Source organism: Ursus maritimus, unplaced genomic scaffold, assembly GCF_017311325.1.
Source record: "Ursus maritimus isolate PB19 unplaced genomic scaffold, ASM1731132v1 scaffold_16, whole genome shotgun sequence".
Lineage (NCBI taxonomy): Eukaryota > Metazoa > Chordata > Mammalia > Carnivora > Ursidae > Ursus > Ursus maritimus.
In genome coordinates this window covers 22,753,760-22,897,938 of record NW_024424008.1, presented here as the reverse complement: position 1 = coordinate 22,897,938, position 144,179 = coordinate 22,753,760, and the positions used below count along the sequence as shown (strand labels likewise).

At 38.0% G+C, this 144,179-nt stretch overlaps 1 protein-coding gene across 1 annotated transcript; it reads left to right on the top strand.

The window, feature by feature from the left end:
• The first annotated feature begins 23,034 nt into the window (after positions 1-23,034).
• Positions 23,035-24,174, top strand: LOC121102950 (syncytin-1-like). Its single transcript, XM_040631330.1, has one exon. It carries the CDS (start codon positions 23,035-23,037, stop codon positions 24,172-24,174), a length of 1,140 nt encoding a protein of 379 aa, XP_040487264.1.
• Positions 24,175-144,179: the final 120,005 nt, after the last annotated feature.

The following is a 144,179-nucleotide window of genomic DNA, read 5'->3' as shown; positions in this document are numbered from 1 at the left end:
TGCTCACAATAGTCTTTTCTGCCAGGTATCATTTTCCCTATTTGTCAAATGGAAAAACTGAAGAAATTGAGAGAGGGTAAGTAATTTTCCCAAAGTAAAAGAGTTCAGAACCAAGGTTTGATTTTGGTCCATCTGAATCTATATGTCATTATCTTAAAAACCATCCTATTGTCTCACAAGGGAAAGGCCAACTCAGAGTCAAAAATGAGGTGTGACAGAAATAGTGTGGTTTCTGGCAATAGCATGCATTCTCAATGGAAGTGATATGGCCTCCACAGAAGCAACGATTGGTTTTAGAAGAGTCAAAAAATCTTACAAAATTCAGTGCTTTGTGGCCTTCCAACAGGCCCCAATACTGTGAAAATTAATAAAGAAAATAAATAATAACGGAGTCAGGAGGCTAGAAGGGGAAGCACTCACACCCTTTCACTCATGGTCAATTGCAGACCCCAATGGGAAGAGAGTACCTTGCAAGTCCATATCATTTTAGCTGCTAATTTACTACCCAACAGGAGGTAGAAAGGTTTTCTTCTTGCCTGGAAAGAGTCCAGTCAATGAGAGACTGTCACAACTCAGCCAATGAAAAGTCACCGCACTATAAATTCCCAGTTTGCTCAAATGGATTTTTGTTTTTAACAGTCCTCCCAACTTCCCCATTCCCTCTATAAGAGTACTCCTGTTTTTCTCTCTGTACTTGCCTATGGTTTTGCTATATAGCTTGATTGTCCCCAATCACAATTCTCTGCCTTTCTCAAATAAACCCATTTTTGCTGGTAAAATAACTGACAGTTTTATTTTTAAAGGTAACAGTACATAAATAGATAGACAGTATTTCTGTGGTATTAAAATGTCATGGTGGGGGTAGGGGTTATTAGAAAAAAATAATGACTAAAAAGACTCCTGAGGGAAGAGTGATAATGGCAAAAAAAAAAAAAAAAGGTTGAGAAACACTATATTAGGCAAATGTGAGTTCATATTTTAGCTACAAAATAATTTGTTCTAGGGCTCCTCATACAAAGAATATTAAAGAGCAAAATGAACCCTGTGGTCAGCATTGGTTTCAAAAAAAGGTGCTTAAGTTTTGTCATCAGTGTGATTATTATAATGATCTTTGATAAAAGCCAAAGGCATAACACTAATATATTTCTTAGGAGAGATGATTTTGTGGGTGACTATGGGACTATGCTTCAGGGGGGTTGTTTTCTGGTAATATGACTTAATTCAAGCACAGAATACATAGAAGAAGAGGTAAATTACATGTCCCTCAGCTACTTTAATCATACATTTGCTGTTTCAGTCAGGATTTTAGCAATAACAGAATTCAAGGTTGCTCTCTGGTAAGAAATCTGGATACCCGTTTTCCTAATTTTGCATTTAGGACAGGGAGGATATTCTAGTGTACATCTGAAACCTTTGACACATTTAATAATTAGTTATTAAACTTCTGCCATTGTGTGCAAAACTCACCCTCACACACTCCTCACCCATAACACACACACATACCTAGACATTAAAAACACAAAGACAAAGAAGATACAGTTTCTGTTGTTGAGAAGCCCACAGTCTAGTTGAGTATTTCTAGAGCACTAGGGATGAAGCTTCATACCAAGACTCTCAAACATACCATTCCATCAGGCCCAAAGTGATTCCCACACCTAACCTCTCCTCTGGTGAATTCCATTTCCTCTTTAAGGACTCAATTTAAAAGCCGTCTCCTAGGAAAGCATTGTCTGACTCCTTCCAGGCAAGTCTAAAGTAAATGTCCCTGTGATTCTGCATGTAACACACATCCCATTTGTATTTATTTGTTCAGTATCAATTTCCTTAATGGTGTATAGACTATTAGGACAGGAGCTATCCTTTTTCACCTTGGAATTAATACAGTGACCCGTTAACTATAGGAATTAAGTAATCATTTGGTGGTTGTGCCATTGACTGGTTGACAACAAAGTAGAGTCAATTCGATAAGCATTTTTTGAACACTATTCATGCAACAAACACTTTGTAAGGCACTCCAGTGACAAAAGAGAAGACTGGTGTTTTGCTCCCTAGGACTTCACGGATTAGTCAGAACTAGAGTAGGATACAAAGAAGAGAATCTATCAGAAAGGGGACTATTTGTGTAATAATCCACAATTTAAAGAGTTGTAATGGACAGTAGCACATCTGGGTCAGATGATAAGCTGCTACATAATGTGATTAATGACTTCTTTCCATTTTACAAATGACCAATCTGAGGCTGAGTGAGAATACATGCCCTACCCACAATCACACAGACATATGGCATCCAAGCTCTCATTGGAGGCCTTCCAGCCCCATGATTCACCCAGAAAGCCCTGATTCAAAGCCAAGGAGCAGAGGCTGCTGTGCAGGTCAGTGTTTTTGAACCTGGAAAGAAAGTGTATCTATCACTGGATTTGTGGAGTTCTCCAGCCAGAAAGACATTCATTTTAAATGTGTCCTAGGGTGTCAACAGGTACCATATAATTGATCAAGTATTTTGGGAGTGAAGTGACTAAACATCATCCCAAAGTAAGGCTTAGCATCAGAGAATTATCGTTCTTTGGCTTTCCTTGACAAGGAATATAAATCAGCAGTGAATTCACTGTCTTGCTTGGGGAAATTGCACCTTTATAAATAAAAACACTAATCCATGCTGCTGCTGACCAGCCTTTGCTGCCAGCTCACAATTTAAGTTTCTCACCCAACAGTCCCTGGGAACTTCCTATTGCCAAGTGTTGAATATCATTTATTTTATTGAATAAAATGTTAATATGTATTATAAAAGCTACATGCAGAAGAATGAAACTGGACCATTTTCTTACACCATACACAAAAATAGAGTCAAATGGATGAAAGACTTAAATGTGAGACAGAAATCCATCAAAATCCTAGAGGAGAAGATAGGCGGCAGCCTCTGTGTCCTCATCTGCAGCAGCTTCTTGCTAGACACGTTTCCAAAGGCAAGATAAACAAAGGCAAAAATGAACTATTGGGACTTCATCAATACGAAAAGCTTCTGCACAGCAAAGGAAAGAGTCAACAAAACCAAAAGACAACTGACAGAATGGGAGAAGACATTTACAAATGTCTTATCAGATAAAGGGCTAGCATCCAAAATCTATAAAGAACTTATCAAACTCAACACCCAAAGAATAAATAATCCAATCAAGAAATGGGCAGGCAACATGAACAGACATTTCTCCAAAGATGAATGGCCAAAAGACACATGAAAAAATGCTAAACATCACTTGGCATCAGGGAAATACAAATCAAAACCACAATGAGATACCACCTCACACCAGTCAGAATGGCTAAACTTAACAAATCAGGAAACAACAGATGTTGGTGAGGATGCGGAGAAAGGGGAACCCTCTTCCACTGTTGGTGGGAATGCAAACTGGTGCAGTCACTCCAGAAAATGGTATGGAAGTTCCTCAAGAGGTTAAAAATAGAGGGGCGCCTGGGTAGTGCAGCCGTTAAGCATCTGCCTTTGGCTCAGAGCGGGATCCTGGCGTTCCAGGATCCAGTCCCACGTCGAGCTCCTCCGCTGGGAGCCTGCTTCTTCCTCTTCCACTCCCCTGCTGTGTTCCCTCTCTCACTGGCTGTCTCTCTGTCACATAAATAAATAAAATCTTAAAAAAAAAAAAATAGAGCTACCCTATGACCTAGCAATTGTACTACTAGGTATTTACCCCAAAGATACAAATGTAGTGATCCAAAGGGGCACCTGCATGCACCCTACTGTTTATAGCAGCAATGTCCACAATAGCCAAACTGTGGAAAGAGCCCAGATGCCCATTGACAGACAAATGGATAAAGAAGATGTGGTGTATATGTATATACACACTGGAATACTACTCAGCCATCAAAGAAAGGAAATCTTGCCATGTGCAACAATGTGGATGAACTAGAGGTATTATGCCAAGTGAAATAAGTCAATCAGAGAAAGACAATTATCATACGATCTCACCAATATTTGGAATTTAAGAAATAAAACAGAGGATCATAGGGGAAGGGAGGGAAAAATAAAATAAGACGAAATCAGAAAGGGAGGCAAACCACAAGAGACTCTTAATCACAGGAAACAAACTGAGGGTTGCTGAAAGGGAAGGGGTTCAGGGGATGGGGTAACTGGGTGATAGACATTAAGGAGGGCATGTGATATAATGAGCACTGGGTATCATAAAACTGATGAATCACTGAACTCTACCTCTGAAACTAACAATACACTCTATGCTAATTAATTGAATTTAAATTTTAAAAAGACATAATATTGAATTAAGGACATATAGGAATATTAAAGACAAAAAACAAATTATAGAAGATATATATTATAAAATATTATAATATGTATTATAAAATAACAAAACTTACAAGTACACACTCATTTAGAACATTTGAAAATATGAAAAAGTAGAATGAAAAATTTTTAAATCTTTCATGATCTTGCTGCCCAGAGACAAGTTTCAATACTAGTTTAGAATATTTCTTCCAATCTATTTCTTCTATTTGTAATTTTTATAATTGAGATAATTGAATGCAAAATTTTGTATATTTTCTAACTTAATAATAGATACCATTTTTATTTGCTATTATAAACTCCTTTCTTTTTTTTTGAGAGAGAGAGAGTGAGCAGGGTGTGGGGGGAGGAATGGGAGAGGGAGATAGAGAATCTTAAGCAGGTTCCACGCTCAGCATGGAACCCCACTTGGGGCTCTATCTCAGGACTCTGAGATCATGAACTGAGGCGAAGTCAAGAGTGGGATGCTGAAATGAGTGAGCCACCCATTTATAAACTCTTTTAAGGTCTTTTATATAAAACTCTAATATATTATAAACTCTTTTATATACAATTCACTGGCATTATAGCCCACAATGTGGGAAATCACTATTTAACCCATTTTCTACTTGGAAAATTTACTCTTTCAATTAATACAGTGATGAGTGTCTCAGTGTCCAGAGCTCCTTTCATTTTGTTCTGGATTTATTTCCTGGCTTCCTTCAACAAACAAATATGAAACGTTTGTCATAAACACAAATATGCTAGGCATTGAAGATACAATGACAAGTGAAAATTCATGTTCATTTCCTAAGCTGGGTATCAACTAGTGAATAGCCTCTAGAATAAAAGTGTCAAAATGGAAATGTAGAGGGTTCTTCAAGGTAACTAACTCAGATGTGAAGTTAACGATAAGTCTTCCTGGAGTAATTGTCACTTAAAGAGAAGAAGAGCTTGGGTAAAGAGGGGAAGGAAAGGCTGGTCTAGCCAGCTAGAAATGTGTGTGCATGGCTCCTCTGGGAACCTGAGAGACATCTATTACATCTGGAACCTAGAATTCAAGTGTGAAACAAGAGTGATGAAGTGAAGAAATTAACAGGTGCAAGATCATAAGGGTAAGTTAAAGGTTTTGTTTTGTTTCATTTTGTTTTAGATATTGACCCTCACCCTGAGGGCAACGGAACTATTAAGGTATTTTAGACCAGAAAGTGATACTGTGAGATTTCCGTAAGGCAAGACTCCTAGAAATTGGATTACTGGGACAGAGATAACATTTTTAGGCTCTTAAGAAACACTAAACAAACAAACAAACAAACAAACAAACAAATACAAAAGGAAATTATTTCCCTTCCATCAGCATTATATGAGAAAGTCCATTTGCTATTGGGTATAACAATATCTCCCACTTGTTGGAACCTATTTATGCTCTAGGTACTGCACTAGGTGGTGCTTTACATGCATTTATGTAGTGAGGCCTTACAGCAACTCTTCAGGACTGACTATATTACTCCTATTTCCTAACGTTACAAGAAAGAATAATTTTCTCACAAGTCATAGAAGAAATAAATGCCTGGACTGAGATTCAAACCTAAATAAGCTTGGGTCATAGGGTCCATCCACTATTCATATGCTTCACAACCTCCCAACTCATTTTAGATACACACAGTCCCCATGGAATATGATAGCAACACCCAGTATGTTGACTATGTTTTATTTTTATAAAGTAAGCACTGCATAGAATTTTCTGGAATTTGACTTCTCTTAAGGAAGCCATTTATTGAGAAAGAAAAATAGCAAGGCTAGATGACAGGAGACAGGCTTAGTTACAGGTAGATGTAATTTATTTACACAATACCCTTTATCTCCACTACAGAACAATCCAGCTCCTCCAGATTAATGTTAGCAATAGATCAGATGCTGTAGTCCTGCAAAGTTCCTGACCTCAGGACATAATAAAAGTAAATAGCCTAAGCTTAGAAGGAGGTTTCCTTCTCAATGACTTCAGGATGGAATGAGAGAGAGCCCTTTGTATGTCTTGCTCTGGAGATGATAGATAGATGATAGATAGATAGATAGATAGATAGATAGATAGATAGATAGATAGATACACACTGTGTGAAATATTCCAAGCTTGTTACGTTTGTAGGCTTCCTACAACACAGTATGGTGCTTCTTATCAATGCTAACCCTCAGCCTAGAGAAACTGGAACAATCTTAAAGAATGAAGCCAGCCACGACTTCAACATCTGCAAATAATTATTTTCTTCCCAATTTTATTGCAATTATGTTTTATTGCAATTTATTGCAATCTATTGAGGATTCAGAAATAAGTTTCATACAGTAGAAGATCGAAAGGTCTTGCAAAATGTATATAAATTTTATCCAAGGCAGAGACTGAAAAGGAGCAATGATATAGGTCCATTGAATGAAGCAAGAATGGTTCTCCCAGTCAGCCTCTACAAATGTCGATTTCCTTCTTCACACAGTGATTACAACAGTAATACCATGATTGTGATGAGTGTAAAAAAATAAAGCACTATTAAAAATAATTTAGAATTACTGAAAAATATTTTTATGTCTCTTGGCTATTCATTAATTTTTTCAAATATTTATTGTTATTGAAAATATAGTTTTACATTTTATTTCATGGAATTAGGGAAGCCATCCTGATGGGATAGTGTAAAAAACAACAACAGAAACAAAACAAAACAAAAACCCAAATAAACAAAAAACACTATTTGCTAGCATCTAAAGCTCTGAATTTGGGTCCAGGCTTCACCACTCTGGAACTTGATAAAGTTCTCTATCTTTAACTTGGGTATCTTAGGACTTTCCATCATTAACTAGCACTTTCCAGGTAAATTATTTTCTGATGTTATTCCCTTTCAGTCTTTTTCTGAATACATGGGCTATCCAATGTGGGGAAATGGAAGGGACATGGCTATATCCTTCATTCTAAGGAGACAAAGAGAAAAGAGGTCAGAAAGCAGGGTAACCTTCTGTGGCCCAGAGGAGACAGGAAAGTCTTTGAGTCTGGCAATTCACACTCAAGCCCCAGGGTTGATTTCTGTTTCCCTTGGAGCACACAGACAATGGCCACAGATGGGGTTCATGGACCAAAAGGCAGCTCATGGAGGCATGTAAGTGACCGTGTTTACTCAAAGCATGGCTGGCAGTGAGGCATCAGGCTTCCTCCTGAGATGGTGACCCAGGATAGCCACCACAGCTGCAGACTTCACAGAACGTTAGCTTTGGAAGTCACTTTTGAGGTCACATAACCCATCTCTCATTGCCGCACTGCAAAGGCTGGCTCCAGAACTCCCACCTTTAAGCTCAGAAAAATACCTGCTACCATCCCCTTTTAGGTAATAGCTTTTTAGCCCTTTAGGTGAGAGCTTCCCGGGCAGTATATAAATTGGAGAGCATGCACCAAATGAATGTGCCCTTTGCTGGACTTTAAATCCATATCAACTCCTTTTCTCTCATTCTGATTTTCACCCAGTCTTGATGATTTTTGTGGTTTGAGACTCTCACGGTATTATTCTCTTGTCTTTGGTCTATACCGAGTTTCTACAGTTTTTAAAGCCACTAATTCCATATCAGTGCTGAAAACTTGAATATATCATTTCTATGTATTGCACAAAATATAGTACACACAAGGCCCACAAAATTAAAGGAAATATCTTACGAATGCTCTCAACATAAAATATTTGGCTATATTTTCCTATTCAAATAATTGCAGAAAATACAGCTATGTATGTTTGAGTCCCTTTACAGAGAAATTTTCTTGGCCTATGCATTATTATTAATAGTTACTGTCTCTTCCTTAGAGAGCTGAAAATGGAGAGCAAATTTAACTTAAAAAGTGGCAAGTTTTCAACTGGATGGACCATCTTTGAATATATTACTATAGTTAATAACTATATCTACTATTGCACAATCAGACGAATGGCAAGATTTTGGGTCCCACTAATGGCAGAGATCAGCAAATATGGTCTGTGGGCCAAACTTCACTTGCCACCTGTTTTTATAAATACAGTTTTGTTGGAACCCAGCGATACTCGTTTAGCTATACACTATGACATCTTGTGCATTACAATGGCAAAGTTGAGTAACTGCCATAGAGACCACATGACTTAGAAAGCCAAATTATCTGGTCTTTTTCAGGCAAAGTTTGCCAAACCCTGCATTATGGTAAAGAGAACATATAGGATCCGAACTATGACAGTGTATACAACTACAGCCTATTGATACAACTGTTTTCTGTTAAGTTTCTGAGATATTACAACCTGAATATGTTTCTTTAAAACAACATGAATTTTTTTTTTTGCTTTAGGTAATTAACTTAATTTAACTTTTCTATCTAATTTACCATTTTCTACACACTTGGAATACAACTAAACAAAACCCCAAAACCACAACTCTGAACTGAATCCTTGATTATTCAGAGTACTTTTCATGGTCATCAAATGAACATAGATTTTCAATGTCCTGCTCACCCAGTGAAGGGCCTAGCAGTATGACACAGGCAGACATTGTGGCATAATCCTGGTTACACCAAAGTGACTTTTTAAAGTGGCTCATCTAGATTCTGGAAATGTAGCCCTACAAATATTTATCTAATTAGAGTTTAATTATTCAGTTATCTCTCTTTCTCCTGTGATTGTGTTCCTCAAGAAGAAAGACTGTATTTTGTCTTTTGTTTTGATTTTCTCTTTAGCTGCCTCAATATCTAGCACAGTGTCTGACATTTAGTAGATCCTCAGTTAATGTATTGAACTGACCTGAATAAGAAGTATTTACTGAATATAACTGAGACTGCTCATTGGCTGATCTCACAGGCCTAGAGGGTAAAAAAGTTAACTGATTATTTACTAACATCCCCTGAAGCTAGGGTGGTCCATGCCACACAATTCAGTGAGTGCTCTTAAGTCAGTTGAGGAGTTTTGGGGGAATCTTCTGTTTATATGTTAATAGGTATAGACACAGCTGGGAATGTCCCTTCTTGCCTTCAACAGAGAAATGAGCCTGTTGCTGGGCAAGTTTGCTTCTGAACATAAGACAATTAGCTAATACATTATAAATAGTGAACCAAAAAGGAACTAGGCCTTTAAAGAAGACCCTGCACCAGCCCCAGATTCCCTATATACAGATATTTTATATATTAGAAAAATAAATCCCTGTTTGTTTAAGCCTTTGTTAGTTTGAATATCTATTACTTTCAGCCAAAACCATGCTTAGTTGTTTCACTAATCTCAGTGGCAAGTTCATCAGTCATGAAATCAACTAGATTTACAACTCTCAAGAGCAATTCCTATTAGAAATCTTGGCAGGCCAGTGATAATGCTAGTTGTCATTAACTAGAAAAGCCTTATCCTAGCAGGGGTTATTTTCCTTTTTTGATCATATTTTATTTTATTTTTTCCAGCTTTACTAAGGAATAATTGACAAATTCAATCGTAGATATTTAAAGTGCACAGTATGATGATTTGATATACACTGTGAAATGATTAGCACAATCAAGCACAATTAACACACCTATCACCTCTCATAGTTGTGTGGGGTTTTTTTGGTATTTTTTAAAGTATAGAATATAGTACTAATAACTATAGTTGCTATGCTGTACATTAGATACTCAGCACTTATGGGGTGTCTTGCTTACTCAGTTGGTAGAGCATGAGACTCTTGATCTCAGGGTCGTGAGTTCAAGCCCCACATTAGGCATGGAGCCTACTTTAAATAAATAAATAAAATATTAAAAATAGATAGATACTTAGAACTTATCTTACATCTGAAAATTTGTGATCCTTGGCCAACATCACGGAGGCAGATAATGAAGAAGAGAAGATTTCTGATCATCTACTACATTCCAGACACACTGTTTGGTCGTCTGTATTTGTATACTTATTAAATCTACACACTGACACTCTGAGGTGGTATCATTAGTTCATATTATAGATGAAGAACTTGAGCTCAGAGTTCAAGAAATTTGTTGAAAGCTACACATTTAGAAAGCAACAAAGATGCAATTCAAAACAAATTATTTACGACTCTAAAATCCATATTGATTTCAAAATGACATGCTATTGTTTTAAAGAAATGATCTTTTGTTCATTCCTAGATTGTCCATAACCTATTAGACAAGCAAACCAAAATAAAATATTCTCTGTGAAGAAAAATCAGTACCTTCTTCTCTAGAACTCAGATATTGGCTTCTCAATCCAGGCCACTCAAATTCCAACCACTGACTCTCCTGGATTTGACTGATATCATTAAATAAAGGTTCCTGTTTTCTAATAGGAATTTTCTAACATAGTATGAAATCAGGACAAACAAAACATCAACAAATGCTTGATGTACAAAATAAAATACAGAAGATAGAAAGCCTTGGGCATTGTGTCTGCTTATCAGATATAAAGAGATTGAAACAATTAGTTGTGACAACTTCAAATTCAGCAATTATGCTTTATGGGCTGAATTATGTCTCCCTCAAATTCATAGGTTGAAGCTCTTATGCTTGAAATGATGGTATGTGGAGATGGAGACTTATGGAGATAATTAAGTTTAGATGAAGTCATGAGGGAGAGGTACTCATGAGCGGATTAGTGTCCAAGATGTGAGGACATGGCAAGAAGGCAGCCATCTCCAAGTGAGGAAGACAGAAACCAACCATGTTGGCACCTTGATCATAGACTTCTAACTTGCAGAACTGTGAGAAAAACAATTTCTGTTGTTCAAAGCACCCATTCTATGGTATTTTGTGATGACAGCCAGGACTGATTAAAACAAATGTCCTATGACATTGGCAGATACGTCTCCTCTTAGACTTCACTTTATAGCAAGCAGAATAGAGGAAGAAGAAATGGAAACATAACATGTGTCCTTAACTCTACTACTATACTCATTTTTTGGAAGTCCTATTTTGAACCCATGTCTCAAAGGATGATTTAAAAAAAGAAAGCAAACCAAACAAAGCATTGTGGATATATTGACTAGTTCAAGCTTTCCCCAGAAGCAATACACATTTTCTGACATGTGTTTATTGTCACCTTTATCTCCTCACTTTGGCTGTACCAGGATTTATCTTGGGGTTCACAGCTTTCATGATATTTTCATTCACCAGTAACTCTGGGTAACCCTTAGCAATAGAGGAGGAAATTTCTTTTAATTGCAAAATGTATCATGTTTAACTTCCACTAAAAGAAAAAGCGGAGGAAAAGAATAAAAAGATAAGTCTTTTTATTTTTTAATTCAAAACCCAGTATTTATGTTGGAAGTTTTGTATAGTTAGTTCTTCCAATGTCTGTGCTCCTCCCTTTAAGTTTCCAAAGAATAGACATAAAGTGGTTGAACTACAATTAAGGTTTTTGAAACATTCTTAAGCCTCCAAAAAAATAATATTGGGATATTTACAGTTGCTGGTTATGTTTGGTGTTAGGGATAATAATTAAAGCTCAACTGAATTTTTTTTTAATAATGATAAAGATTTCTAGGAATGCAAATCTCAACTCTAAAAGCCTGTCTTCAGGGGCGCCTGGGTGGCACAGCGGTTAAGCGTCTGCCTTCGGCTCAGGGCGTGATCCCGGCGTTCTGGGATCAAGCCCCACATCAGGCTCCTCCGCTATGAGGCTGCTTCTTCCTCTCCCACTCCCCCTGCTTGTGTTCCCTCTCTCGCTGGCTGTCTCTGTCTCTGTTGAATAAATAAATAAAAAATCTTTAAAAGCCTGTCTCCAATATAGTCAGGCAGATATCACCACCCCATTTTATAAATAATTGAAGTAAAGCCAAATATGTTTTTGTTATTTGTCCATGGTCACACACCTAGCACCTGATGTGTTCAGGTTAGAATCAAGGACTCTGGGCTCCCATTCTAGTGCTCTTTCCAATTTAGACATTGTCTGGTAACGGTGGCTTTGCTGTCAGACAATAAGATAATGAAAAATAAACATGTTTTTAGCACCTATACTATATGTAGGGGTTCTCTATTAGACCCCATGGGTGTAAAAAAGGAAGAAAATGGTACTGTCTAAGCATATCCAAATACATATGTAGTAAAATTGAAAGAGCTCGACTCTGACTCAGTCCAATATTATTTTTGAACACTCAATTTGGCACACTTGGTTAGCTCCTAGAGTAGCTTGTATTGAATAGAAACATCTCAGTAATAGAAAATAATCCTAGAAGTGATCTTTCTTAAGTATTCATCTAGTAACTGCATGTCCTTCCTCAAGTATTCATTCTAGCCTCCACCTGGAAAGGTTTAGGGACAAAGTTCTCTCTGCTTATTCATTCTTTGGTCAGCTTTGTCCTAATCATGTGTGCTCTGCAGTCAGAATTGTCTGGAATCACATACTGGCCTGATTAATTATTATGTTACCTGAGGCAAAATTATTTGACCTTTCTATGTTTCAGTTTCCTCATTGGTGAAATGGAAATAATAATAGTACTTAAGTCATAGTGCTTTGTGGATTAAATTATTAAATACATAAATAGCACTTAGAACACTGTGCTATATAATAAGTGCTTGATAATGGATAACACACATATATAACTATATATAATGTTTACTATAATAATAAGTAGCAGTAATAGTAATACATGAAGTAGTGATCATAGATTTCTGTCACTATAGTTATAATCTTCATTGTTGTCAGTTCTACATTACTGGACCTATAGAGACACAGTTCATTTGACAGTTTTACCAATATATTATGCTAGAAGATAGACTTTCTTCTATTGGAGGCCAGTAGCACTCTGTCCAAATCAATTTCCTAACATTACAACCTGAGTTAGTCTCAATACTGGAATGAGAACCAAACCCTGGCTTTCAACTTAGGATTCTTCCCTACACAACTGGTCTCTTGAACTTTAAAAATTGTTCTTTGCTCAGTTCTTTTCAGAGCATGAAATCAAATTTCTTCCTGGATATTGTCTTTAATACTTCCAAAAACTGCAGTTAAAATTAACCTACTCTGTAGCAATAACCCAAATTTGGTACTTTCTTCATATTATGAGATCTCTTCATTTAAACCCACAAATATCCATTGCATAGTGGCCCAAAGAAATAAAAAACAAAAATAAAAACAAAAAAACCCCTCTATTATTGAACATTATATACCAGACTTTTCTAAATTTGGATGACTAAACTTACTAAATGTAATACTAATGCCATGTCAACATGAGTATACACAGAAGAGCTGTTTTCTTGTTTTGTTGTGTTTTTTTTTGTGTGTGTGAACATGGCAAATTAATGACAATGTTGTCACACAATCTGAGTGCAACTGGGATATCTAATTATCCTTTACATAGCCATAAATAATCAGAACACTTGGCACTGACTGAAAAATAGGGGAGACTTCCATTTTGCAGAGATGCCTTCTACTCTGCAGAGATCAAATCATCTCTGTAAGGAAATGAGATGTTTTCTTGCACTGAACTGCCTTCCATGAAGAGCACATGAAACATTCCATGCACAAGATGCACAGTGCATGTCAACCTCCATGCACACAGGGACTCGGATGCCTTATTCACTGCTGTAGTCCCTGGAGCTAGAGCAGTAGTCAGCACATGATAGGTGGAACAAGAAAGGGATGTACAATGAATCAAGAAATGAATGTCAGTTCACAGTTCTCTCTTCTCACAGATCTGTTTTTCTCTATAGATGTTGTAACTTCTAACCTCAACTGAGCCTCTCAAGTAATGTTTAGTATCCCCTATATTCCTTTATAAAATCTTGCTCTCAGAGCTTTCATTCACAATGAGATAGAAAGGTATGATAACAGTTTATCACATGTATTTGATGATCTAACAATCATCTCTGTTAAAACACAATGATGCAAGGATGAATAAGCACATGCATCATGTTGTCATTTCTTATTTTCTAAATACATTTCCCGTTTTCTTGTTTGCACAATCTGTTCTGGTCAAACTAAACTCACATCAGCTTCTAGAATATTTGATGTTCTCTCTCATCTCAAGGTCTTTGGGTATCCTTAGAAATCTCTTCTCCTCTGCTGTCCTCCACCTTTAAAAGGAAGTCTTCCCTGATAGTCCTCCAACAGGTGAGGTGTTTATTCCTGCACATTTAAGAACTTATGCATTTAAAGTGCCTGGATTTTTCTTTCTGTGTCTCTTCCTGATCTTCTAAACTCTGTTTCATGAAGAAATTGTGTCTGTCTGTTTCCAAGTTCCCAGAGTATATAAATAACAGCCACTTAGAGGATCCACAAATCAATGTAAGTTGAAATTAGAGTATCAAAAAAAAAAATCAATGTAATATTCCAGTTTTACAAATGAAGAAACTGTAATTCACAGAGATATGGTGAACTGCTTAAGGTCTCAAAGCCAGTTGGTAGCAGACCTAGAATAACCACTAAGAGGTCATTATGCCTGCCTAGCACTCTTCCTTTCACACCAGATTCCTCCTTTCCCAATATAGCTCTATTTTTGTAAGGGCCAAGGACTTACACTGAAATGTTAAAGTTTTAATGGCAGCAACAGTTTAAGCACCAATGAAAAAGTAGAAGCCACAGGCCTTTACCAGTGCCCTCCCCCTAAAGCTTAATATATAAAAAATTTGCCAGAAATCCCTTTTGTGCATGTGATTTTGAATTTATTTCTATGTATACACTTTAAAGTATCTGAAGAACCTACTCATTCAGGGCACCTGGGCGGCTCAGTCAGTTAAGTGTTCAACTCTAGGGTCATGAGATCAAGCACCTTCTAGGGTTCAGTGTTGAGCATGGAACCTACTTGGGATTTTCTCTCTCCCTCACTCTCTACCTCCCTCCCCCACCCCCATATACCCCAATCCCTGTTTGTGCACACTCACCCGCATATGCCCTCTCCAAAAAATAAATAAATAAATAACCTACTTATCAAAAGTGCACTTAAGAACCCACTATGTGCCACGGGGCACCTGGGTGGCTCAGTCATTGGGCATCTGCCTTCGGCTCAGGGCGTGATCCCAGCGTTCCGGGATCGAGCCCCACATCAGGCTCCTTCGCTGGAGGCCTGTTTCTTCCTCTCCCACTCCCCCTGCTTGTGTTCCTTCTCTCGCTGGCTGTCTCTATCTCTGTCAAATAAATAAATAAAATCTTTTAAAAAAAGAACCTACTATGTGCCCTTCCCCTTCTACAAATTTGACATAAATAATTTAAATGATTATTATACAACCCAGCAGAAACTGCTACGTATTCCCATTTTACAGATGAGAAAACAGAGATTCTGTTGAAAATTTATCCAAAAACACTCATCTAATAAATGGAGGATGGTAGTAAAAGTCCAGGTCTGTCTTAAATGAAGTACATGCTCTTATGTGTTTGGTTTTGGTTTTGGTTTTGTCATTTATGGCAACACAAAACAGTGCCCTTTGTTGTTCACCTGTATAACTGATCTCAGTGTAGCGGCTGAGCTTCATTTACTTCTTTGACATTTTAAGAGTTATGAGCAGAAAGGAGAGTAGGAAAACTCTTTTGTTACTCTTCAATACTAGTGGGTCTGTGTATGTTGTTGGGGAAGAGTAGTTTCAGATATTGTATTTATATTTAAATTTTTGATTGGCATGAATTTGCGTTGGCACTTAAGTTTCAATCTAGACTTCTGTGAGCAAGAATGTTGCGTACCCAACTTAGGCTTCAAAAGTCCACACAATTTGGACAACAAATAGGATTCTTTACTGTTTTTGTTTTATGGCCTATTATATGAAAAAAATGTGACCCATACCTCGAGACCACGAACTTGGCCATTCTTTAATATGATTTTCCCTTTGATGAGGGAACAGAAGGCAAGCTGAGGACAAAGCAAAAGCTGACAGCCTGCAATCTCCCCCCACCCCCCACTCCTGGGTGGGACATGTGCTACATTCTTCCAGGAAGCCCCCAACCATCTTAATGCTAATGCCTTGCTAGAGGGAAAAACCACCTTAACTTGACAATGGCAAGGCCTCCTGTATCCTGTGAGTCTTCTTTAACATATGAAAGTACTTTCTCAACCTCCTTTTTTTCCTTACCTCCCCCAACCCCCTAGTATATAATCAGCCACCCCTCACAACCCGGGGCAGCAGCTCCTTCTGCCCACCGGATCTGTCCCCGTGCTGTAATAAACCACCATTTCGCACCAAAGACAGCTCAAAAATTCTTTCTTGGTCCTCAGCTCTGGACTCCACCCCACTGGACCTCATTGATATTCCAAAACCACATCACCTTTGCTGCCTTGTATACATAGGCAGGAAGGATGAAATGTCTTAATACAAAGTTAACTCCCCTCAGCTTGGATATCAGCAGAAGCACTTAAAATTTTTGAAGAGTAAATCAATGTTCTCTAAGATTAAAACTTTGAGGTACAGTAAATCATCAACAGAATGATAACTAAGACTGCACCCATATGTGTGAACAAAAAATATCGCCAATACCCACAGCATATCTCTCTTGTTCTTAAAGAGAGAACAGTGTACCACCCCAGTGGTTTAAAAGAAAAAAAAAATGTTACACCTTCATGCAACTTCTTGGATGTTACCAATCTGCTTCTCAAGGATACCAATCTACATTCAAGATGGTCAGAGAACACAGTCATCTGTCCTCACACACCCTTAAATGTCACTCTTGCTTTTGTTGGGCTGGCCGAGAAAAGAGGGCCAAGACACCCAAGATGGCTGACTCTCCCGCCAAGATAACCGGCTCTCCCGCCAAGATTTAAACCAAAACCTAGGCGGGAAACCGAAACCTGTCCTACCGACTTTCCTCACCCCCCAGCAGTACCCAATGAAAACCTGCCGCGACTCTCCAAGACAGACTTTCCCCACCCCCAGCAGTACCCAATAAAAAACCTCGCTGCCTTGCCCTGGGCGCGACTTCCCCGACTCACCGCTCTTTCCTGAGTCGTGGAATCTCTCCCGAGGGTGCTTGCAATAAAGTTCATCCCTTGAACCACGTTTGCCTTGCGGTCTTGATTTCATTGGCGACGAGAAAAAAAACTAACGTTTGGTGCAGAAACCCGGGAGGAGATCGAGCCCCTGCTTCGGCTCGGAGGCTCTCTCCTCCTCTCAAGCGGACTGGGACCCCTCTCTCCCTCTCCAAACATCTCTCGGAACTTGCTGTGGTGTGTGTTCCCTGGTCCCCGATCCTCCTCCGGGACGCCCTGTCCTAATCGCGGCCGCATCAGAGCGAGCCCCCCCCTTCCGGCCACCTGGTGGCCCCCGTAGTTCTGAGGAATCGGGAGACGTCCCTATTCCGCGGCTACTACCCTCCCCTCCGAACCGCGACTCAGCACACGGACGAAGGGTCGCCTTCCTCCGTGCCCTGGGTTGATAGGTGAAGGGGCCATGGGAAACTCCCAGTCCAAATTCGACCCTAAAACGCCCCTGGGCTGTCTCCTGGACAATCTTCGAACCCTAAAACTGGATCAGGACCTACAAAGGCAATGCCTCATACATTACTGTCGCTTGGCCCCAATATCAATTGGACAACCAATCACAATGGCCCCCCGAAGGCACCTTCGATTATCAGGTGCTCATGGATCTTGACAACCTCTGTAGATGCCAAGGCAAATGGTCCAAGGTCCCCTATGTCCAGGCTTTCTGGGCCTTATGCTCTCAGCCTTCACTATGCTCCCCCTGCTTGACCTCTCAGGTCCTCCTCGCCCGCTCTCCCCCTCCAACCCTTCCGCCTACTGCTCCCAAGGACCCTGATCCACCCTTTCTTTCTCCTCTCTCTGAACCTCCTGAGGCCCTCTCAGGGCCCCCCATAAGGACCCCCTCGTACCTTCACCCCCCCTTACCGTCCCGTTCCTCAGCCACCTGTATCCCCCAATCCCCTGCAGACCCCAGAGCCATCCCCAGCTCCGGCTACTCCAACGGCTCCTTAAGTTCTACCCCTTGGGACCACCACCGAGCCCCAGTCACCCCCCGACTCTCTCTCATCCCCTCCCATCTCCGCTCGTACCCGGTCCCGGAATCCTTCCCCGACCTGGTTTGTCCCCTGAGGGAGGTCGCCGGGGCCGAAGGGGTCTTCCGAGTCCATGTGCCCATCTCCCTGCAGGACCTCTCCCAAATCGAAAAACGCCTGGGCTCTTTTTCAGCCAACCCAGATAATTTCATCAAAGAATTCCAATTTTGGCCTAGGCCTACGACCTTACCTGGCAGACTTACATGTTGTCCAGACCACACCCTCACCACTGAGGAGAGGGAATGTATCCAGGCTTCCGCCCGAGAGCATGCCGACCAGGTTCATCTTACTGACGCCACCATGTCGGTCGGCGCTCAGGCAGTCCCAGCTGTAGAACCAGGCTGGGACTATCAGAACGGACAAGATGGCCGCCGACACCACGACCGCATGATCCAATGCCTCATCGCCGGGATGAGCGCGGCCTCCAATAAAGCTGTAAATTATGATAAGATCAGGGAAATCATTCAGACCCCTGACGAGAACCCCGCTGTATTCCTTAACCGGCTAACCGAGGCCTTGACCCAATTCACCCGTCTAGATCCGGCCTCTCCGGCGGGGGCCAAGGTCCTAGCCACTCACTTTATCTCCCAGTCAGCACCAGATATTCGGGAAAAAATTTAAAAAGGCTGAGGAGGGCCCCCAGACCCCCATTTCCGACCTGGTGAAAATGACATTTAAGGTCTTTAATTCCCGAGAGGAGGCAGCTGAGTTTAAATGGCAGGCCAGGCTCCAGCAGAAGTTTCAGCTACAAACCCAGGCCTTGGTAGCGGCCCTGCGGCCGGCCGGCTCCGGGAGCCAGCAGGGGGGGAAGCCAACCGTACCCCACTGGGGGCATGCTTCAAATGCAGAGCCGAGGGACACTGGGCTCATCAATGTCCCAACCCAAAGGTGCCCACCCGACCGTGTCCTCAATACCACATGATGGGGCATTGGAAATCGGACTGCCCTAACCTCCGGGGATCCTTGGCGCCTCTACGTGGGGGCAATCCCGAGACGGTAAGTCCAGCTTTCTAGCTACTCAGGTTGGAGAACGACTGATGGAGCCCAGACTTGGACACCCCTCTCACCCAGGCCGAACCCAGGGTTACGCTCCAGGTAGCGGGTAAGTCCATCTCCTTTCTGCTGGACATGGGGGCTACCTACTCAGTTCTGCCATCCTACTCGGGACCTACGTGAACCTCACCGGTCACTGTCACGGGGATCGATGGGACCTCCTCCTCTCCCAGGGTGACCCTTCCCCTTACTTGCAGCCTGGATGGTTTCCCCTTCTCCCACTCATTCCTTGTAATTCCCTCTTGTCCGGTCCCCCTGCTGGGAAGGGATATCCTCCAAAAACTGCAGGCCACCGTTCGTCTCTCTCCCTCCGCCTCGACCTCAGAATGCCTCGTCTTACCCCTCCTTCCTGCCCATCCGACCCCCGCCCCAGATAACCTTCCTGCAGTGGATCCCCAGGTCTGGGACACCTCTAAACCCATCATTGCATCCCACCATGCCCCTGTTAAAATACAGCTAAAAGATAACTCCAAGTTCCCCTCCCGAGCAGTTTCCCATTTCCCTGACTCACCGTCAGGGTCTCAAGCCTATCATAGACCGGCTGAGACGGCAGGGGCTCCTGATCCCCATCAGCTCCCCCTGTAACACCCCTATCCTGCCAGTCCGTAAACCCTCGGGGGCCTACCGACTGGTGCAGGACCTGCGGCTCATTAATGAGGCTGTAGTCCCGCTTCATCCAGTCGTCCGCAACCTGTATACCCTATTGTCTCATGTCCCGTCTAACACTTCTCACTTTACTGTATTAGACTTAAAGGATGCCTTCTTTACTATCCCCCTGCACCCTGACTCCTACTTCCTCTTTGCCTTTACCTGGGAGGACCCGGACACACATGTCTCCGGGCAGCTGACCTGGACAGTCCTGCCTCAGGGATTCTGAGACAGTCCCCATATTTTCGGTCAGGCGTTGGCCACTCACCTGCAGCAGTGCGCCCTTAAGGCCAGTACCCTGCTACAATATGTGGACGATCTCCTCCTCTGCAGCCCCTCTCTCTCCTTATCCCAGGAAGACACCTCTACCCTACTCAATTTCCTGGGGGGCAAAGGGTACCGGATCACCCCTTCAAAGGCCCAACTGTGCACCCCCTCAGTCACGTACCTGGGTATCTTCCTGACTCCCACCTCTAAGTCCCTTACCGGGGACCGCATCCACCTCCTCCGAGAACTCCAGCCTCCTCAAACCGCGGAGGAAATTCTCTCCTTTCTTGGGCTCGTAGGCTTTTTCAGACATTGGATTCCAAATTTCTCGATCCTGGCCCGACCTTTATACCAAGCAGCCAAGGAGATCCCCCAGGGTCCTCTCACCGACCCCACTTCAGTCCAGCACTTGTTCTCCAAGCTGCGGGACTACCTCACTGCCGGACCAGTCCTGGCACTACCTGACCACTCTAAACCCTTCCACCTGTTCACCAGTGAGCGCTCCGGCTCAGCCACTGGCCTCCTAGCCCAACCAGCGGGGCCCACATACAGGGCCGTGGCCTACCTATCTAAACAGTTAGACACCACCACCCGAGGATGGCAGCCCTGCCTCCGAGCACTGGCGGCCGCCACCTCTCTGAGCAAGGAGGCCCTCAAACTTACTCTGGGACAGCCCCTTGTAGTCTACTCTCCCCACCGACTCATTGATCCCCTCAGCCACCGATCCCTGGCCCAGTTAACCCCCTCCCACCTGCAACTGTACCATCTGCTATTCATCGAAAATCCGCAAATTTCCCTCTCTGCTTCCCCTCGCTTAAATCCTGCTACTTTGTTGCCTGCACCCTCGCTCATGCCTGAACCCACTCATTCCTACCTGCAACTCCTGGAGGAACTCACTCCCTCTCACCCAGGGCTCTCTGATCAGCCATTGCCTAACCCTGACCGCGTGCTCTTCATGGACGGCAGCTCCCTCCTGGCCTTGGACGGCCAAAGACGCGCCGCCTATGCTGTAGTCACCTCGGAGGCAGTAATAGAAACAGCTCCCCTTCCTATCGGGACCACCTCCCAGAAGGCTGAGCTTATAGCTCTCACCAGGGCACTACACCTGTCTAAGGGACAGCGAGTCACTATATACACAGACTCCAAGTACGCCTATCTCATAACTCACACCCACTCCATCCTTTGGCAGGAGCGAGGGTTCCTGACCACCAAGGGCACTCCTATAGTTAATGGGCCTCTCATTGCCAAATTACTCGAGGCCCTTAGCTTGCCCACTGAGGTAGCAGTAGTCCACTGCCGCGGCCACCAGACCTCCAAGGACCCGGTCTCCCAAGGCAATAACAGGGAGGACTTAGTGGCCAGGCAAACGGCCCTGAACACCTCTTTGGCTCCGATCCTCTTCCTCAACACCCCCCACCGGCCTTCTTACTCTGAAAAGGAGGTGCAAACCCTCCAAGGCCTAGGGGGAAAACCCGGAGGCAAGGGATGAATCTATATCCAGAATAGAATTGCCCTGCCAGAAAACATAGCTCACACCCTAATCACAGACATTCACCAGTCTCTCCACATTGGCCCAAAGGCCCTCCACCAGGTCCTGCGACCTCTTTTTCACCACCCTTCCCTATCTTGGGTAATTGAGACAGTTCACACAGCCTGTAAAACCTGTTCGGCCGTAAATGCACAGGGCGGAATCCGCAGACCAAGGCCCAACCATCAACTCCGTGGCCATCAGCCAGGAGAAGACTGGCAACTGGACTTCACTCATATGCCCCGCCACAAAACCTTCCGATACCTGTTAACTCTGGTCGATACATTCATAGGCTGGATCGAGGCATATCCCACGGCCCGAGAGACAGAGGATACAGTGGCCACAATTCTCATTGAGCACATCATTCCGAGATTCGGACTACCCCAAACTCTGCAGTCAGACAACGGACCTGCTTTCATCTCCAGTATAACCCAACAGGTGGCAGAGAGTCTCAACATCACCTGGAAACTCCACATCCCCTACCACCCTCAATCGTCGGGTAAGGTAGAAAAAGCCAACGGGCTCCTCAAGGCACAGCTCACCAAACTGACCTTGGAAACCCATCTTTCGTGGCCCACACTCTTGCCCCTGGCCCTCACCAGGCTTAGGGCAACCCCTCGCGGACCCTTGGGGTTGAGCCCATTCGAGCTGCTGTACGGCCGACCCTTCCTTATAAGCCATAACATCCCAGCCGTTCCCCCACCTCTCCTGTCCTACCTGCCTTACCTTACCCTCCTGCGGGCTCTCCTGAGGGCCCATGCTGATGCTGTCATCCCTGCCCCGAACGACTATGACCATAAGGAAGCCCCCTCTCAAGGGCTATTCCCAGGGGACCAGGTCCTCCTCAGAAATCTGCACCCAGGCTCCTTGCAGACACGATGGACAGGGCCTCATACCGTCATCCTTACCACCCCAACCGCGGCAAAACTGCTGGGGCACTAGGTGTGGGTACACATCAACAACCTCAAACGGGCGCCTGCAGGTAATGACTGGACCTCTCAGATGGTGGGCCCTACCAAAATTCGCTTGGTACGGGCTCCTCCCTCTGGTTCTCCTGAGCCCCCTGACCCAAGCGACAGAATGTGAATGCATGCGTGGCAGCGGACGCACAAGGTACTTCCAGTCATTCACCTATATGCCTAGTAAATGCTACGCAGGAAAGTCCCCATATACTTGCACATCTGTCCACACCCCAGGAAGAACCTTCTGGATGTCTGACCTCACTGAAAGGTACAGGTACAGTCACCCTTGCGACACTTACCCCAAGACAGGGAAGGTCTGCTGGACATATGTGGCCCAGATAGGACCCTCCGATGGAGGAGGGGGTCCAGGACCAGGCCGGCCGTAACCAAACCCGGCAAATAGTCAGGGGGTTACATGAGCAACTACAAGCCCAGGCCTATCCCACCTACAAGGGAATCAATCTCAACAGCATCCAGAAGGTTCCCACCACTGAGCAACTGACAGTGGCCCTTTTAAACTCCAGCTATAACCTGTGGCGGAACGTCTCTCAGGACCGCGACTGCTGGATCTGTTTCCCCTTCTCTACTCTCTCTAACATTGTGGGGATACCCATTCCAACCCGGTGGCCCCTCCCCAATTCCACCATCAACAATAAGACAGTCCACATCGGACCCACTGGAGGGACCATACCAATCCTTAATCTTTCCTCCACCATCGACACCCTCACCCCTCGCACCGCCAACATCACCTCCTCCCTTGCTTACTGCACTCCCTCTGGGGTGTTCCTCTCGTGCCCCAAGGGAATCTATCGCTGCCTGACTACTAATGACTCCCTAGACTGTATATTTATCCTACTATCCCCATCTACCAACATCTACTCCCATTCCCAACTCCTGTCCATACTATTCCCCCAGCGCCGAGAAAAAAGGGCTGTATTCCTTCCCCAGCTGATAGGGGCGGGCTTAACCACCAGGGTGGCGACCAGAGCGGCTGGGCTTGGGATGTCAATAAATTTCTACTATAAACTCTCCCAAGCACTCAACGATGACATGGAATGGATTGCCGACTCCCTTACTGCCTTACAGACCCAGGTCACCAGTTTGGCTGCCATTGCCCTACAAAACCGACACGCCTTGGACCTCCTGACCGCCGAAAAGGGAGGAACCTGCCTCTACCTAAACGAGGAGTGCTGTTATTTTGTCAACCAGTCGGGTATAGTCAACTCGAAGATCCGGGAACTCAAGGACCGGATCCGAGCAAGGCGCCAAGACACCTCCATATGGGGCCTAGACCCCCATACATGGGTAACGTGGCTTCTCCCTTTAGTGGGACCCCTCTGCTTAATCTTCCTGCTAATCTCGGTTGCCCCCTGCCTTATTCGGTATATACAGGAACGCTTGCGGGAAGTAACTCAGGTGTCAGTCAACCAACTGCTCCTACAGCCCTATTCTCGCCTGCCCACTTCCGACTACCCCTATGACAACGCCTGACCATCAGCAGGAAGTAGCCAGAATGGAGTCGACGTCCCGGTACCATTATATAAAACAAAAGGTTGGAATGTTGGGCTGGCCGAGAAAAAGGGGCCAAGACACCCAAGATGGCCGACTCTCCCTCCAAGATTTAAACCAAAACCTAGGCAGGAAACCGAAACCCGTCCTACCGACTTTCCTCACCCCCCAGCAGTACCCAATGAAAACCTGCCGCGACTCTCCAAGACAGACTTTCCCCACCCCCAGCAGTACCCAATAAAAAACCTCGTTGCCTTGCCCTGGGCGCGACTTCCCCGACTCACCGCTCTTTCCTGAGTCGTGGAACCTCGCCCGAGGGTGCTTGCAATAAAGTTCATCCCTTGAACCACGTTTGCCTTGCGGTCTTGATTTCATTGGCAACGAGAAAAAACCTAACAGCTTTCACTTTTATCTATGCACTTATTCCGTGTCTAGAATCATATTCCCCATGCCAGACACTTGGAGACCTAGTCTGAACTCCATGAGAAACAAACTCTAAGATAGGAATGTGTGTGCAAGGATTGTATTGGAGAGTGAACAATACTTTCAGGTGAGTAAAGAAAGAAGGATAGAACTGAAACAGGAGTTACATTTTGATGTAGCTGTACTGAAGATCTTTCTCTCCTATGAAGAATGCTGGAATTAGAATAGTCCTTCAGAGTTGTTCCAACTTGAGGCAAATTGTTGAATTTTAACTGGCTCATTGGCCAGTCATTAATGAAGCCCCTGAGAGTGGGTGTGATCTGAGCAAAGCAGCTCTTTCTAGCAGCAGGCAATTTAAAAAGGAATTCAGTTGACATCCATTGGCTGCCACCACTTCCAACTCCCAGTGGGGAAGGGGAAGAAGGGAAGATTTGAACAGCTCACCACAGCACCCACCAGAGCAAGTATCAAATATTATGATATAAATGAATAAATGTGGGCTGATAGTATGCCGGAGTTAAAAAAAAAAAAAAACTGAGCCTAGAAGTTCAGTTCATGCCATTGATGAGGGAACCGAAGGCAAGCTGAAGACAAAGCAGAAGCTGACACCCTGCAACCCCCCCCCCCCCACCATGGGATGTATGCAACATTCCTCAGGCACTCCTGGCTGCCCTAAAGGACAAAGAAATAGTCCTTACTACCTACAGCCCATTGACAAGTCCTTGAAACAGGCATGGTGACATTCCTGTAGGAACTCAGCTGCCTCATGTTAATACTTTGCTAAGGGCAAAAGGCAGTCCTAGCCTGACCCCCTCCCCTCCACCAAGATCCTGTAAGTCTACTTTAACATATAAAAATTGCTTTGGAAACTTCCTTTATCTCTAACCCCCCAAGATACATATTGGCAATCATCCCCCAAGCATATGGCCCACCTATATATATCTGAAGGGTCTCATGACTAAGGTTTTATTAAACGGTAATAAATGACCTTTTCCCAACAGTAGCTAGCCCCCTCAAGGTCCTGGAAACCTTGCTTCCAAAATTCCTTAGAGACTTGCGCTATCCCTAACCCCCTCCCAACTTGAGGGTATATAATGGGCCATTCCTCACAACCCAGGGGGCAGCAGCTATTTCTGCCCACGGGTCCTGTCCCCGTGCTTTAATAAACCACCATTTTGCACCAAAGACGCCTCAAGAATTCTTTCTCGGTCCTCGGCTCCGGACCCCACCCCAACCTCAACACCATCAGAATCATTTTGGAGGACCATTGCTTTATCCCATAGGCATCAGTAAAACAAACACTTTAAGCCACTACCAGAGGACAATCTATGGTTTTATAAGTCCTTTTAAAATAGTCTGTTCTAGGGCACCTGGGTGGCTCAGTCAGTCAGTTGAGCATGAACTCTTGATTTGGACTCAAGTCCTGATCTCAGGGTCATGAGATCTAGTCCTCATTGTCTGGTGCTGCGCTCAGCAGGGAGTTGGCTTAAGATTGTCCTGTCCCTTTCCCTCTGCTCCTCCCACTGCTTACATGCATTCTCTCTCTCTCTCTCTCTCAAATAAATAAATAAATCTTTAAAAATAAATAAATAAAATAGGTTCTCCAAACAAGTAGTGAATGATGTGGGGAACAAAGGCAAAAGAAATGAAGATAAAATTAAATTTCGTTATAACTTATGGCCCATTGACAAATTCTTGGGGCAGCCTATGACATTCCTCCAGGAACTCCCAATCTTAATGTTAATGCCTTGCTAGAGTGAAAAACAACCTTAGCTTGACAACTGCTAGGCCTCCAGGATCCTGTGAGTCTTTAGCATATGAAAGTCCTTTTGGAAACTTTCCTTTGTCTTTACCTCCCCCAACTCCCAAGTATATAATCAGCTGCTTCTCACAGCCTGAAAGTAACTCTCTTGTCCAGGGGTCCTGTCTCCTTGCTTTAATAAAACCACCTTTTACCCCTGAAGACATCTCAAGAATTCTTTCTTGGCCATTGGCTCCAAACCCCATTTCCACATCAGTATACAACCAGCCAAAACTAAAATCCAAGAAGTTGGAAGTAAGAATTATACATAACCTTTGTTAAACATTGGGGCAAGACATGCATCTATTTAAGACTAGGGGAAATATGCTATAGATTCAGACATATTTTTCTAGACTCATGGCATTGAAACTGTCTCCTTGTTAGGCCCCCCATTAACAATCTGAAAATTCCCTCTGGACATTTCCAAGGTTTTTATCCCAGTTGCACTTTACCCCTCCTGGCTGGACTATCTACCACCTTCTAACTGGCCTTCTTATTTCTTGTAAGGTCCCACCCACAACTCCCACCTCCAAACCATCCTCCACCTTGTAGCCAGTGTGAGCTACCATTTGAAACCAACTCTTTCTCTTTTACTTAAAACACAGTATTACTTTCCTAAAATCCTTTGCATGGCCATCAAAACTTCCTAGGCAGCCTTTTTCTGCTTGTCCAACCTTTTTCCCTTTGAGTTCCCCACATGCACATATCCATGCACTACATCCTATCAATATGGAATATGTTCATTTATTTAACAATTATATATAACCATGTTATATTGTTACATATCGTATTATATATTGTGTTAATAGGGATATAGGGAATAGTAAATATGACACAGAAATAGACAAAAAGGCTTCCAGGGCAGGGATTTTTTTTTTTCCCCTCCTGGAATGCCCTTCTCTCTGAATGAGATAAACATTTATACATTTCTTTTTTTTTTTTTTTTTAGATTTTATTTATTTATTTGACAGAGATAGAGACAGCCAGTGAGAGAGGGAACACAAGCAGGGGGAGTGGGAGAGGAAGAAGCAGGCTCATAGCGGAGGAGCCTGATGTGGGGCTCGATCCCACAATGCCGGGATCATGCCCTGAGCCAAAGGCAGACCCTTAACCGCTGTGCCACCCAGGCGCCCCAACATTTATACATTTCTTAGAAAACCAGGTGAGATATAACATGATGTGGTTCGAAGTAGGGTTCAGGAGCCAGCGGCCAAGAAAGAATTCCTGAGACATTTTCAGTGCAAAAAGGTGGTTTTATTGAAGCATGGGGACAGGACCCTGGGGTTGCGAGGAGCAACTGAGTATATACTTTGAAGTCGGGGGAGGTAAAAACAAGGGAAGTTTTCAAAAGGATTTTCATATGCTAAAGAAGATTTATAGGATCCTAGACATCTGGCTATTATCAAGCTAGGGCCGTTTTTTCCTCTAGCAAGTCATTAACATTAAGATTGAGAGTTCCTGGAGGAATGTCATACTCTGCCTGCTTCAAATATTTGTCAATGGGCTGCAGGTCATAAGGAAATTTAATTTTATCTTCATTTATTTTGCCTTTGTTCCCCCCATCATAACATACCTTATTAAGTCTTCCTTTTTAAAAATCTCACCTGCCAATCACCCAGCCACGATAACTGATTTCCCTTTTCTTGGCCATTATATTCCATGTGTATATGTCCCTCTAACGTACTACATGTTAAAACTTTGAAAAATTTTAAATGTTTTATTGTGTATTATATCACACATGTATGTGATATGTGTTGTGTATATGGTATGTATGTGTATACGTATATTTATGTGTGTATATGTGTCTGTATTTGAAGCATTAAAATAAATAGCTATGAACCCACAATCATACTTAAGAACTAGAACATTACCGCTATTGCAATATCTATCTATGTGCTTCTTCCCTAGCCTGTTTTCTCATTTTATCCCAAAGATATCACTATCCTGGATTTGTGTTTATAAGCTTCTTTATTTTGTTTTTGTTTTAAGTATATGTGCTTTAATTCTTGAGCAATATACCATGTATTTTGCATTAATTTTGAGATTTGAACTTGTAATATAATCACATTATGTGTAATGATTTGGTAGTGAAAATTAATAAACTTTAATTACATATAGCACCATCAATGAATCTTAGCAACAAAATATTGAATGAAAAAGCAAGCAGTAACAGACTACATATAGTATTGTGCCATTATTATTGCAATCTATTTTATTTTTTTACATGTATATCTTCCCACTAGACAATTAGTTCTTTGAGCACAAATTTATTTTAAATTCATCTTGGTAATATTCATATTTCCTCAATACCTAGCAGGGTGTTCAACCCATCAGATTTAGTTAATACATATTTACTGAACATGTTGGACTCATCAATCCATGACCATTCTGATTTCCAATTATCCCTTGGATTCTGAACTATCTGACATCTCCTGTTTTGATTTGGCTCCTGATTTCAGTCTCCTTCTGAACCTGATATTGCTCTATGTAATGTGCTTTGACATACCACCTATATCCTTCTCTCTCTGATTTCAGATTGGTCCTATTTATGGTTTGCTACTCCAGTGGCAGGATGAGCAGATAGAAGAAATTCCTGACCAAACGTCCCTTTGAAGTAGAGAACTCTTATCTGTTCCACTAATAATGTAAGATGCACAGGGGGCGCCTGGGTAGCGCAGTCGTTAAAGCGTCTGCCTTCGGCTCAGGGCGTGATCCTGGCGATCCGGGATCGAGTCCCACATCAGGCTCCTCCGCTGGGAGCCTGCTTCTTCCTCTCCCACTCCCCCTGCTGTGTTCCCTCTCTCGCTGGCTGTCTCTCTGTCACATAAATAAATAAAATCTTTAAAAAAAAAAAATAATGTAAGATGCACAAAACTAGTCTCGTGAATAATTACAGTTCTGAAGAATTACACTGACTCAACATCAATGACCTGTGGATTGAAACTCTCCATTACCAATGCCGAAATCCTCTTAACAACCGGAATGGCAATGAGATTCTCTTTGGAAAATGCTTGGTATGTACCACCTTTCCAAATTATTCATAAGGTCCTAGAATAGTTCCATTGCATTGGAAGGAAACATGAAATTCATTACTCAACTCCAACAACTCACCAAGGATAAGAACTGTTTCTACAACAGCAGTATCATATATAGTCTCTCAGTTTCAACTTGAGTGCTTCTAAGGACCAAGAGCTCACTATGTCAGAGGTAGTTCTTCCATTATTGAATGGTTCCAATAGGCCAAAAAATTTCCGATAGCAAGCTATCACAGCCCTGCATTTTCTATTTTTTTCTTCTTCTTCTTTTTTAATCCGGAGAAGGCAAAGCAGCATAATGAAAACAATCAAGTCTTGGAAGTTGGTGTTTTGTTTGAATCTCTGCTTCATGAGTGACCTTAGCCAATGCCCTTGAAATCCCACAGTCTCAGTTTTCTCATCTATAAATGAATGTAAAAGACCCACCCAAAAATGTCCCTTACAGTATACTGGGTCTTCAATGAATCTATTTTAAACCTATTTTAAAATAAATTACACAGCCCTTCTTTTAGAAATGACGGTATTAAACTGTGGTCACTTCTGTGGTCACTTGTGCTGAGTCCACGTCTGCCCACGACTCTTGTCTCCTTCTCACTCACTCTACCTAAGGGCTAATAGTGTGAAAGGAGGTCACTCCAGCCACAACATTTTTGCTCCTCTTGGGCTGGAGGACTGCTCTATTACAGGAATGCAGGAAAAGAAAGCAAGAGAAAACTGTCCACATGAAGTGCACAGCAATTAAACTAGAAGACAGTGTTAAAACCCAGAATGCGTCATTTCCTGGCGGTGTGTCCTAGAGCAAGTCATTTTGTCCCTCAACCTCTCTTTCTTAATCTGTATAACAGAGATAACAATGCCTGAATTTTGTGACTATTCCGAGGGTTGAATGAGTAAAGTCTATCAAACAGTGCTTAGAAGTCTCGTAGCTACCTAATAGAGGCTCAGGAAATGGTAGTTACCATTCTTATTTGATATACTGACACTGTTCCCACCTGTGTGTTGAGATAGCATCACCAGCTTGAAATACAAATAAATTATCATTCATTCTTATTGTTGAAATTAATTCTCAAGTTCCCACCTGCTAGGCAACCACCCCCACCACCATATCCACATCTTAAATTATTCAAGAAACCAGAAGCTTTGTAAGTTCCACTAGGGTCAGTCCTATTTCAAAACACACCATGGGAGAATAACTGGATAACCAGAACAGTTTGTGATGGGATACCATTCCATGCCATGAGTGATTTTGTTTCTGCCACTTCATGGTATACACCTCATGAAGTGAAGTATACCCTCGTTGTTTGACTAGGTCTCTTCCTACTACTGAGAAGATGTGAAAGTAACCTCTCAGGATGTTGTCAGGGAGAAAAGGATGCTGCCCCACTCAGGAATATGCTTAACTGGGGTTATCCCTTGTCATCACATATGTGGACACAAGATCAATTCCTACATAAGTTATTTGACCTCTCTGAGACACAGTCTCTACAAAATGGAGACTGTTGAATTATGCATTCTTTTGGGTCTTTTTCACATTTATTACTTGTTGATTTTGCATACAAAACACTATAGAATACTTCAAGTCATATGCAACAGAGCTATTAGGCCACACACCTGACATACTGGCAATTCCAGAATTCAGTTTCTCCATGATTGTAATGGTATCAATAATAATTAACATTCATTGTGCCAAATTTGATGTTGCTACCATTGTAAAGTTGTTTATAACATAGTGTTTATTCCTTTTTATAACTTTTTGGAATTCTGCCTCATGTTAGATTAGAAAGAGCTAGAAAGAACAACCTTGTCTTATTCAATTTTGTTTATTCAGAGACTAGGATAATTCCAGGTTCCCATTTCTTCAACCATAAAATGGGGATAGGGATAACAAAAATATTAGTAATAATATAAGGTCTTCCTCACTGAAATTTGTAAAGAACAAGTGAGATAAAATATATAAAAGTATTATATAGGGGCGCCTGGGTGGCTCAGTTGGTTGAGCAATCAACTCTTTTTTTTTTTTTTAAAGATTTTATTTATTTATTTGACAGAGATAGAGACAGCCAGCGAGAGAGGGAACACAAGCAGGGGGAGTGGGAGAGGAAGAAGCAGGCTCATAGTGGAGGAGCCTGATGTGGGGCTCGATCCCATCACGCCGGGATCACGCCCTGAGCCGAAGGCAGACGCTTAACCGCTGTGCCACCCAGGCGCCCCAGCAATCAACTCTTGGTTTGGGCTCAGATCATGATCTCAGGGTCGTGGGATCGAGCCCCACATTGGACTCCCCGCTCAGCACAGAGTCTGCTCGGGATTCCCTCTCTCCCTCTCCCCACTCATGCGTGTGCTCTCTCTCTCTCAAAAATAGGTAAATAAATACAATCTTTAAGAAAGTACTCAATAATTAGATACATGTAATTACTTATATCCCAGTTACGCTAGTTACATATATGTTCAACTGATCTCCCTTTTAACATTTTACATTATAAACTCCTTCAGGACAAGAATTAGTTTTTTATCCCCTTAGCATCTATCCAGATATATATATACCTAATTCCTACTTAGGAAAATATATTAATTGATAATGACTAAATATGGATATTCAAGTCGTATTAACCTAGTTTCACTTGAATATAAAAATGTTGAGCTTTTGCTATCAGCAAAAGGTAGCTGGAAAAATCACAATTTTATAAGTAGCCTCAGCTTAAAAATACCTAAGTAATTAAAAAGGGGGGGTATTATTGAAATCCTTTATGAAAGTGTCCATCAGTCTAGAATATGCTCAATAATAATAATTCCTTTTGTGTATGTGTGTGTGTATGTGTATATACATATATAGTATATGTAGTTGTACTTACTGAGGCTGTTTAATTCTCATATGATGCATTGGTACCTATATTTTACAAAAACCAAGTGAGAATCTGATTGCTTAAGGACTTTGCCCAGGTTTACATGGCCTAGTTTGGATGTAGCAATCCAGCTCCTTGGACTTACCATAGGGAAATGATATTGAAGAGAAAGGAACATCATGAATTAATTAAGCCATAATTTTTCTCTAACATCAAAGATGCATTCTTTTTCTCCAACTTGTTTTTTTTCAATATATTACCAAATTTTACAAGTTTTTCTTTTATGAATTTAGGAACTGTGCCTTATTTATGTTTTTATTTCCATTCTTAGTTAAGTCTCTGCTATACATGGGACATTCAATCCTTTTTAATGAATGAGGAAATGCAATATGTGCTCTTTACATGCTCCTTTGTCTTTTCTCTCATATGATGGTCGTCATTTTGTATTCCTCTCTAACACCTTGTCTCTTATGCTGTCATCCTTATTATATGGTCCTGTTAGTCCTCCACTTATTCTCCCAGATTTCACTGTATGATTGGAAAATTCTTTTGTTGACCCCCATAGACTCCTTTTTTCCCATTAATCAAGCTCCTCCTAAAAATCCATCCACACTCTCTACCAGGCTACCTCCCAAAGCCCAGATAAATCCTGACTTTTTCATAGATTTTGCTCAGATTCAGAGCCAAGGGGCATTCCTCTTCCACCTCTACACTCTGTCAGAACTAGACCTGATACTTGTGACACTTAGTACATTTTATATCTGCATCTGTATCTACATTTATATCCCACAACATTTTGGGCCTGATAATTCTTTAATTCTTTGTTGTGGGGGACTGACTGTACTGTGCATTGGCAGATATTTAACAATGTCTTTGGCTTCTATTCACTAGATGCCAGTAGCACATGTTCAGCTGTGACAACCAAAAACATCACCAGAAATTGCCAGATATCCTCTGGGGAGAGAAATATTCCTGCCCCCCACATTGAGAATCTCCGACTTAAGTCTATATCCATCTCCATATTCATATCCAAAGAATAACGTTGATTGACTGATCCTCATCTATGTTAGGCACTACGCAAAAGCGCATATGTTACCTATTTTAATTTTTATGATGATTTTAAGTGGTATTATTAGCACCAAGGTATTATTAGACATGAGGAAAGTGTGGCTCAGAGAGATAAATAACTCACAACAAAATGCACTGCAGAATGTGCACGTGTCTTTGTACCACATTACCTGACAATTTAGAAAGAACAGGATCCCTGTCACTTGCTTTCACCTTTCTACTTCCCATAGGGTCTACTGTGTGGTAGTTGTATAATAATAATAACAACAACAACAAAACTAGTGAATCAAAGGAATACTCTCATTAGACTTATCATACGAGCTATCCACTCTCCCTGGGCTTCACATTTTCTGGATTTGCATTACTATGAATTGCCTACCTATTCCTTAAGCTTGGTATATTTATATCAAGTATGTAAATTGGATATAATTATATTACTTAAGTGTAGTATTTAATACTATAATTGTGTTAATCTTTCTGTCTATCTTCAAGTTTTGGCATTATAGTACAATGAAAAACACATGAGCTTTCAGAATTAAAATGTTAAATTTAAATTCTGACTTCATGCCTAACTGGCTATGTGGCATTTACTTCAAAATCTAAACATTTCTTGTTTGTGCAAAGAATACAGAGATGAAAACTGTATTCCTGATTATCTAGGGATATATACTCTAGTAAAGGGAAACAAAAGTTGAAAAAAAATTAATCCAAATACAGAGCTATAAGGTTAAAAGCATAAACAAAGTAAAGGTATGGCACAGAGGAAGGAAGGGTTAACTCTATCAGGTAAGGATAGGGGAACTTCCAAGAGTCAGCACTCATGGTAGGTATTGAGGATACACAAAGCCAACACACAAGCATCTTCAACTTCTTAAGTCCAGTTTTACCATCTGTAAAACAAGGATAATTCTATCTGCTTCATAGAGTTGTTACAAGTACTAAATCATCCTGTTGGACAGATGGTAGACACATGATAAACACTGCCTCTTTCTATTTCCTTTAAAGGGTAAGGGCTATGTTATTAATCATTTTTTATAGGTTACCTATTATATGGCCATAGGAGAATACACAGAATTTTCATTGATTAACAAAATAGTTGATTTCATCCCTTCCTCAGATACCCAAAGAAAATCTTCAAATTCTTTGTACATTATTCCCCAAGGAAGATGAGCAGGTTTTACATCCCACTGCAAAATGTTGTACAGATATTTTTATCAGAAAAAAAAAAGAAAACGAAAAAAAGGGTCATCTTCCTCACAAGCCTTCCGTGACCTTTCTTTCCTTTAAAAAAAAAAAAAAAAGCAAAAACTATACAACCTCAACATTTACCGTGGTTGCTTTCTGTTCTGCTCAGTGACAGCAAATACAAGAACAGAATAGAAAATCCTGAAAAGTAAAATCAAATCCCAAGTGCTTTACACATCTTTCTGAGCCTCTATGGAGGATTCTAAAGATTGACTCCTCTGTTATTCAAACTGCTTCACCCACTGCCCTCTGAGAGCTCCAGACTCGGACTGTATTTGGCATCTTTATCCCCTAATGTCCCTTGTCATCAAGATAAGTTTTTATTTCTCTTTGCAAAGTGACAGCAGAGATCTAGGAAGATGAAGAATCTTTCCCCACTGAGCTTCAAATAACTCACTTCTAAAGCACTTCCATAATTCTCACTGTGGCCATGAGGTCGTGAAGTCTCATTATCTCTGACCTTGGTCTTTCTCAGCATCTATGACCCATGAGAAAAAAGGTCAGTTGTTGACATTCTTTCATTCAACCAACATTTACTGAACACTTGCTAGGTGCCAGGTATGGTGCTGGGTTACAGGAATATGTCAAGAATTTATTCACTCAGGAAATAACAAAGTGAATATAATCTGGTTCTATTCATTTCAGTAGTCCTATTCTCTTTTGGAAAGTTGTCAATATAGTGAAAACATATTTAACAAACTTTATATTAGGCACCTTTACCACCCCAACTCTTAATAAGTCTCTTGATATCATAATGCAGAATTCAGAACAGCTTTATAATGTAGCTTTGGTCTTAATATGTAGGCATATCTTGAGCTACAAGTGCAGGAAGCGGTAATTTCCATCATTAGTGAAATGATCTGTCTACAGTTTATTGTAGTCAGCTTATATTAAAAAAGGAAAAAAAAACACTTGAGGTGTGAAATGTACCTTATATTTCATGATTAGTAGACACTGTTTGCAATTGGCCTTGCAAATTATATTCTTCACATCTCCAGGTGAATTTATTCTGCAAGGGTATTCAATGGTTCCTGTTAGATTTGATCTCAAAATACACAAATACAAAGACAAACAAGAAATTATACACTTCATATCCATCTTTTCTCCTTTGCGTAGCACTGAATCAGTAGTGTGTACAGTATGGAACTGAGGGATATTCATTGGACGAGTTGGCGAGAAAGGTCCCAGCTATTCAACTTAGGAGTTTCAGAAGAGTTGAGGAATAAACTTAAGTTTGACATGAGATATCAATCTCTAATGTAAAATGTCAGATGATGGCAGTTAGGGTCATATGAAATTTGACCAAGCTATGAAACCAGGAGATCCTGAGGTACTATCTAGAAAGCAGAAAGCAGGGCCCAGCCTCCAGGGAAAGAGTTGGCAGGGCAAGGTGAGGGTGCCAGTCCCAGAGCAGGCAAAGATCATAGTACCAGGATCCTATGTCAGTGAGGACTAGAAGCAGAACTTGAGGCCCTAATAGCAGCCAGTCTGGAAGCACAATCACACCTGGTGATGGACTGATAACTACTATGTGCTAGGGCTACTGAAAGTGCCCACTATCGCTCTTAAACTTGCACATGAGCAATCCACAGACTATACCTAGATGGCACGTTTTAGCAGGAAAGAATCGCATGTTATTCTACTAGGCTAGATTCTCTGAGGCTCAGGGATGAGTCAGGGCAGAAGCAATAGAGTATGCATATCTATGGCACATAATATATAGATATATCTACCCTGGCACACAACATATACTCCTTAAATGATGATATTGTGAGTAAATATAAGACAAAGTTTGAATTCAGCCTGTGTGGAAATAAATGTCTTCCTTCTTTCCTGCCTTCCTTCATTTAATAAATATATATCGAGTGCCAACTATGTGACTCTTGCCTTTGGGTATACAGCAGAAAACAGGCAGAAAAGGTATTTGCTCTCATGAAACTTATATTTTGTGAGGAGAGGAAGTGATTATCAAGATTCAAATAGGATAATTTCAAAAAATATGCATGCCCTGGAGACAACAAAATATGGTACTGTGATAAGAATTTTGCCTCTATATCTACATAAAGACAATTATGACTAAATACAGATTAATAGGACATGAAGGGGACTAATTCTGCCTTCTAGATATAATGGTGTGTCTACCATTTATTTTCCTTTCCCTAATCACATTTTCTGACTTGGCTGTTATAACACATTCTCCTGATGCAACCCTCTCCCAAAATTTAATGTTATTTGGCTAAAACATATCAATAGCATTCAGTTTTCATCAGCAATATTTTTAAGACTAGCTGAAAGGGGCAAATAGGGGAAGGGAAAGGTGAGTTTTGGGGTCCAGGCAGAACCCTCCTCTTCAGAGCACTAGATTATCCAATGCCATCATATGGTTTATGCATAGTCAGTGCTCAATAAAAATTCTCTTTCCTTGTACCAACAGAATAAGGAAAAACAGTATATTCTTCTGGATGTACCCATGGCTTTTGACTTTGCATTATGCACAAATTAGGTTCCAGAATAGGTCAAAACTTTAAATCCACAGAATTCTTTATGAATTCCTTGCACACATCAGCTTAAGCCCCATATGACCAAGGGATCACTAGAAGGCTCTTGTGTGTAAAAGTGAAGAGCCTTTTGATAGCAGGAATTTGATTTATAGAAAAAAGAATCTTTCCCACAACAAACTAATTTTTCTTATTCTAATGAATTAAAGGAGAGATAAACTCAACCTTTAATTCTTGCTTGGGTGACCACATGGATAAGTTATTAATCTCAGCATGCCTCTGTTTTCTTGATTGTAAATAAAGGGATGCTTAATTGCTTTGAGGTTCAAAAGTAATTATATGTTCATGTACACTTACATACCTAAAATCTGTAACACAATGCTTGTCACATAATAGACATTTAATAAACATCTTCTTTCTCTTTGAGGAGCTTTGGCTTTAATTTCACACAAGTCACAAACTGAAACCATAAAGATGAAAATAAAGAATATAAAATTTGAAAATGTGTAATTTACTGAAAGCACAAGAACCATTAATTGTCAGTGATGGTTCTCATTAAACTAGCAGCATATGTTGCTATTATAAGGATGTTTGTCATGAGCTCCTGAGAGGTCTATTAACAATAAAATCCTATTATTCCAGATGTTTCACATCCATGTAATACACCCACAATAATTAATTTCATATGGGCTAAATTCATAAATCTAGAAAACTAGAAAGACACGTTATTCACCACAGAAGGCATCTTACATTCTATTTATAATCAGACTGAAATGCTAAAAACTGCCATTAATTACAGGGAAGCCCACTATCATTTTTTCTTTATCTCTAGGATGGACTTTGAATTTTAAAATAATCCATTACCATTCTAAGGGCAGCATCTGAACAAACAAAGAGAAGTTGCTATCACATCTGCTGCTGCAGCCACAGCCTCTCCTCCTAGGAGGATGTCTGTCATTGCCTTTCTTCTGCGACCCCCAGCTGGCACAGGCTGAGCCCCCACTTTGTGCCAGGAACTCTACGGGGCACTTTACATGTGTCATGGCTTATCTTCACAAAATCTCTGTTAGCAAGATAATTGCCCCATTTTATGAAGTCTTCTCTTTCCAGAAGATAAAGCTTCAAAGAAGTTAAATAACTGGTTCAAGGTCACAGCTCCTCAGTAGTAAAGCTAAGATTTGAACTCTGAACTCTTAACACCAAAACCTGGTCTCTTTTCACATGACCAAGTAGCCTATCCACAGCACCAATAAAAACTTTCATTTATTCCATGCCTGACTTAACCTGTGAGATACCCTGAGATGGGGAGAGATGGGGACACTCCAATAGAGAGTCTGAAGGTAAACTACTGCAACTACCACTCAGTACCACAGTCCCCTTCACAGAGGGCCCAACCAAGAACTAAAGCCAGCGTTCAGTAAACCCTAGACCTCTTGAAAACAGAGACCCATCTTCTCTCACATCCCCAGTGCCTGTCATGCACTCTGGTATATAAAATCAATGTTTATGGAGTGACTATTTATCACATGGCTGGAGATCATGCAAATTTGGACTATAGAAAGATAATACAACAGGTGAGATCTTCAGTTTATGGTATTGAGGTTACTAACCATGGAAAAAGAGAGCATGTGGAAGAAATCATTTACTGCTGCCAAATTTCAGACTGGAACTGCTAGAACAGCAATTGTATCACATAAAAACCAGCTATGTTAATAGTTAATATTTATTGAGAACTAGCTATGTGTCAATCACTATACTAAGAACTTTGAATCCTCATAACAACTCTATGAGATAGATGCTCTTATTGTTATACCTGGGCACAGAGAAATAAGAACTATCATCTTTCTTAAATAAGAAAGATCACACAGTAAGACACAGAGCCAGGATTCAACAGCAAAAGTCTGGCCCCAGAGCCTGTTCACCACCACTACACTACATGCCTCTTGTGAATTCACGCCACACTAATGGGATATCATGGAAGTGGTGATTCTCTTATCTATTTATAGCTTGCCTATTAGATGTTCTTACATGAGAAATTTAGCTAGAGAGATAAACTGTCTGCCTGACCATAGGAATCTGGAAAAGTCAAGAGGAAAAAGACACCATCCAAGAAGCTGGAGAGGCTGGATACCACACACCACAGTGCTAGAACATTTGACATATGCTCTTACCTTTCATCTTCACTGAAACTATGGCTGGTTACAGTCTGATGTTAAGAACTTTGATTTTCAAGTCAAAGAGAGCTCAGCTCAAATCCAGCTCTGATGCCTCTTAGTTGTGTGACCTGGGCTGGTTCATGACCTTCCAATCCCTCATGTGTAAAAGTTATGCAATTATAATACCTCTAATATATTAGAAGACATTGGAAAAAATTAAGCAAGATAATACAAGCAGATTATTAGTACAATTCCTCAAATATGCTTAAATGTGCATATAGATATTATTTATCTTTATTAGTCCTCCTTTTACATATGAGAAATCAGAGGGTTTGTGGGATGCATGAATAAATGAGAGAAAGCCACGGGTGTTGATGAAGAAATATCTCCCCTGTTCTATCTCCAAGTAGTGGCAACAAAGAGGAAACTTAAATTCATTTAGTAGCTTCAGAGAAATGGCCACTTTGACATGTTATGAAGTCTGCTGGGTTCTGCATCCAGTGCTAGTTCCAATTCATGAATGCTCTGGGTGGATTTGTCCTCTGCTCCATTCCATGAAGGAGGAATGTCCAACGTGGCAGTAATCAATTCCTTCCAACTTTGTGTGATATAAAAGATAGTGAAATTAAAGCAAATAATCAAGGAGTCTATCTCTGCTTTCAGGTTTATAATATTTTGTCAAGAGATGACTTCTAGTAACTACCATCATTATGATACAAGTTGCAAAGGCTTTCCATGTATATTCCCTGCTGTGATTCCCACTATCCTGTTAAAGTTCCTGGGGTGTCAGCATCTATCTTCCATGATGCAGAAACTGAGACTTGAAACATTTGAATGCATTGACCTAAATCATATGAATATAACAGGAAGAAGAAGAATTTCATCAAATCTTGTTTCTTGCTTAAAACCTATCATGGCTTCTCACTGCTCTCAGAATAAAATCTGAATTCCTTTCCAAGACCAGCTATATAACCTTGTTCCTGCCAACTTGTCTAACCTCACCTCAGGACACTCTTCCTCTTGCTCATAGTGCTGCCACAACATGGGCTTTCCTTCAAAGGAAGAAGGTTCTCAGCTCTTTCCTGCCTCAGATCCTACCTACCTCAGGACACAAAGGCAGCCAATTGGCAAAGTTTTGGGCAGAACACACCGGGAATATACAGGAGGCAGTGGGGCATAGACTTCATGTAGAAATTCTAGAGAGTTCTGCTCTGGAATGCTACTGAGGTTCTTTTACACCCCATAATGGGGTCACTGAAGGGCTATTTTAATTTCCCCACTGAGGACTAGATTGATTCAAGACAGAGAAATTGTGCTAAACATAAAGGGGGAGTTAGCTGACCCTGTGTCTGGGAAACACAGCTACAGGACTAGAAGACAAGGGAGCCTCAAAAGGAACAGAATTTAGATACACATTATTTGTAAGATAAAATTATGGAAAAAAATAGTGTTTGAATCACACTGTATGTTTCTACTAGTTTATCTTATTATGCATTAACAAGAGACATTTAATAAAAGCTTTACCCATCTTCAATTCTACTGTTTCAATTGTTGAAAACAAACAGTACAATTTAATTATATCTTAAAGACTTGTCATGCAAAGACAAATTACAATGGATTTTCTAGGGTTTTATGTTGAGAAAATCTACTTCCTGAGATATGTGTGTGAATAAAACACTCTGAAAAACAGTGTGGGATAGACACCATCTGGATTTCAGAATCAAAAGGTCTGGGTAAGGCTTACCTCCTACATTTGCTGAGTAATCAGAATATATGAGAATCTCCTTGTTACTCACCTGCCAAATGAATGAAATCCTAATATTTATTTGCAGGGCTACTGTTGAAATAAAAACAACATACATCTAAATATTTTCTATCAAATGTTGAAATCCAGCATGTCTACTCATATTACAAAGGAATAAATGAGTGAACAAGCCCTTGAATACTTTGAGATCATTTTAAATAATCTTACCAAGACATGCATAATGGTGATGTTTTCATTTTAGAAGTAATTAATTCACTACCTACATTAATTCTAATTATGCTTCATATTGCTCTGCAAGAATAAAGGATCACTATTGTTTACTGATAATGGTCTTTAAAAATTACTAGAAAACAATATAATAATGATTAAAAAACTCTGCTCACAAAAACTGTCACATGATTGCATCAAGATTCTGTGCCCATTTAATCCCTTTTAGTAGAAAATGATATGGTTCAACTCACAAAACCTTCTATTTTTTATTTTATTGTAAAAAAATATATCTCTTTTGCCTCATTCTTTTATTTTAGAACTACCTCAAGCTCCCATTATCTTCATAATGCATTTGGAAATGAGAAACCTTTCTTCACACACTACCTGATTTTTAAGATTTTATAAAATTGCATTTTTCATTTATGCTTACATCAAATGCTTGATTGAATCAATTATTTTTTTTTCCTTTTTGTAACCTTTTGAATTCAATAGCAGTTAGGAAAAAGGTAAATGTGATTTTCCCAATCTTTGATTTTGGTTCCAAAACTGAATTTAACAAAGGCTTAAGCTATAGAGTAAATAAAATAGAAAGTGTGTGTTGTGGGTTGGTTTGTGTCTGGGATGGCAAGTATCTAGAACAAGAGACACAATTCCTCACATCTTGCACCCAGAACAGACATTGCTAATCAACTGCAATTCCCCTGAGGCTACTTTTCAACTTTTCAATACAAATCTCAGATCATAAATTGGTCATAACTAGCTATGAAATGTATCTATCCACATAGGCTTATGGGTGTAATAGCTTCTACCAGATGAAATGAGAAAGATTTCTAAGTGGACAGTGCATGTATTTTGGAACAGATAGATACCTAGAGTGGTGATAAGGGAAAAAAGAGCCAAAGTTACCAATAAAGAAGATTGTCAGTATTTAACTAGAGAGCTTAATTTTGTAAAAGGACCTGGTATTAGCCTTAGATGCATGCTTAGACCCCCTGCCACTCAGGCAGTCCTCCACTCCTTGATATGTCCATATGTTTGCATATATCTAGAGTGAATATGCTATTTAAGTACATATCATTTTATTCATTTTTAAGATTTTATTTATTTATTTGAGAGAGAGAGAGAAAGAGAGTGCACAAGCAGGAGGGAGGGGTAAAGGGAGAGGGAGGGAGAGAATCCTCAAGCGGACTCCCAGCTGAGCACAGAGCCCAATGTGGGTTTGATCCCAGGACGCTGAGATCATGACCTGAGCCAAAAGCAAAAGTTGGACACTCAACCAACTGAGCCACCCGGGTGCCCCAAGTATATATCATTTTAAAAAGTGGTTCTGTGATTCTGGGGATGGTTCTGCTCAAGATTTGGCCTGTCACTTGAACCTTTATTGGCTCTGGGTATTAATTACTCCATTTCATACAATATATTTTCTCTTAACCTCATTGCATGAAATACTTTTAAAAAATGACTTAAAACCACATAAAGATATCTTTTCTTTGCTATATATCATTTCAGAGATACCATGGAATCCACAATTACCTGGACATAAGATTCTCATATCAAAGAGCTATGATGAATTTTATATTTATGCTAGTGTTAAGAGATACTTTATCGGGGGGGGGGAGTACAACCCAAACTTAGCTGAGAAAGGAGATGAGGAAAAATATTCAATAGGAACTTAGGAAAACTTTCAAATATAGATGACACATTTTCCGATTAGTGACCTGGATATCTCCCTGTCCTCATTTTTTCCCCACTTTCTGGGGCTATTTGACTAATCCTTATGCAACTAGACTAGCCCAGGTTCTGGAACAATATGATATAGAATAGGTTATGTTTGCAAAGCATTAGTTGGGTTGGGATAGCACAATATTAGATCCAACTTTTTATTAAATCTTCTTTGATCCATCCACATCTTACTAAAAGTTTTACCCTGTCTTAAAAAAAAAAAACCCGAAAAAATAAAAGAACTATTCAACTCATCAGTTTCCCCAAGATTGGTACTAAAGCAGTCCTGTGCCTAAATTCCTACTGTGATGTTATGCCCTAATTTTGGTAACAGCTCACCTACTCCCATATTGTATTCGTGCACTTAATAATCACTTATTGAATATCTACTATATTGCCAGAATTTTTATTAGGCATTTTGATATAGAGATAAATGAAGATAGTCAAGATGCTTCTGATCTGTTGGGAGACATATATGTTTATGATCCAAATTTAAATAAAGTGTGCTCTCTGGAAGCATAGAGAAGGAAGCAGTTAAGGATGGCCCAGGAAGTCAGAAATGATTTCTCAGACAAGAGAAATGTGGGTTAAGCCTGGAAAGGAGGAGCCGTAGTTTGATGTGGCTCAAAGAAAGAAGAGAGTAAACGGCATATATAAAAGCAGTGGGAAGTAAAAGTAAGCCTGGAGTACAGATCGTTCATGAGTGCTGGAATGGGATGATGGCATGGGTGTGACGAAAGACCTTTGGGAAAGTAGGTTGGGGGCAGACTGTGAAGGGCCTTTAATGTCATGCCAGAGTATAGTGTTAAAACTGGAGATTGGTGGGGAGCCTGCATGGTGCAGTTGCTTGAGTGTCTGACGCTTGGTTTTGACGTAGGTTGTGATCTCAGGGTCATGAGATCATGCCTTGGGGTCAGGATCTGTGCTCAGCACATAGTCTGCTTGAGACTCTCTCTCCGTCTGCCTCTACCCCTCCCCCCAACACACATGTTCTCTCTCTCTAAAACAAATAAATAAATCTTAAAAAAAATGAAGGTTAATGATTTTAAGCAATGATCCATCAGAATTACCTGAGAAATGTATTCAATATTCTTGGTCTCACCACAGATACTGAATCAGTATTCCTGAGGTGTACTCAGCATCTATGTTTTTAAGGAGCTCTCTAGTAATGCTTATCTACAGCTGGCTCTTGGACTCACTCGGGTAGCTGATGTTGTATCCATAACCTAGTTCTGGTAATGCAGTCATCTTTGCTTATTCTCATCAGTTCCCCCCAGAAAATAACATTCAGCCTCTGAACACCAGCCTCAAAAACATTGAAGGGCTCTCCATTGAAGTTGCTCTCCAAAGCCACACAGGTATTTAAGGAACAAGTGGAGAGCATAATCCGATACTCCTGAAATCTAGTCCATATTTTTAGCTTTTCTTTTTTCCCTTTGCCTTGTGTAGATGGTATGAGGAAAACATGGCTTGCCAATGAGGAGAGTCATCAAATCATTTTAATGTGTAAAAGGGAATTAATAGCACAGAGATAAGATGGATCAGCAATAGATACTCTAGAATCCCTTCCTTCATAGTATATTTCTTTTTGTGATACCATTGTTTGTCTTTTTTTTTTTTACTAAGAGTTGAAAGTCCCTCGAGGTGGGGCGCCTGGGTGGCTCAGTCGTTAAGCGTCTGCCTTCAGCTCAGGTCATGATCCCAGGGTCCTGGGATCGAGCCCTGCATCGGGCTCCCTGCTCAGCAGGAAGCTTGCTTCTCCCTCTCCCACTCCCCCTGCTTGTGTTCCCTCTCTTGCTATGTCTTTCTCTGTCAAATAAATAAAAATCTTAAAAAAAAAGTCCCTGAGGGCACAAATGTTTTATTGATAATCTGTACCTACCACTATTCAGCACAGAGCCCAACCCCTATTAGATACTGAGGAAATGCTTTACTGATTAAATAAAGTAATTCCAATAATTATAATAACTTACTATGGTGTTTAATAGTTCATTTTCCAATATTTACCTGCCTGCCTCAACCCCACCCAGACTAATGCTCAAGGGAAGGGGCTGTGTCTTCTGTAATTCTAGTGTCTGGCCCAGAATCTGAGATAGAGAAGGCACTTAGTACATACATGTTGAATGAAATAATTAAATGATGTAAAGACTTTATTTTCATTCATGTTTAAATTCAAAGTCAAATCAAATCATGGATTCTTTCTTATTCAGTTCTCTCTCCTCAGCCTAGGAAGACTGTGGGAAAAAAAAAAGATTTAAAATACTGACAGGTCTCTTTCTTGATGACCTTTACTCAAATTGAGAAGTTGAAGTTTGTATAAGCTAGGCTTATCCCGTAAGATTCCTGAAAAGGTCTAGGTGGGATGGCAAGTGAACACGTGGTTGTCTTCACAGAAATGTGTGGGGCAAGAAGAGGTAGTGAGTGACACAGAAGTTATTATGAACATAGAACTCCCTGGGGCTAAAGCAGGCAAATTCAACTCCAGTATCTTCAGGATGGATTATTTCAAATAGCGCTGACAGCCTCAGCCATCTGTGAACGATTTGGTCATGCCTAACTTCTCTGACCTTTTTAAGTGCCAGGTACTCCTTTGACCATATCTGTCAAACTTTGGCAGCATCTTGACTCAGGCTGAGCAAATGGCTCCTCTCAAAGAATCTAAACAGCCTCCCAACTTCAGAGGATTTTTTCCCCCCATAATTGTACAGAGACTAGAAGAATGGTATTAGGGTGGATGGATAGAATTGTGAAGGAGAATCCAATAAAAAATAACTGCGGAGACCTAGTTAAAGGAATATAAACATAAGGGGCATTTTTCTATGCAGGGTTAGAATTATACAGAATTAAGGTGTATGTCTTATTTAGTAGGTTTCTAACGCCAAACATTTTGTGCCTGAGAAATGTTCATGCATTCATTCATACATCGATAAAATATTTATTGAGTGCCTCCGATTTCTACAGTGTCCAAGTGAGCAAGATATGTCTCTATAATTTAAATTACTACAATATAATCCATAGGTAATTATGGTAAGAACCAACCACAGTAGTAATTAAGATTGTATGGGACAGAAAAGGAGGAGAATCAGATAATGCTCCACTGTGTAGCAGGAGTCAGGGCTGGAGTCAGTACTCAGAGGATGATGCATGGAGGAAATGTTTTCTCTACTCAAACATAATGAACAATTGGAAAAATTTATAGTTGGACAAATATTTCAGGCAAAGGAATCAGTAGGTATACAAGTCTAGATATCTGAGAAGTCATATAGCCTTCTTTGAACTGAAAATAGTTCAGTATGGCTACAGCAACAGGTGATAGAGAGTATATGTGAGAGGGAAGAGAGGAAGGAGACAAGCAAGGGAGGGAGGAAAAGAGGGAGGTGGGTCTGGAGTCAGATCCCAAGGAGACCTGAACACGGTGTTAAAGAATATGAACTTTATGGTGAAAGCACCTGGGAGCTATTAAAGGGCTTTAACCAACTGATGATGTGATCATATTTGTGCTTTAGAGACTGTGCTGACAGCACTGCAGAGGGTAGATGACAAATGAGGGGGTCTACAGACAAGTTTCAATGTCTAAGTGAGAGACAGTGGCTTGAATGAGTGTGGAAACAGAGGAGATACACAGAACTAGTATATTTTACTTATATTCAGGCAGTAGAAAAGACAGGACTAAATGACTAAGTGTTAGAAGGCAAAGGAGAGAAAACATGCATCTTCCTGGGATATCAGTTTGTTCTTCCTTTGTACTGAGAGAATTTTTGGGGTCAGCACAAAAGTAGGCCACTCACTCATAGGTAAGGGCTTCATGTTCTAGTGTTTAGAAATAGAAGTTAGTGTCCAAATCACACGTGAAGGATAACTACATATTAATTTTAAGTATTTTTTTCTATGCCAAGGTGAGGGGTGGGAGGAGGATAAGTTTTACAACTTATTTTACTGGCTTTAAAAAGTCTCAAGAAGAGAATTTACTTCACGTATTTAGGAATTAGTGACATTGGTTAAGGAGAGTTATATAATAATCTAGGTGAACAAAACTTATTTTTGCAAATAGTATTATCTGATGAACAGATGAGAGATATACCTCTTCTTTACAGAGGTAAGTCTTAAGATACAGACCTATTCTTGGGATGTGTCTCCTCTCATCTCACAGGAGCTCTACATGTGTAAGACAGCAAGGAAGGATAAGAAACGTGGTTTTCAGCCTTCACAATTTTGCCAAGTTTTTGTAGTTCTTTGTATTTTGACATAGTGACAGCCAATGTAAACATCAAACTTATCCTGGTTAAAACAGGGATAATTTTATTTTGAAGTACTGAAATAACACTGCAAAGCTATGAATTCAACCCTGACCCCCATCACCTGTGCTTTTGTGCAAAGTCATTTTCATTGTCGGATGCTCTTCATTTTTTGAAATATGGGTACTACATGCTGTACTGTGCATTGGATGAAACAAAGTACATGAAGATATTTTCAGCTGTAATCATAATTTATAGTATTCTTATTATCCATTGTGAATAGAGGTCAGAATCGGTACATTTGAAAAGCAAAGAGAATGAGCTAGAATTTGAAAGTGAACACAGAGGAATTTAGGTAAGAAGCACAGTATTCATTTCTCCTCCAGGTGAGAAGGTTGCATAATGCCTACATGGTCCTGAGGACACCAAGGTCATCAGCTTGGGAAGAGCAGCAGTATGGTACTTTCGGAAGCAACTGTTTTTGTGTGGAGCATTTCACTGTAAAAAAACAGTACAAGCTATCTTAAGAAAAGCTTTTTTGAATGTGTTTAAAGTCTCCTAAATTTCCTGCATATAAATGTTGAATACCTCCAAAATGTCAATCAATCTTGTTTTTCAGTTAACTCAGAATAAAATGATAATGAACTTGCATTTAGTCTGCGCCTTACACAGAGTGAGAGTAATTAGAATTGGAAAAGACCTCTTAGGGTTTCCAATTTCATCTCTCTGCCCAAAGAGGACTATTCCTCCTGAGAGTTGCCTGCTACTGTGTCCTGACTATTTTTAAAAATCTCAGAGGAAGAAGTATTTACTATATTCTAGAAGGGCTGTTTAATTACAGGCATAAGAGGAAGGAATACCTGCCTAGGAATCAGAAAGCATGGGTTTGGTTCCTGATTTTGTGGTTTCTTAGTTTGTGTCTTTGAGCCAGATGTCTAGGCTAGCTAAGCCTCTATTTACAAATGGTATCGAACTCCTATCACAGGACGTTTGGTGAGGATCAAGAGAGCAAACACATGTAAACTGACAGATGCAGTGCTTGGAATATTATAGTCACCTGATAAATAACCATTACTCTCCTTGACAACCCTCTATACCAGCCACTCCCTCACTTGCTCCTACCTCCCTACACTACTTCCCCCAATACTTTCTTTGAGGTAAGTATATTTTCTGATTTTGGGGGGGGGGGCAGGATATTGTTGTTTTTCTTCTTCCTGGGTGTCCATGTGTATTAGTTTCTTCGGGCTATGGTAACAAAATGCCACACACTGGGTTGCTTAAAACAAATTTGAGAGGACAGAAGTCTGAAATCAAGCAGGGCCATGCCCTCTCCGAAAGCTCTGGTGAAGAGTCATCCCTTCCTCCCTTTAGTTTCTCCTGATTCCCAGCAATCCTTTGTATTCTTTGTCCTGTAGCTAGTTCACTCTGTTTCTGCCTATGACTTCACATGGCCATTAATCCTTTGGCCATTAATCCTGTTCCTATGGCTATTAATCCTGTGTTTGTACTTCTGTATGTCTTCTCCTTTTCTTATGAGGACAGGAGTCACTGGATTTGGCTCATCCCAATCCAAAATGAACTCATCTCAACTCAAAGTAATTGTATCAGCAAAGATCTTATCTCCAAATCATGACCCATCATGAGGTTCTAGGTGGACATGATTGTGGGGGTAATTCTTCAGCCCACTATGTCATTTATCATGTGTATCCTTAGCCAACTTCCCAAAGGAGCAGCTTCTTCCCTTTTAAGATTTACTGAAGACTCTAATAAGTCATAACCCTTATGATGTTGACCTGGTCAATAATCAAACTTTCTCTTTTGACTCAGTTTTCAGCACCTTCCTAAATACTTTCTTGTTAGTGCCATCAGCCAAAAAAAATTATTACCACTGTGATCCAGTTGTGCTTAGGTTTCTCTGAAGATCCTGAATGCTGAGTGAGAGAATAAAGGAAGGATGAGAGATTTCCATTACAAGACAGAAAAGAGAGTCTAGACTAGAAACAATCCAAAAGTACTAACTTCCTCTCTACCACCTCTTTGCAATGGAAAGAGTTAATGTAAGTCCTTATTCCCTTCCCTCAACCCTGCTGCTGAGTGACTTAAGCAAGTTGTTTAATTTCTCTCACCATCACCACTCCTTTTTATACACGAACTAGGGGAAAAAAAGAAGTTTCTTGACCATTTCTCAGGGTTGTTGAAAAGATACTATGAAATGACAAATGAGGAAGTAATTTTGAAAGGTAAAGAAATATATATGTTTGAATTATTTTGAAGAATATTATTGTTGCCCCACTAGATTGTAAATGACTTGACAATTAGTACTGTGTATTTCTCATGCTTCTTCCTTCTTTATCCTTTTCCACAGAGGACTCTACTCATGTCTGTAATAAAGCTTTACTTATTTGGGGAGTTCAATTTATGTGAAATTGAGTTGAATGACTACTTTTCTAAATTCTAATTTTTTTTTTTTTTAAGATTTTATTTATTTGAGAGAGAATGAGAGCTAGAGCAAGAGAGAACATAAGCACACACAGAGGGAGAGGAAGAAGCAGATTCCCCACTGAGCAGGGAGCCCAACACACAGGACTCAATCCCAGGACCCTGGGATCATGACGTGAGTGAGCAGAAGGCAGATGCTTAAGGAACTGAGTCACCCAGGCACGTCTAAATTCTGTGCTTTAAATAACTGTTAACACGTAAGTGTAGGAATAGCTTTTCCACAAGTTTTAGGATTCTTCCCCAGTTATTAACTAAATTCCTTATTCTGTTTTGAATTTCGTTTTATACATGCCAAATGTCCTTTTTCACTTTTTCAACATGAATCGTCAAAATCATTTTATTTATTTGTAATGAAAATGCCCCAAATAAATTGCTTGCTGTTGAGTTTATATAAAACAAATGAGAGATATTGTTTGCATATAAGAAAAATGTGAGAAATAACAATTGCATTTAAAGCTCTTGATGTATAGTGACAGATATACATAAAATACTCCACCGGTTCAGTTCCTACCAATTCCCCCAAACTCAACTAAAAGCTACATTAGCATTTCAATCCATTCATTTGATGGGATCCACAAGGTCAAAAGCCAGTACAAGTAACAACAGAGAAAGGTAATGTAAAAACCAGAAAAAAGACAAACTTGCTGATTTTAGCATTGTTTGTTAGCATGAAATACTGTGGTAGGATAAATACTTTTCAACATTTAATTCATATGAATGAATATATTCATTAGCATGTGATTTTATTATTCTCAAATGAGTCAGTCAAGGTTCCATGGTAATTTATTTTAGATAACAGGAGGAATCAACTTTCTTTGGCTGTTACTGTTTGATTTGACAACAGTTAGACCTTGCTGTGGACCTAACCCTTGCTTTTTCTTGCTTTGTTTTGTTTACTTTAAGCAAACTAAACTATTTATTTATTTGTAATAACACAAGTTCTCCTTACCGTCTCCTCTTTCTTTTAACCATTCATTAAATTAGATACAATCTTGGGTCTCTGCATGAGATACAGTTCTTTTTACATATAGGTTGATTTTCTTTTCTTTTCTTTTCTTTCTTTCTTTCTTTTTTTTTTTAAGAACACACATTGGCATTTCTCCCCCCCGCCCAGGTATGCTGTATTGAAGCTTACTATCCTTTATTGGAAAAAGGAGTCTATATGTATTAATTCTGTTGTTTACTGGCATTTAACTTATTCTCTCTACATCTGGTTTTCTAATTTGTAAATCAGGAATAATACCAATTTTGTATGGATTTTAGGAGGATGAAAGGGAAGAACCTGAATATTACAGAGGCAAAAAAAAAAGTCAGCTGAAATGCTTCTTCCACTTAATAGCTGTCTGGCTCCTGGGAAAGCCACTCACAGCACTGAGCCTCAGGTTCCTCACACTTAAAGTGAAAATAACTGTACCCAAATCATGGTTCAGAAGATTCATAGGATGACAAAGAAGGCACTTAAATGTTTTCCGAGAATATAAAATTGTTTAAATGCTAGGTAATGGACAGCATTTAGAAAACATGAATTTGATTTCTTCAATAAGAGCTATTTCTTATCTTTAGAGGTGTGTGCTTTGGGGGGTGGGATGGAATTATATTTCCTACATCCATGTTATCTACTACACTGAAAATTATAAATTTCTAGATGCAACAGCTCTGATGCTGTCTAAATAAAACTATCTTTAAAAACTAGTACTTTTTAAAAAAATATTCTTTAAAGCTAACACACAGAAATTTCAAGGAAATGTTAAATTCAAAACACTATGCTATTATCCCCATGGTCACTAGGAGATTTTGCAGTAGAGGAGTCAACAGCAGAATAGAACTATTAAAAAAAAGAAGAAAAGAAAAAGAAAGAAAGATGAGTATACAAAAGACACTAGAGAAACCCAGAGTTATAAATATGATATAAAGTCATAAAATGAAAGGGATAGGTTGCTGGTAATATTAAGTCAGCTAATATACCCCAGGCTGACTCCTAAGGTTCATTGCCATTATAGTGTAACTGCAGATTATAAAACATTTTGCCCAAAACTCATTTCCTGCAGACTCCCTCAAAACATCTATGAAGATCCTATCTATTGAAAGAAACTCTATATCACAGTTGTGAATATGTAGGCCCCGGAGCTTTATGCCCATGATGAACAGATTTGATGTGTTAAGTGATCCTAGGCCATTCAATTTGTGACCCACACAGAGGTTTGAAAAGTAACTGGGTACATAATTGCTAAATACACTTCAATTTAGATTAACTAAGAGCTTATAAAAAGAAAAATGGCTAAAAAAATTACATAATTAGTACAGCTCTCCTAAGGAGAGAGATAATTATAGTAATCATAAATCATTTTTCTCTCATAACTGTAAATAGAAAACGAAGGGAAACTGACAGACCCTCTTCACCAGTTTTCTTTCCGGTGAGAAAATATTTTTTGACATGGGTAATTGTCACACATGATTGTCAGTTGGGGGAAAATGGGGGAAGAAAAACCATTTTGTTTAAATTTCTGAAAAAAACCATTTTTCAGTAATTGTCATGAATGTTCTTTGATAAGCATGAACTTTTCACACTTCTGATAGTTCCCAGGCTGCCTTTGAGGACGGGGGAATGAACAAGGAAAAATAGCTTTGAGCTTAAGTATCCTTTATTCCAAGCCTAAACATGAGATGTCTTAACGGACAGTCTTTGACGAAGTCAGGTTTTCTTTTTTCTTTTTTTTTCCCCCCTACTATGGGGTTGTGGAAGGAAAAAAAAAAGGTACAACTGGCTTTACTTCATGCTGACCCACTTTTCAATTGCATTGTAAAAACGGGACATACTAGAAAATTTACTTATTCTAAAAATATGTTTGTCTATAGATAGTTATTTTAACAAATAAGATGCTTCATATTTGGGAAAATTGGGGGTTTTTAAAGACATCCAAAAATTGCATTTTTTGAGATTTTTTTTCTCCCAAATACTATCAGGTTGCTTACACTGATATTATAATTTGGATAACTTCAGAGAGATCTGGGCCTTCTCTTTCACAGCCTTGACAACATAACCAAAAAAGTGGCAAAAAGGAATCTAATTTGACATGGCAGATCTTTCAAAAACAGCAATATTTGAAATATAGTGTGCTAAAGGTGATGGGGGGGATTCTCTTTATTTTAGTGTTATGTTTTTGTTTGTGTTTTTCCTTTAAGGACAACAAAAGTGAAAGGGAAGAATGAGAAAACATTCTTTGACATGCAAAATGGCTTTGACAATGAGGGCACCATACTGAGAGAGTACTTTTTTCCCTAAATTCCTTTAATATATCCGACATAAAACCATTAAATTACTCTGGAAATCCAGCCTCTAAATTATTATGGAAAATATATCACTTTGGCTCATGATAGCAAAGCTGCACATATTAGTGCTTTGATGTTAGAAAGTGAATATGGCACACAGGAAGTAAAATATAAGTCCAAACCTTTTCCAGCTAGCAGGAAAGAGTCCAGGCTAGGTTTGGAAAACAAGACAATCCCATCTCCATGTCCTAAATTGCCCCTCTTTGGGCTTTTGCCTGGCCTAGGTAGACTATCAAGGATAGACTCAGGCTCTACTCCCACTATCTATATGGAATCTGGACAAAGTCATGTCTTGCCTACCTCCTGTCCACCAACCCAGGGTGCAATCATATTAACTGGGCTGTGCAGGTGAGCAGGGAAACTGGAGCCCAAATATTTAGCTTTCCTGAGCCTCCCTCAGGACTCATGTTGTCTGAGTGTTGTGGATATGAGAACTACAGGCCCATCTTGAGGCCAGTGTGGCAGAGCCACATGAGTAGAGTGGAGTTGGGAGAAGGCACAGGACAACCTTAAGCCATGCTGATTCCTCGAGGGCCATGGAAGCTAGTGGGAGGTGGGCTAAAGGATGGGCTAAGGGATGTGTCTTAAGTCAGGTTCCTCAAAATAGATTCAACTGCATGGATTCTTGGGGGGTAGGGGAAGCACCAAGAAGTCAAGCAAAGGTAGAATTTAGGCCAACTTCAACAGAGTATGTAAATTTTAAGTTTTAAAAACACATTTTTGGGGCACCTGGGTGGCTCAGTAAGTTAAGTGTCTGCCTTCAGCTCAGGTCATGATCTCAGGGTCCTGGGATCAAGCTCAGAGTTTGGCTTTCTGCTCAGCAGGGAGTCTGCTTCTCCTTCTCCCTCTCCCTCTGTGCACGCATGCTCTCTCTCTCACTCACTCTCTTAAATAAATAAATAAAATCTTTAAATAAAATAAAAACAATAAAAACTTTACATTTTCCTGATGACTCAACATTCCTGCAAACAAGTTGTAAGCCCTCTTCTTGTTTTCCCCTGACTGTGACCTAGTGACATTCACATGCACCAATAAAATCCCTTCACACCCTTTGTCTACTCCACCCTGACCCCCAATAAAGGCACTTGCCCTGCCCACTGGTCCTCATTCTCTCCCAGCTACCCACCTGCTTGGTTAAGCCAACTCCCTTAGCTGTTCCCCATACAGCCCCCTGTGTAGCCTGCCCTATCTACCTCTTCTGGGACCTGTGAGTATAATAAATCCCTTTCAATTCCATACACTTCTCCATGGTATTATTCTGTGTCCACACTTGACTGACTACAAAAAACCCATTTTAAGTAACAATTATTCCTTACAACACGAAGTGCTTCAGCTGGATCCAACAAAGAAATTCTAGATTATAAATTACTCAGTTGCCCAGCTCCAAGGTGAGTGATGGGTTTTCCTAATCCTCAATTGCAGGCCAGCCAGGCTACTCTCAGGCATCCAGCTCTGTACCTGATGGCAAAGACTCTAGTACTCCAAGGGAAGTTTTTAATAGAAGGGCTGCACATGCAGGTCACAGTTTGGTCTACCAAAGAAGAGACCAACCAATGGGGTGCACCCGCCTGGCTTTCAGTGGTAAAGGCCAGCCTGAAAGCCATGCAGCAAGTGGACCATGGCTACCTGGCCAGAGACCAGCAGGCTCTGCACCTAGGCACTCTGAAGCTCCCTTCTGCCATGATTTCACATGAGCTCTCCATCTTGCCCTCAGGTTCCTTCTTTCCTTAGCTTTCATTTTCCCAGATAGAAATGGACACAGCTCCAAGTGATGACTAATGACAGTATTTTTTAGAAAAGCTGCTGCTTTTCCTGATACAAGACCCAGATGACTATAACTCCATCTCATCCCCATGCCCATTCTTCCTATTTTGAAAGTCTGCCCAACCATGAGCCCAGGGCCATAAGAAATCCAGAAATATATTATTTGGGGACTTAATAAAAACCAAAATGTGTCAACCTTCTAATAGTTATTTTTAATTGAAGTATAGTTCACAAACAATTTGTATTAGTTTCATGTGTATAACATAGTGATTCTACAGTTATACACATTATGAAATGCTCACCGCTGTAAGCGTAGTTACCATCTGTCACCATACAAAGTTATTACAATTATTATTGACAATATTCTCTATGATGTACTTTTTGATCCTATAACCTACTTACTTTATAACTGGAAATCTGTACCTCTTAGTCCCCTTTACCTATTTCACTTTTTACCTAACTTCTAATTTAATCTTTAATTTTGTGATAACTGAACATTTGGATCTGAAGATTTCCTAAGCTAAACCTATGGATGTTGTCTTAGAACAACACGGGAGAGGGAATAAATTTGAGAGACTCACCATTTTTTTCTTCCCTAGAATCCTTTAGAATTCCCCCAAAAAATCACTTTTTAAATTACCATTTTAGATGAATTTCAATCAGGATTAAAATCTCTTACTTTCTGTGCTTTTGTTTGTTAGTTTTTGTTTTTTTCCTAACTAAATATTTGATGGGAGCTTATGAGGAATACGAGATCAGATATATTAGTTTCCTATTGTTGTAACAATTTGCCACAAACGAGTGACTTAAAACACTACGAATTTATTATTTTACAGTTATACGGGCCAGAATTTGAAATGGGTCTCACAGGGCTAAAATTAAGCTGTCAGAAGTGCTTTGTTCCTTCTGGAGGCTCTGGGGAGAATCTGTTTCCTTCTTTTCCAGTTTCTGGAAGACATCTGCACTTCTCTTTTACTTTTTCCTTTTTTATAGTTTTTGTGACATTATTTATTTATTTTTAAATTGAAGTATAGTTGACATACAGTGTTACATTAGTTTCAGGCGTGCAACATAGTGATTTGACAAATCTATACTTTATGCTCTGCTCACCACAACCATACCTATCATCTGTCACTATACAGTGCAATTATAATACCACTGACTATATTCCCCGTGCTGTACCTTTCATCCCCGTGACTTATACATTCCATAACTGGAAGCCAGTACTTCCCAATCCCTTTCACTCATTTTGCCCATCCTCCACCCCCTTCCCTTCTGGTAACCATAAGTTTGTTCTCTGTATTTATGGGTTTTCTTCTGCTTACTTATTTATTTTTTATTGATTTGTTCTTTTATGGGTTTTTTTTTTTTTTTAGATTCCACACATAAGTGAAATCACATGGTTTTTGTCTTTCTCTGTCTGACTTATTTCACTTAGCATAAAACCCTCTAGGTCCGCTCATGTTGTGGCAAATGGCAAGATATCATTTTTTATGGCCGAGGAATATTCCATTATAGATGTATACCTACACACACATACATACACACCACATCTTCTTTATTCATTTATTTACCGATGGACATCTGGGTTGCTTCCGTATCTTGGCTACTGTAAATAATGCCGCAATAAAATTAGGAGTGTATATATCTTTTTGAACTAGTACTTTTGTTTTCTTTGGGTATACTCAGTAGTGGAATTCCTGGGTCAGATGGTATTTCTGTTTTAATTTTTTGAGGAACTTACATACTGTTTTCCATAGTGGCTGCACCAATGTATTCCCACCAACAGTGCATGATAGTTCCCTTTTCTCCACATTCTTGTCAACACTTGTTATTTCTTATCTTTTTGATTCTAGCCATTCTGACAAGTGTCATGTGATATCTCGTGGTTTTGATTTGCATTTTCCTGATGACTGGTGATGTTCCATGTATCTGCTGTATATCACTGGAAAAAATATCTATTTAGGTCCTCTGCTCATTTTTGATTCAGACTTTGGTTGTGTGTCTGTCTGTTGTCTGTTGAGTTGTATCAGTTCTTTATATATTTTGTATATTAACCCCTTATTGGATATATTATTTGTAAATATCTTTTCCCATTCTGTAGGTTGCTTTTTTTTTTGTTTTTGATGGTTTCCTTTGTTGTGCAAAAGCTTTTTATTTTGATGTAATCCCAATAGTTCATTTTTTTTTAAGATTTTATTTATTTATTTGACAGAGACAGCCAGCGAGAGAGGGAACACGAGCAGGGGGAGTGGGAGAGGAAGAAGCAGGCTCCCAGCAGAGGAGCCTGATGTGGGGCTCGATCCCAGAACGCCGGGATCACGCCCTGAGCTGAAGGCAGACACTTAATGACTGCGCCACCCAGGCGCCCCACCAATAGTTCATTTTTTATTTTGTTTCCCTTGACTGCGGAGACTTATTTAGAAAAATGTTGCTATGGCTTATGTCAAAGAAATTACTGCCTATGTTTTCTTCTAGGAATTTCATGGTTTCAGGTGTCACATTTACGTCTTTAATCCATCTTGAGTTTATTTTTGGAATGGTGTAAGAAAGTGGTCCATGTAGTAGTCCAATTTTCCTAATACCATTTGTTGAGTTGGAGAGACTGCCTTTTCCCCATTGTGTATTCTTGCCTCCTTTGTCAAAGATTAATTGACAATATAAGTGTGGATTTACTTACAGGATCCTTATCCTGTTCCATTGATCTATGTGTCTGTTTTTGTGCCAGTACCATAGTGCTTTGATTACTACTGCTTTGTAGTATATCTTGAAATTTGGAAATGTGATACCTCCAGTTTTGTTTTTTCTCAAGACTTCTTTGGCCATTTAGGGTCTTTTGTGGCTCCATACAAATTTTACGATTATTTGTTCTAGGTCTGTGAAAAATGCCATTGGTATTCTGCTAGGGATTGCACTGAATCTGCAGATTGCTTTGGGTAGTAAGGACATTCTAACAATATTAATCACTCCTATCCAAGAGCTTGGAATGTCTTTCCATTTCTTTGTTTTATCTTCAGTTTCTTTCATTAGTGTTTTATAGTCTTTAGAGTATAGGTTTTTCATCTCCTTGGTTAAGTTCATTCTGAAGTATTTTATTCTTTTTGGTGTGATTATAAATGGGATTTTCTTTTCTTTCTTTCTGTCTTTCTTTCTTTCTTTCTTTCTTTCTTTCTTTCTTTCTTTCTTTCTTTGTTTCAAGTTTTTATTTAAATTCCAGTTAGTTAACACATAGTATAATAGTTGTTTCAGGAGTAGAATTTAGTGATTCATTCCTTACATATAACACCCAGTGCTCATCACAAGTGCCCACCTTAATATCCATCACCCATTTAACCCATTTCCTACCCACCTACCCTTCAGCAACCCTCAGTTTGTTCTCTATAGCGGAGTCGCTTATGGTTGCTTCCCTCTTTTCCTTTTTCTTTCTCTCTTTCTTTTTTTTTTTCCCTAACCCTATGTTCATCTGTTTTGGTTCTTAAATTCCACATATGAGTGAAATCATATGGTATTTGTCTTTCTCTGACAGACTTATTTTGCTTAGCATAATACTCTCTAGCTCCAGCCACATCATTATAAATGGAATTGTTTTCTTAATTTATCTTTCTGCTATGTCATTATTAGTGTATAGGAACACAACCAATTCCTGTGTATTAGTTCTATATCCTGAACTTTACTGAATTCATTTGTTCAGTTCTTGTATCCTTTGAATTCACTAATTCTCTGGTTTCCTTATATTACTTGAGCACTACTGAGACTTGTTTAATTGGGACCTTGAAAACCTTGATATTATTTCCGTGACATTTCTAGTGACATTCTTAGTGACAGAAAAATGATGATCCTGAACCAGAACATACCTCCCAACCTGCATACCTAACTTCAATCACTGCAGAGTGCCAAAACTATATCTGTTTTCAACCACTAGGAAAGGGCTCTCCAGGTTTTTTTAATACCTCCATGAATTGTGTTTGCATTTTCCTCCTCTCTTTAGCCCCTGTGCTTCGGGCCACGATGTTGTTCTCCCAGTATATTTTTCTCCCCCATTATGGAAGGTCATGCCTTGACTATAAGAACTGCCAAGAAAGAAAGTGCAGTGAGGGATCAAAGGAAAGAAATTACATTCTGTTTAGGGGATCAGGCATAGCTTTATGGATTTAGCAGTATAAGAAGGATCCTGGAAACTAAATATTGTGATCCCCATAGGGATCACTTTTTCATACTAACTTAGATAAAGGGTAGTTTAGTATAGTGATCATGAAAGTGAACTCTGGACCCAGACCATCTAGGACCAAATGCTGGGTAAATTGCATCATCTTTCCATGCTTCAGTTTCTTCACAGATAAAATGGGGATAAAAACAGCACCTGTTTCATAGGCTTATTTTGAGGAGTATGAATTCATATACACAAAGTATTAGAATAGTCCCCATAATTAGACTTGTGAAAATGCTTAGCCATTCTTCTTGTGGCTCTTCAGACATAATGCTTGGTATTGTTTCCTGGAAATAAATGTTGCTTCCCTCTCTGTGGATGAGAATTCCCACCATTAACTGAACTGCCTCTGGCCATTCTGAATAGATGGCTACCAAATATCACCTCCTTCTGAGATTAAAGGGGGGAGTTGTTAACTGGAGAAGAGAGGCTTTGAAATCAAGACTTGGATTTGGAACTATGCAAAATATTACCCCCCACCTTAAACTATGAGTAATTAACCTCTCTTTAAGTTTATGGCTTATAGGATGTTTTGACTATGAAGAGACATCTTGTATAATGTATGTATGTAACATTGTGCTTGTAAAACAAGTTTCTATTACTATTATCACCATAACCACCACTCTGATGCAACTACCAGTATAAGTAGCAATCACAGTTCACACACTCTTATCCCACTGGTCTCCAGATACATAAGACAACAACAAATATAAAATTTTAGCATAAAGGATGAAGTAATTAAAAAAAAATAAAACTGGTAAAAAGACCAATGGCATTTATTGATCTAACTTGATAAGTCTAATTTGACTAGACATCTGACCATAGAAATATGTCAAATAAACCCTACTACTTCCTTAACTGTGAAGTAAAAAATTGAATTTATACTTTAGGAAAATAAACATGAGTAAATCAAAGGATGGTATTTGGAGAGGAGGCAAGGGAATCAGATGTAGACACCAGTTAGAAGCTATTAGGGAAGACAGACAACATATAACTAGAGCCTTCATTAGGTGCATGGCTGTGAAGATGGAAAGCAAAGAGATATATAATCCCCATCGGAAAAATATTGCAGGTGAAAAATGACGTGAGCTAGGAATAAGTATCTGTGCCACCGAGAAAGAAAAAGCAAACATTAGTGGATTTTTGAGCAGGAGAATTCACTATTCCATTTTTCTGAATACTAGAAAAATAGAAACAGGATAGTTAAATTGAGGAGTTATTTTGAATAGATAGATTATAAATGAGGTTTCCAGGCATAAATGAAAGAACATAGACTTTAAATCTACCATTTGTTGGTTGGGTAATGAGTTGCATAAAATCTCTAGTCTTCAGATTTCTTGGATGTCAAGTGCGAATAAAAACTGCCTTGCCAGGTAATTGTGGAAACTAAATTAAAGAGGGGAAAAACATATTTAGGAATAGCACCTACTACAGAACTTTAAACAAAGTAGGACAAAAAATAGTAATTATTTTAATTCCATTATCATCATGACAATTATTATACAATTTGAATGTAAGGAGTATCCAACTACAAATATTGAGCATAGATAGTAGTAGTGTGGGTTTTGGGAATCAGGAGACAAATTCAGACTATGGTGGTAGATTTGCAATCAATGCTATAATGACTTAGCTATTAATGAGCTCTTCTCCATTAATGCAGGAAGGAAGTATGGCACAGCAGTTTCAGATCCAGGTTCTGGAATCAGACTCCTGGGTTAGAATATGGTATTTCCATTTATTAACCCTTGACTTTGGGCAAGTTACACAACCTCTCTCTGCTTCCGTTTCTTTATCAGATAATGTAATTAATGACAGAACCTAATTCATAGGATTACTGCATGAGTTAAGTGAAATTGTATGTGTGAAACAGAATTGTACCTGATCCTCAATAAATGCCTAGTAAGAGTTACCTAATTGTCAAACATTTAAGGGTTACCATTATAAAAGTAGTTGATAGAGAAAATCTGATAAGAATAACCTTTACTGGGCACCTGGGTAGCTCATTTGGTTAAGTGTCCAACTTTGATTTTGGCTCTGGTCATGATCTCAGGGTCATGAGATTGAGCCCCACATCATGTCCATTTATTTACTTGATTGCCTAGACCATCTAACTCCCAACCACTGCAAAGATCTAAGCATCTTAAATGTGTGTACCATTAGTGTTATTCTTTGTTCTACTTCTAGTGCCTGAACAGTGCCTGAGACATAGTGGGCAGTCAGGGTATATTTATTGAATGAATTATGAGGCCGTCAAATACCATGGAACATGGTATACATATCACAGATTCAAATTTTATCTCAATCACTTACTATATGGGTTACCTTGGGAAAATTACTTACTATATCTGGGTCTTACTTTCTTGATATGTATAATGGGCCTTCTTGTAGAGCTGTTGTGAGAATCAGCAACTATGCAGGCAAAGTAACATAGTAACTGATTTAAAGTAAGCTCTTGATAATATATATCATTATTATTATTATTACTATCACTATTATTACTATTATTTCCCTTAGATATTAGAGGATATTCATAGAAAGCCATAATATGACTAAATTTTTAAAAATCAGTTGGTAAATGAGAGGATGAATTAAAGAGGGGGTGGTGTCACTCAGAAAGGACAGTGATTCTGCAGGTACACTTCGATAGGGTAAGTGTTGTGATCCTGAAAATAGTCTTGATCTATTGACTTCTTATAAAAAAAAAAAAACTTCAAGAATAAGAGACACATTCGGTTCAGACAGCTTGACAGTATTCGTAGATAGCTGATGGCCATTGTTATGAACATGAAACAGAACTCATACCTCCTCAAAATCTTGAAATGATGTTTGCCATAATACAGGATTTGCTAAAAGGACACATGGCAAAATAGACTGGGAAAAATAGCAAATTAATTTTTTTTACTAAAGTTAATGGTTGGTGGTTCTTAAAAATTTTAACTAAACATAAAGTATGTAAATGTCATTCCAAAGAGAATTACAGAGAATCAATTTTTTTATTCACTAAAGAAGCTGTAATAATAACAATATGTTGCTTACATTTACTGAAATGAAAAGCTTCTATAGCATTATAAAACATATGAGCATGGTATATCAACAGAAGTCTTATTTTCTTCATATTAATTTGATTCTGTGCTTTAATTGATTTGAAAGCGCCTAACTTGGAGAGAGAGTAGGTACACAAATTTCAGTCTTTGAAATAAAAACAAAACAGATTTTCCTCCGTTTAAGTAAAACCAATATGTGGAAAAAAATAATTTACTCGATTTATGTATTTGAGGGGCTTCCATATTTTCTGTTCATTAATAATTTGATTCTGGAACACAGTGTTCAAATCAAGGTGGGTGTTACTCTTACTTTATTTTGGTTGGAAACCAATTTAATAATTATATTCAGTTTTAAGAATCATATTTAAAAGGGGTTCTAGGTTCTTAAAGAGGGTCATTGATAATCTGGAAAGCATTTGGAGGAAGGCAAGGAACAAACAGTAATAAAAACCTTGAAACCATGTCATAAGAAATATACTTAACATAAATTCAAAACCACACAGATATAATGGAGGTTATTGGGATTGGGAGTATGCTGTTTGAATGGCTATCCTATAAAAGAAATTATGTGTAGTGCATGCAATTTTAGAGGACAAATTTAGGATGGCGGGCAGAAACTACTGGGCATATATATGGGTGAACATATGGATAGACATTGCAGAAACTAGGCCCACATACATTTGAAGGGGCATCCACATGAGGTCTTGTACTGGATGCAAATGGCCATCATGTCAAGTTTGTGATGGGCAACAAGGTTGTGAGAAAGTGATACAGAGGTCATCTACCATGACTACTATAGTCCTTTCTAATATTAAATTAGTGATTAGTTAATTCATGAAGAAACACAGAGTATAACTGCATAGGCAACAAACTGATTCTCTGGTTCTTGTCATTGGTAGAAGCTAAGGAAATATTAATGGCAGTTTCGAGAGTAGAGTCCAAAAATGTCTAGAGCACCGGCAGTCTTTTAGAGTGATCATAAAATCTCTGCAGGTGACGCTTACGAAGGACATGTAAGACATGACCCATTTTCTAAAATTATTAAAATCAGCTTCACTTTTTAATCATGTCTTGTAATATCTGAAAAGTAAAGTTTCTAATATGAAGCAAGACCTATCAAACCTTCTTGGAGTAAGAAAACACAGACAGACCCAGTGAGTGGGTATTTGAATGGGTGAATGGTAAGAAACAGAACGATCAGCAAAGGAGGAAACAAACTGTGCTGGACAGGGTAGCATTTTCAATAATGTTCAGGAAACAAAAAGGAAATATACTAGAAATTTAGTTTAGAAAACAGACATTTTAGGTATTTCTGAAACAATGACCTCCATCTTAATTGGCACTTAAGGTGACAAGAGAATTGTTTGTATCTACAAGAAGATAAGAAAAAACAAGAGAAAGTAAAATTAAATGAATACATAAAGCAACTCACATTGAGTGGATATGGGGAAAATAAATTTTAGTGTCAACAGAATTAACAAAACAAAAGTTTAGATTATAGGGACGCCTGGGTGGCTCAGTCGGTTAAGTGTCTGCCTTTGGCTCAGGTCACGGACCGAGTCCTGCCGCGGGCTCCTCGCTAGGCAAGGAGGCTGCTTCTCCCTCTCCCTACCTCTCCCTCCACTTGTGCTCTCTCTCTCTGACACATAAATAAATAAAATATTTAAAAACAAACAAAAAACAAAACAAAACCAAAACAAACCAAATATTTAGATTATAAAATGCCTTGCAAATTTCTGTTTTCTTGGTAAATTCATGTTATTCATTTATGTTGCCACCATTATCAGCAAATAAGTTAGGTGAGTATCAATTCTGCTCTCATAGCACCTTGTATATACCTCTGTCACACCTTATTTCACACCAGAACAATTAACTTGTTTCTTATCTCTCTTATTCACTAGACTGGAAAATCTTTTTGGATTAAGAATGTTTTCTTTGTCTCTGAATCTCTGATCCCAAGCACTATTCCTGTAACATAGACAATACTTAATAGATATGTGGTCAAATCCCCAAATTCTCCCTTTGTCACTATTCAGGTGCTTGAAATTACATCCTAAAAAGGCATGTTTCATATTTTAGTTGCTATCTTTTGATATTGTTATCTGGGAAAAAATGCAAATTCCTCTGGTAATATACACAAATTATTTTCCATTGTAATAGTGGCCATTGCTCATGGTGAATTCTCACAAAAAATGATCAAAGTATATGATTATTAGCAGATAAGAAAACTGGAGATGCTGAGAAATTAAGTGACTTGTCTAAGGTTACCCATCTGTAAGTGGCAACTGGCTTCAATTCTCTCTGACTCCAAAGATATGGGTGTTCAAATGAGCCATAATTAAAAAAATATATTTCAGTATTTTATTTTAAAAGAATTCAAAAATACAGGTGTAAGTACAGTACATAGAACTCCCATAACTAAAACCAGTTTCCTCAACTGTAAACATTTCATTGAATTTGTCCTATTTTCTCTTCTCTTTCTTCTTTTTTTATTCTCTCTCCTTCTCTGTGTGTGTGTGTGTGTGTGTGTGTGTGTGTGTGTGTATAATATACCATCATTAGTCTTTTTCTCCACCATTTGGGAGTAAGCTACCAAAACCTTTCTAGTGGCTGCCAGTTCTACCTAGAATAAAATCTATTATCCTTACTACAGCAATACAAGAATGACCACAAACTGCTGCTCTAATCATTCTTCCCTTTGTTAAATCCACTCTAGCCACACTGGCATCCTTGCTGTTCTTCCCACCTCAGGGCCATTGTACCTGCTGTTCTGCCTGCCTGGAATATTTCTCCCTTAATTTCCATGGGGCTCACTCCTACACTTCATCCTAGTTTCTTTCTTGACCATCTATACTAGTCAGAGTTCTCCAAAGAAACAAAACCAATCTCTCTCTCCCCATCAATTTCTATGTGTGTGTGTGTGTGTGTGTGTGTGTGTGTATAATAGATATATATACACACACACGTATTATATATATTTTATATAATATATATACACATGTATATCTTCATATATAATATATATATACACACACATCTATCTATATATACATATATTTATATACATATATGGGGAAGGAGAATTTGATTTATTATAAGTAATTGGCTCATTCAATTGTAGAGATTTAGGATCCCAAGGTCTGCAGTGAGAAAGCTGAAGACCCAGGAGAGCCAAGTATAGTTCTAGACTGAGCCTGAAGGCCTGAGAAGCAGAAGAGCTGATGATGTAAATCCTAATCCAAGTCTGAGATTGAAGGCAGAAGACTGATATCTCAGCTCAATGGCCAGCAGAGAGAGTGGATTCTCCTTTACTCCATCATTTTTGTTCTACTGAAGCTTCCAATGGATTGGATGAGACCCACCCACATGGGGGAGGGCACTCTCCTTTATTAAGTCTAACAATTCAAATGTTAATCTCATTCAGAAATCACTCATAGACACATCCAGAATTATGTTTAACCCACTATCTGGGCACTCCATGACCAACTCAAGTTGGCACATAAAATTGACCACCACAGCACTTTATCTAAAATAGCAGCCCACTATTTCTCTTCATATCATATTGTTAAGTCTCTGGCCTAAATGAAAACATTTTTATCTATGTACCTTCAGTATTTATAAGGCTGGCCAAATTTTCATTTGCAAAATTAATTTGCTACTAAAAAGTATTTGCTGGCTCAAACTTTTCTTTCTTGCAAGTCTATCAAATCTCCTTCTATGTAGGTAAAATTCTTAGTTTGAGAACAGTTTGAAAAATAGCAATAGTAGGTTGAAACACTCACAAATAGCTAAAGAGCACTTTTATTTAGGTGCCTTTTAAATAAGCAACAAAAATAACTTTTGCAGCATTTGGTTTTGAGTAATGATAATGAGGACTGAAAACCAGGGGCACCTGGGTGGCGCAGTCGTTAAGCGTCTGCCTTCGGCTCAGGGCATGATCCCAGTGTTCTGGGATTGAGCCCCACATCAGGCTTCTCCGCTGGGAGTCTGCTTCTTCCTCTCCCACTCCCCCTGCTTGTGTTCCCTCTCTCACGGCCTGTCTCTGTCAAATAAATAAATAAAAATCTTAAAAAAAAAAGGAATGAAAACCAAATACCTATGAGCTTAGGTTGCATTAATGTATTAGGTTTTTTTGTTTATTTGTTTGTTTGTTTTTCCAGTGAGTATTTGAAATGTCATACAGGGGAGACAAAATAGACACAGGGAGCCTGGAAATCAGTTTTATTTTCTTGATCTGGTACCTCTCTTCACTATTGGCAAATTGCCTGATATCTCTATATGGTGCTATGAAAATCCACATTCTCTCCTTCCACCTGACCTACGTTCAGACCTCAATTTCATCCCTTACTGTGGGATTTAGGCAAAGGTTTTCTCTGGGCTTCAGTTTCCCCATTTCTTTTCTTCTTTTCTTTTCTTTTCTTTTCTTGTCTTGTCTTTTCTTTTCTTTTCTTTTCTTTTCTTTTCTTTTCTTTTCTTTTTTTTCTTTTCTTTTCTTGACAGGGAGGGGCAGAGGTAGAGGGAGAGAACGAATTTTAAGCAGGGCTTCATGCCCAGTGTGGAGCCTAATGCTGGGCTCTATCTCACAACCCTGAGATCATGACCTGAGCCAAAACCAAAAGTTGGACATTTAACTGACTGAGCCACCCAGACGTCCCTCAGTTTCCCCATTTCTTAAAAAAAAAAAAAAACTTATAACCAACTTCACAAGTTTATTATGAGTACAAAATGAGAGATTGTATGCAAAGTATACAAAGCACACAGTAAATATTGTACTATTACTTCTGCCCCATCTCTTTCTCCAGGACATAACAGAATTGGCAAAAGTACTGGAAGTTACTAGACAGAATACCTAAATAAAAATTAGGCATGGATTTTCAGCGGCAATGCTCTCAAGAATTTTCAACCCCTATGTAAAATAGATAAGGATAAGATAAGACTGAATGATAAACACATTTCCTCCGCTGCACCCCCATCAGCTCCCCTCCAACCCTGTGCATTGCTTATCTAGTAAATAAGATCAGTAGTTGCTCAAACTAGAAATCTAAGAGGTATTGATTTCTCAGTCTTCTTCATCACTCAGATTGTTGGTCAACAAGCCCTGCCTATTTCATCCCAGAAATGTCTCTCCAATTCACCTCCTCTTCCAGAACCCACACTTCTTCCTCAAATCAGCATTTCAGCACTTCTTATTTACTAGCTTGGACTTCCTCCTTCTAATCTTAACTCCTCCAATCCAATTGATTTAAAACAATCAATGCTGTTCAAACTCTGCTTGTGTTGCTTCCTAGAGCAATGGATTCTTGTTGACTAGAGGATAAATTAAAACAAAAACAAAAACTAAACTTTAAACTGTCATGCAAGCCCCTTTAAGATCTGGTCCTAACCTACCTATGCAATCACATGTCCTCTTATCCCTCTCTAAGTCCCATATACTACACTCCTGTCACAACTGATTGCTCTGAACCTTCACCTCCATCTTTGCATATGTTTCTCCCCAACCACTCAGTATAACATAGCCCTTCAGACATTCTATCACATCACTCTGTTGTATTTCCTTAACATATACCTCTAACTGATATTTTCTTGCTTATTTGCTTATGTAGTATCTTCTTCTGCCAGAATACCAATTACAGAAGAACAGTTGATTCTATCTTGTTCAGTCATGCAATCCTGGTATCTATAAAATTACCTATCTGATAAATGAGTGAATGAATGAATGAATGAACGCTCCCTCTGACTAGTTACCTTTACTTCCTCTAGTGTTGGTCAGCTAACAACCACTACTCTTTAATTATCACTACTACAGACTATTCTTATAGACTAAAGAAGGATGTGATAGAGATTACTGGTGCTCACCAATATTCATGTCCTCTTCATCCTGGCCACATAGCTAGACTGTACTTCCCAGCTACCCTTGCCATTAGATATGTTCATGTGATGATATTCTGGCCAATGTAATATGAACAGAAGTGATACTGACCACATGTAGGCCCCCATACAAAATCTTTGTGCTTATTCTTCATTCAGTGGGTGAATGGAGATGAGTCTAGGGATCTACATAACGCTGAAGCCGCAAGACGGAAGAAGACTGGACACTTAAAGGAGTGATTAGAGCCTTTGACCCCATCCAGCAATTACATTAGATTGTGATTTGATTCATAAATTTTTATTTCATTAAGTCATTGAAGTTTGAGGAGTAATTTGTAATAGTAGTTAACCTATCTTGATTAACACAAATAGTTTAGTAAGAGTATGTGATCCTGCCACTCCCAATTAAACTAGGAGCTTCTTAAGGGCAAGGGTCATGACTAATTCAATTGTACGTCCTCAGCTCCTAGGACAATCACAAATACATACGGTATGCTGACAAAAGATGGGTAATTGAAATATTTGTCTTTTTTTAAAATTCTCTCTTAAATATATTTACTCTCAAATGGCACCAAAAGTCCCTGTCTTGTGACAGTATTTCCTTAATCCGAGTGAAACAAAAATGAGATTTCTAATGTCTGTGTGATACAATGAAGAAAAGACCAGACCCACTTTCAAAGACCAGCTTTTCCCTTACTAACTTTGAGATCTTGGCAAGTTATTTTACCTCTGTAAGTCTCAATTTCTTCCTCAGTAGATGGAGATAATAATTACTATGAAACTAGAGATAATGTGCATAAATCATATAACAGTGCATGGTGAATATGCTAGTCACAAATATGGTACTGATAATAATTAATTTTCATAATTACAAGGAAAAAATGTATACTTCTCCATGGAAACTGTGGAAGAAAGCAGAGTAGTCTTCTTTAGTAGACTATTTGGGGAGATAGTTAAGACTTACAAAATTTATTGCATGGAAAGGAAGTTTTACCATCTCTCTGAGGTTTTGGTCATGGTCTAATGCTTGTGGGGACTTAGGCAGCATATGCTTTGATAGAAGAAAGCTGATGATAGCTCAAAAGCAGTGCAGGTGCCCCAGGGCTTTACCAAGAGCTTAGGCCATTTGTAAGCAACAGTGACTGACCCAGCCACTGAGTATATGACAGACATAAAACCAGAGATTTGAGGATTATAAGAGCTGAGCGATAACAACAGGAATTCCCCAGTCATTCTTCAAAATTCTGCAGTATTGCATCTGTTATTTGTAAGTGGATATTTCTCAGAAAAATAACAGCAAATCCAGCCATTGGTGGTGAGATTTCAAGCTGGAGTTTTCTCCGGAGAGATTTATTCAGAATAAGCCTTTGAATCATTTAAAAGCAAACCAGGCAAATCCTCATGTATTTTTCCCCCAGGAAATCACCCCATTTCTAAGGGTAAGATTGGATGATATACAACAGCCAATATTGACTTACTGAAGATGTTATCAAAAACCTGTCTTTTCTCATAATGATATAAGAAGATAGAGACACATTATGCTACTGAATCTTTAAAGGAGGCAGAAAAAATATAACACACAATTTGAACCTGGGGTAGAAAATTTGGAGCTGACATGAATTGGCTTTCGATGTACTATTTAGAATCCATGTCCTGGCCTCCAGCAAAGTATTAGGATTGTTTCCTATGCTGGAGTGTAAGCTTCTAATTTTAAAACAGAGCCAGAGAAATCCAGGACCAAAAAATAATAGTAATAACACGAATAGCTCCATCATTGCCTCCCTGTGGTGGAGAACCTCTCAGATTAAAAAGCACTTTCACTGGCATTACTTAGTTTAATCCCACAAGAGAAACACTATCAGACATCATGAGAATTCCATAGAATCAATGTCATGTCCATCAAGAACTGAGGATGTGGAGCCCAAAGTATTGAGGGAGGGTACTAATAGTCTCTCTGGTTTGTTTTCTATGTAGCAGGTGCCTTCCCCATCAGAGAGCAAGCATTGAGAGAAGTGAATCCAGATAGAGTAAAAGAAGATAAATGTGTTTTGGAATCCCAGACAATGCCTAGTCTTTTGTTGATCAGGATAGAAGTAAGTTTGATTTAGGAAGATTATACATGATTTGGCACTTTATAAAAAAACTTTAGTTTCAAAGAATTAAAGTACTGGAAAATACAACTTAATGTAGCAATCTCATTTTCCTGATAAGGAAAGTGAAGATCAGAGAAATTAATGACTTGATTAAGAAATCAAAAAGGGAATGTGGCAAAGTAGGGATAAGAGATCCAGTGGAAACCCTGTGCCATCTTGTTCCACAAGGAAACTTCCTTAATTTGGGGAGGTGGGGGAAGTATAAGTATAGTAAGTCCTCATCTCACATAGCACAGGTCACTAAAGAATATCTAAAATTTATCACTCAAGACTTAGCAGTACAATTATTTCATTTAGTGATGTGGAATTAATGACCACAAGAAATAATAAGAGAAACTCATAAAGTTAAAGTGGTCTCTTCTAAACAGTAAGACTGAGTATGGGAGCTTTTATTTATTTATTATTTTTTTAGATTATTAAAACCTAAGAAAACATGAATAAAAAAATAAAACTTAAATTGCAATACATTAGAATCTTGGGCATGGTGTCATTTATTAGCTCCAACTCTTACCAAGATGACTTTAGAAACATTACTTAAGCTTTCCAAAACTCCCGTTAAGAAACACAAATCTGTATAGCAGGTTGAATATTATATTTATATTTCTCTCTATTTTCTTTTTACTCTCCCTATCAAATAGAGTCTTGTTGAAGAAAAAATTATACAGAGGACATAAACAACTTCTGTCAGCATTATAAAACACTTGAGATATAATCAAAGCCTGACTAATGTATTTACAATTATTAGATTTGATGGTACAAAATGGAAGATGGTTAATAATCAAAATAAAGACCACATCTACTGTAAAAGGCAGAATTAAAAGGCAACTTGTCTATTGACTTCAAAAGGCACAATAATGGAAGGATGATATCTTGTTGTGTCTCAGCTATAAATGGGGATTGTGACCTACAGTTCTAAGTGCTCTGAAGAGCAAAACAGACATGCATTTCATTGAATTTTTACCTTAAGGACTTGTGATGAAGGCTATGCCCTGAGCATATGGGTTAATATGGAGAAAATGGCATCAATATATAACTCTTTATATCTCAAGATTAAAATATTGGTGGAGCGACCCTGGATTAAAAGCATGGATAGGGAAAGGATATAAATTCCTGGCAGAGTCTCTAAGAGGCCTAAAGGAGTAATAGCTTGACCTTCAGTGACATGCAGAGTTTTATATTCACTTCAGTTAAAAAAGACACATGGTACATTTATAAGTAAAAGACTTCATCATACTAATGGTCTTAAGGGAATCCATGGAATTACTAAAGTTTTTTTTTTTTTCCCCTAGAGTGTCTCCTAAAAGAGATACTTTATTAAGATAGGCACCTGACATTTTTAAATGTCTAATATTGTCTTTGCAGTATGTGATGAATTGTATATGCAACCTGAACAAATTTTCTCTTCACTTTTGCTTCTGGTTTTCAGACTTCTAACCAATCTTCCACTAAGTGGAAGACCCATCCATTTTAAATAAATATCTGACCCTATCTCTCAACTGCTTCAATCCGGTAGCTGGAGTCATACAACTCACAGGACAAATTTAAAATTCTTAGCAAGTTATATAAGATCTGCCATGATCTGGCTCTTCTCCAACTATCCAGAGTAACATTTTGCAACCACTTTTAATGTGCCAGGCACTGGGCTAAGCCCTTTATGTGACTTATCACTTTAAAACTTAACACTATCTTGTGTGAGAAGTACTATTATTATCTACGTATTTGCAGATGAGAATGAGGTTCAGAGAGGATTTTTTTTTTAAGATTTTTAAAATTTATTTGACAGAGAGAGAGACAGCCAGCGAGAGAGGGAACACAGCAGCGGAGCGGGAGAGGAAGAAGCAGGCTCCCAGCAGAGGAGCCTGATGTGGGGCTCAATTCCAGAACGCTGGGATCACGCCCTGAGCCGAAGGAAGACACTTAATGACTGAGCCACCCAGGCACTCCCAGAGAGGATGGTTTTAACAAAGTTATAGCTGGTAAGCAGTAAAGCTAGAAGTTTAAGATTTGTATCTTATTTCTAGCATCATTTTCTATACCTTCACTTAGCATGGTTTTGCAACTCCAAACTGCAGTATTATTTTCTCTCCATTTAGCAGTTTCCTCATTTGTACTGGGAGCATAAATGCATTATCGTCTTCTTCGTCGTCTTCTTTTTTTTTTTTACAATTTTATTTATTTATTTATTTATTTATTTATTTATTTATTTTTTATTTGAGAGAGAGCGAGAGCGTCAGTGGGAGGGAGAGGGAGAAAGAGTCTGAAGCAGACTCCACAATGAACAAGAGCCCAACAGGGGGCTTGATTCCATGCCTGGGAGATTAGGACCTGAGCCAAAACCAAGAGTTGGATGCTCAATGGACTGAGCTTCCCAGGCACTTCAGTGCACTGTCTTCTAAATAGAGCTTTAGTAACTAAGAATTTTTATTCCAGGAAAAAGCAACTAAATCATTCCTCTTTCTATAGATGATTTTAAAAGAGAAAGAAAATAAAAGATTGGAAAGAGGGATATGAGGCAAAATTAAGACAGAGCAGGAGCAGGATTTTTCAATGAAGTCCTAAAGATAAAGAAAGGAGTGGAAAATTAAAGCTAGAGTTTTGGAACATTCCTGAATTCTCCAGGCTGGAGAGAATTGAGTTGGGAGAAAGAGCAAGAGAGATCCTGAAATTTTTCTAGCAAGCAACAAGTAAATGAGTGTCAATTATTCATTTATTATTATTACACAGACTTAAACATGTCATTACTACAGTCTTCATTTGGTATGCCGTTTTTATTCATTTACTTTGACAAACATAGAAAAATTATTCATAAGGCCCTCTGCATATTCACGTATCACAGCGGTCTCTCTTCATTCTAGTTTTGCCCAGCTGCAAATCCTTCAACTGTGGAGGTTTTAAGGAACATAATTTTTCAGATTTGCATGGGTGAATGTGCTATATTTGTTGCTTCCTCAAGATTTCTTTAATAGTACTAGCTATTTATGCAGCTACCTCACTTTGTGCATATGCTTTTCTTTGTTCTTCTCTTCTTTAGCTCCTACTTATTCCTGGAGACTAACTTAGGTGTAATCTTACCTTCCTTCCTGTGACCACATATACTCTGGATCAAGTTTTCCTTCTTTGAGTTTCTATGGCACCTGTGCTTGTATCTAAGATGGCATTACCACATTCAATAGAAATTGTCTGTCAGCATGGGAAGTGTGGCTTTTTCCGTGTGACATAATAAGTAAGAATGTTGGTTCTGGAACCATTCCAGCTAGCTTCAAATCATGGCTTTACCTTTTACTCTCTGAGAGACCTTGCACAAATTATCAACTTCCCTGTGCCTCAGTGTCCTGATCTGTAAATGGGAATCATCAAAGTATCTACTTCATAGATTGGTTGCGTCAAAGTGATTTGAAAGACAGCTGGCACATAGAAGGTTCTCAGTGTTAAATGAGCTAACCAATTTGACTGCCTATGACAGGAGACTCTGGTTAGCTAGCATGACATTTGTCCTTTAGATCTTATTTTCTCCCATCTTAAAGTTGAGGGTTTATGAGTTCTGAAAGAATGGAGAATTCTTCTGTTCAAGAAATAAATGAACTGCATACTATTTTATCTGGACCCCTTATAGCACTTACTGCTTCCCACTTGGTAATACAGTTTTCTGCTATTCCTGTTTTATCTTTGTTGAGCAATTTGGACCCATGTCTTCATTTGTACCTCATTTTTATTCATGCCTAATGTGTTGCCTGATGCACAGTAGAAATGCAAGTATTTGCTAAATGAAAATCTATAAATAAATCTTCAAGGAATCAAAAGAACAAGTAAGTCTGATACCATATAGGGTTAACTTGAATTGTTCTTCATATTGGGTCCTGTGACCATGAATCAGTGTTAATATCCTTGAAAGTAAGAAACCTTATAATTATAAAATATAACTTCATAAATTTCTATTACAATTCCAGGCACTATAAAAATCAAAATATATTCCCACGCTCTAAAATCTTAATTTAACAGAATGGTTAAGCACTCAGTGAGTATTTATAGACTTCATTGCCTTATGGTGGAGATTTGGTGGTAAATATTCAGGATTAGACATTTGCTCTCAAGGAACTTACAAGTGTTTGATGTCATTCTTCTTTCTTAAGCACATTTTAAATATATTTTATGATCCATCAAATGAGCTTATTCTAATAGCAAATGTTATATTCTGCTTGCCTGTATACATTTCACCAACTATGTCCCACAGAGATCTTACTTTTTATTATTTTTTATTTTTTCCTTTTTTTTCCCCCAGTGCCCTAAATATCAGAAATCTTATGTTCAACCAGATATTTGGGGGAAAAAATGTACAGACATGCTTGGGCATAAAATTAAAAGAATTTAAACCTACTAAAACTTCTAATGAGATGTAATATTTTCTTATTCCATTTAGCAAATCTGAGAACTCATTGCTTGAAATAAAAGTTTATTCCCCTTTTAATAACAATGGACATTTATTTATATGTTAGCTCTTAAACCTGTGAAGCTCCTAAATACCCCTGGACTCAGCCAGAGAACTCTAAGTACCTATTTCTAAGCTCTCGCTCCTTGAACTGTGCTTTCTTTTATTTTAGATCCTAGCCTTCCTCACTTGCTGCTCCACAAATGGCTTTGAAAAATGAAGGGACAAAGCAGCAACAGATTTTCACACCCAAAGCCTCTAATCCCCACAATGCCTTTGCAAATGCTCTTCTACCTGCCTGCAAACCATCTCCTTCTATGCCTTGGTTTGCTGCCTGGAAAATCTGACTACCTTCTGTCCTACGGGTCCATTCTGGAAAATATCTCTGACACCTCCACACTAAAATCAAGTTAGTTCCTCTACATCATCTAACATCACGATGACATTTCAAATATTGAATAAAGCTTCTCCTATATTATCTCATTTAATCTGTACAAATATGAAATATGCATTATTACAATCACACGTTAATAGTGAAATAAATGGTGGCTAAGAAATGTTAGTTAACTTGCTTAAGTTCACTGTGTAGAGAAACAAAGATTCAGGTCAGGTCTTCATCCTTGAGTTCATAGCCACCAACCTAAATGAAATGTTACTAAAACAAACTAACTCAAAGTTCTTTAATTATCTATGTCATGCTCATTCTGCAAGTAGGTAATGAAGTCCTTGAGGAAATGGACCTATTGTTATATTCTTAGGGCCTTGACCTTAATAGGGGTTTAATAAGTATTTGATGGGTGAATTCATGAGTTGGTGGATGGAGAGAGATAGACGAAAGTAAGGTAGGCAGATTGGAGAATGGACAAATGACTGAATGACCAGAATAAATGAAAAGATATAATCCTAGAGATTGATTGGTGGTCTGACATGGAGAGAATATAAATTTGTTGGGTCTGCTTCCCTATTCTTTGCCCTAGCCTGCTCTGCCTGTACAACCACGTATAAATGTTAATGTATCTTATTTTTCCCTTACTGTTATTAACATATACAAATTCTCACCTTTGGGAGTGCTTATAGAAAGTACTGCTGTCATCTGAGTAGTAGATTTAATTTCTCATACATTCTTCCAGATGATGTATATAACATTTGATGAGACAGTATTTCCTAGAAAAGCTAGTTTGTTTCCCATATAGTAGGTGACCAGCAAACGGTTGTTACATGACTAAATGAATAAAAAAAAATGATTACATGAAGGAATCAGTCAATAATCAATTAATCACCTAATTGACGCTTGAGTGTAAAAACTATACATTAATTTACTAATTCATGTTTATTTCACACTGTAGCTAAGGGAGCTAACATTTACTACCCAAACAGGACTCTGTAGCAGATACTGTGTTGTATTGTTATACACATTGAGTCATATAATCCTCATAATAGCCATGCAAGATATAAGTCTCCATTCCCATCTCAGACATTTGTAAACAAAGGCTCAGAGAGGTTAAGTTTGATGTGGTAAGAAGCTAAGCATGTATGACATGGCAGAGCCCAGACTCAAACCATGTCATTTTGATTCTTCATTACCTGCTCTTTTCTTTGTACGTGGAATGTAGAATGACTCTGAAAATTATGTAAAATTGGTTTACAATGTTTAAATTTTCTAATGACATTGAGTTTTACTGATCAGATAAGTTACTGGAGTTACCAATCCTCATCCTGGAAAAAAATAATAATTAAAATTATGGGAAAAGCTGAATACTCAATTGCTTACAGCATGCCCCATGAAATTGGCCTCAGCTGCCCTCTGAAAAGCTGTGGTGAAATAGAGCCAAGGGTTTCCCCTAAATAACTCAGAGCCAACTATCATCTGCTCCTGGCCTCTTACCACCTTCTCCATACCTAGAAAAATAATCACATATTTATGTAGGGCTTTTTATAGGCCAACATATTTTTCAAAATGTGATTAATTCTGGAGAAGCTTTCTTGTGACTACTGATGTGACATACTCTCCAAATGCTGAACTGCGCCTGGAGTGTGTACATTTCCCCAGGACAACACTGTACACCTGCTGTATCCGAAGCTGAGAACTCGGTGGTTTTATTTTCCCCCCCTTTTACTAGCTGATTTTTCCCAGCTTTACTGAAGTATAGTTGACAAATAAAACTTGTACATATTTAAGGTGCACAACATGATGATTTGATATATTTGTCCATTATGAAATCAGTACCACAATTAACCTAATTAATATATCTATCAATTCACAGTTACCTTTTTGTGTATGTTGTGAGAACACTTAAAATCTACCCTTTTACAAATTTCAAACATACAGTACAGTATTATAACTATAGTCACCATGTTGTAAACTAGATCTCCAGAACTTATTCATCCTGAATAACATTTTACCCTTTGGCTAATATTTCCCTATGTACTCTTATCCTCAGTCTCTGACAACCACCATTCTATTCTCTGCTTTTATGAAATAGACTGTTTTAGGTTCCATATGTAAGTAAGATAATGCAGTATTTGCCTTTCTCTCTCTGGCTTATTTCACTTAGCATAATATCCTTTAGCTTTATCCATACTCTAGTGAATGTCAGGATTTCCTTCTTCTTCTTTTTCTTAATATTTTATTTATTTATTTGACGGAGAGAAAGAGCACAAGCAGGCAGAGCAGCAGGGAGAGGGAGAAGCATGCTCCCTGCTGAGCAGGGAGCCCCATGTGGGACTTGATCCCAGGACTCTGGGATCAAGGATTTCCTTCTTTCTTAAAGCTGAAAAATATTCCATTGTATTTATACACCACATTTTTTTTATCTGTTCATCTATCAACAGACACTTAAGTTGTTTCCATATCTTGGCTACTATGAATAATGCTACAATGATGCTACATGGGGGTGCAGATATCTCTTTGAGATACTGATTTCCTTTAAATATATACCTAGAAGTGGGAGTTTTATTTTTAATAGTAGTTCTATTTTTAATTTTTTGAGAAACCTTCATACTGTTGTCCATAATGGTTGTACCAATTTACATTTCCACCAACAGTATACAGTATTCTCTATATCCTCATCAACACTTGGTATCTTTTATCTTTTTGATAATAGGTATGCTAACAGATGTAAAGTAATATCCCATTGCAGTTTCAATTTGCATTTTTCTGATGATTGGTGATGTTGAGCATATTTCATATACCTGTTGATCATTTGCATGTCTTCTTTGGAAAAATATCTATTCAGGTCCTTTGCCCATTTTTAAATCAGATTATTTGTTTTTTGGTATTAAGTTGTTCGACTTCCTTATCTATTTTAGATATTAACCCCTTATTGTATTTATGGTTTGCAAATATTTTCTTCAGTTCCACAGATTGTCTCTCCCAATCCACAGGTTGATTTTTTCCTTTGCTATGAGAACACACTGGTTTTAGAAACATGTTAAACTCAAAGGGATAGGGAGATTGAGGGAAAAAAAAAGAACCATGGATTCAGATTTACAGGTAATAATTCAGATCTTTAAAGAGAATGAAATTGTTCTAAATTATTTATTTTCTTACATAAAACCTAATTTACTATTCATAAGAAAATATTGATTATTTATTATATTAGATTACATATGAAATATGATTGCTGTAATAAAGCAATTTCAAAGGTAAGAAATCAGAAATAATTATAAGAAGGACAATACATGGACTGAGTATTTATGCTAAGTTAATTACTATAGTTGGACATTTACATTACAATGAACTTTTTGGCTGCTAAGTTAACAAAGATACTTGTTGGTTCACAACTTTCACCGATAAAAGAAAATAAGAGGATCATCAGAAGAGGCAATTTCTTCCTGGACTCTGTACGAGGAGGATTTTCCCCTGAGCAAAGTCAACAATGAAATGGGGAAACATGGGCTCTGAATCAGAGTCATCAATGGGTTCTTCTCCATGTAAACTTGGATAGGTTATTCAACACTTCTGAGATTTACCTCAGTGAAAGTAATTTGTGTTTAACATTTAATTAATTCAGAAGAATGTATGAAATACTTTTGAAAGGAAAAACAAACAATAACAAAATAATTTTATGTCTACCACATTTAGAAACAAAATGTCACAATACCATTGGAGACCCCTGGATATCTCTCTTAGGACCCATCCCCTTCTCTCCACACTCTCTGAGAGAAAATTAAACTCCTGAGCTTTCAGAGTAGCCATTCCCTTACAGCATTTAGAGTTTTCCTGTATGTATGTGTATCCCTAAATAAGATATTGTTTAATTATTCATGTTTTTGAAATTCATATATATATGTATCATACTGAATGCATTTTTTTCTGCAAATTGCTTTTTTCTGCCCAACTTTATGCTTGTGATTCATCCCTTTGAATATATTTAATTGTAGTTCAGTGATTTTCATTACTGTGCAATATCCTCTTATATAACTATAATAAGATAATTTATTTAACCATTTTATGAAAAGAGCTATTTGGGTCTTTCCCCCAGTTTTGTTTTGTTTTGCTATTACAAACAATGCTTCTATGAGCATTTTTTATCTATGTCTCTGGATGTATGGGAGTGTCACTAGGGTAAACTCTTAGGATGGCTATTGCTGGGGAGTATATAGAGCCTACTACCCCCAGTCTAGTCAGATGGACATCAAGTGTTCATATTAAATTAACCATAATCCTTGATTAATGAAACACTTATTAAAAAGGTCCATGCAAGCATCCACATTTTTACTTCCCTAGTTAATGTCAAATTGTTTTCCAGGTAATACTATTTACATTTTGCCAGCAGATTCAATTGCTCCACAGTCCAGCCAACCGTTAGATATTTCAATTTCTCCAAATCTGGTAGATGAGATATGCAATCTCATTGTCATGGTAATGATTCACCTTATTTCTAGTGAAGTTGAGCATATTTTAATATGTTTATTCCCTAGTCAGAATTCTCACCTTCACGTTTAAAGCTCAGTGAAATACTTCATACATGCCTGTTAAAATGATGAAAATAGATATATACCGAAATACCCAGCGCAAGTCTTGGTACAAAGTTGGCATTTCATATATGTCAATAACCGTCCTTAGCTCCCACCTTTCTCATAAATAAGAACTACCTCATAAAATGAGGAATAAAATCTTCCTCTAATTTTTTTAAAGGTTTTATTTTTAGTAATCTCTATACCCAGTATGGGGCTCAAACTCACTACCCCAAGATCAAGTGTCACACGCTCCACCAACTGAGCCAGCCAGGTGCCCCTTCCTCTAATGTATTTAAAACATACTAACATACTGCTCAAATAAACGCTTCTTGAGCACATGTGCACATGCGTGTGTGTGTGTTCATGCACACACTTTTACCCAATTCATTGAAGGCTTTTCTGTAAGAAGCTGAAGTTAAATTGCCCTATTGTATTCACGTTTTGCATTCCAATTTAACAAAGAGAAAACATATAAGATTAAATAAATAAAAACCTGGCACATGAAGAAGGTATGCCAAAAAGAAGTGTCAGAAACCATAGCAGTCTTCCTTGTCTGTTTTTTAGCAATCCTCGTTTGGGCATGCTCTAATCCCAAATCACGATGGAGACCTACTCTAAATGAGAGTACATGTGATAAAAGTCCAATTTAATGTAAATTTCAAAAGTTAGAAATATTTATATTCTGGTAAACTCATATGTTTTAGTTAAAAAAATTATCAATGTTGTACAACTTTCTAGATTCTGTGGGTATAGCAACTTCTTTTTATGGCAGTTAATATGCACAGAATGAGCTTCCAGGAAATCAGCAGGGACTCTTATCAGTTCCCAAAGTTTTGGAGAGATTCCAAATGCAACTTAGCCATTTTAGGGATATGGAAATAAATCTAAAAAGTACAGATGATAACATCTTTAAAGTAATATTTCTAAGATTAGAGAGTATGTATATAAATTGGTTGAAGGATAGTAGACACTTAACAATAATTAGTAATGATGTATCTATCCAACAATTCTCTTAATTCTGCAAGTATTTATTGAAAACCTAATATGTGCTGGGCACTGGGCTAGGCACTGGAATATACGTATTGTAAAATAAAATAAAATAAAATGATAAAATAAAATAAATAAACAACAAAACAGAAGCCATCTACAGTACTATTATAAATACCAACTTTTACTTAAATCTTCCAACAGACATGCTGATTTGAATATTGGTATAAAGTCTAGTTATCATAAAACATACATTAACAAAATAGAGCATTTTTTTTAAAATTTCTTTTCATTAACTATATTTTTTAGGCCGGTAAATCTTTGTTGTGGGGGCTGTCTTATGCATTGCTATTGTTTAGTGGCATTCCCAACTTCTGTCCACTACATATTAGTGGCACCCTTCCTCATCACCTAGTGTGGAGAATAAAAAATGCCACCAGGAGTGCCTGGGTGGCTCAGTTGGTTAAGCAACTGACTCTTGATTTCAACTAGGTCACGATCTCAGGGTTGTGAGATCAAACCCCACATTGATTTCCAACCTGCTTGAGATTCTCTCTCTCTCCCCCCCAATCTCTCTCTTTCTCTCTAAATAAATAAACAAAATCTTTAAAAAGTAATGTCACCACCCATGGCCAAAATTTCATACAGGGCAAAAATCACCCCCAGTTGAGAATCACAGTGTTAGAATAATAGAGTTACAGGAGCAGTGGACTGAGAGAAAGAAAGACCTAAAACTGAAATCTGGCTTTGTCAATGACTATTTCTGTATTTATTTTAACCAGGACAGAATTTAGAAAACAAAGCATATAGTAATAGGGCCATCCTAATGGGATTTCTCAGAAATTTTAGATGTTACACCAAGCAGGATTTGGGCTTTAAAGCATCAGCATAAAAGTAGCATAGAATAAATAAAAATCCCAGTTCCCAGCTCTAACATCTGTATAGCTCATAGTCGAGTGACACAAATACTACTCATTGTATGCTGCTGGTAAGCTCTCTAATTCTCTGCATTCTTCTCTATGATTCAGTTTCCTCATTTGTAAAAGGAAGGGTGATTCCCCACTTCCCAAGTTTTGGTAGAATACCCAGCTAAGGATTTTCCACTAGTCCATATATTTCCTTCTTTGTCATCCTTTAACCTACAAAATTATAATAGTTTATTATTATTATTATTATTATTATTATTATATATTATTATTGTGAATCTATATATTTCATTTTTTCTCTCATCTCCTTTCTCTTTTCTTCCTTTCCTTTTCTTTTTTTTTCTTTTCTCTCTCTCTCTCTCTTTTTTTTTTTTTTTTTACTACCAATATAACCAGAACCCACAAAGACAGAGAGGTTATGTATGCAGTCACAATTTCTTATCATTTTAGGGGCTTTCACACTTAACAAAGCCCTTCCACCTTTAGGCTCACTAATAAATGGAATTCACATAACAGAACACAGAGATTTTAATCTGAATATTTTTAAAAAATTACAAATGGAAATACCTCTAGGAAAGGAAGCACTCAATTTGCTCTTTTGAAAATTGTACCCAATTATGTCTACTTCACAGGATTGTTGTGCCAGTAAAATGAGGTTTTTGTTTGTTTTGTTTTAATTAAAATCTCCACAAAAATGCAAGGAATATCTTTTGCTTAAATATTTAATCAAGTGTAAGTGACTGATACAAATCTATCAATAACCAATTTATCCCAGGAAATCATGGAATCCTCCTCTTGCCTCTCACTGAGAATGTAATACTCCATTCAAAACATTTTTGGCAGGTGGTGATGTAATTACTGTTATTGACAATCCTTATATAAGTTTGAGGAAAAGTCTATAGTCCATGACTGGAGCAGCAAGAACATCCCAAGACCAACTCTTATCTCCTTACTACTGTACTTAGCTTTGTATTACTATAAAAAATTAGAACAATCAAGGCTTTTAAATGAAGCTTCTAAATGAGATGATCTCAGCAGAGACACAGGTGATTAAGAGAGAGCCTGGGACCTGGAATCAGAGGAATTTGTTGGAAACCCAGCTCTGCTACCTACTAGCTATGCAGTTCTGACCTGAGGGCCCAACTATCTTAATCTCACTTTGCTCATCTGTAAATTGGGCATGATAATACATTGCCGGTGTGGGATAAAGCTAATGTATTTATCATTCAAAGTAATCTGAAAGCTGGGAGAAGAAATTCCATCACAGAAAACAAATGGATCAAGAGCGAACATTTGAAAGTATTCTGACTTGAGGTGGCTTATTTGATCTGTTGCCTTATTTTGTTTTGAGAAATTTTTTCTTCAGGATAGAAAGAATGAGTGCAAGATTGAATTAAATTCTTATACTTATGTTTATAAGACAGAAAAAGAATATAGAGGAAAAGAGAGATTATAGGCTGATACCAAATCTCATGGTTGAGCAAACAGTCTGGAAAAGGAAGAGCTTCTCCTTGCAGGAAAGGAAAAAAAAATGATGTTCCCTGAAAATAATTTTACCTATCTCGAGATAATTATAACCCCAGAGAATTAGAAGCATTAGAGGTACTTATAGCCATACACAACCTCCAGAAAACGATTCATCTCTAGCTGAACCCGTCTTTCTCCTGTATGCCCAGCTAACTACAAACTTTTTTTATATAAGGAAAACCATTAAGAACTGAACACAGGTAGAGGTATGGGAAATTAATTCCATTATGTCCTTTTAAAAAAGTAGAATATTTGTGGAAGAAGGTCTCTGTCTTTCAAATCCCTAAAGCAAAGTGAACAGGTTGGTCATTTTCAGTTGCTAAATCAAATTTATAAATTATTTAAGAGACAGTATACTCTATAGAAATAGAGATTTTTAGTCTCAGCTCTTCTATTAAAATAACAACAAAACAAAACAAACAAAATACAGGGGACTATTAAAACCATTTAGCTCTCTGTAGTGGATTGAACAGCATTCCCCAATATTCGTGTCTACCCAGAACACCAGAGTTTGACCTTATTTGGAAATAGGGTCTTTGCTAATGTAATTAGCTAAGGATATTAAAATGCAGTCATCTGGATTCAGGGTGGGCCCTAAACTCAATGACTAGTATCCTTACAAGAAGAGGAAGGGACATAGACACAGAACAGAGAAGGCCATGTGAGTACACAGGCACAGACTGACGTGATGAACCTAGAAGCCAAAGAACACCAGATTGCTGACAACTACCAACAGTTAGGAGAGAGGCATAGGGCAGTTTCTCTCTCAGAGCCTCCAGAAGGAATGAACCTTGCCAACAACTTGATTTCAGGCTTCTAGCATCCTGAATCATGAAAGAATAAATTTTTGTTGTTTTAAGCCACCAAGTTTTCGTTATTTTATTACAGAAGCCCTAGAGGAAACTGATAGATCTTCTTACAGTATATGCTGGTATAGAGCTATAAATTGATCTAATATTAGTACATAAACTACACTGCATTTAGGCTGGAATAACAATGGTAAAAAGACACAGATACATATGTGTCAGGAAGTGAGGCATGCAATTGGTCTATAAGACAGCCCTAAATGTATTGCAGTGGTGGCCCACGGTAATACCTATTGTGATAAGGGGTGGTGGGTGGAGGTAGATCCTGGGGCAGACAAGGAAAGCTCCCCCAAAAAAGACAACTGGGCTGAGTACTGCAGCAGAGAGAGCAGCTGGTAAGGGCCATGGAGAATAAAGACTTCATGCAGTTTGATATGTCAAGAATTAAGCGGTAGGAATGAGAAAGTGAAGAGATGAGACTAGAAACGTAGGCAGGGTCAGATTGTGAGTCCAAATTTTTCCTGAAACAGTGTGCTTCAGCTTCTGCTTTTGTCAAATGTGTAGACTGGACAAAGTCATAATCTTGCCTCCAGCTCTGGGGTTCTGAGAATCTAGGAATATTTAACCCCTTGAAAGTTGTTGTAACTTTGACTCCCAGGATAACTAATGTAACAGCTCTTTTCAGTCAATCAGCAATAATCATCACATAAATGAGTGATATGGAAAAGTATATGTAGTTAAGTGGTTGATTAGCCTAACTTTTTTATTTATTTATTATTAAGTTTTTTATTTTAATTCCAGTATTGTTCACATACTGTTATATTAGTTTCAGGTATACAATACAGTGCTTCAACAATTCTATACATTACTCAGTGCTCTGCATGATAAGTGTACTCCTTAATCCCCATCACCTATTTCACCCATCCCACCATCCACCATGATTAACCAAATTTAAAATGCAGTGTTGTGAAGTTCTGTACCAAAAATATTGGCTTAAGGAAACCAAGACCTCCATTCTATACCTGCATGTGAGTTTGTGTCTTAGTGAATGACACACTAGGCAATGGGTCATCCAACTAAGAAGCGCATCTTATTTATGTTTATGGACCTGTATCAGGCTTCAGGCAAATTCTACTGGTCAGCATGAGAGTACTGACCATGTGAGGTCAACTTAAAGAGAAGAATTTTAAAAGACCATTAAGGTAGCTGAGGTGAAATCTAACCTACCCCTCCCCTCCCAACATACACACATATGTGGAGGAAAAGTCTTTAATTGGTCATTTTGGACAATCATTTGCCAAATTTTGGTTTGTAAAGGAAGGCATTGCAAAACTTGCTGTAGTTTTGCAAAAACTACAACCGAAAAACCTGAATTCCAATCCAGGCTCTGCCATTTATTAGTATGTTCCCTTGGAGAAAGTACATAGCTTTTCTCAACATTAGTTTCTCAGCTATAAAATGGGAATGATTACACACTACCTTGAACAGTGAGCACAGAGATTTATAAAATTACATATTTCATCCATCTCCTACATAATATATAATACATTTTAAGGTAAAGGTACCCTTCAATTAGCCTCATCAATTAGGTCTAATGGAGAATCTAATATATTTACATTTCTATATATCTTATATACATTTCTATATATCTTATATATGTGTGTGTGTATATATATATACATATATACATATATATATATGTGTGTGTATATATATATATATATTTCATCCTGGGATCTTGGATATTTTGTTATAACACATATTAAAGAAAACTTTTAAGGTGCTAAGTACATTCTTAGACCACTCCATACCCTGAAATGATTTAATCTATGCTAGCTTCTATGGAGACTTGTACAAAATTCTTTATAATTCGTTTCTACACAGCAGCATATAAGGTTCATGTTGGAATTTTTCCAGTAATATGAAGCTGTATACAACTTAAGATCTACTAATAAGGCCGCCAATTGCAACTATAAGCATATTTCTGTCTAAAAAGGGCTGATCTTCCATGATTTAAAATAATTCATGAAAATTTCACAACAATGGTCAGTTATGTAGCAATGAAGGCTTTTTTCAAAGGCAGCCCAAGTAGTGCAAAATACTGGTCTTTGAATCAGGTAGAACTGACTTCCCATTCTAACTCTGCTGCAATTTATTGGAAGAGAAAATTAACCTTTTTGGTAATGTAGGGGTAATATTGACTACTATACTACTGCATACAGTTAATTTGATTATCAAGTAAGATAATATATGTGGTAACACAGAGCTAAATGTTGTAGACATAGGAAGGAGCAAAATAACCTTATTTTTGGCCCTTATTATATAATTATTTGGGTGTGAACATTTTGCAAAACTGGCTTTTCAGTAATTTTCTTATCTATTGGTTTAGGAATACTTACCAAAAATTGTTGCATCTTCTGACTGCCCTCCTCCCTCCAACACCCCCAAACAACACACTGAACAATTAAAACCAGATAGACAAAAACCACTGTTAGATACAACAAGAAAACCTTAAAACATCACTAGAGTCCCTCTGATAGTTTGACGGCTATTGCTATTTTTGAGAGAGACTAGAGCTTCAGCTTCAACTGTCCAATTGGATGGCATTCCTTTTATTATTATTATTATTATTATTATTATTTTTGGTATTACTATTGAAGTATAATTGACATGCAATATTACATTAATTTCATGTGTAAAACATTGATTCAACAATTCTATACATTACTCAGTGCTTATCTCAATAAGTATAGGCACCATCTTTCACCATACAATGTTATTACAGTATTATTTTTTTTTAAAGATTTTATTTATTTATTTGACAGAGATAGAGACAGCCAGCGAGAGAGGAAACACAAGCAGGGGGAGTAGGAGAGGAAGAAGCAGGCTCACAGCGGAGGAGCCTGATGTGGGGCTCGATCCCATAACGCCGGGATCACGCGCTGAGCCAAAGGCAGACGTTTAACCACTGTGCCACCCAGGTGCCCCTATTACAGTATTATTAACTACATTCCCTAGGTTGTACTTTTCATCTCTGTGACTTATTTATTTTATTACTGGAAGTTTGTACCTCTTAATGCTCTTTACCTATTTTGCCCATGCCCCCAACCCACATCCCCTGGACAACCACCAGTTCATTCTCTGTTTTTAAGAGTCTGTTTTTGTTTGTTCTTTTGGTTGGTTCATTCATTTGTTCTGTTTTGTTTGTTTGTTTGGTTGGTTTTAGATTCCACATATCAGTGAAGTCATATGGTATTTGTTTTTCTCAGTATGGCTTATTTCACTTAGCATAATACCCTCTAGGTCCATCCATGTTGCTGCAAATGGCAAGATTTCAATCTTTAAAAAATAGTATATGCACATATGCATGCCACCTTCAATCTTTTTATGGACCTAAGCTTGTATATTTAAATAGATAAAAAAAGCAGTAAGTTTGGACACCACATTGTTGATCTATTTTTAGAGGTAAAATGCCTAACACAATTGTTTATTCTTGTCTTCATATTTTATTGTATAGACCTGGATGGTTTATTCTAATGTTATGTTCTTCGCAGAGTAGAATTCTCTGTTGATGGTAAATAGTAAACACAATAGAGCACATCTTACACTTTTTATAGGTCTAAAAATATCTTGTGCTGCCTAAAACCAACTAGTCAACAGAACACACAATTTATAGTGACATATATTAAATTACCATTTATATCCTAAAGTTCAGAACATTTTTTTTTCTTGGCAAAGTAGCACTTTATTTTTACCACCCATATGGTATTTATCTGGGTTTTTATAAATCCCACACAAAACTAAACATCAAGCATGTCATGAACAGCAAGAAAATCTATTAGTATTAAATATATACATGCATACACATATGCACATATTAACATGTCCTTGAAAACTGACATAGCATCGCTTACCTGGGAAAACCTCTAGCACTTTGTATGAGTTATATGTGATGATAGGATTAGATAAAATACATGTGGCTTTTTTTTCATTATTCTTATACTATAAAGAAATGACATTATTGCAGTTGCCCAAGGATTTTTGCCTCAGTCTCACTTAGCCTTGTCCTTAAAAATTGGGAGGCCACAGATAAAATGCAATATTTTTAGATATGACTCCAAATTCTAGACCCCAAATATTTATTTATTACTTCAGCACAGGTACAATGTGACGATGAATGGTATTTTCTCTCATCTCATTACTGCTTCTATGGCACTAAACACCAATTGGTCAGAGAAAATCCCCCTCATTCGTTGCATTTATGTCCCCCAAGATATCCATTTACTAAAATGAGATAAATAATGACCAATAAAAACACAAGCCTCCAAAGGTTATTTTTTAAAAGTAACTTTAAAAAAAAAAAAAGGATAATCTTCAGACACAATTTAATGTACTATTATTAAAAAAAAAGATTATGGGATTTGGCATTTGCCACATGCTGGGCTTGGTTCTTGCCTCTATATCAGAATAGGGGAAGTTGGGCATGCTCTATAAACCCTGACTCAAATCCTTATTTGGGAAAATGGATGTAATAATACTTTAGAAGTAGATTATCATGACAGTGACCTTGGATGAGTGAATTGTTAAGCAGCTGGTACAGAGCCTTTCTCTCTTTTCTTTGAGTCTCCTTGGGACAATCCTAAACTTAACTGTGGCAATTATTTGGAGACAAGGAGCAATGGGCCTCAGATAGGAAAATCCAGGCAAAAATTATTTTTTTGTTTATCATTTAATGCTTGTCTGACCTAAACAAGTCATTTAATCTCTCCGAACTATAGTTTATGCATTATAAGAATGAAAAAATAGTATCTAGTAGAACGTGGCTTATTGAAGCTGAATTAGAAACTGAAGTTGAGTTTATCGGAATTCTTTGTATATGGAAAACCATTTAAAGAAAATAGCTCAGGAAGTTTACTTGGAGGGATTTCCAGAGTGTTAAAAAAGAAAGAAGAATAAAGCAAGATGTTGGGAATTATGTAAAAGACAACCCCATTTTAAACAAATAATGGCAAAAATCATATATACATGTACAGGGGTGTATGTGTGTGTGTGTGTCTTGCGTGTCTGTGTGACCATGTGTGGGATATATATCTGTGTGATTACATCAGCCTGGATAAATATCAACATTACTTACATGAAGACAGTTAGTATTGGGGTAGTAGAGGAAGAAGAAAGGTTGACAGAGTATCAGCAAATCAATAAATTTACAAAAATATTTTAAGAAAACAAAGAAAAAGATACCTATATCCAGGGTAAACATATGTGTGTGATATAATTTACATAAATTTACAGTGTCTAAATATTTGTGTGCATGGTATAGACATAGACTGAACTATACAAGGACAATCACCAAAATATTAATGGTAAGCATGTCAGAGTAAAGCATAGTGGAGAAAGATGTTTCTACTTTATTCCTAAACATGGCTTGTATTATTTTATTTTTGTTCAATGAGCACACATAATTTATGAAATCTAAAATATCCAAATATTTTCATCTCAAAAAATAAAACAAAATCACTAAACTAATCCAAAGAAATATTATACATTACACTGGGCATTTTAAATCTATGTGCACCCATTACTCCTCCTTTGCTCATTGCAGACATTACGAGTTGATCATGGCATCCTTTTTATCAAGGCTAGACATAGCCTCATCATTCTTCACAAAATGCAACAGAAGCCATTACTAAATGAGAGAGATGGTCACACTAGATTAAATTATCTTGCCATCAAGGCATCAATTAACTTCTCTGAAGGTTAACCCTGGATTTTCATCTCTTCATATGCACTGCATTAGTAACATTTTAGCCAAATGTTTACAAAATAATGAATATTATCTAAAGATAATAATTATAATTTGAACTTTTTTCCATGAGATTACAAAATAGAGGTATTAGGAAATGATTAAATAGCAAAAAAAAATAATGTTCATATATGCCAATTATTCTATCAGGGAAAATGGTCAAGGGCAATAAAAAGATATTTTAGGCTTCTGAAGTAGAGAGAAAGATGGAACACATATCTCAAAATTGTGTGGCCATGCTCCTATTACTAGGGAAGAAACAATAGAACATTTACTTACTGGCAAACCGCATTATGGCCTCAGCAAGATAATTTGAAGACAGATTTCCAGCCTGGCTTTGCCCTTTAAATTCATGGTGATTTTCTGGAAATAACTTGAAATCAGACTCATATTCCTCATCTGCGAAATGGAACTAGAGCAATCCTTCATCTCACTTCAAAGACTGGATACACATAAAAGCACTCTGCTAGCAACTAAGCAGTATACAAATGTGAATAATTGTGACATTAGAGGGATATTACAGCCTATTATTCATGTAAGAAAAATGACATGCTAGTTTAGAATAAAACTAAGGAAAGCAGTAGGTGATTTTCTGAAGAAAAAGTCTCTGTATTGATGAATTATTTACTTCTGTTACTTTAGTTTAAGCATCCCTTAATTCTTTAAAATCATACTTGATTATGGATGATAGCGATTGCCTCTTATAACCACAATGAATGCTTGTTGTGTCAAATTATGTGGGGAAAGACTAGAGAGCTTTAAATCCTTATTTTATTGCAGTCTTTTTAAGGAAAAATTCAACACTTTGGAGCCTTCTATTACTATTTGTAAAGTGGAAAAACAATAAAAGACATGACATAAAATGATTAATAATACAATCTACTTAGGTAGTTTTAAAAAATTGACTAATTTCATTATAGTTCCATTGATTCCTTCCCATCAGTAAGCATTGTCTGCTCAGCCACTGCATACCAACATTTTGCTAAGTCCTGCAGGGAACACTGTGGGAGGGACAAAAACACCCAAAAGAGGTTGAATTTGAGACAGTCTGTAAATGTCTCCATAAAGATAAAATACATTCTGGTGGCTCAGATTTCAGTTATGTCTAACATATGACTATACGTTAAGAAGTTACTTTTCACTAAGAACTGTGCTAACATTTAGGATACTTACCTTCCCCAATAAGGAGACACAGATGTGGGGGGAAATATATGCTGTCAGATGCTATCACAGAAGGAATCACAGGGTCTATGAAAATACAGAGAACTTCCCCCCACCGCCCCCCAAGATACACATCATCCTTATTTATCCAGACAAAAAGAGCTTTTTAAAAAATTATTATTATATTATGTTAGTTGCCGTACAGTACAGATAAAAAAGGCTTTTTGAAGGAAATGATCTTCGAGCTGCGTCAAAGGACAAAGGAACTGAATCACAAGAAAACAGAAACAAAGGATGAAGAAGTGAATCAAAGGAGAGGCAAGGGGAAAGATAAATATTCATTTGGCCCAAATTTTGAGGCCCATTCTCTACTAACCTCTTTTGAAGATGATAGCTCATGCAAATGTTCATCAGTCTGGTGAGATATATCTTATTCTGTACCTCTACTAGTGTGTATTCCTTTTTTATGCATGACACATGACTCGATAAAGGTTCAAAAGCATTAAATGGTGAGGTTGGTAGTGGAGCTCAATTCCATTTTCATCTCTATTTCTTGTAGTTTTCTTAATATTAACATTTCCGTTCGAACTCAGCTCCTTCCTTCTTCTTCCAGACACAGAATAAGAAATGAGTATCAAAATCTTAACTTCTTTGCCTAGCTTTAAGAATGGAATCATAATTTCCCATACTTATTTACCTGTCTTTCTTTAAGAACCACATAAAGCACTTGCATAAGGATTAAACATACCTGAGGAAAAAGGTAATGAAATGCTGACGTCTGACCATTCCTCAACAGGTCCAGGCCCTAGCTAGTTCTTTCCTTTCCTGCTTACATTAGTAAGCAGATAAACTTCGTGAAACATCAAAACAGGACATCATGTAGTAGGAGGAACAAACAAGGGGATACTGTCAGTAAATTTAATCACTGATGAATAAAGATGTGCACAGTGTTGAGGAAACAACAATTATGACAATATATGGGACATATGGATATATGGGAAGACATGGGAAGGTTATATTTAAGATGGAGTTTGAGGGATAAGTAAGCATATTTCCAGGCGGGGAGGAAATAGGACACATTCTAGGGTGAGTGAGCCTCACAAACGAAGGAAATGCCATGAGTGGGCTGGCTGTTTTGAATAAGGAACCATCTATGATTGGTATTTACAGCATGTGCATTAGGAGGCAGCATTTGTCTGATAGCAGAGGAAGGCACAGCAGCACTGAGCGCACCCTAAATGCTAAGTGAGGAGGGCTGGATTTTGTCTGGAAGCTTTGGGGGACTTGCAAGTGTAGTAAGCAAAACAGTGCCATGATCAGATCTGTATTAGGGTGAATGGGTTGGGAGGGAGGTCAGGGGGCAGTTAGGAAAATGCTGGAGGAAACAATACCAAGGGCTTTGCGGCTATAAGGATGGAGAGGAAAAAAAGAGGTATGAGACCACTTCACTCAGAAAGATCAGCCACGGTCCAGTTCCTGAGAAACTTAACACTCTATTGGGAGATAAGACATTTATTTATAGGAATGTCTATACTACTAGGTAGCATCTAAACATTTCCTCCCTGGTTTACAGAAGTTGAGCTGAGGGAGATGACTTCAAAGACTACTTGGAAATACATTAAAATGGCCTCATTTATTTTGAGCATAGTGGGTCAGTATTAGTAACAGGATGCACTGGGTGATTGGCCCCCAGTGCAAAAAAAAAAATCACTCCAAGGAACTTCACCAAATGTAACTATGTGCCTCTGTCTCTGTCTTTCTCTAAACACACACACACACACACACACACACACACACACACACACACCCCATAGTGCTTCTAGAGCTTACGTTTCAGCATGGTCTGAAAAGCGTGTGTGATTCACACCTTGATTCAGCCGCTTATAAATTTAAAGACCAAGGGCAAATTAACCCATATTTTTGAGCCTTAATGTTTCTTCATTTGTAAAGTGGGGTGATAATACCTCTCTGCTGAGGTTGCTGTGAGGATTTAAATAAACAATTTATGTGATATCCCCTGGCACAATCTAATAGATAGTACATGCCTGACATGTTTTGTTTGGTTTGGTTTTTATTTTCTTGCTTGGGAATATCAACATAGTTTATAGATTTTTGTCACCAACACCAAGGAAATAAACTTCTACGTAGACAAAAGATATAGAACTGCAGATGTTGTGTATAGTATTCTTACACTGCATACGTAGCACTGGCACATACTGAGTCCCTCCTAGATGCCAGGCACTGTGGTTAATCTTGGAGACACAAAAACAGCTCAGAAAAGGACCATTCCCTCAAAAAACTCACAACCAAGAGCAAATAAATAATCACAGAGTATTAGGTACCAAAATAGAACAGAAATTCAGAATAAGAATTTCTTACAAAATCTCCACTGGGTATACAACATCCATTATGTTCAGAAAAACTGTTGCTAGAGGACACTTAAGTAGTGAATGAATTTAGACTAAATATTTGATGCAGTTCAGCACCACTGAGAAATTCGGCTTGTGTGGAAGAAGTATTTTCAGACCAGAGAGCATGAATAAATTCCATTAACCCCAAGTAAAAGCTGTATGTGAAAAAGAAAAAAGAAAAAGTGCTGTGATCTGAGAGACAGTTATTATTTTTCCAACTTAATTTTGTTTTTTATTTTACCTGTCTTTCCCCAGAATTAAGACTGACTCCTTTATTTTCCCCCTACTTAGCTTTGATGTATATATGTAGGGGCTGCAGATTCTATAAAAATAATATTTTCAATAATATATGCTCTCTCAGATAGACAGAACTCTCTCAGTAAAATATATATGAGAACATTCCTTCCAGCCACCAGCTATGATTCATTTATTACCCAGTTGGCCAGTGTTCTTGGGAAAAGAGAATGGTCATTTCTCTCAACATCCACTACCACAGCTCTCCAACTTTTACCTGTTTTCCTAGTTATAATGCCAATCATAATTTATAGGATATATTCTTTTCCCTCTTCTCGCCGCCCCCTCCCCCCCCCGCTCGCCCCGAGTTTCTCCCTACCTCATACACTAGACTGACTGGTATTAAAAGCAGAACAAGGGGCGCCTGGGTGGCTCAGCCATTAAGCGTCTGCCTTCGGCTCAGGTCATGATCCCAGGGTCCTAGGATCGAGCCCCGCATCGGACTCCCTGCTTGGCAGGAAGCCTGCTTCTCCCTCTGCCCCTCCCCCTGCTTGTGTTCCCTCTCTCGCTGCCTCACTCTCTATCAAACAAATAAATAAATAAATAAAATCTTTAAAAAAAAAGGCAGAACAAATTTTGCTTGGGAAAAATTTTTTTTAATTTAAATTCAATTAGCCAACATATACATCATTAGTTTCAGATGTAGTGTTCAACAATCCATCAGTAGCATATAACACTCAGTGCTCATCACATCACGTGCCCTCCTTAACGTCCATCACCCTATCACCGCATTCCCCTACCCACCTCCCCTCTAGCAATCCTCACTTTGTTTCCTATAGTTAAGAGTCTTTCATGGCATTAAAAAAAAAAAAATCTCGCATGGCTTTTCTCCCTCTCTGATGACTTCCCATTCTGTTTTCCCTCCCTTTCGCTATGATCCTCTGTGCTGTTTTTTATATTCCACATATGAGTGAAACCATACGATCATTGTCTTTCTCTGATTGATTTGTTTTGCTCAGCATAATACCCTCCAGTTGCATCCATGTAGATGTAAATGGCCATCCTTTCTGATGGCTGAGTAATAATCCGGTGTGTGTGTGTGTGTGTGTGTGTACGCATCTTCTTTAGCCATTCTTCTGTCGATGAACATCTTGGCTCTTTCCACAGTTTGGCTATTGTGGACATTGCTGCTATAAACATTGGGGTGTAGGTGCCCCTTGGGATCACTACACTTGTATCTCTGGGGTAAATACACAGTAGCGCAATTGCTGGGTCATAGGGTAGCTCTATTTTTAACTTTTTGGGGAAACTCCATACTGTTTTCCAGAGTGGCTGTACCAGCTTGCATCCCAACCAACAGTGGAAGAGGGTTCCCCTTTCTCCACATCCTCACCAACATTTGTTGTTTCCTGTCTTGTTAATTTTAGCCATTCTGACTGGTGTGAGGTGGTATCTCATTGTGGTTTTGATTTGTATTTCCCTGATGCCAAGTGTTGTTGAGCATTTTTTCATGTGTCTGTTGGCAATTTGTATGTCTTCCTTGGAGAAATGTCTATTCATATCTTCTGACATTTCTTCACTGGATTATTTGTTTTTGGTTGTTGAGTTTGCTAAGTTCTTCATAGATCTTGGATACTAGCCCTTTATCTGATATGTCATTTGCAAATATCTTCTCCCATTTTGTTGGCTGCTTCTCAGTTTTGTTGACTGTTTCCTTTGCTGTGCAGAAGCTTTTTATCTTGATGAAGTCCCAATAGCTCATTTTTACTTTTGTTTCCCTTGCCTTTGGAGACGTGTCTAGCAAGAAGTTGCTGCAGCCAAGGTCGAAGAGGTTGATGTCTGTGTTCTCCTATAGCATTTTGATGGATTCCTGTCTCACACTGAGGTCTTTCATCCATTTTGAGTTTATCTTTGTGTATGGTGTAAGAAAATGGTCCAGTTTAATTCTTCTACATGTGGCTCTCCAATTTTCTGCTTGGAAAATCCGAAGTAAAATCCTTGGAAGGGGATTTAATATTGGTGCTTATTTATAGCTCCTATCAAGTGTTCTAAAGTAATTGTCCTTTGATGTGACAGACATTAATTCCAAAGGATTTTAAGAACATTCAGATCTTCAACTGCCCTTATATAGTGATACAGTACATTTAAGAATTTCACTGTGAGCCGTCCACTCTGCCATAAATAATAAGCATGCAGTCAATAGAGAACAGAAAAGAAGAAAAGAAACCCTTGGAGCGGATCTGCAGTACTTTCTAATGCCATCATATGATTCCTGATGATATCAAAAGATAAACCAAGAAATTTTAAGAATAAGGAACTGGACACTAAGAATTAGCATCAGACAATAAGTATGTCAGTTTCTTTTAATTTAACTAGAATTGGGCTCCTGGGTAGCTCAGTCAGTTAAGCGTCTGCCTTTGGCTCAGGTCATGATCCCAGAATTCTGGGATCGAGCCCTGCATCGGGCTTCCTGTTCAGCAGAGAGCTTCTCCCCCTGCCCCTCACCCTGCTCATGCTCTCTCTCTCTCTCTTGCTCTCTCTCTCTCTTTCTCTGATAAATAAAACCTTAAAAAATAATTTAACTAGAATTATGATTAAGGACAAAAGTGGAAAAAACATAGGTAGGGACTTCAAAATGAAAATCTCTAAACCTTGGCTTTGGAAGGATACCATTCAATAATTATAATAATCAAAAATATACTAATTGAAGTGTAAGAGTAAATTCAAATAGGATGGATATTCTGAGTCACTACCACATGAGATCGAGAGTTTCAATGGAGCACCTGGGTGGCTCAGTTCCTTAAGCATCCAACTTTTTTTTTAAAAGATTTTATTTATTCATTTGACAGAGATAGAGACAGCCAGCGAGAGAGGGAACACAAGCAGGGGGAGTGAGAGAGGAAGAAGCAGGCTTACAGCAGAGGAGCCTGATGTAGGGCTCGATCCCAGAACGTAGGGATCACGCCCTGAGCCGAAGGCAGACACCCAACGACTAAGCCACCAGGCGCCCCAGCATCCAATTTTTGACTTCAGTGCAGGTCATGATCACAGGGTTGTGAGACTAAGCCCTGAGACCGGCTCTGTGCTGGACATTTAGCTTGCTTAAGATTCTCTTTCTCCCTCTCCTTCTGCCCCTATCCCCCATCTCCCTCTCTTAAAAGAAAAGTATTACGACCATGAAAAAAAGTATGTAATCCATAGTTTCAGATAGAGGAGAGATCTGAGTTCTGACTGAAAAATGTTAGGAATTGGGAACTTTTTCTTCTTAATATTAAATGTGTTCTTTTTTAAAAATAAGATTCTTTTCTAAACCAACTTTCTGGAATATTTATACAAAGAAAAACATAGAAAGAAAATATGATAAATTAAAATTATATAGTATAAAGCTGGAAGGGGACTTAGTTCATCCTTGATTTTATAGATAAGAGGATGAAGTTTAGAGAAATGAGGTAAACTTACTAATATGGTCATGAATCTAGGTGGTGGCAAAACCACAAGAGAAACAAAACTAATTCCACTACTACAAAAAGATATTGGAGGCTTGGAATGCTACTTTGTCCATGCATCTGGCCTGCTCCTGTGCCATACCACACCCCCCCCTTTCTCTATCACCACAATAAATTGCAGTCAGATGCATTCAGTGAAAAATAAGAATAAGGAAGCTAAACTAAAGTCAAATAGTTCTGTTACTTTTGATGCCCAGTTTTACTTAACTCATTCCCCAGGTGAAAGATTAAGGAAATAAAATTTATCTTTATAGTTAACATAAAACAGTTGTTTTAAATCTGAATTCATTGCAAAATATGATGTTTCCAGAACGGGTTTTACATGTCACTGAAAAAAACAAGCCTCTAAGGAGACTTTGCCAATAAACATCTTTTTCTTATTTTTTCTTTCTTCCTTAAAGTTTATAGTTTGTATAAATTATTTCTAAGATAGTCTTATAAAAAAAAGTAGAATCTGAACCCATGGAAATGTAAGGTTTTAAGCCTCATAAAAGGATTTTTCCATTGAACTTTTTTTTTCTTTTCTTTCTTTCCTCTTATTTTCTTTTTTTTTCCTTTTTTTCTTTTTTTTTGGAGTGAGTAGTTAAGTGATGTATTAGCTCTTTTTCTTCTTGGGCCTTTGGAAGGGGAGGCAGGTGAGTTTGATAAAGTGCCTGTACCAAGGGACAGCTGGAGATGCTATGTCATGGTTGCCCAATGTAACAAGATAGACTCCTTATTTTTTTTTTAAAGATTATTTATTTATTTATTTGACAGAGATAGAGACAGCCAGTGAGAGAGGGAACACAAGCAGGGGGAGTGGGAGAGGAAGAAGCAGGCTCCCAGCGGAGGAGCCCAATGTGGGACTCGATCCCGGAATGCAGGGATCACGCCCTGAGCCGAAGGCAGACGCCTAACGACTGCGCTACCCAGGCGTCCCCAAGATAGACTCCTTAATCAGAACCTGTGCTTTGCAAAATTATGAAGCAGCCTATGTTCTTGCTTTTATAACACTGGAAAATATCATATGTCATAATTTTCATGTCTACCTACACACGAAAGACTCCACAGGCACAATGCTAGGATATCCTACTAAACATTCATACCCAAAGATCCTCAAATCCAATGTGTCCAAAGGTACACATTATCACTTCCCCAATTTTCCTTCCGGTCTTCCTACAGTTCCTATATAGTCTAATACTGCCAGAAGTTCTGGAAATTAACAAGCTATTTTCCTTTCTTTCAAATACTACTATCTTAGTGAAGGACTTCCTTATTCCTTAGCTGCACTAAGGTATAGATTTTTTAACTATTCTCTTGCCTACCACTTATCTTTTCCCTTACAATCATTCTGCTAATGATGCAAGAGTATTTTCCTAAAATACTAAAATTCTAAATCCATTCACAATCTACCCCAGTTTGTAATCATCCAGTGGCCTCCTACCATTTGCAGTTTAATTTCCAAAGTATGTCCTATGAAATACTAGTCATTGTTCCATGATAACAAAAGAAAATTCCAAACAAAATAGGTTTCCATTGTCCAATAAGTTTAGGGATGCTGTATAATGGTAGGTATAGAGTTGATTCTCAGTCAATGTGTGATGATAGAATAGGTAGATGGATGAATGGCTGATGAACTGATTGTTTTATCCTGGGTGAGAAAGAAAAGCTATTACAAACTAAAGTTTAATGGAGTAGTCCATGTAGAGAGACAACAACAAGTGTCTACGGCTTTCTGTTCTGTTTTCTTTCTCTTTTTTGTTTTTTGGGTTTTTTTGTTTTGTTTTGCTTTTTTGATGTTCTCTTTTCATTCCTTGCCTAAGGGAATATTGACTCCTCACACTTGAGGTTTCTAGTAATGAAGTTTTAGTCTTAACTTTTTCTCTCTGGACACCTGCCCCCTTTTCTTTCTCTTCCTCCCTTCTTCCCCACCTTCTTCCCCCCTTCATCCTTCTTCTAATGCAAAGAAGTGAATTCCTCATTTGAGAAGACTTCATATTTAAAAGGATTCTAGATAATTTCTTAATCTTGAGGAATTTTTTCTTTTCATTTTTCATATAGCTGTTTGTGTCTTTTTAAGCTTATGTATCTGTTCTGGGATAAAAATGCCAAAGATGACTATTGGTTAGTGAGAATCTGCAGAACAGCCCTTAATTAAATGAGGGCTCACGTTTGGACAAGGGTATTCAAAATTTCTATTTATAACACTCACTTGGTAAGGTGTTTTCTTGTACTAATTTTTTTCTTATATTAATTAATTTAATAGGGTCCAGGTATTGAGACTGACTCTTAAACAAATAAATTGCTTTCTCCTATTGTTCTCATTTATTGTAATATTACACTATTCACATTGTGAATATACTTGTGAATTATACTATGTCACAGGAAATAAAACTGTTTGTTAATGTATTTATGATAGCATCCACTATGATTCTAATAAGCAAGAGATAGAGCACCAGAAAATTGCAAACACTGATGAAAAACAAAAGTTAACTGAAACAAACTGCCAAGGTCTAGAACAGCAGAATAGCTACATTGGGTTGGGGTGGAGCCTGACTTAGCTATTATATATATTTGCTAAGCACCGATAGTAAAAGAAGGACTGTTTAAGAAGGTGTCAAGATGGGGCACCTGGGTGGCACAGTCATTAAGCGTCTGCCTTCAGCTCAGGGCGTGATCCCGGCGTTCTGGGATCGAGCCCCGCATCAGGCTCCTTGGCTGGGACCCATCTCCCACTCCCCCTGCTTGTGTTCCCTCTCTCACTGGTGATCTCTCTCTCTGTCAAATAAATAAATAAAATCTTTAAAAAAAAAAAAAGAAGGTGTCAAGAGAACTGTGATACACTTACTAAATGGAGATTTTTTCAGTAGATGATCAACAGTGACCTAAATGCCCATCATAATTACAGAGTCCTTGACAAGTGGAGGAACAGCAGAGTGAGAGAAAGCAGTAGTTTTTCTTTCTTTCTTTCTTTTTTAATAATTTAATATTTGTCAGAGCAAATTCTTACAAAAGAAGATTAATTTTAGAGGAAAAAATAATCATTCTCACTCATGAGTCAATGATCCTTCTGTTTACCTTGTATGCAGAGTTACAAATTTAGAATTGAAATAATAATAATGAAAGTGATATTTATATTACACAAATTATTTATGTTTGCAGAATATTTATAGTTTACAAAATAATTCCTTTGGTATTATCTCCTTGATGCAAACCAAAACACCACAGAGCAGGTGACCATTTCAGACGAGAGGATCTTAAAGTTCATTCAGGCCATTCCTGAATGGCCCAACTTAGTGTAGGGATTTCTTTTTAAATAATAACTACTGCTACCACATTTTGCTTTCCACTCTGTGTCACATCTTATCTAAGTACCTCATAGATATTTCTATTTCTTATAACAATCCTCTAAGGTAGGTATCATGAGTCTGCCTCATTTATAACAAACCCCAAATTCCAAGTGACTAAGTAACTTTCATAAGGTCACATAATTAGTACATTACAGTCATGCTAAAAACTGATGTTCTGCTTTCTAACCAAGATGTCTACATTTTTCTACTGAGAGATTGTCAACCAGCCTCTATTTATATCCTTCCAAGGTTAGGAAATTTTCTGTGTATTTAGTCTGATTTATTATCAGATATTCTGATCAACAGTTTCTTTATTGCTAATTAAAATATCAGCTCCTTGTTAGATTCAGTGATAATTTCCAAAGATTCCCTCTTTTTATAGACAGCCTTTATGCTGTAAGGAAAATTAAAGCATTACAATATTAAATATAGTAAATAGGAAAATAATTGTTTTTGTTCACATTGTGGACTCGAACCAAGCCCTAATGCATCTTGGCCCTCACCCATTGGCTTTTCAGTCACAGGCAAGTGAGCAATGTCATTTATAATCTGAAATCTCTGGCAAGTTTAACACTATAAGTTGTTCACATACTCTGTATATTTGTATATGATTTATCAAAAGCCAACCAGGCCCTCAAGTTTGCAAGCGATTTCTTCAAAAGGTCATTTCATCAGACATCCCACCTGATACTTGAGAACTCTCTAGAAATGCCTTACAAATGAATGTAAGTATTTACACTGTAAATCTGATATATCCACAAGGTTGAGAAATACATAGCTGCCTGTCTTCTGTTGGACTGAGAAGAGAGAGAATTAGCATGCTTAAGACATATATCAAACCACATGGTATTTATTTTCTTATTTCATAGATGAGATAGTTGAAACAAACTGATGCAAGTTCCATATCTCTAGTAGGTTTTGTGCAAGTATTTGAACCTAGATCTAACTGGCTCATTTATATACACCACATTATCTAACAAAACAAAACATAAGCAAATCATTTAGCTGATTACTTCTGTAACATAGACTCTGAATGAGGAAAGGCTTTTGTTTTTTAACTTGTTTTTGTTTTTTTATCTATATATTGGTGAGTTGAAATGAATCACTGGCTGAATAATGCCTGAATATCTCCAGAGAACTCACAATGTGTGACTGATAAAATCAACACATAATGGATGGGTTTAGAAATATGAATAGTCTTCTTAAGGGGAATGAATAGTTCCCAAGCCAGAACAAGACTTGACTCATTGGTATTAGCTAAGCTAAAGAAAAAAATATATATATATGTCAAGAGAAAATAGGTTGTTAGCAATGGCAGCTCAGAAAAATGCAGAGAGAGGAAAACCAATGTTAGCAGTGCATATCTGGACAGTGTCCAAGGAAAGAAAAATTGAATCTGGATGATGTGAGTATTGTCTCAGGGAAATGCAGTGCTCCTTTGTGTCCAAACCTCTCATGTTATATATGCCCTTTCCTAGGAAGAACATTACTAATAGAAGTGGCCAAGTTTGAGGACATTGATTTGATCTGATTTTCTAGGAGATAGAGCTTTAGTTTAAGAATAAGTCTTTATCAGGGTAAATGCCTCTTCTACACTTCCCTGAAACAGTTTTCTTTGCACAAAGCTAGCAAGACAATCCTGGGTCTAGGGTTACTGATTCTACCTGAATGGGCACCAAAGACCAGTTATCCCTGGGTTTTAAGACAAACTGTCCCCTTCCCTATGTATAGAATATCCAAAATTGACTGTAATTTGAAATTGAAGTAATAAGATCTGAGTTTTGGCATGGGCTTAATGAAAATAACAGAGCAGACTACTCAGCCTGCTATGATGCTAGGCTCTAGATTGTCTCTAGTCTATTCTAACTAGAGTAGACTAGATTATTGTCACAAATAGGTCTATAAGAACTGTTAGCTCAACATAATAGAGTTTGTTGCACATATTAGAGACTGGTTCCAGTTTGGCAGGAACAGGCAGGGGTAGTATGTGTGGAAGTGTGTGTTGAAGAGAGTTTTTCTCTATACAGTCATTCATAAACCAAGATTACAGTAGTTCTAACATCTTCAATTCATAACTCTCAAGGTTGCCCTCGGGATCATCTCCTTCCCCAAGTTGAAAGCAGCAAAAATCATAGAGGACCACGTGGAAAGATTTTTCCAATCATGCCTATAAGTGGTACATATCACTTCCACTCATATTCTATAAGCTACAACTAGTCACATGTCCACTCTAACTGCAAAGGACCCTGGGAAATGTAAACTGGCTGTGTTCTCAGGAAGAAGAGGAGAAAGGTTTTTGCCAACACAATTCACTGCAAGCTAGACAAAAGATTTCTACTTTTGGAGCAGCTAAGATCATAGAAGGACTATACAGTTGTTGAGTACACCATTTTCTATTACCCCTAAAGCATTACTTGTGTGTGTATCGGTGTGTGTGTGTGTGTGTGTGTGTTGTTGTTGTTGTCGTTATTCCAGCAAATCTCCTTTTTTTCTGTTTTTTCCTCTCTGATAAAACTGACTGGAAGAGACCTAGGTTTTGGAGTGGGATGATCCGGGATTGAAGGCCAACTTTTTTACTTCCCAGTTATAAGACTTAATCAAATTTTAGTTTCCTCAAGAGTAAAATGAAGGTAGCAATATCTAGGCTGCTAGAAGGACAGTCAGGGATGAGATCTGATGTTAGGGAGATTCTGTGTTTTGGTCAGATTGGCTCATGTTAGAACAATCTGATCACTAGAAAAATGGGGGAAAATACTGTGTATTTTTTAAACTGCCTTTGACTGAGAAGAGTATACTGAAATTTTCAACATTTTTTTCTTTCATCAGTTTTACTGAAATATAATTTACATATAAATAACATTCATCAATTGTAAGTGTGCAACTTAATAAATTTTGACAAATTATACAGTAATATAATGGCAGTCATAATATATTTACATCTATTTTCATCACCCCAAACTTTCCCTCATGCCCCTTTGTAGTCAACATCTTCCCCTTCCACCTCTAGTCTTTGACAACTATTGATTTGATATCTAGAACTATGGCTTTCCCCTTTCCAGAATTTCATATTAACAGAATCAATGATATTTATCTTGATGTCTGGACTCTATTTAGCATGATGTATATTAACAGTTAATTCATTTTCATTGGTAAATACTATTATATTGTATAGATATGTCAATTTTGTTTATAAATCCTATTCATAAGTTGCTGAACATTTGTACTGTTTTTGTTTTTGGCTAACATGAATGCATTTGCCATGAACTTTTAGTGTAAGTCTTTGTGTGGACATATGCTTTCATTCCTCTAGGATTAGGACTGTAGTGGTAATCTTGCTTTGTTAGGATGCTCACTAATTTATGTGTGTTTGCTAATCTGACTTCTATTATAATTTCATACTGGGAAAGAACATGCTTTGCATAAAAGGAAATTAATTTTGATCACTGAAATGAGATAAACCCCCATTTAATATTTTGGTTGCTTTATATAGTAATCTCTCAAACTTGGTCAATATGAATGTGACAGAGAAACAGCAAATAATAGCTATCCTCTTCTACGTTTCTTCCATGTTTCTTCCATGAGCTGAGGTCATAACAAGAGCAACAAGTATTAAGCTTCACCTATTCTGTCACTGAGATATATTTATGTCTGTGTGTGTATGTGTGTGTGTGTGTGTGTGTGTTTTAATGTAGAAACTAAGATGTAGAGACGATTGGATTTGCCTAAGGTTAACTGTTAGGAAGAGGTATAGAATGGAATTCAAATCCAGATCTACCTGGGTTCCCACACACTTCCCATTTGTCTTAGTACATTCAGACAGCTATAACAGAATACCATGGACTGGGAAGCATGTCAGCAGAGATGTGTTTCTTACAGTTTTGGAGGCTGAGAAATTCATGACCAAGGCAACCACAGATTGGAGTTGAGGTAAGGGCCCATTTTGTGGTTCATTGTCTTCCTTTCACTATATCCTCACATGGAGAAGGGGGCAAGGGGTTATCTCTGGAGCCTCTTTTATCAGGGCAGTAATCCTATTCATGAGGGCAGAGTTCCAAAAGACCCCACCTGCAAATATTCTCACATTGGAGATTAGTTTTAACAAATGAATTTGAGGGAGACACATTCAGTCTATAGCACCACTGATCTATGTTTTTGAGTTTGCAAAGCTAAGGAAAATTTTCTAGCAATGGAGATCCATTATGGCTCTGTCTGTGAGAAGAACTATCTGGATGTCTGGTGGTCCTTCTCTTCTTAACTCCTTCTATCTATGACAGATCACGCAGAGCAAGTATTGGCCAGAATTACTTTCTGTATTCTATAAAATCCATTTGGACTTTTGAGAGTTATTTCTATAAGATTCTTTCTCAATAAAAAATTTTAAAAACAGGTATACTTGGTATTTTAAATAAATATTGTTATAATAGTCCTAGATAACAAAGTTTCCTAAAAATAAATCACCGACTCAACCGGTAAGAGAATCAATCTCTTGTAATGGGACAAACTCCTTAACAATAAAAATCAAGCCTTAGGGGCGCCTTGGTGGCTTAGTAGTTAAGCGTCTGCCTTCGGCTCAGGGCGTGATCCTGGAGTTCTGGGATTGAGCCCCATGTCAGGCTCTTCCCCTGGGAGCCTGCTTCTTTCTTTCCCACTCCTCCTGCTTGTGTTCCCTCTCTCACTGGCTGTCTCTCTCTCTGTCAAATGAATAAATAAAATCTTTAAAAAAAAATTAAAAAAAAATCAAGCCTTAAAAATAATCTTAGCACTGTAAGTGTACCATGTCAAGGTGACTCTAGGACATATAGCCTTAACAGCATTCAGGATCAGGGCAATGACAAAAAGAGAGACTGGGAGTAATGTGTATTTTTTAAACTGCCTTATCTCGGGGCACCTGAGTGGCTCATTCGGTTAAGCATCTGCCTTCTGCTCAGGTTATGATCTCAGGGTCCTTGGATGGAGGAGCCCAATGTCGAGCACCACACTGAGTGCCACGTCAGGCTCCCTGCTCAGCAGGGAGTCTGCTTATTCCTTATTCTTCTCCCTCTGCCCTTAACCCCCACACCCCCGCATTGTGCTCACCCTCTCTCTCTCTCAGATAAACTAAATCTTAAAAAAAAAAAAACTGCCTTATCTTTACAAACAACATTGGAACCTTTTAAGTACTTTATCTATACCTTGCATATAAGCCAAAAATTGTTTTGCTCATGAAAAGTTCTCAAATAAGTACTTATTCTAGAGCACGAGGTCAACTTGTCACTTCCGCTCCCCTTAGTACATATGTCACCATCCCAGAATTATGCAATTATTTTCTATTAGGACTTTGTTTTAGGAATAGCTGAGGGAAGAGATCACTCATAGATATAATCTCCAACAGTAACATCATGTAATTTAGTTGAATAAATTCAACTATTAAAAAATTCCATTAAGTTACTCAATTTATAATTTATTCTGAGCAGGGTACATAGTCTAAGGAAGCAAGATTAGGTTTATTTGAGTGCTTCCTGAGACACCAGTTGGGGTGTTTTACAATCACCTCACAATGTAATGAACCAACATTTTTTTCCTCTTCCTCCCTGTTCTGTCCTCTCTGGCAAAACTCATCAGAAGAGACACAGTTTTTGGAGGAGAATGGTCTTGAATTGCAGGCCAGCTCTTTCATTTTCCAGCTACATGATTTCTTCAAGTTTTAGTTTCCTCATCAGCCAAATGACTGATAATATTTATCTACAAGGAGGTCATGAGGATTAAGTGGCTGTTCATTCCATTCATCGAGATAGCAAAAATAGAAGGAGAACAAGTTTATGTGGGGATTATAAATTCATTCCTGTGATGAGCTCAGGTGCCTGTGGGACAGTCATAAAATATTTTAAAATGGTGGATTTGTGTAAAAGAGCTGAACGGCCAGATCAGAGGTACAGATATTTGAGAACCATCAGGTGTGGATGACTGTATGACTAGTGAAGCATAGCTTGTTCAAGGAGAGAATGTAGAGTCATAGGACTCTGGACAAATGGGGCGGGGACCTTGGGAACAATAGTACAGTCAGGAGTGGGCAGCAGTGTCTCAAAGGCAATGTAAAAGAACTTCCAGAGAAGAAATGCATAACCAAGGTCTCCTGCATATTTGTGAGTAGGAGTGCTGTGCTGTGCTATTTTTATAAGACTTTTGTTCAGTTGATTAAAAAAAAAAGTCCTTGAAAAGAGCATTGGGGAACACCATGGGAAACCTGTAATTGCCTAAATATCCAAGTTTTCTAAGAAGTTGGTGGCAGCTGGTCAAACAGTCTTTTCTTCAACACTCCAATTTAGAGGAAAATGCTGCCAAAAACCTCTCACTGGCAGAGTGACCAACCTGGATGCTTCTTTATAGGATAGGCTGCTTTGGGGGCAAAGTGAAAAAGCTGGAGTACCAAGCTTGTCTGACAATAAAGTTGGCATGCCTGACTTGATCCAGCTTGTCTCCTAAATCCATTCAATAAATATTCTATTTATTGAGCATCTATCTTACAATTGGGATGGACTATTAGGACAAAAACATAAGTGAGAAGCAATCTTTGCCAATGGAAATTCTACAATCTGGTGCAAGATGGAGTCATGGCAACTTACGAAGACAAACAAAAAGAATGCCCAACAGCATGGCTAAACCAAAATTTCTCTATATCTTCTTGAATGGAAGGGGAACATTCATTCTGTACCTTCTTTCTGTTTCAGGCAGTATTTTGTTTTCATCTATACTGTGAGAAATGTATTCTCTCCATTTTACAGATGAGTAAATTAAAGCAGAGACTTGAATTTGCCTGACATCACAAAGTCAGCAGTGGGTGAAGGTAAACTATTACCTGGTTCTATTCAACTGCAAACCCAGTTTGTCATGATACTTTATGGTCATACTGCAATTATAAATGCAAAAAATCCATCACAAAATTTTAAATGGCAATACACTGTTCAACTCTTAAATTCAGAAGAGACAGAGAAAGGGTAGGGAGACAGAAGGAACAAAGGCAAGGAGGGAAGGATAAAAGACAGAGTGAGAGCAAAAGGTTAGAGGACAGAAAGTGAGAATATGCAGAAGGACTGAGAGAAGGAAGAAAAAGGAACTAAGCGATAGAGAAAATAATGCCTTTCTGAGCTAAAGACAAACATCTCTCCTGAGTCAATAATTATTTTAGTTTCTTCCCTAGCCTCTAGAAGGTGAAAGAAGATTACTACTCAGTAGGACTTCTTCAGAGGATGACTAAAAGCTATACAGTTAATAATGTAAAAATCATTCCCAGGAATCAAGAAAAGCAAAAGCAATGAAATAAAACTCAAATGGAAAATAGAAGCAAAGATAAAAATCAGACTGTGTTATTATTAACACCAATTTTAAAACAAAAGCAGAATATTTATAGACCTGAAGCTATGAAATGAAGTGAATTATTTCTATGGCATGCAGATATATGATATGAATGTAGGTGTATTTGGACCTAATAATTTGCCTATCCTACTCCTATCTCAGGATTTGTGAAATGTGATAGAAAAATGTGGGACTCTAGGTAGAAACCTTCACTTTACTTTAGCCTGGCTCTCACCCTTCACCCAATTATTTGGAAACATAATTTATTTGTTATGGACATCAGTGTTCTCAACCTTAAAATTGAAACCATTAACTTATGTGCCATGTACATAAAGATTATGTGTCCATCTATCTTAAATAAATTGTATCAGGGTAGTTGCAGCACGATACTTAAGGACACAGGCTTCGGGGTAAGTGTTCAGGTTTGAATTCAGGCCCTGCTTTTAATGCTAAGTAAGCTATTTCACTTCTCTAAGCGTAATTCCCTCATCTGTAAAATGGGAATGATAACAGTACCGAACTCATGAGGAGGTTATGAGGATTGTTCAAGATAATGCAAATAATATGCCTTGCATAGTACCCTGGTAAGCAGCAAGTTCTTAATAAATGCTACTTGATGGTTGTAAAAATGATGGCAATGACTATTAGAGACAATGAAAATGATAATGAGGATGCCTGGGGTGATGAAGCTGTAATACCCTCTGGGAAGCCCTCCCTGACCCTTTCCTCTTCCCTGGAAATAGGAAGACCATCCTCCCTGTCAGTGTACAACTTTGAATATACTTCCACTTAGATGTTACTACATGATCCTGTTGTCACTGATTATCCTGTCTTTCTTTCCTGCTAATCTATGACCATTATGATGTTCTACCTTAGTCTTTTCTATTCCTTCATTGCTCTGGACATAGACCCTCAAAGAATATCTGTTGAACAGCTGAATCAATTGAGATAATATTTTAGATAGCACACTATAAACTCTAAAGCAGTGTAGGAATGCTCAGTAGTATGGGTGTAGTTGTTTAGATAGGTTTTTGTTCCTGTTCAATCATTCTTCCAAATAATAACACTCTGTGTGTTGGGAAGGTATCCAGTATCTCCATGAGATACCTTTGACTGTGAGGACAGCTGTTCTTTGTTTGGTATGAAAGCAAGCAGGAAGAAATTGACTTGGAGCTGGAAGAACTTAATGCGACACAGAAGAAAAAAAAAATCCAAGATTACAAATCTTGCTGATGAAAGTGCAATCAAAGAAGAGGAGCATTAGCATTTCCTGGAATCTTATTAGAAACTACCCCGGGTCTACTGAATCAGAATCTGCATTTTAACAAAATCCTCAAATGATTTCTGCTCATGCTGAATTTGAGAAGTTCTGCACTAAAATCCTGAGCACACTCAGTGAAGCAGACGGTTTCTTTTTTCCTAGACTCTTTTTAGGAAAAGGCACATGGTAAAAAAGGAAACAAATGTCTACAGGTCACCTGCTATGCACCAAACTCAGAATAAGTGTTTTGCTATGTGTTTTATTTTAATCCTTCCAGTGTTTTTGTAAAGTGTGCATTGTTATCATTCCTTTTATAGATGCTCAGAGGGAAATGAATAATCAATACCATAGTGATACACAGTGAGCAAGTGGCAAAGTTTGAATTTGACCCGATGATTTTACTCCAAAGCCAGTTTTCTTAGGAAGTCTCATCAAGCCCTAATTTAGTAAACTTGCTCTCAAGTCACAACTCCCTTCCAGCATCATCAGAGAGACAACTTGACCTCTGACTATCTGAAGTCATACAGTGGAACACCACTTGTTTCAAGTCCAGGCTGACCTCCGACAGATATGGGTTCAAATTAGCTTCCCTTGTTAATCTCTATGCAACACTGAGCTGAACAGGAGTAACACCCACAACTAAAGGTCTGTTGCTAAGACTTAATATCATGTGCATAAAGCACGTGGCACAGTCCCTGATATATATCAATTGCTCAACAAATGCTAGGTACTACCCAAATTAAATTGTTTATTTCTCAACACATTATTTAAATAAACAACAACACCCACCAAAATTCTTAAAGTATTGGTTATTCCTATGTTCTTATAGTCAGCCATCATTTGTTTATTATATTTGGCTATTTCAAAGGGCCTGAAAACAAATATATCTAATTCCAAACTCAAGATCTTTCCCTGACCTCTTCCACAGCAGCTTGAACTGTCTTTGTCATATCAATTATCATACTGTATTGTTATTAATTTTTACACTCACTAGACTATGACTTAATTTAATATCAAGGGCTGCATATCATTCATCTCTTAAATCCCCAGTCCTGAGCTCATTGAATGTATAACATGATTCTTTATGATATTTGTCTAGACATGCTTTGTACTCTGCTCAAACCTTAGTTAGATCAGAGAAACACCATTTTTAGCTGCCCCGGGGGAAATGCCATGTTTACTATAGATTTTTAATTCAGTAACTTTACAAACTATTCTGCTTGAGAAAGTAAACTATTCACCCCAGAGTCTGGATTTATTATTAAAATGATGCTATATTCATAAAATGTTATTTTAAAATCTGGAAAGAAAATACCCATGTGTTAAATAGTACTAGTTTGTCAGGCCACAAATAAATAAAAAGACCCCACTGTAACTTCTTGTTCTTTGGTATGAAGAAGAGTTAATATAAAGGTATAAGAGGAGCTGCCATTATGTTAACTGAAATGCTAACTTTTTGCAATGAAGTCATAGTCAATGATTATTTGACAAGGATTATAATCCTCTGTTGACATTGGTTGGGTAATGATATAATGAAAAATGTCAGAAGTATTAAGTTTGGCCAGTCTCTGAGTAGAACTAAAGTTATAAACATTATAGAACTAGACCTCTGCTCTAAGTCCATGCTTTAACCCAGAGTCTCTACTTCAGAGTTGATAGGCAAAATGTGTGAAGGTTCAACACAGCCTGAAAGCAAACAGAAATGAAGCCTCTTTGGACTACTGAGTTCAAAGTGAGGGCCTTTTATTAACTATATATCTCAACATTTAGTGGTTTGTGTTTTCTGAAAGGTAGAGAATCACAAATATTCACAGGCATTACAGTTCAATTATCATCGGGTTTGAATTCCACATCAAATACTCTTTAATTGTGTGAAGTTAAAAAAATTAATTAACTTTGCCTAACCCTATTTTTTTTTAAATCTGTACAACTGAAATAACAATCTAACTTTCATGGCTGTTGTGAAGATTAAAATGAGGAAGCATGCATGGCAGGCAGGAGGTTTGTAAATGGTAGCTACTCTCTCTATATATATATTTTTCCCTAAAGTGAACGCCTAGATTATGGTCATATTAGCCACACTTTCAAATAACATCAGTAGTATAAGTTCACATTGTGGGGCTCTATTTTTTTCTCTTTACCTTTGTATACATAAAATACATATTTATATACACTTTTCTACAAATAGGTGATACATTTCCCTTTAAGGGGTTTATAAAGCCCATACATAATACCGTAGCAGAAATTGCCTAAAGGGACAGAATTCCACAAATTAAATCAGGAAGGCAGAACTCGTAAATCTAATAAAAATACGTCTAAAATTACAGCAAACTTTTTAAGATGATGGTGACAATGGTGGTGGTTGGGATGGTGGTGGTGACTGCAATCATTTATTGAATACCTATTACGTGTTAAACTCTGTAGCAGATGTTTTATACTGAAGGGGTTCAGAATGAGCCTCCCAAAATGTGCCATATGGCATGTGGATTATTTTGAGCTGAAGACAATTAAGGCCCAAAAGTCTCAGAAAGAGATTTTTATCTCCCCCTTAACTGCCTCTTAGAATTTAGAGAGGGTCTGGTCCTGGAATACAGTATCACGGGAAATAACTATTAAGAGAATGAACTTGGTGTCGTAAGGTCAGAGAGCCTGTCAGGGCCTGTTTGTTCAAATTCCTCTCTGTGTCCCATTGTCACTGCATGGTTGGCAAACATTTGTTTACAAAACATTTGTTTTCCTATCTTCTGTGAATTATCTTCCTTTACTTTGAAACCCCAAACCTCTACCCCCTTCTCTTTAGCCTAGGATGGCATATAAGCCTCAGTTGCCTTCCTTGGAGCCCCTCATGTTCTTATGAGGCTCCTATGCATGCAAAATTAAATTTATTTTTCTCCTCTTAATCCGTTTCATGTCACTATATTAATATACTAGCCAAAAGAACCTGGAAGGGTACAGTAAAAATGTTTCCTTCTTGACAATAAGTTTTATCTCTATGTTTTGAAAACATCTACAATAGAGATGATATTATTATCCATGTTCTACAGAAACTGAAATTCAGGTGGTACAAGTGGCTTGCTTAAAGTCAAGCAACTAGCTGGCAGAAGAGGAACTAGAATTCAGATATTTTCTGATTCCACAACCAGTAGATGTAATAGACTACCACTCTACTATCCTGGAAGAAATGTATAACAAAAGGATCTGTTAAGAATCTACTAAAAAGAGGGGCGCCTGGGTGGCACAGCAGTTGGGCGTCTGCCTTCGGCTCAGGGCGTGATCCCAGCGTTCTGGGATCGAGCCCCACATCAGGCTCCTCCGCTATGAGCGTGCTTCTTTCTCTCCCACTCCCCCTGCTTGTGTTCCCTCTCTCGCTGGCTGTCTCTGTCAAATAAATAAATAAAATCTTTAAAAAAAAAAAGAATCTACTAAAAAGAAGTTATTAACCCAAAGATTTAAAAAAATGCCAGCACATCTCCCAGCATTCAGAGATGTCAGTACCCTGACTAGCAGGCATGAGAATTTTGGTCACTTTGTAACTCTAGCCCTATGTGGATCCAGGTATAACTGGCTAACATGAATTTTTCAGATTATCAAAAATAAACCTGGTTAATGTGACTCAAATCTTCAAGAACTTAATCATCGCTGGATATGCTGAAAAGGTTCCTGGGTCCACAAAGTGGAATACGGCCTCTAAGTTGTATTGCCCGCATCAAGCTTGCACTATATTGAAGCCATCAATATCATTAAGTCCATGTTAGAACAGTTAGCCAATCTTCTGCTGTGGCATTACCATCTTTTAATGAGAAAGCAACTGAAAACCAAATGGCTTTTAAATGGGCATTTTAAGACAGATTTCATGACATTTGGTATGTGGGTAAAGCACTGAAATAAATCTCTAACCCCAGAAAGTATTCCACATTTCCTTTTCATTTCCTTATTTTTTTCTTTCTTCTATTTCAATAAAAGCAAAAGAAATGTTTGCCAAATAAAAAATATCATCTGTGGGGGCGCCTGGGTGGCACAGCGGTTAAGCATCTGCCTTGGGCTCAGGGCGTGATCCTGGCGTTATGGGATCGAGCCCCACATCAGGCTCCTCCGTTATGAGCCTGCTTCTTCCTCTCCCACTCCCCCTGCTTGTGTTCCCTCTCTCGCTGGCTGTCTCTATCTCTGTCAAATAAATAAATAAAATCTTAAAAAAAAAAAATCATCTGTGTAAAAATAAGTAAGTAGATTCTTTAAACCATTCTTGTATGCCAGTATTTTATGGACACGCTTGGAGACGACACAGCACTTTTCCAGAAGGTGACTCAACTCCCAAATGCCAATGCCATCTACCTCCTGACAGACTTTGCGAAGCAGGCTGCTTCCAAAAGAGATCAGCCCTTGGATGTCTAACTGGATGCCAGCCTATTTGTTCATTGAGATTAAGTGCCACAGTGTTATGAGGCTAGATCTGTCAAGACCCATATGTAGACACTAGCCCAGTTACCATTTGGCAGTCTGCACCTGAATGGCGACAGGGGAGGAGTGACTCAACACGTCACACACAGCACAACTTAATGACTGCTTTGAAAAGAGCTCAAAAAGAAGTTCAAAAGCAACAGAACAAATTAGCCAGCCAGGGCTTTAGCCTGGTAGAGTTTGATGTTATCCTGTTAGCTCTACTCCTGTCCATTAGTATAATGAAAGCAAATCAAGTTAATTATTTAATAAAAATATTTTCTTTTTAATGAAATTCATTGCTGATCAAGTTAGATAATGGATGTGAAGGCAGTTTGAAAAGCATAATGTACAATGCACACTGTCATTTTTAAGCCTTGGAATAGGCGTTTCTCCAGGATTGGACAGATGTCTCTTGACAACCTTCATCAGCATATAGGCTGCTTTCTGCAGATGGTCCTGGACTCCTCACAAGACAGTTTCATAAGAGTTAATGCTTAGTTACCCTAGACTTACGCATCAGGCACCAGACACCTCTGCAGTGAAAAGAACCAGAGTTCTGGCAGGGCTTGAATCTGACCTGAGCAAAGTCAATTACAGCTCTATAATCTTTGCCAAATCACTTCTTGGAACCTCAGATTTATTGTCTATGTAATGGGTACAAACACCTATCTTACATGGTTATAGAAGAAACTATAATTAAGCCTGGTATTTCAGAACTGGTCAGTATATGCTAGTTCCCTCCCCAATTCCCCAAATCCTACCCTATTCCATCAATGTTTTAAGCTGTTAGATAACTTTAGGCAGGTGGGATGAGAAGAGTGATTAAGACCACAGCTGTAAAATCTCAGGAACCTCCAGTTTCAACTTTTTGAAACAGTGTCCATAAAATGTATGTGTTCAATTCCTGGCTCATTTACCCCTTTCATAAAAAGAATTCCTAAGATGCAAATTATCAAGATAAATATAAGGTTCTACTGGTTTACCAGCATAAAGCCTACTAAAGCACACCTGTTTTACCATTCATGTATTTTACTCAGAACTTTTCTTTTGGAATGCATTTCAAGAGAGAGATAGAAAGACATTGATCAGTTTGTTTCCTCCTTAGCACCTTGCTCATATTAGCCTTTTGGAGGAAGGATTAAAATAGAAAATATTGCTCTTATGAATAGGGAGGCTTGTGCTTTATATTTACCCTATAGTTTTATTCTTAACCTTTTAGTATCAACCATAACTCATCTTCTTGGAAAATGAGCTGAAGGACAGGTTTGATTACAATTTTGCTATTTATCTACTGAGATTATGGACGTGATCTTCATCCCATACTGAATTATCAATATCAGTGTAAAGGTCATATATTTTAATTGATCTTTAATAAAAATACAGGATTACATTAACTTCTTTTCTAGAATACTTATACGTGTATTTCCCTAGAATGTGAGCTTCTTGAAAGCACAATCTCCAGCACAAAGTCACTTCCTCACACATATTACACATTATTTACCATAATAATGAGCTAATTACCAGGTGAATAAGGAATCAGCTTATGAGCTCTTTCCTTTAAAGAAAAAGCAAGCTCCTTTATTTTTCAAAAAATATGTCAACAATTTGGTATAAATGAAAAATACAATATGAACTTTGGAGGAAGACAGCCCTTAAATGCCAATCCATTTGCGATAACTGGCTAGCTAGGTGATAGGGGAGAGAGACAGACAGAGACACACATAGATATGAAGCCACCTTAGCCCCTCCAACAGAACTAGTAGTCTTTAAGCTTTAGCAAGCACCCTTAGCCCCATGATTGATTAACTAACCTTTCTTTGTGTATCTATAGATCATGCTTTCTTTCCTAGAAAGAACAGAGTACCTCTGCACAAACCCCAGGCACTAAGGAACTAGACCCCCCTCACACAACCTCAGAGCACTAAGATAACATCTGTAGCTGGCACCATCAAGCCTTCACATAATCAAGAAATGCTACAGACCACCGTATTTCCCTTATTGATTAACTACCCTAAACTCCTTTAAATACCCCTGGGCCAGGCAGAAACTTCAGGATGGCCTCTGAACAAGAGTCCGCCTTCTGCCCTGGTGGCCAGCCTCCTAAATAAAACTCATACTCCTTTCCAATCAAAGCTAGTCTCTGGAGTATTCCCTTTTTAGTGACAGACAGCTGAACTTGGGTTTTGATAACAGATAAAGAGAGAAGGAAAGGTCTTTGTTCATAGCAGAATGCTAGGTGGCCAACTGGTGGATAGGTAGAAGGCCGGAGTTAGAAAATCAATATTTTGCACCCATAAGGGGGAAAAAAAAAAAAAAAGCTGTGTGTGTGTGTGTGTGTGTGTGTGTGTGTGTGTGTGTAGCTTTGATGCTAAATCTAAGGGGGAATTCTGATGAGAAGCAGAGTATTTTCATGGTCTTAAGGAATCTGTGAATAGACTGTGTATTAGTTGCAAGAGAAGAAAATGGTAATTATACAGTAAGGGAAATCTGACAACCCTCTAAGTGATCAAAATGAACACCACCAAGGAGAAGAACATTGCATGCTCCCCAGTGTGGTACCCGGAGAAGGACAAAACGTCTTGCAAAACCTGGGTCTAATCTTGAAGAAACATGAGATAAACTATAAATGCAGAACATCCTATTTAAAAGGGAGGGGGGTAGGGCCACATTCTTTTAAAATGTAAGGTTGAAAAATCAATGGAAAACAAAAGACCTTAGGAATATTCCAGATTAAAGGAAGTTAAAGAAACATGAGAGTTGAATATAATACCCGACTCAACTGAATGTTGTATTAAGAAAAGAAAAAGCACTATGAGGACATATTTGCATCAACTGACAAAGCTGGAATACAGATAGTAAATTGAATAAAATTTGTATCAATATTAAATGTACTGAAGTTGATAAATATATAGCAGCTCTCCAAGAAAATCTTCCAATTCTTGGGAAATACATACTATGTCATTTGGTTTAAAGGTCCCTAATTTGCCTAATTTTTCCTTAAATAATCTCAAAAGTGTGGTGAAATTATAAATTAAAGTTAAATATTAACAATAGGTAAACCTGGATAAAGAGTATTGAGTGTTTTACTATTTTTTTGCAACTTTTGTATAACAGGTTTGAAGTTATTTCCAAATAAAATGGTTAATTTTTTTTTAAATCCAATTGATTATATACCACTGACAAGTAACTTATAACATGGACTTTTTTGCATCAGCTTGCTATATAGAGAATAAGGTGGGGGCAGGATGGGAATGTCAGGGGTCCTAACTATTTGTAAAACTCCATAAGTGGTTATTTTAGTCTACCTAAAATCTTTTATCACATTCCCAGAACATGATGACTTTAAGTCCTCTCTCTTCTCTGAGTTGGAACCATGTCTGTCCAACCTCAGAATTTAATGTTTTTTTCCTTGAAACCACATTGTCTTACACAGTATGTCCCCCCTTAGAATCTCTTTTGAGATCAGGTTGCTACATGGCAGGTGTCCTGCCAGTTCGGTTTAGGGCCTCCAGAGCACCTAGGCCCTGGTACTTTGAAGGAAGGAAACCTGGTCAAGCTCAAATACGATGGAGGAAGTCTTGGACTCTTGGTTTCACTTCTCCACCTTAAAAATTACAGGTGTTTTTAAAAAAGTACAAAATAAAAATTGCAGCTACAACTTGAAAAATAATCAGTCTTTGATTCTTTCTAGTATATAATAGGAGTGGATTGTTCAATAGGATAAGCAGAGGAGGATTTTTAGTTTGTTTCTCTTTCTTTGCTCCTATTTTGAGAATACCAAATAGAGTTATTATAAGTCACTCAGGCATGAAACAAATGACTGAACTAAAATTGTGAAATGACTTCAATTAAGAGAATAACAAAGCCTGTGTACTCCTGCTGGGCACTAGTCTATTATAAGAATCACTTTGCATTTCAGTGTTTAGCATTCAGACCCTCAGTCAGGTGACACAGATGAAATTGCTCAAGAACTTGATCTCATAATAATGTCCACCTTTTTTGTATAACACAGAATGTCCAAGGTAGAAACTAACAAAAATATAGCCAGTTCTTTAGTTTACAGAGGAAGAGACTAGAATTTAGAGAATTTGATAGTTGAGCTAGACCAGGTCACCAGTGTCCTAGCTCTACTTTCATAGTTCCGTCTGTTATGGTACTCATACTCACTGTGATACCTATGACAATTCTAACTCTATGAGGAAATACAGATACACGAGAGGGAGACAATATCTACCTGCTCATCTGGGATTGGTGTGACGTGAGTGAGTGCTACAAATGCTAAGGCCAGGTAATGAATGAATTGCTTTTTCTCCTGTACTTACCATGCTGTCTAGCAATGAGCTGACATTCAATACATGTTTGTTGAATGAAGCATTAAGTGAATGCAATGCAATCATCCCATCAAGCACCTACTGTACGCTTATTGTGTGTTAGGCACTGTAACAGGAGTTTCATGATTTGTAAAGAACAGTCCCATTCAAGGACCTCACAATCTATTTGTGAAAACATGCCAGTGAACAGATAATTGCAAGATTACATGAGGAGTTCAGCTGTGAAGAGGTGACGCAGAGATGTTCTGAAACTTCAAAAAGGAGAAACAGAAGAAATAGGCCCAAATGTACTGCAGTCCAACTAGAATCCAGTTTGAGTGGTAATAATGAACAGCAATACATATTTCTATCATATGGCTTTTCTTCTTCAAACTGAAACTACATAGCTATAAAATACTCCTGTGCATAGAGATGAAGTAACCCCTGAAGGGAAGAGATATACCTAGCACCAGCCATCCTAGGAAAAGCTCAGTTCTGTGGCAGAAAACAGGCACTCGGAAGGGAGATGAGCTAAACTGTGTACCCCATGAAATTCATATGTTGAAGCCCTAACTCCTGGGACCTCAAAATGTGACTCTATTTGGAATCAGGGCCTTTAAAGAGGTAATTAAGGTTAAATGAGGTCAGTGGGGTGGGCCTGGATACAATTATGACTGGTATCTGTACAAGAGGAGGAGAACAGAACACAGACTGAGGGATGGTCATGTGAAAACACAGAAAGAAGGTGGCCACCTAGAATCCAAGGAAAGAAGTTCTGAAGAAACCAAACCTGCCTGTACCTTGATCTTGGAATTCCAAGCTCAAGAACTACAAGAAAATGAATTTGTGTTGTTTAAGCCACCCAGCCTGTGGTATTTTATCATGGCAGCCCTAACAAACTAATATAGAAGGCTTTACATTAAGATGAAGAAAAATCACTTCCTTTTGGTACCTGGAATTCGTTTGATCTACACTCTGAGGTACCGAAATGCCTAGGAATCTTGCAGAAGGCAGCAAGCTGGGCCCAGATCCTGGAGGCAGGTCAGAAGTGAGGCAGATAATTACTATTTTTTTAAATATGTCATTTATATCTCAATAAAGCTGGAGGGGGGAGGGAATCTAGGAGGGAGAAATCTAGGTGGAAAAGGGGCTTCAGGATGTGTCTTGCTTTGGGCTGAGGTTGTTATTTTCTACATTGTACTTCTTTCCTGTTGTGGTCAATTTTCAGTAAAATATTATTAAAATTATAGCCTAAGCTTTGGTTCTTTGGAATGCTCTTCATCCTTTAACTGAAGCAAGTCAGGAAGGAAAAAATAAATCAGGCTGCTCCATAGTGAGAAACCTCTCTGTCCCCTGGAATTGCATTCTCATGGAGGAGAGGCATCAGAGGGTACACAGTCAGAACAGCAAACCTGAGTGACTTGTTTAAGCATATGTGAGGCCCAGGTGCATCTCAGAAGTAACTGGGGAATATGTTGGAGGGTGAAGGGCCTAATTCTTAGTAGGCTGTATGGTGTTAAATTTGAATTAACATGATATGACTTTCCACCACAGTTTAATAAATTCTGAAGTGTGCAACTGACATGAGGAAAATGAGAGACATAAGACAGTTTAAGAGTCCGAAAATAATTATATTTGGAACAACAATTATAGGTTTGGAATTCAAAATGCTGCAGTAAAGGTGTCTGTGAGATATGTAGATGGTAAAGTCTAGAAGATTTCTTTTTACCTCTCTACAATGCTTTACAATTTGAAATTCTGTTTTCAATTACTTGTCTCAAGTTCTCTTTGGAGATTAGGCATGGTGCTTCTCAGGTCTACTTTTTTGACATATTGTCACTTTCAAATGGACGGAGATTTCCATATTTATTTTACAGATAAATTGCAAACTAAAATTAGTAACATACTGGAAGAGGAAGGACTCCTGGTCTAGTGCTCATTTCACAAAGTCAAAGTGCTCCCTTTAAGAAAGCCCCGAGCATCATGAAAATTTATGTTCCTTTCAGGAAATAAGACATATTCCAATAAAATATTCTATAGCCAAATTTCAAAAAGCTAATTTTGTTTTTCTTAGTAGTAATTTCCATTCCCTCATCCATTAATGAATCACTACATAGCATTTAGTAGAGTTTCAGTGTATCAGTCCCCAGTGTAATTCCCTTTTTTATAATAGACTTTTAGTTTTAGATTTGCAGGAAAGTTGCAAAGATAGTACAGAGTGTTCCCATTTACCCCACGCTCAGTTTCCCATATTACTAAAATCTTATATTAGTATGGTACATTTCTTATAACTAATGAACCAATATTCATACATTAATATTAACTAAAATGTATTTTTTATTCAGAGTTCCTTAGTTTTTGCCTAATGTCCTTTTTCTGTTTCAGGATCTCATCTAGAACACAACATTAAATTTAGTTGTCATGTCTCCTTAGGTTTCTCTTGTCTGTGCCAACGTCATTCATGCTGACCTCAGCAGTTTTAAGGAGTACTGAGAGGCACCTTATAGAATGTTCTTTGATTTGGTTTGTCTGCTATTTTTCATAATTAGAAATGGCTTACAGATTTTGGAGAGGAAGACCACAGAGGTAAAATGCCATTCTACACACGTCATTTCAAAGGGATATGCCTTCAACATGACTTATACTGTTGATGTTGACCTTGATCACCTGGTTAAAGTGGTGCTTACCAGGTTTTCCACGGAAAAATGACCCTCCCTGCCATGCCCCTTCTCATACTGTATCCTTTCAAGGAAGTGACTACATGCAGGCTACACTGCAAGTTTGTCGAGTTAAGTACTACTTCCTTGAGTACAGAGTATCTAAATTGAATTAATTGGAATTATTCTGTGTAGGAGATTCGTGTAACTCTCTTTTTATTCCTCAATGTTAACATAATGATTTTTTTCACATATATTTGGAAAATATGAAACAAAACATCATCATTACATAGGACCATAAATACTCCTTTTTATCTAATAATGAAGAAAACCTGACCTTTCAGATATAGACACATCAGGTTTTCCTCTGTTTTGGTGTTGAAACATCAGATCATGTTGCTTTTCTACTTAAAACACTTTAATATCTTTTCATCATCAACAAGATAGGGCTTGATAACTTTGTCCACATAAAGGACTTAAAAGTTCCTTTGTAATCTAACTTCATCTTCTGTCTAACTTCCATGCCATTCCACATTTCCTATGCCTTGAAGTGTTGTGAGAATTAAGACTAATTTATGCAAAATACCCATCTCAGAGTATGTGCTTAATAAAAGAGAGTAATTCTTAAGTATTAAAAAAATTCTAACTTCCTTGATATATATATCACATGAAAATAAAATTCACTTACCAATTGAAATAGAGAAGCAGGAGGTTCAGAAAATGAAAGGAAAGAAAGTTATTTTATGGCACTGATAATGTTTTATAGTTTTTATAGTTGTATATCTTACAAGGAGCACCATTTTTTTTTAACGAAAGTAATAATAGCAGTATAATGTTGAATATAACATGGTCCAATTTCTAAGGAATTTAAAATTTATTATGTCTTGTTTTCTTATCAAATATGTAATATAGTATAGATCATAAAACTTATGAGTGTTGAGTTACCCATCATTAGAACCATGGTTGGGATAATGTCACTTTTGTATTTATTGAGTACTTTCTATGCAGCAAGAAATGTACCAGGCACTAGGGAATTCAAGGGTGGGTAAGACAATGTCCCTGGATGGCTCATCAGTTAATATAAATTATTGACCTATAAAAAATTATACTAAGATGGATGTAAAAATAACAGAAGTACTGGCTGAGAAAAAACGAGGGAAGCTTCATAGAGTAGGTAAACCCTAAGGAATAGGTGAGATGGGAGTTAGCCCAGTTTTTGGAAAAAGGAGGAAATTCTAAATATGCTGAACTACTTATATGGGCAGATGTGTACAGGAGAGAAATCACAGCACATTCGGTCCTTGTACCCAGTGCCATTATTCTTTTCTTTGTGTAGTTTTACCACCAGAGTCTGAGTAGTTTTTTGGCATTTGACTAGCTCTGCTACTTTTTAAGCCCACCTCAGGATATATTCATGCTCTTGTTAAATAAAATATAGTTTAGTGGAATAGGAAAATATTTTCTGTAAAATATCATTCCACCAAAAAAGCACACTTAATAATGGACTAAGCATTTCAGCTCTTTCAGTCGAATTTTTCCGTTCAGATTTCATAATATACAGGTGACTATTAAAGTAATAACAATTATGGTCATTTAATAGCATTCCCTCCCCCTATTTCCTAGGCAAGGCAATTTATTTTCAAATGCATAAGCTGCAAATAGAGAGTTATTATTATGGTAATGGACTAAAATGCAAAACAAATGTGGTCATGACACATGGAGAAACATTCCCACAATGCTACCAAGCAAAGATTTGCACCTTTATGGATATTAAAAAGATAGGTACCTTTATCAACACGCCTAGCCATTTCTCTCACATATATTTCCCAGTGCTTCCCAGGCACAGGCATTGTGACACCAGGATGGAAATCTGTGGTTCCTGAATTTAAGACTTTGGTTGAAAGAAGAAATGTAAACACTCTACCATGGGGTCAATTTTTAACCAGGGTTCTGCACAGAGGGTGAGTGATGCTCAGACAGCCATCTACACGGGCCTGGTGATGGTGGGGAAGGTCCCAGAGGAGGGGAAAGTTGAAGCTGAAGGTAGGAACAGGAGTTTGCCAGAATTACAAGTGGAGAAAGGACATCCCAGGCAAAAGGAACAGCATCTGCAAAGGCAGAGTGCACAGAGGTATTTGAATGTAAGGGTTGGTGAGGGGAGAGGTGAAGGAGAAAAATGTCAATCAAATAAAACCAAAGTGAAGGCTGAACAAGGGGGGCAATGTTTCAAGGTTCTGAGGCTGCAAATTCACAGGTTTTTTTTGGAAGGTTTTATTTATTTATTTGTTAGAGAGAGAATGAGAGAGCACAAGCCGGGGGAACAGCAGGCAAAGGGAGAAGCAGGCTCCCCACTGAGCAGGAAGCCCAATGCGGAACTCCATCCCAGGACCCTGGGATCACCCAGGACCCTGGGATCATGACCTGAGCTGAAGGCAGACGCTTAACTGACTGAGCCACCTAGGCATCCCCAAAGTCACAGTTGTAAATAACATTTCTTTTAGAACGGAGGTTCATTCAAAACATAGTCTTCCACTGCTATATCTGTACCACATTTCCTAACTTTCAACCTGTCTTGTGAACTACTCACCTCAGGTTAATCAAGAGGAAGTTTTTCCCTCAAGCTGTCCCCCAAGAGGGTAAGTATTGTGAGGGCAAAGATGGTTTCTTCCTCTAGTGCCCTGTATACCACCTGGTTCATAATCTGAACTCAATGATATTTCTGGGTTGAATAAATACAAGGAAAAATTGATTACCGACCTGATATCATTACGTCTCTGGCAAATATTAGCAGTATAATCCCAGGAAAGCGACTTACCATCTCTGAGCACCATTTTCAGCTGCAAAATGTGCTAACCTGCTGTTGATACTGTCAAGATTAAGTGGGATGGTCTAGATAAGTGTCTCCATACAAATGCCTAGCCTATAAAACAAGCTAATGTTTAGTACATGTTACTTCCCATCCTTGTTTTTCTTGCGTTATGTTACTCTCATGCACAAATCCCAAATACCCTATTAAACAACAAAACTAAGGAAGCAATCAAAACAGCAATCAAATCCACTTTGCGACTTGCTTTTCCCTCGTGCTTCAGCCACATTGGTTTATTCTCTCCAAGATTCACTGTTGAACATCTGATAAAAATTACTTAAATTCACTATGAACTTCTTCAACAGCACACTTCAAATCTTAACAACCAGGTCTTTACTCCCAAAATTTTCAGAATGCTTTTTTAAAAAATTATGATTGGTTTTCTACTTGCCTAATCCATTCACATCTTCTCTTTCTAGCCCCTGAGAAACTGAAAACTTAGTGTTCCCTCCTCTTCTGTCTGCCTCTTTCATTTAGAAATTTCTTAAGGTAGCACCTTTTTTCATCCTCCTCATCCCCTAATTCTGCGTAGCCTTGGTTTCACAGCTTTGTTCTAGTCTCTTAATAGTCACTGACAATTAGGCCTGGCCTCTTATAACAACTAGCACCACTTGGCATCTGCCCTCAGAACAGCTCTGCACAGGTGCCGAAACATTCTCCTGAATCACTGTGGCGAACACAGGTACCCCTGCTGCCCTCTTTTTCCAGCTTGGTCTTTCTCCTCTACCCATAAGAAATGCCATTATTTTTTTCTTTGAAATTTTTATCATTTTCTAGTTCCAAATATGTTTCAATTTCCATAAACCATTACTTTACAATTCTAACCTTACACTAGAGTAGAAACTCTTCCATATTCTTACTTCAAAACACTGCCTACTCTAAGCTCTAGCTTCACCAACCTCTTAGATAATGAAAGATTATTCCTGTTATTAAAAAAAAAAGAAAGAAAGAAAGAAGAAAGCAAGAAGAGAGAAAGAAGAAAGAAAGAAAGATGAAAGAAAGAAAGAAAGAAAGAGAAAGAAAGAAAGAAAGAAAGAAAGAAAGAAAGAAAGAAAGAAAGAAAGAAAAGAACAAAGCAAAACAAAACAAAAACTCCACCCAAGGCATTTCAGACCTACAGCCAAATCTATGACACACCTCAGGCAACCTTCTAAAAGTGTACAGTGAGAAAGCTTGCCTTCTCCTCCATCCATCTTTCCTTCAAATAGTTGAGTCATATAGAACTCATTACTGTTCTCATGTGGTCTCCCACCTTGCTGACTTGGCTCCTGCTGTCTCTTCTACCTGCAATGCCATCAGTCTCAGCCTACTAACGTTCTATCATTCTATGTCTTTAAGATTGGGCTGGTGCCTTGAGTGATATTTCTACCATCCAAAACAGAAAACAAATTCTCTTTTCCTAACTCTGAAAAGACAGTCTCCCTCATAGTGTGTATTATACTCATGCACAGAAATAATTTAGCGTGATGGTTATCTTTCATTCAGTCTGTTATTTTAGGCTTCCACATTATCATCAACATTAGAGTGGGACCGTTGACTTTAAGTATAAGATTAGCTAGAAGGTTTATTACTCCAAATTAGACCTTCTGATGAGATTCTAAATTCTCCCATATAATTATTGCCAGCAAGAAATGATCCAGCACCATACATTTAATTGCAGGGTGGGCTTTTTGTTGTTGTTGTTTTCTTGTGTGTCTGTGTGTGTGTGTGTGTGTGTGTGTTTCCATAGGGGGTAGAGTTGGATCAGGAGGTTGATTCATTGAAATGAATCCGGTAAACAGCATCTAGTGCCAGGGGATTTACAGGTTCATCCGTTTCTATTTATTCCTGTAACTTAAAGAGCCCAATTAAATATAATGGGTTAAAGTATTAAAAATCTGTTTGATTATCACTACTTACTCAGTGAGACACTGATTAAAGCTTAGGGAAGAGACAATTCTATTCATAGAGCTGAGATGGGAAGAAAGATCAGAGATAGTTTATAGATACTTTTCACCTTATATTCTTTAAGGCCTTTAATGAGGGAAAAATATGGAAAACTTGAAAATCTGTTCTTCCAAGTCAGACCTAGCAAGCAGAGGATGCAGCAACAATGCTCCGATACTTTTGAGAGCGAGCCCTTCCACTACTACTGACTTGACTTGTGCCATTTCAAATCATTTTAAGCATTCCAAATCTTTTTTTGGAAATAGTTTAACCAACGTCTGTGGAGTGACAAAACAGTATATTGGAAAGAACACTGAACATGCAGTTACAGAGAGTTGTTTTCAAGTCTTAACTGTACCTCATTCTTCCCATCCTCCCTTCATTCAAGAAATGTTTTGTAAGGTAGCTATGGGAATTTGGCCAAGTTAATTAACCATGCTAAGATTCAGTTTCCTCTCTGTGTAATATAGATATAATCATTATGGCTTGCCTTCACAGGGTTGTTGTGAGGACTGAATAAAATTTTTAAAGTGAAATCACTTTAAAACACTATGTAAATCCACACATTTTGATGCTGAGAGGATAGTAAGATGAAAAGGCTCAAAGGCCTTCAGATACTCTGTTGGCTGCACACTGTTTGACCCAGTTCCATCCAGTGAATATTTACAATGTGGGCTAGCACACTAGGAGCTGCAGGAATGCACCAAAGTGTGATGTCATGATTCTTTTTCCAAGGGAAAGAAGAGGGGAGAGAGAGAAGAGTTTTCTTAGGGGAAGAGCAATAAAAGACAGCATAAGGCAGGGGGCAAATAGTCCTTGCAGGCAGTAATACATGAGCTCAAAGGGAGGATAATGTGGGGAAAGCTGTAATACTACCTTCTGAGGCTTTTATGTTACTGAAGGAAACACAGTATCTATAGGCTACTTATGGGTAGTATGACACAGCCATCAGCTGGCTTGGTCTGGCTGCTCTCAGAAGTATCCCCAAGGTAAGAATCAGGGAATAGTCATAGAAGAGGAGGCTCTGAATCAATGGGGTGATGGTGTACAGGTGTACCCTGTCCTCTATAAGGGTAGGATGGGAAGACGACTGTTTCCCCTGCATACATAACACTCACTCCTCCTTTCTACCCTAGTCACCTGTTGCCACATCCATCCTTTGTTTTCCTTCTGACACTCGCATTTCTCTACTCTCACATACTCCATGGCCTATGGTTACATAGAGTCAAAACAAAAGTACCCGTGGATTCTAGATTAAGACTTAGCTTACTTTATAGCCTACTTTTTAAACTTACAGCATTCTCAATGACCCCCTTAAGCCCCCTGCACCTGTTTTCTCTCATAAGAAGAATAATATATACCTGGTTAGAAGGCAGGCAATGCTTCCAGAAGAGGTGCTTAACAAATTGACATACTTCTTCAGCTTATAATAGGCACTCAATAAATATTTCAATGAATATTACTAATTCTTGTTGGATCTATTACCCAGACCCCATTGAGGGGGGGGTAGGAGACTATCCTAAAAGGCTTTAAAGTAACATTTGTCTAATATAAAACTACAGTGAAATCTTCTCCTTACCTCCCTTCAAAGTCTGCACTTTCTGTAAAAGATCCAAAGATGGCTAGCATATTTCAAACTTTTTAAACAAAATCAATAGTAATTCTCTTTAATAAATTGCATAACTGGGTCCTTTCTAGATTACTATAGTTTTATTATGATTATTTTAGTGCACAAGGAAAGGACAAATAATTCGATGTGATGGATACAGAATAGTTACCAACATTTAAAAAATTTTTTTTTTTTGTTTCTAATAAAAGCCTTCTCCCTTAGCTGCTAGGAAGTTCAGAGGCAAAATTTACTCTCAAACCAACCAATTTTATTAACTCTGACAAAATTCTCATCTTCTTTTTTCTTGCACAATTTTATAGGCTTTATGGAATATTTTACTTTGTGCAAGCTGTCTCACACACTAACTTTATATCCTTAAGGGAATCTTCCAAAGATAGGTCATTACTCTCTATCCACACATGACCTCATAGACTGAAAAGTAGCAGTATGCTGAAATTGTAGAAACAGTACAAGCAGCTAATCAGTCTAAATCCAAACAACATGTACATATGCAAAAGAGGCATTGTCTAGAAACAGATGGTTCGGAAATGATTTAACTTGAATATCATTTAGCCATGAAAACTGTGTTTTTTTACTGTTTTACTAACCTCACTGAATGCCTCTCTAGCTCAAAGCAGCAGTCCACAGTGTTAAAACTATAGCTGTATATCACAATTTGTTTATATTTGCAAACTGTTCATTGATAGTAAGCATCACAATTTAAATGTACACTGACATGCACTGGTCCATCTTATCATGTGAATCATATTGTGAGAGCTAATTTAAAGATTGAATTCAGGGGAGCCTGGGTGGCACAGCGGTTAAGCATCTGCCTTCGGCTCAGGGCGTGATCCTGGCGTTATGGGATCGAGCCCCACATCGGGCTCTTCCACTGTGAGCCTGCTTCTTCCTCTCCCACTCCCCCTGCTTGTGTTCCCTCTCTCGCTGGCTGTCTCTATCTCTGTCGAATGAATGAAATCTTTAAAAATAAATAAATAAATAAATAAAAATATAAAGATTGAATTCACTTACCATTTTCTCCTGAGCAAATTACTTAAAGTTTCTGTATTTCTCTTTAAGTCAGTTTTAGCATTTATGAAATGGGTTTTAGCATCAGATTAGCCTGCAGTCACAACCTGATTCCAGCACTGAATGCTGGGAGGTTTGAGAGACACATTTTTAAAACAAATCTCCCAAATTTTTTGACACGGTTTCTATTGAATAGTGGGGGCCTATGTCTCTTTCCTTGAATCTGGGCTCTGTGACTTCTTGACAAATAGAACACAGGGGAAGTGATGCTGTGTCAGTTTTTTGCTCAGACTTTATCAGAATGGCAGTCCATTTTCCTCTCTTTCAGGATGGTCACTCATGGAAACAGGCTACCATGCTCTGAAGAAGCCCAAGCAGTCCTCAGAGAGGACCAGGTGGAGAGAAACATGACCCACATCCCTGGCCATGTGAGCATGCCATTTTGAAAGGGGAACCTCCAGGCTCCAGTTGAAATGCCTCCCTTTGATGTTTAGTGGATAAGAAACAAGCTGTCCCAGCAAAGTTCTACTCTATTTGTGAGCAAATAAGTGATTGGCATTGTGTTAAGCCACTAAGTTTTGGGGTACTTTGCTACACAGCAATAGATAACTAGAACAGTAGAACAAGGTCTTGTTTTTGCACAGAAAAGGCTACCACGAGGTTGAATAACATCAAAAGAGTTCCTGTGCCTCATAAGAACGTTACAAAATGATTGTGTTTAACATTCAGTCAATTCAGGTGCACCTGGGTGCCTCAATCAGTTAAGCACTGGATTCTTGATTTCACCTCAGGTCATGATCTCAGGGTCGTGAGATAGAGCCCCATGTCTGGCTCTGAGCTGGGCATGGAGCCTGCTTAAGATTCTCTCTTTCCCTTTTCCTCTGCCCCCATCCCTCTGCATAAATGCGCTCTCTCTCTTCCCCCAAACAAAAATAAAAATAAAATAAAATTCAGTCAATTTAAAAATTTGTGAATTTGATGCAGGTTTCTTATCAGTCTTCATTAATAAGATAAATTATAATAGAGGTATATCTTATTGATTGTGCTTTGCAGATATTATGTCTCTTACAAGTTGAAGGTCTGTGGTAACCCCCCTTCGAGCAAGTGTACTGACACCATTTTTCCAATAACATTTGCTTGCTTTGTGTTTCTGTGCCACATTTTGGTAATTCTTACAATATTTCAAACTTTTTCATTATTATTTTATTTGAATTGCTGCAATCTCATGATAAAACGTTAACGGATGAGGAGTTCCTTCTCATGGATGAGCAAAGAAAGTGGTTTTCAAAATGGAATCTATTGGTGAAGATGCTGTGAAAATTGTTGAAATGACACAAAGGATTTAGAATATGGCATAAACTTAGTTGATGAAGCAGTGGCAGGGTTTGAGAAGATTGACTACAATTGTGAAAGAAGTTCTACTATGGGTAAATTGCTACCAAACAGCATCATATGCTACAGAGAAATTGTTCATGAAAGGAAGAGTCAATTGATGGACCAAACTTCATTGTTGTCCTATTTGGAGAAATTGCTACAGCCATCCCAACCTTCCGGGACCACATGACCAGTCAGCAGCCATCAACACTGAGATAAGAACCCGCACTAGCAAAAAAAATGTATGACTCGCTGAAAGCTCAGATGATGCTTAGCACTTTTTAGCAATAAAGTATTTATAATTAAGATATGTACATTTTTTGGACATAATGCTATTGCACACTCAATGGACTACAGTATAGTATAAACATAACTTTTATATGCACTCGGAAAGCAAAAAAAGTCATTTGACTCACATTATTGCGATGGTCTGAAACCACACCCACAATATGTGGGAGGTATGCCTGTAGTTATTATTTACTGAATAACTCTGTACATTGAATGGACATGTTACAGGTTTCATAATAATTCTACTAATATATTACTATTGTGTCTTTTTTATTAATGAGAAAACTTAGGCCTAGGGAACCTATATAGCAATAAGTAGCATGATTTGGATATGAACATTGATAGGTTAATACTAAAGCCAATATCTCCCCGTTTCATGATGACTTTCATGTATATAATCCAAAGGAAAAAAGTGCATTTTAAAATCACTGTGACAGCAAATACTGAATGGGCTTAGAAACAGAGGCTTTAATAAGACTTTATTGATAAAGCTGGCCAAGCAGTGGAGTAGGCAGTGCCTTCTGGACAGAGGACACAGCAGAAGCAAAGGCTCTGAGACATGATGTTTCCTTGCCAGGGACATGCATCTGCATATATTTTGGTATTACTGAGGTTTTGAGTTTGGGGCAGGGAATGGTGGAAAAGATACCGGAAAAGTAAGGGAGGGAGAACTTCGAGAATGTGTGTGCCTTTTGGAGGAGCCTGGTCTCATGCTTGATTGTTAAAGAGCCATTGAGAGTTTGTAAGCAGATAAGTGATGTAAAATTTCATACCCCCAACCTCTTGGGAATCTAGCATAGTAATTCAAAGTTCAATGTTAGACTTCATCTTCTGGATTCTGAATATTGGTACTTCTACTACTGGGTTTTTCACCTAAGGAGGCTTGAACTCCTTGGTGATCATAAAATTATTGCGAGGGGTCCAAGAATACATGTGCCTGTAAATTGCATGCTAAGAGAGTTATATATAACACTTTCCATGTTGAAATCCCTTTACATTAGTGACGCTGTTGAACTTGATAGTCTTATGTCATCTGGGCTTTGGGGAATCAAGAGATAACCTAAATCCATGCCTTGGGGTGAGATGAACAGGAGAGAGACTGTAGTGACACCAAGGGACAGTTTCAATGAGCCAGATGTAACTGATGAAGAAGCCAGGAGCAGTGGTTAGCAGAAAGAAGTGACAAGCTGCAGTGGATACAAATATATGGGAAATGTGCATTCTTCTCAGGATACTGAGAAAAAACATGAGTGGTGGACTGAATTGCCCAAGACTGCTGGGAATACTTATGGACAGTTAAGGAAGGGATATCTAAGCAGCTGAAGAGTTTGAGGTCATCCAAGATCTATATTTCTTTTACATGTTTCTCCTTTCCTCCAACTATGAACCGCTCAATGGTAACAAACACAACTCATGTTTCTCTGCACAGGTTTCATTTCTAATGAAGTGTTCAGGATGCCAAGGTATTCAAAAGTGTTCTATGAATGAGTGAATTTTCTTTAAAAGTCCCAATTTTAATAAAGGTCTCCCTCCCAAGACTATGCTAATATTTATCTCCCATCCCCTTCAAATATTTTTCAGAGAACGAGTTGTTTCAAGAATAGCCAAATTTAATAGTTTTATTGAACTTGAACCAGGCTTCCACTAGTAAATAATCGTCATTCTCTGAGTAATTTATATTAAGTGGAGGGTAATCTGTAGATCAGTGATTTGGGTTATGGTCATTTGTTTGTCTTTCTGTCTGCTTCTTTCCTCAAAACAACCTGTATTATTACACTTTGCCATGACTTTAAGTTTATGTCTGGGTTCAAATGTGACATGGAAGCTATGCATATGCAAACCAAGGAATATCAACCATGGAAGGGAGTTGGAGATAATCTATTATTCCTTTTTTAAAATAATTTTAAATATTAGGAAACTAAAGCTTAGCCTTTAGCCCTGTGCCTGTAAGTTGGCAGAAATTCCACAAAACTTTACTGATTTAATGAAACAGCCAGAACAGAATCCTAGAACTAAGTTTAGTAGACATTACAACATACCTTTGCACCACCATTTTAGATAGGAACATGGCAGGGTTTCTGCCTTATTTCCACCTTACAGTTTCCATTAAAAAATAACAAAATTTTTCAACAATTCGTTTTCAATAAAATAAATAAAATATTAAAGGAGAAGAAAAACCATGAATAAGGAAAAGGGGAGATATCAAATATACTAATTTTAGGGATTGATATCTTAATAAAATTAAAAATCACATTTGATATTTTTCTGCCCTTTTGTCTATTTTAACTGAGTATGCACTATATCAAAATTGCATATCCTCATTCTTACATATATCAATGCATCACATTTTATCACGCTACTAAAATTGCTCACTAAAACATCATTTTGTGAAAGTATTTAGGAGTAAATCATGCCATGTAATTTTCCCTGAGCTTTAGTTTCTTCATGGGCCACCTGGGACTATTAATACTGACCTATTAATACATGTTTTACAGGGAAGTAATGAGGATTAACTGAGACTGTGCATAGGAATAAAGTGCCCAACCCCAAAATTAAATTATTGCTATGGAACAAATGCTTATGTTTCCCCAAAATTCATATCTTGAAACCCTATACCTCAAAGTGTTAGCCGGTGGGGACTTTAAGAGGTGATTAGGTCTTAAGGGAAGAGCCCTTTTAAATGGAATTAATGTCCTTATTAAAAAGACCCCAAAGAGCAACTTAGTCCCTTCTGTCATTTGAGGACACAGTGAGAGACGGCCATCTCTGAACCAGGATGGAGGCTCTTACATGCCAATGCCTTGATCTTAGACTTCCCAGTCTCCAGAACTATGAGAAATAAATTTCTGTTGTTTTTAAGCCACTCAGTTTATAATATTTTCCTATAGAAAACAGACTAAGACACCCATGTAATAGATTCTCTGATTTTGGGAAAGGACAGCATTCAAGGAGGGCCCCAGTAACTATTAATTTTAAAAAATAATCATCTCAAATAACACCAGCAACAACAAGAATATTTTATACACAGACAAGTAATGTTTCTTCAGTTGTGCATAAAATGTGAGTAAAGTATATTTAATACAGTTAATCATTTTTATGATTCTATAACATATAATTTAAATATAAGTATTGCTTGATAAACAAACACAACCTTAACACAAGTCCCAATTCTTCATGCCAACCAAATGCCTGGCCTTAGTATGCTCCTACAAAGAAACTTTGAAGGCAAAACAAAGAGACATGGATGTATTGGAATTTGAAATAATTCCTTCTATGCTTAATCTATGATAATAAGTAGACTGAAAGAGTTCTGAATTAGGATGGAGAAGACCTGAGACATAGCCATGACATTTGTTCCCTCAATAAGCTCATTCATCATGCAAATCTCATCATTTTCCCTGCCATAGCTGTATCAGAATTTCATTGTGAGGATGTATACTATCAGTTTGCTATTTTAATAACAACTACAGAAGTCGTGGCAGCAGCAAAAATAGTAATACTCATAACCAACGTAATGACTCCACTTTTTCCAATATGACCTCTTACTAAGCACTTACTAGACATCAGGCACTAGTGCCTGATTTTATATGCATTATCTCATTTAATTTACAGTATGAGACATATTCTATCATTGTTCTTATTTGTGTTTTCTTGGCATAAGAATAACTTTTGATATAACAGAACTATATTAGGCTGGAAGCAATACATGATGTAGCATGATCTTTATCACAGAAATTAAAAATGCAACAGGAGAATAAGTCCAGAAGAAAATATGACTTTCCAATCAAATAAAATGGTTTAGATAATCTGTCGTCTTTCTTTGCTCTCCCTCATGCCAAATCAAGGTTAACTAGCCTCCTTTTCATTCCAAATAGGGTTGCAAAAATTTAACAAGTAAAAATTCAAGATGCCTGGTTAAATATAAGTTTTAGATAAGCAGTGAATATTTTTTGGTATATGTACCATATATTGCATGGGACAAACTTAAGCTAAAAAAAACCCTGTTGTTTACCTCAGATCAAATTTAATTGGATACCCTGTAGTTTATCTGGCAACCCTACTTTCAACAGCAACTTAGGGGTATAGCATATCTACAATTTAGAGGTATGAACTTTGAAACCAGGGTGAAATCCCAGCTCTGACATCCTATTGCTTATACTAAAGCAGTTTCCCCTATCTATTTCACTTTCACATCTATAAACTAGTGTTAACAATAATACTTACTCAATAAGCTTTTAGGGGAAAGTAAGTAGGTTAAAAAAAAAAAAAAAAGCTCAGTACCTAAGACTTTGTTAAAAAAAAAAGTTAACATTAATGTTTTTTTTTTTTGGTGTGAGGACAACTCACACCAAATTGTATTGTTTACTTATTTTTCTTTCCTACAGACTAAGATATTTGATAACTGAGTATGTTGGATTTTTTGTTTTTTGGGGTTTTTTGAGTATGTCATTTTTAACACTGTATCTATTTTTACACCATTATTCTTAACACATGGTATATATTCAATAAATATTTTTTGAATAAGTTAATCTTCAGTAGGTTTCTAAGTCACGTCTGAAATCTAATTTAATATTACTTTATTCCACAACATATTCTTCCTTAAAAAAATGAAAAGTAGACTTAACAGAAATCATATTACAAATTTCTTATCTGCAGAGACTGGATAAATTTACCATCCTATTGTCTTTCTGGGGCTCCATTTTCTTGCTTGTAAAATTTGGGAGGCAGAGGACAGAAATACCTGCTTCTTAGGCTAGAACAAAGTCACTCAAGTGTCAAGGTAAGATTGAGAGTGGATGGCTTCTCTGTAAATGGCCTGCTCTAAATATTCCCTTCTGTTCTAGTTGCTGATTGGTTTTTCATGGTGACAGTCTCTCAGTTTTCCCTTCATAAGGTGTCTGATAAGTAAGCTCCTGCATGTGAAAGTCAATGCACACGGACTCCACTCTTACATTATTTCAGGTCAAACTGATTCAATTCCATTTTCCCAACCATTCTCTGTCTACCAACTACCTAATGAAACCAAAGTGGGGATTATTAGCCTTGGTTCTAACTTAAAACTGGCTCACTCTCCTTCCGATATGCCTGGAGCACTTTCTAATGTTGCTGATTTCTCCTAACAGACTTGACAGTTACCCTAATTAGAAACAATTCTGTTTATTCATTCAGACTTCCTCATTCTTATTTTGATTCTTACTTTGAAAAAAGAAAGAAAAAAGGAAAAAAAAATCACTAGAAGCAAGCTTGTGGTTCTTACTTCTTATATTGTTATATAATAGGAAGGACCATACTGAATACAACTACCATTTATTAACTAGCATACAAGGGACCAAGAATGTGTTAAATGCTTTACATATGCTCTCTCTTTTAATCCTTACCATGCACATCTGTAATCTAGATATTTTTTCCCCACTTTATGTATAAGGAGAAAAACTGACATAGGTGATATAACTCATCCCAAAACACAATCCTGCTAACCGTGAGAGATAGAATCAAAATCCACACCTGCTTTTCTAGAGTCGATTTTCTTTGACACTGTGAGGTTTTAAGGAGCATATGGCTTAAGGAGAAACCTGATTCAACTCCAGCCTCTGCTGTTGAATACCTGTGGGCACTGGGTCAATGCAATCAATTTAATTCATTTTAGTACAGTTCTACATTTACTAAGTACCTGCTTCATGTAAGAATCTGTGTAAAGCACCACTACAAATAAAAGTTGAAAAGGAAATGGTGTAAGTTCTTATTGAATTGAGAACACAGTATAGGAGATTAGATATACACACAAAGACCTTCACTACAAAACACACTATGACAGCTCATGTAAAAAAGAAAAAAAAAAAGGCACAGACAATTGATAACAGAAACAGAAGAGAGAGACATTTTGACAGGGAGGATCAGGAAGAAAGAAAATCTGGACAAGCCACCCAAAAGAAGGCAGCTGATCTTAGAGTTTGAGAGACAGAGCTCTTAAAGAGTGCTAGATTCAAATCCTTGTTCCACCAGCAAACACAAAGCTACAAAGACCATTAGCAAAATGCTTGACCTCTGGCAGCTTTGGTTTCTTTATCTCTAAAAGGGTCTAAAATAAGTTTCACCTACTAGAAAGAGTGTTCTATGGCTGTCAGAAGCAAATACACTGGATATAGAATATATCATAGCACCTAGCACACTTCCTGAGACCAAAAAAAAGCATTTGATGAAGACTAACATTGAAAACAAGAGAACTAGCATTTGTTTTTAAAGATTTTATTTATTTATTTATTTAAGAGAGTGAGCAAGAAAGAGAGAGCATGAGTGGGGGTGGGGGGTGGGGAAAGGAGCAGAGGGAGAGGGAGAAGCAGACTCCCTGCTGAGCAGGGAGCCCAATACAGGGATAGATCCCAGTACTCCTGATGATGACCCAAGCCAAAGGCAGGTGCTTAACCGACTGAGCCACCTAGGTGTCTGAGAACTATTATTTTTGGTAAACAGCATGTAGGGTGGAAGGATAGGATTTAGGTCTCCAAGGACAAGATGAGTAAATAGGGTGAGAAAACATGGGAGGAATATGTTTGTGGAATAGAATATAACTGAAACAGAAGATAAACTGATTCAAAGGGAGGGATCATAAGCCTGAGTGTCAGGTTGATGGTTTGAGAATAATCTAAGTGAGGTACCAAGGCAGGCCTTGGGGGACAGCACACCTAGGCTGGAGGTCAGCTGAACTAAGAGGGGTCAGGCCAGGAGATCTTGGCAACTACTGAGCTACGGTCTGGAAAGTGAAGAGTTAAATACAGTCTTACCTATGCTCTTCCCACCTGTGTAAGAGACAGTATGATGACTCTCTCCACAAAAAAAGAGAAAACGAACCAAAAAAGTGAAGGTTTTTAAAAAGAAAATCTTCAGTTTGAGATGAGGTAAACCTTAGTTGATAAATGCGGAGTTTGAGAAGGAAGTTAACCACATCAGTAACAACTGCAGTATCTTTAACAGCAGATTTGTTGTCCACACTGGTCTAAATTCTGTACTTACATTTTCCAATACCAGCTGTACAAAATGCTCTGAGGCAGAAAGAATTGTTATTCTTGTTTTATAAATGAGAAAATTGAGATTTCAGAGGTTTTAATAACCTGTCGAAAGTTTTGAAGCTATGGACAAGCAAAAATTCAAACTTGGACCTAATTTCAATACCCATGATTGTATCTACTATACAACACTGTCTCCAAAACAATCAATCTAAAAGAATTACATCTGTTGTAACCAGCCTAGTGTATCATGATAAGTAATAAACTAAATAATGAAATACAGTGATGCCCTCAAATACATTGTAAATTGCCGTAAAAATGTTAGCTACTGTTTTACTAGTGGTAGTTTTACTAATAATAGGGATTAGTTTCTAGTGAGGAGCTCCTATTTACCCATCCAATCCTTTTGATGATTAGTTCATTTATTCAACAATTGAGCCCTACTTTAGTCATTACTTTGCTCTGTGAGGATCTGACGAAGGAGAGAAGTATTTATAAAGCTGTGGATCAGAAAACAAGAGAAGATTGTAGAAGATGCTTGACCTTCCCGCATAAGAATGGAAACTGTGTGGTCCATATATACAATGGAATATTACTCAGCTATCAGAAAGAACGAGTTCTCAACATTTGCTGCAACATGGACGGCACTGGAAGAGATAATGCTAAGTGAAATAAGTCAAGCAGAGAAAGACAATTATCATATCATTTCTCTTATCTATGGAACATAAGAACTAGGAAGATCGGTAGGGGAAGAAAGGGATAAAGAAAGGGAGGTAATCAGAAGGGGGAATGAAGCATGACAGACTATGGACTCTGAGAAACAAACTGAGGGCTTCAGAGGGGAGGGGGGTGGGGGAATGGGATAGACTGGTGATGGGTAGTAAGGAGGGCATGTATTGCGTGGTGCACTGGGTATTATACGCAACTAATGAATCATCGAACTTTACATCAGAAACCAGGGATGTACTGTATGGTGACTAACATAATATAATAAAAAAAAAATTAAAAAAAAAAAAAGAATGGAAACTGTGGCAGCACTCTGGTTTGGCCTGTCTTCTAACGAACTGGGTAGATCAGGTTTACACATCAGATGATACATTTACAAAGACCTTGGTCAATCTCCCTTAACCTGAGAGAACTGGAAATTCTACTTTCTATAGGGTACTTTGACAACTCTTTCAATCATCCCAAACTACTTCTTTTTAGGTAGCCTGTGGCACAGAAAGCCATTCATGCACAAATGAACCAAACCAAATACAAATAAATGCTCAGTGTAGATCTCAAATATAAACAAAACTGCCTTTGAGAAAACAATAACAAAATGCTGCCAGTGAGTCAAAATGTCCACTTACCCACAACTATTCAGCAAGAATTAATTGAATGTTTACTATGCTTCAGACACTGTGCTACATTCTTTACATAATACGATGAATTCTATCAAAGCCTAGACAAGTCAAATTTTATCTCAGTTTTATAAGTGAGGAGACGGGTTCTGCAGTTTTTCAAAATCATGTAGAGTAAGTGCTGGAATGGGATTTAAATCTGGGGCTATTTGATTTCCACTCTAGCCTAGATACTGATAATGCAAAATGAACAAGACATGATCTTTATGTTCAAAAAAGGCACAGCCTAGTTGAAGAGTCAGATTTGTAACCGATACGTTACAATGAAATACAACTGAATAAAAGAGGTAACAAATGAGTTCACTTGGGTATGACTTGGAGAAGACTTTACACAAAAGCTCAGTTGTGAAGGTTTGGTAAAAACCTGTCAGACAGACAAAGTGAGTAGAAGGCATTTCAGGCAAAAATAACAAGAGATTCCAAGGCATGGCGTCACTAAATGGTGTGCATCCCCAGTTAGAGAACTGGAGAATTCCCTTTTGTGTCTACTAGGGCATATGTGGAGGTTGAGAGCAAGAGAAAGGCTACCCAACAAATAAGCTGGAATACCAAACTAAAGGTTTTGAATTTTGTCTGGCTGATGAATAGGGGCAAATAAGGAGGTTGAAGTATATGAATTCTAAAATTCTTAAACTGTATGGCTATAAAAGGAAATACAGCTTAAAAGTTGACAGGCTTATAGAAAATACAAAAATATGCTGATTTTCCTTTTTTGTTTCCAAGACTGACAAAAGCAAAAGTAAAGCCATCACACAAAAGTGCACTAGTAGAAATGTCACTGCCTATCTGAACAATTAGGGCAGGGAAAGTAGAAGATATTTTAAATTTCTGATTGTACTAGAATAGCTATGAAATAATTTGGTTTTCTAGTCTCACAACTTTATAAAGCCACAGCGATTGCCACTTTTATCTACCTCATCAAATATGATGCACTGTCAATGCTCAAACTATGGCCAAGAACCTGGTCTCTTTCCAAATTAACAAACAGAACTAATGGATTTGAGCCCATAGTGTATCTGTTTTAGGAAAGCTTCCAAGGTGAAGCGATCATCATTGGAAAGGAAACTATGGTAACTAAATAGAGAGAAATTAAAATATGTAAACAATAATCTAAGAGGTACTTATTGATAACGGTTTACATATTGATGCAGCATCCTTGGGTAGCTCCTAGAACATATTCAAAGAAAAAAGAAATATATGTCCTCTGGTTTGAAAAAGCTCTTGTCCCTATAGCAGCACTATCACGTGGGCACTAATAGGACTGGAAAGGTGCTTAGTACGTCCTTGGAAGATTGTCTGCTAATTCAGTGACTTTCAGTTGAAAGCAGGGACGTGGGCAAAAGAAAAAAAAAAAGTCAAAGAACAAATCTGAGAAGCTAGAAGAAACTAGAGAACCAACAAATAGTAATTTTAAAAAGACAGTTTTCTTTGATCAAATATATAGACTAGAACCTGAATTTTCAAGTTAGTAATCAAAACACCAGAAAGGTAAAATATTGATTTTAGTGTTTAATAATGTAAAAGCAATTGATCCAGAGTCCATAGGAAAATGTTTATTAACTATATACAGACATTATTTTCTTTGCTTTATCAAACTTCCTTATCTTTTTTTTTTTTACAAAAACATAAAGTATAAATAATTAATACCTTCAAAAGTGATTTCCCTGGCAGCATAAAATCCTGTCTTTAATGTCATCCAGTCTAAGTGAGAAAAAAATGTGGCTGGGTTAGAAGAAAGACTGTTGGTGAGGAAAGGACCAGCAATTCCTGTCACCCCTTCTATAAGCTGATACTGCTCAACCTTTGGAAATGACATCAAGTCATGGATTCCAGCACTCACTCTACTGTTAATTAAAACACAGCTTTATTATCCAAGTGTCTTTTAACCAACTACACTAAACAATAACAGGGCCACTGGTTAACCATCTAGGCACCTGCAGTACGAAAGCAGCTCTAGCCTGTCTCATATTGGGGAACCTCAGTTTTCCTTCCCTGTGAATCTCCTTTCTCAAATACATCTTCATTCACTTCTCTTCCTTAATTACTATTCTCTTACCTGCTAAAATTAAAAGAAGGTATGGCACCTTTGAAAAATGGACATTTATCAGATAGGATTCCTACCCCTCTTTTCAGTGTTGCTTCACTGGATAGAATACTGGGTTTGGGTTTCTTTCCTTTTTGTAAGTTAATGATAAAAATAACAGCACATGTACTGAATGCTTACCATAAGCCAGGCACTAGGTTAAGAAATTTTGTGTACCTATTTAATCCTCACAGCAGTTCTCTGGGGCACCACAGTCATTACCATTTAGCAGCTGGGGAAGCAGATACAGAGCAAGTAACTGCCCCACGATTCCACAATCATTCCTGTTAGGTTGGTATTAAACCCCCAATCATCATACACCAACAACCCTTCCCTTAACCAGTGATTCCCAAATTTACTTTCCATTGAACACTGATTCCTTGGATTGGTCCACAAAAAATGACCAGAGACCAAACAAGCTTTAAAAATACTGCATATTATATATTTGTCTTGGAGATTCAAAATACAAGCTAGGACATCCAACATTCTAAAAAGTCATGCAGTCAAAAGACCAGTTTAATTTTGATTAGCTATAAGTTTGTCTCATCATGGAAACTTTTTTTGTTCCATGTATAACATCTAACATCTAATGAATCACCCACTTTGGAAAATATGTGCCATGCTTTCTTCTCTTGAGTCGGTAAGCCTTGTTGGGTTTCTGTCTTCTACTTTCATACTGCATACATGACTTATTCATCTACCCTATCTTCTGAAGCCCATTTTAATGAAAATGGTGCCACTTTCTTCTCACCAAAAAGCTTCTCTTCATTTGATATATGAATTAAGTTTTAACTAAAGAAAATGTTTCTCTTCCTGGACTCCTCCCTTTCCTTGATCACCTTCCCTCCATCCTCTAGCTTGGGCCTGACTGTATCTGATAGGAGCTTGAGGATATAGCCAAGTATGGTCTGTACCAAGAAGCCTTCCAGAAACACACTGCCCTTCAGGTGAGGTTAGAATCTCACCTCTTATCTCCATGGCACTATAGTATATGGTTCCAAATGTAACATAGCTCTGAATGTTGTATTCAGCTCTATATATTACTCCAGTACCTGCTGCAAAGAAATCTATGCAATAATACAAGAAGGACAGCATCACAAAAAAACTAAAAAGACTTCCTGGATGCAGTGAGCACAACATAAGTTCTATACACACAAATTCACATCTGGCAGATTAAACCCCTCTATTTCTTGAAAAGGATATGCACAAATTTGAATTCAAGTTCTTAAACACTGGTCTTTTAAAATCCTTGGAAATATGAACTTATTAACTTTTGTGGCTTTACTTAGATCTGTTAATTCCTTCTTTTCCAGTTCATCAGTCTTTCTTTTCATTCCTTTTCTAAATATGCCACAAGGATATTGGGAAGAGCACAGACACCAGGGACAGAAAAAATACCACCTTGAAGTCAAGTGAACCCTACCAAGTTAGTCTGGTATCTTGTGTCTCCTTTTCCCCACCTGGAGCCCAAATAAAGAAATGATGTTCACACCTATATTACATATGTGAAATGACCTGGTGTCTAATCAGTGTGTGATCAATGTTAGTTTTCCTTTCAGTGCTAAAATTTTTATTCACACAGTTCCTACTATCTGAACCACAATTTGCTAAAATTTCTTATAGAAATTTAAGGGTGTTATGAGCGTGTCTAAAGCCTGCCAGCAAAGCCAATCAACACGAAATCAGGAAAAATATGTTTTACAATTAGATAGACCTAGACCTGAAATCTGCCCCCTTTCCATTTCTTAATTATGTGACTGTCAGCAAATTACTTAGCCTCTCAAAAGCTTAGCCTCCTTATCTCCAAAGTGTTGGGTATAACATCTACCACATAAGGTTACTTTAGGCATTCAATGAAATAGCAAACAAATGTCTAGTATTGTGCTAATGTTAATCTCTATCATTTCTTACAGCATTCAACAATAGCATCATTTCTTAAACAAGAGTAGAGACTGGATAAGAAAATGTTTCTTTAGGTTAATGCTAGAGATTACTAGAGGTTTCACTGAAGAAAATATGCAGGGGTGTCCCAGAAGTTGATGAGATTTACCAGGTAGGATTTGAGCTCTGCCATGTGGGTTTGAGCAGTGTGAAGAGTCAGAAGCCATTAAAGAGCTTGCGAGCAGAATCAGACAAAACATTTCAGACTTCCAGGTCATGCAACCCAACCCAAACTCAGATTCCCAAAGCAAGGCTGCTCATCCCTGTTGAGCTTGGCAGAGAGACAGAGAACCTGTGAGCTACCCATGCCATAGAATTAGGGTCTGAAGCCTGGAATTAAATCAAAAATGATATTTAGTCCTTACCCTTTGTACTGAAACTATGTACTTGCACTGCAGATGAGATTATCATGATAGCTAGTTTGTTTCAAATTGCAAAATGGATTTCTGAGAGAAAATAAATTTTAGGGACATAGAACCTTCTCATTCAATGACTGGGTTACTGAAAATTAAGGGGAAGCTTTTCTTCTTGCTGCAAGCCCTCACTTCTTCAGTCCACCCAGCATGTGAATTATGGTATTCAAAAACTGATTTACATCAGATCAGTACTGGTAGGGATCTAGATTCCAAAACCCCATATAGTGGTTCCAATCTTTTTATTAGCATATCTCCTAATTCACAACTTCCTCAGTTACCTCGGCATTCAGAAGTACTGAAAGTTGGCCCACTTTGAATTTCCATTCTAAAAATAATAAAAGACCTTACTGATGCTATGAACGACTGTTTTGAGTAAAAACAACTTAGGCACGATCTCTAATTTATGATTTTCTAATACTTCACTTTTTTTTTTAGTAATTTCGTTGAGGTACAGTTAACATATCATGCAATCTACCCTCTTTAAATTATGTAGTTAAATATGTTTTAGTTATTCATAATTGCACAGTCATTACCAACATCAATTTTAGAACATTTACATTATTCCCTCACTGCCCCTCAAAAAAACCATGCCCATTAATAGTCACTCTGCACCTCTACCCCTCTCCAGGTAACCATTAATCTACTTTCTGTCTGAATGGATTTGCCTATCCTGGACATTTTATACACATGGAACCATACAGTACGTGGTTTGTAACTGGCTTCTTTCACTTAGCATGATATTTTCAAGGCTCATCCATATTGTAACAGGGATCTGTACTATAGTCTTTTTTATTGCCAAATAATATTACATTGTATGGATATACCACAATTTCCATTTGTCAGTTGATGAACATTTGGGTTGTTTCCACTTTTTGGATATAATGAAGAATGTGTACACGTTTTTAGGTAGATATATGTTTTTATTTCTCTTGGGTATGTACCTTGGAGTTTGTCTTGTATTTCTATGTTTAACATTTTGAGGAATGGCAAAACTATTTTTGAATTGACTTTTATAAGCCAATACCTCATTTTCAGTAGAAAAAGAAGTTAATTTTGTGATCTCAATTAATTATACCTCCTTTTATTATTGGGAAAAAATTACTTAGGGGATTGAATGATAACAAAGTCATGGAGTTAATTAGTGAGAAAATAAAAGTGCAATGTTAGAATCCATTCTTTGACCTCTAGTGCTATCTTCTTCTCCCTGTGCCTTTCTGGACAAGGCACACTGCACTATATGGTATTGTGGCTTACGTCAGTTCACCTTATCCTTCTCCCAAGCCACCTAAACAATTTGAGTAAAAGGAATCAGTCTTATATAGAAAGTGATTTGTAGGAGAAAGGACAGATGCTGAAGGTTCCAACTTATAAATCAATAAACTGAAATGACATTTCTCCAATTTCTAAAGGAAAAACAAAACAAAACCTCTGAGATATAGTGAATAAAAAACAAATTTGTAAATCTTTGTGATGAATTGAAGTACCTGTGGTGGTAGAGAATTTCAAAAGAAAGCAGGAATAGTCAAGGTGAGGTGCAGTTGCTATCAAGCTTCAGTGTGCATGAATACAACCTGGAATTGCTTGTTAGAACTGTACATCCACGGGACCTATCTTCAATACCCCTGGAGTTTCTGACAGACTGTGTGGGGGTGAACCACAGAAGCCACGCCTTAAACATGTATGTGAGGGAGAGGCCAAAGCAGGAAGTCTGTAGATAATATTTTGCTAACACATGTAAGCGGCCTGACCTTTGAAATTAATTAAGCAAAAATTAACCCCTCCCTCATCCATTGGCTATGCAATGCTGAGCATTTCCTAGAGTCAGTATGTTCATCTATCTTATGACACTCAAAACAGCCCCTTCATAGTGCATCCATGAAGATAGAATGATAAAATATACGTACAAAAAGGACTTGGCTCTAGCTAACATTAGCTTCCTCTCTGCTCCCCTAAACCAAAGTCAAAAGGGACTGGTAAACATAATGGCTTATACAACTGATGCAAAATGAGCATTGCTTTGTTTCACCTTCTCTCCTTGAGAGCAACCCTTCCCTCCTCCAATAATGTCCCCATTGTGAACAACCTGCCTCAATCCATGAGAAAT

What these genes read in the sequence shown, in the direction of transcription:
- LOC121102950 (XM_040631330.1), top strand. Translation starts at nt 23,035, where the DNA reads ATGGAGGAGGGGGTCCAGGACCAGGCCGGCCGTAACCAAACCCGGCAA.